Source organism: Rhinatrema bivittatum, chromosome 9 (assembly GCF_901001135.1).
Source record: "Rhinatrema bivittatum chromosome 9, aRhiBiv1.1, whole genome shotgun sequence".
Taxonomy (NCBI): domain Eukaryota; kingdom Metazoa; phylum Chordata; class Amphibia; order Gymnophiona; family Rhinatrematidae; genus Rhinatrema; species Rhinatrema bivittatum.
The window spans coordinates 164786816-164913573 of record NC_042623.1 but is presented as its reverse complement, the minus strand read 5'-3'; the positions used below and the strand labels follow the sequence as shown (position 1 = coordinate 164913573).

The 126758-nt window shown below is 43.9% G+C and overlaps 1 protein-coding gene across 1 annotated transcript; it reads left to right on the top strand.

Moving 5' to 3' along the window:
- The first annotated feature begins 6340 nt into the window (after nucleotides 1-6340).
- AIRE (autoimmune regulator) lies at nucleotides 6341-120842 on the top strand. Its single transcript, XM_029617321.1, has 14 exons — nucleotides 6341-6490; nucleotides 16128-16302; nucleotides 27410-27562; nucleotides 29616-29687; nucleotides 30133-30246; nucleotides 34722-34852; nucleotides 48463-48522; nucleotides 59368-59483; nucleotides 67538-67592; nucleotides 76538-76726; nucleotides 88456-88556; nucleotides 99907-100000; nucleotides 116301-116369; nucleotides 120720-120842. Exons 1-14 carry the CDS (start codon nucleotides 6341-6343, stop codon nucleotides 120798-120800), a joined length of 1560 nt encoding a protein of 519 aa, XP_029473181.1. The 3' UTR covers nucleotides 120801-120842.
- Nucleotides 120843-126758: the final 5916 nt, after the last annotated feature.

Genomic DNA, 126758 nt, shown 5'->3' with positions numbered 1-126758 from the left:
AAGAGAAAAAAAATACAGCACCCAAGCTTTTTGGAAAGTCCATGACTTTTCCTGGTGTTTCTTCATTAATTAGAGCAAAGAATGTGTTCCTGCAGTGCTGCGGGTTGGATTACAGTGCTCAGGGGAGCTGCTACACCTGTCTCTCTTATCCAGAGCAATCAGCATGGTCTTGTCATGAGTGAAAAGAAGCAAATGAAAATGGATTATCGTTTGTGAGCAGAGGAGAGATTATCCATTTCTGAAAGGAGTACAGAAGATGCCATACTCTACCTGGGAAACTATGGAAGCAATTTTGTAACATTGTACCTAAATTATATGGCAAATGCGCACTTTGATCATTATCCTACCAAATTTACCCCTCACACGTATACATCTGCTATTTAGTGCATGCACATTTTTCAAGAAAATTATGTTCATATGTTTGATATTTTTTAAATATATTGCATATAAATCCAAACCCCTCCCCAGCGCCAAACCCAGGAGCGCCTCCACTCAATCCACATAAACGTATAGGTAAACTTGACATATATGTGTGTAAGTTTATCTGCATATCAGGTGGACTAGTTTGTAAAAGGCCAATTCTGTTCATAAAAAAAACGTTTTACCCACAGAAATCCCTTTGAAAATTAGCCTCTAAATTCATGTATAATTTGCCCATTTTCTAAACTAAGACACTTCCTTCATGAATCCAGTAATGCATTCTAAAATATATCACTGCTTAAAGCTATCCAGAAGGTAATGGAGGTCCTCACCTCATCTTATCTCAGTGTCAGAGAACTCCACATAAAGAGTTTTAAAGTTTTGGTAGGTAGAAGTTTTTTTTTTAGGGTATGCCCTAAGTTTTAGAAATGTGCTGGAACTGTTTAAAAATGTTGAAAAAAAATATTACAGTAATAAATTGATAGAAGAATTTTAAGTTAACTTTTATCATGAAGCTCCTACTTTAGATGGCATTGACACTGAGAGGATGATATTCAGCACCACTTAGCTGGTTAAGTTGGAACTTAGGGGGTTATTTTCTAAGCACTTATCGCGTGCGTTAGGCCATAACGCACGCAATAAGGCCCTATCGCAAGCGAAAAGGGCCTTTTCGCGGTGGTAACATTAAAATTAGGGGGAGGGGAGGAGTCAGTGGTGGCACCACTACCGGCGATAATGTTTCAAACATTATCGCCAGCAGTAGCGCGGGGATTAGCACCACCTTTTATGGTGGCGCTATGCCCACGATAGCCTGTAGCTGGCCGCACCGCGGCAAGTGGAATCGCACCGCCATGGTGCGATCGGCTGCGGGCTATCGCTCTCCCACCCCCTTTAGTGCAGGCTTCATCATTCCGCATGGAATGATGAATCCTGGCCTTAGCCAGATAAGTAGTATCGTTTCAATATTCGAGCATAGCTAGTGAATGCCACTTAGGCTGGTTAACTATTTATCCAGCTAAATAGCTGGCTGATGGACAGGATGGATCTAATTCATCAAGGTCTTTTCCTATAGAGAGAGAATGGAAGAAAGGTTTTAGTGAAACAAGCCCTTAGCTGGATAAATGCCAAAATTCAATATTATCCAGCTTAGTTAACTGGATAAGTGTAGGACAGCTATTTGGCACAGTCCTATAGTTAGCCTGATAAACGTATCTGCCTATCTATAAGATAGCTGAATATATTCAGTGGCACAGCTGCACCACTGTATATGCTGACCAAGTTAGCCAGGTATACATGTAAATCCCCACTCCAGGAGTGGGGATTTACTTGTAGATCTTTGATTTTTAAAAGTATGTACATAAATAACCTGCACAAGTTACATGCTGCAAAGAGCAGGTGTAACTTTGTGCAGATTAGTTTATGTGCATTATTCCCTATAATTTTCAAAGCAAATTTACATGCACAAGTTTGTTTTGAAAACTGGTGTAACTTATGTGTCTTGATAGGACAAAAATGTCACAGGTTTTTATGAAATTACCCCCTGAATGCTCAACTCAGCAGTTCTTGCTATTATTTATGTTATCTAGGTTCCTACACAATGGGGTAGATTTTAAAAGGGTTACGCGCATAAGTTATGAGCGTAACTCTTTTAAACCCCCCCCTCCCCGCGCACGCCGAGCCTATCTTGCATAGGCTTCCGGCGCGCGCAAAGCCCCGGGACACGTGTAAGTCCCGGGGCTTTTCTGGGGGGGGGGGGGGTATCTTATAAAATCCGGGGTCAGCGCGCGCAAGGGGGTATACATTTGTGCAACCTGTGCGCGCTGAGCCCGGCGCGTGCTGCCTGTTCCCTCCGCCTCCCCTCATCTTCCCCTCCCTTCCCCTACCTAACCCAACCCCCCCGGCCCTATCTAAACCCCCCCTACCTTTGTTGGCAGATTTACGCCTACCTGAAGCAGGTGTAAATCTGCGCGCGCCAGCGGGCTGCTGGCGCGCCATCACCTGACCCAGGGGCTGGTCCGGAGGCCTCGGCCACGCCCCCAGGCCAGCACCACATCCCCAGACCCGCCCCAAACCGCCCCCTGACCCCGGACATGCCCCCGGACACGCCCCTCCCGCCCCTTTTACGAAGCCCCGGGACTTACGCACGTCCCGGGGCTTGTGCGCGCCGCCGAGCCTATGCAAAATAGGCTTGGCACGTGCAGGGGGGGTTTGGGGTAGGTTTTCGGGGGGTACGATGCTGGCTGAAGGGAAGACGCTGGAGGGGCCGCCATGCCGGGCGGTCACAGGAGGTAGGTGGGCCAATTTAAATGGGCTAGTTAAAATGCAAAGTTATGCTAATCTGCTTATTTACATATAGCACAGTTTGTGTTAGTGTAAAAATATGCATTAATACTTCCATTAACATCAAACTTTAACTACACTTTAAGAGGTGTAAAAGTTTTTTTGTGAAAAGTACATGGCAACATCCATTTTGAATGCACGGTATTGCAATGTCTTAACATGCTATTCACTAAAGAGTAAAAATGCTTTAGTGAATAACATTAAATGTGCGGAAATAATGCATGATAAAAATGTGTATTACTTATACTTGTAACGCTTATTAGTAAATAGGACCCTATACCTCTTCCCTTCATCATCACAGGTTTTCTGCTTACCCTTATCTCATCTCTCCCATCACCCCTCCAACTCCTCTTTTCCATTTCTCTCACTCTCAAGCTTTCCCGTTCCTTCCCCTCCATCTGCCTCTCTCACATCTCCATTTCTTCTGAGTTTTCATCTCCAACTTGACCTTATAGCTCTCAAACTTTCAAATTTCTTGCTCTCTGGGTCTCCCCTCTTCCTATTTCCCTCTTAGTAGGGTTTCCTCATGGTCTAGACTTTCTCCTTCCCCAGCCCTCCATCTTCCCCACTCTAGACTCTTTCCCCTACTTCCTCTCCCCATTTTCTATCTCACACCTCTGGATTTTTTTGTCCCACTTCCCTACATCCCTCTTGATCTCTTTCTTCAAAGCCTTCCACTCTGCCCCCAGGTTTCTCCATTTTCAGCCCTCTCTGGAGCTCTCTCTACATCTATCCCTTAATCCTGCTCCATCTTTTCCTCAGCCCTCCATCTTATCCTGCTACAACGCTATTGTTTCTCTCCACTCCCAGCCCTCTCTATCTCTCCCTCCTTAGATCTCTTCCCCCATCTCTCTTTCTAGATCTCTCATTACCTGTAGCTCTTCATTCCCCTTCTGAGTCTCTCCTCAGCCATCTCCTTCTTCCTTGGTCTCATATGTTTCCCATGCCCAAAACTCTTTCTTCCACTCTCTCTCTCCTCCCCTAGCTCTTGCTCACCTTCTTTCTGGATCTCTCACCTTTACCAACCCTACATCGTGTCTTTTTGGATCTTCTATGAACCTTCATTAAATTATTTTAGGAAAACAAAGAGTATCTCACCAAAGGGTGGAAAGCTGGTTAGAACAAGGGGTGTGCTGTTGTTGTAAAATGACAGGAAAACGCAACAAAATGTCTTGATTTGTTTTGTACCAGCACAGTAGTGGAGGTCCCAAAACACACACCAAAAACTAAATCCGCAAAACGAATGTGCTCAGTCTCTCAAGGTCATCTGCAGACAAGAATGCCTTAATGACAGGGTAAATTTATTAAAGTTCTTTAGATCATTCAGGCACACTTAACCATTTAAGGCTGAAAGGATCATAGTTCATTTACAATAACAACAATGCCGGTCCCCCTGACATGGGCCGTGTTTTGCAAGGGCTGCATCGGGAGGGACAAAAATAGACCACTGCTTTGAATACCTGCGGGAGATGATTTAATTAGTAATCAAACAAAATAATTTTTAAAAGAAAACCCCCCAAACCAAATTAAACAAAACCCGAAACAAAGCAAAACATTTTTCCATGCACATCCCCAGCTAGAACCCCTTGATCAGAAATTTGTAGCACATCCCTGCACCTGCTGTCGGAAGTACTCTGTATTTGAGAATATGCACTAATTCTCACATTCAGCTGGGATAAGGATAGACAACCTGAAATGAGTTATATGGGCAAGTGGTATTTTGAGACATGACACAGTTCTAAATGAGCAATGGAGAATATTATAGGTAGCCCCCCAAATCCCGGAGAAGTTACTGAGAGGACAAAAATCAAGGTAACCTACCCTCCCTGCAAAGTAAATGGAGGTGCAAAATATTTAATGACAGATAATAGGGCCAAATGAAAACTCCTACAGCACTATCACATCGTGATATCGTAAACTGAATGTAAATAACTTCTCCTCAGCTTGGCTGGGTATGTAGATTAGGCATTCAGCAGCATAGAGCTGTGACATTAAGAGAAGATAGGATTCCCTTTGTGACGACTCACTGCAGGACCTTCAGCAAGTTTTAAGCTACCCGAGGCTCAATCTTTTGTTCCTGGGCTAGCATATAACCCATTGTGTCTCATGCAATGCTGTGATCATCGATAGTGTTATAAAAATCATAAAGAAAAAGAATATGGAATGGTTATTAGGATGCTTTAAGATCTTGTTTGCCAAAAGTGCATCATTTTTATTTTTATTTATTTATTTGTATTTTTCTATACCGGCATTCACGGAGTTCGTATCATGTCGGTTTACATAAAACAAGGGGTGAGAAATACATTATAACGTAAATAACTAATAACATAAGAGTATACATTAAAAGTAAAACAAGTGCATGGAAGAAAAAGTTACAATAAAACGGGGGTCATTCTAACTGGGATTAGAGTTAGAGGAAAGATAAAAAGTTTAACAAGAAGTAAAACATTGTAGTGATTGGTAGATAGTGACTTTCAGTTTAATAGAAAATGTTCAGTAATGCTGCATTTGATGGTAGTGAATCTTTAAGGGTCCGGAAATCATTTCTTTAACACTCAAATTACCTAGTTGGCATTTACATGAAACATACAAGTATCTTTAATTCAACTTCTGGCCACTGATTTCGTTTTCAAGACATCTAATCCAAACCATAGTTAGTTGGTAAAGCAGTTAAAATGAGTATTTCTGGGTTACAGATACATTGTTATGCTTAATTTAATTAGTTTAATCATATTTAGAGCTCCAGTCAAAAATAGCAAGGTTATGCTTGAATATATATTAACTTAAGAGATAGGGAAGCTGATCCTTGCATCCTGACTGGCTGTTTGATAAGGGTGTTTTATGGGAGGTTCTCTCTCCCTGTGTAACATTAAAACTGGCATGAGTAAAGAAGTGTCAATAAGACCTGGAATCCAGTCTGCAGTTCACTTACTGTCAAGAAGCCAGTGAGTACTGGGCTCAGATTGTCATTTTCAGTGTCTGTATAATAGCCTGCAGAAAACCAGAGAGACTTCCCAGTGATTGCACGTCCTCAATGAAACGGATCCTGCCTATCCAGTTACAGGTGAGCAGAGCATCATGAAAAAGAACAGGTGAAAGCTGTGTGTTGTGTAAGATGTGAGAAGAGAGAGCTAGCAACTCTTCTGGTCCTAGCCTCAGTGATATACTGAATGATACAAAAGCACTGACTGCAAGGAAGCCCTTCCACCACCAGTTCTGGCCTCTCCCAGCAAGAAGTCCTAGAGGGAATGGTATAAGAGTATTGATGCAGGAGTATACAAATTCTTCTCTCTCATACTCTCCTAGTATCAATCTCTTTAAAAAATGACACAGGACATGGTTATAAGGCATTAAATAGGAGTATTGATTGTGGAAGATGATGTAAAAATGCTGCCTGTTGGATGGAATGAATCTGTTTTCCAGAGGAGATAATGAAAGAGCCCCAGCTGTAAGAAATGTTGTAATGTAAGAGGCTTACACTGAGGGACATGGAAGGAACATTTTGTGTTGATACTGGTAGGGTATTCAAGAATGAAAGGCTTTCATCTTCTCATACACATAAACATTGATTTCTTGCAGGATGTCCAGGTCTGACAGATTTTTTGTTGATGGAGACCTGCGTCAGCTGCTAAAATTGCACCGTACGGAGATTTCTATGGCAGTAGATGATGTTTTCCCACTGTTGCATGGACTTGCAGATCATGATGTTGTCACAGATGAAATGTTTAAGGTGAGCAGAAAAACAAGTGTAAATTCTTTACGTGTTGTAATAATAATCATGGATTGCCACAAATCAAAACCTTTCCATTATTATTATTATTATAGTGTATCTAATATATCAAAGCAATGCATAGTATTAATAACATATAAAAAAAAGTAACAGTCAGATATTATGGTCCTCATACACACTATTAGTATAATTGTAGAACTATTGCTTTTCTATATTTTCTTGTTGTGATGCAATCCAGTGTCCCAAAAAATATGTAGGTCCCACAAAACAGACCAGAAGGTGGTCTGTCAAAGCCAGAAGGCATATATTAAAACAAGACAGACCAGTTGCCTTAGGAGGGTGTGGACCCGGGCAGTCTTACTGTTTCCCTTCTTCTTGGTCAGGGTGAAGGGGGGTTCAGCTATAGCTTGGGGTTCCTCTAGGGGAAATACCAACTGTCCAATGGGCAGGAGATGGTTTCTGAGTACCGTTTTTACTGATCCTTCACCCCATTCTGGCCTTACCCGGTAAACAGGAAGGTTGTTCAGTTTTTTTCTGTCTCACCTTCAGGTTATAATGATGCTTGTTTCTCTGCATCAGATTGTAGGCAGACTTTGCAGACAAGCTACAGGCTGTCCCCAACTTTCTTTTAGCTTCTTCACATAGCTTTGAAATGTCTGAGGTAATAACCCATAATGAAAGCCCAAGATATAGATCACTTGGCAACCAGGCCTCTCACCCAAACAACAGAAAATAGAGTGAAAACCTTGAAGCATCATTATATGTGCAGTTGCAAGCATGCACCAAATAGTTCACATACTGGCTCCAGTTCCTCTTTTGAGCTGGCTTCAATGTCCCCAACATGTTTAGAAGTGTCCTGTTAAAACTCTTGCTGGGGGTCTCCCTGGGGTGATAGGGAAAGGTGGGTGACTTCCTAAACCCAGTCACCTGCAACACCTCTTTAATGAGTCTGCTTTCAAACTCCCTCCCCTGTCAGAGTGTATCTGGGCTGGGAGTCCATAGTTGAAAAATAACTTCTCCCATAATATTCGGGCAACATTCTCTGCTTTCTGGTCCTTGGTGGGGTATGCTTGTGCAACCTGTTGAAATGTTCTGTCACAACCAAAATGTTCTCTTTATGCTGGGAGTCCATTTCTAAATTCAAGAAGTCTATACACACCAAGTCCATAGGACCTTGACTAGTAATGTTTACAATTTCTGCTGCTCTGTGCGATAAGTTCTTTCTTTTTATACAACTAGTACATTGCTACAATGTTTTTCAATGTCTTGTACTTGTTTAGGCCAATAAAATCTGTCCCTCACCAGTTGTAGTACCCTCTCTGCCCCCATATGCCCCATATCATTATGGAGGGACTAACACAGTTCTGTAATTTTTGTGGTTAGCACAGTTGTTTGGGATGACCCAAATTGGTATCTTTATTTTCTCTGTACAGTACCTGATTCTGCACAAATAGATGATCTCACTCTCTGATTAGCAACCGAGTTTCTGGTTGGCTCTGATGGGCTGCTTGTGCCTCTAGATTTCTCTCCTTGATCCCTAGCACATCATCAATTAAGGGATCAGTCTGTTGTGCTTGTCGAATGTCCTGCAAAGTCAATCGTGGCATGTTAGTGGAGACCAGAGACACAACATCACAGCAGGCAGGGGAATGCTGTGAGGGAGCATCCCCAAGCTGTATGCAGCGCAACATCAGTTCTCAGTATCACCTTCACTACCATTCCATACCTGGTTATACATTGCTGCCACTCCAGTCTCTGATAAACTATATCAGTCCCCCTGGGTAGTGTCACTCCTGTGGGTCCACTGGGACAGTGCATCCATGTCCCTGTTTGCACTTCCAGGTTGGTCTCGGACCCAGGAACACCCTGTGAGGTAAGCAGTCAAGGGGGCATTACATTATTCTCTGCATCAACGGCAGGGGGTGGCAGGAAATTCGAATCAAACAGTTACCAACAAGGGCCCTGAACTTGGTGGTTGGTGAACAGATAAGTATGGGAAAATAAGTGTGGGAGCTTGGTGGACAGACTGGATGGGCCGTTTGGTCTTTTTCTGCCATCATTTCTATGTTTCTATGTTTCTATAAGTTTCTAAAATCAGGAATGGGGTAGAAAGATGGTTATGTACCTTTTCAAATAATACCATAACATGGGCACACTCCATGAAACTAACAACCAGTAGATTTAAAATAAATTGTAGAAAGTACTTTTATTACTCAGGGTACATTCAAACTGTGGAATCTGTTGCCAAAGGATATGGTCAAGGCAACCAGCATAACCAAATATAAAAGAAGTTTGGGCAAGTTCCTAGAGGAAAAGCCCATAAAACATTATTAGCCAGGTCGACTAAAGAAAGCTAATGCTATCCCAGATGCTTATACCATATGTATATGGAGTTCTTGTGTGGGGGTTAGGTAATTGCTTTAGCTTCCTCAACTATGCAGATGATTCTGCACAGACTGTCAGCTGCAACCCCATATGCCACTGTGCTTGCCCCTTTTTTATTATGCATGCATTTTTGCTGAAGAGCGTGGTGAACACATTGCTTTTCAGCCATTTCACTGATAGAAATCCCCACCCTCTTTCCTGAACTAGCACATACAGCATCTCTTTCATAAGGATTCTGTGCCTCTGTCCAGCATTGGTAGCACATTTAAGCTGTCCTCCTTTCTCCATCACAGAAATACATTTCCCATCTGCTAAATACACTTTATCTTTCATACTGGGTCAATTTTTGCCAAAAGATCTTTATTAGTTATCATATGGCTTGATGGTCCTTAATCAATATGCCATTCAGTTACATTACTGCTCCCTGGGAGTTTAAAAGTGTACTTACAGAGCAATTCAAGGTTTCCTTGGCTATTTGCACATTCAACTGCTGCTGTTAATTCAGCTAATAGCCAATGGCTCTCATGTTTCAGGCAGTTCCTTTTCAAATGCCCCACATTTCCTCATCTCTTATTTTGTGACCATCCATCAGCTTTACCCCTTTTGTTTGTTAGAATTCAGCCACCTTCCCAGACACCCTGGCATTGGATGCTTAACATGTGGCAGAGAGCCACCATGGAGTGCTCTGACATGCGTGTAACCAAGACCCAGTGGAGGGATGCATAGGTGTGTGTGCTTATCTGTGCACACAATTAAGTGTTCTTTGATGGGAAAGGTAGGTAGTCATCCCAATGATGATGTCACATGCTCCAGATCATATAGCATGCCTGGACCTGGACTCCTTGCCTTGGCAACAGGTTCCATTGGCCTGTTCCTGGCCCCTGCCTTGCTCACTATGTGCCTGGTTCTGGATGCTGCCTGTCTCAACCTTGGACTGTTCTGGATTATACCTGCTTGCTGCCTGCTTCAACCCAGGACTGTGTTGGATCTCACTTGCCTGCCACCTGCCCTTACTCTGGATCTTCTGTCAGACTCTGTTGCTTTCTGCTTGATCCATTCAGTGCTTGGACCTGGACTCTCTCTGCCCATGGTCAAGGTATATACCTTGTTCTTCCCATGCAGTATTTCAGTTAGCTTACCATGCAGGGATTCATACCACCTAAAATCAGTCTGAAATGGCTTATGGAGTGGCCAGGAGGTATATGCTCCCTGACACCAGCAAGGCCTGCCTGCCTAATACCATGTGAGTAATTTGTGCTCTTTGGTGCTGTGTTCACCTATCAGATGTTCCCCTTCTAGATAAAACAGTTTGAAAACCATTTGTCTCTCCTTCCCCAATGCAGAGCTGCCTCATGGTTAATTTCTTTGTCTCCTGTGGTCCCTCGTTTCTGTGAACAAATACATTTCTGAGTTTCCCTTTCACGTAGTCCAAGGTTAATTCACCTTCTAGTCTGAATTCTAATGCATTTATTACAGCATCATATGTATCAGGCAAGCTACACAGTAATTTTGCAGTCTTTCAAATCTTCCATGAATCTCAGTCTCACTGTGATTTCTAACACGTCATTAATATGTTCCAAAGTTTCTTGGAATTCATTCAGTTGTACACTGTATAATATGTGAAGCAGAAATAGTTTGCCATTCAAATTATACCTATCATACAATCTCAGGCTTTCCTTATCTATCCTATGGTGGTTTATTCACAACAAAACATAAATTATACTTTTAGTATACACATTTTTGTCATCTATGTGCATTAAAGGCCTGATTTTCAAAGCCATTTATACTGTAAATGACTGTTACAAAATAGCCCAGAGCTCAGTGCATGTAAAAGTATAATCCCACCTGGATGGAGCACATAAAATATGAAAGTGTCTGTTACCTGAGTGAATCAAGGTTCAGTCTTTTGGGGAAGATTTAATAGGAAAAGTGGGTCAAGCAGAATGTGTAGTGGACCCAGGCCCAGAGGCTAGGAGTGTGTACAAGTATCCATGGCTGGATAGGGCTCTCACCATTGAGACCCCCTCAGACTACTATAGACTTCTTGCTTCACACCCGCAATTACCAGAAAGTGTGACTCTCTCCAAAGTATATGCCAAACAAACAAAATTTGTATTTTCTGATATAACTCCCTCTTAATGGTCCTCCTGAAATACAGAGGCATGCTGTAGTTCTCAGGGCCTTTTCTCTTCAAATTTTCTGTCTCCTCTCAATTTATTACAAAAAATATACCCGTGTATTTCACTAAATTTTATCTTCAATTTTTATTTCACAAACCTTTAAAACATAACACATACCTAATTATATCATCCAAACACACCACATTCACTCACACATCAATACACTATTAAAAAACTAACAATACAAACTTATTGCACTTTATCAATACTATTGCCACATTCCCTAGTATACAATATACACATACTTTGCTTCTGTTAATTACCCCAATTTTCCACCATCAATATTTAACACAGAATTCCTCAATACAAACTTATTGCACTTTAACAATACTATTGCAAACATTCCCTAATATACAATTCGTTTATAATACGTAGTTAACATTGCAATTTCTTTAATATTGTCCCATCAATATTGCAATTTCTTTAATGTTATCCCGCAATTTCTTTAGTGTTATCCCGCAATTTCTTTAATGTTATCCCGACAGGAAGCTCCTGTTTCTCCCAACTGGTTTCTTCAGGGGATTTTGTTCATATAGTAATTTGCAATGATAAATCTCAACTCGATTGCCCAAATCACAGCACTACCGGAAACCTTAAAACAAAAAACATGTACTAAATGAATACCTATTACAGCAATGCCATTCCTTCTAATAAATATTTTTTAAAATATGATAAATATTTTGAGAAATTGTTAGAAAAATATTAGAAAAATATTTGAAAAATATTATATTTCCCTAGTCATCATTATCAACAAGACTGCACTTACCCAAGCTGCTATAGCTCCCATTTAAACCGCTACATATCACTTCAAGAACTGCTTTACCATTGTGTATTTCATCAGAAACTGCTTTTCATCTCTACAAATTCAAAAATACAATCAATATATACAAACTGCACAATATCATCACATAACCAACTCTCCATTTTTTAGCCATTATACCAACCTGGAATTTATATCACTATATCATTCCCTTATATTCTCATACAAGTATTTCATTGTCCATGCCGACCATTATTCCATCATGTTGTCCTCTGTAACAAATAAACCACCTTTAATCTATTCTGTCCAAAATACTACCATAAGGTTTTCTTCTATCCAAAACCAAAAATCACTTACTTTGTTACATTTAAACCTCCTTACTTCCAAAACCACCATATTACAGGGCGTCTCTCCTTTGCAGGAAAACGCCACGGCTGCGCATTACCAACTTCCTGTTACCTGTTCCTTTTCAAGTTTTCCCGCGCCTCTACAATACCCTAAAATATCGCGACATGATAGTTCCAAATTGTTGCCTAGCAACCGAGACGCCAAGATCAGAAATAAAAGGGAATCATAAAAAAATGCTCCACTCTATCTCTTGATTGAGACCTCCTGGTTCCACAGTACCCCACTTATAAATAAAACGTTGTTCCTTTTGGGTTAAGACTCTAGAAACATTGCCCCCACGTTGCAGCGTTAGTTGGTAAAGCACGCAGAACCTCAACTCTTCTACCTTGTGTCCCTTCTTAAGCCAATGAGAAACTAATGGGGCTTTGTCTTTTTTGATCCTAATATTGCTAATGTGTTCCAATATTCTAATTTTAATAACTCTCTTCGTCTGACCGACGTAAAATAACCCACAGGGGCAAGTGATCATGTAGATTACCTGTGCCGTTTTACAATTGAAAAATTTTGGTAAATAATAAGTTTCACCCGTGGATGGAAGTAAGGAGGTTTAAATGTAACAAAGTAAGTGATTTTTGGTTTTGGATAGAAGAAAACCTTATGGTAGTATTTTGGACAGAATAGATTAAAGGTGGTTTATTTGTTACAGAGGACAACATGATGGAATAATGGTCGGCATGGACAATGAAATACTTGTATGAGAATATAAGGGAATGATATAGTGATATAAATTCCAGGTTGGTATAATGGCTAAAAAATGGAGAGTTGGTTATGTGATGATATTGTGCAGTTTGTATATATTGATTGTATTTTTGAATTTGTAGAGATGAAAAGCAGTTTCTGATGAAATACACAATGGTAAAGCAGTTCTTGAAGTGATATGTAGCGGTTTAAATGGGAGCTATAGCAGCTTGGGTAAGTGCAGTCTTGTTGATAACGATGACTAGGGAAATATAATATTTTTCAAATATTTTTCTAATATTTTTCTAACAATTTCTCAAAATATTTATCATATTTTAAAAAATATTTATTAGAAGGAATGGCATTGCTGTAATAGGTATTCATTTAGTACATGTTTTTTGTTTTAAGGTTTCCGGTAGTGCTGTGATTTGGGCAATCGAGTTGAGATTTATCATTGCAAATTACTATATGAACAAAATCCCCTGAAGAAACCAGTTGGGAGAAACAGGAGCTTCCTGTCGGGATAACATTAAAGAAATTGCGGGATAACACTAAAGAAATTGCGGGATAACATTAAAGAAATTGCAATATTGATGGGACAATATTAAAGAAATTGCAATGTTAACTACGTATTATAAACGAATTGTATATTAGGGAATGTTGCAATAGTATTGTTAAAGTGCAATAAGTTTGTATTGAGGAATTCTGTGTTAAATATTGATGGTGGAAAATTGGGGTAATTAACAGAAGCAAAGTATGTGTATATTGTATACTAGGGAATGTGGCAATAGTATTGATAAAGTGCAATAAGTTTGTATTGTTAGTTTTTTAATAGTGTATTGATGTGTGAGTGAATGTGGTGTGTTTGGATGATATAATTAGGTATGTGTTATGTTTTAAAGGTTTGTGAAATAAAAATTGAAGATAAAATTTAGTGAAATACACGGGTATATTTTTTGTAATACTTGTCAGTGTTAATACCTGTGGTAGACCCAGGATAATTTGATTAATATACTCCTCTCAATTTATACCAACACAGATCACAGCAGGCCCCGGGGTGTCCATCTGTCTCCCACTGCAGGATCAGGCTCTGCAGTGACCTCATCAGAGTGATACTGCTGCCCACAATGGCCCTGTGAATCATAATGTATTCTGGCAGTTCTATTTTAAGTTATAGGGCTATAGGTGTCTTGAAGGACTGATCAGTGTCAAGACTGCACAGGTGACAAAGCTAATTCAGATTCACACACACTGCTAACCTCAGTTCAACCTCCTAATTTCTGTAAAAGCCTCTTAGAAATCTTTAGTGCTTTTCTGTTTTGTTCTCAGTCAGATGCTCCATCATCCTTGTTTGGAAGGGTAGAATATGTAGAAATGGTCATGAAATACAAAATAAGACATATATATAGAAGTAAGCAAGCAGGACTTTTCATTCACTTCCAAAAATGCTTTAAAAAATTTGTATTTTTAATCTATTTATTAAATGTGTATTATTATTAATCTATTTATTAAATCATTTAAGTAATAATTTCTAATGTAAAGGTTCAGAAATTGTGGTTGAACAGGGTGAGATAGACTTTTTCTCTTTGTAAGGATGATTACATACATATGATACTGTATATCCGGTGGATGACTCAGAGTGCCATTAGCCTCAGGAAATGTGCAAGTTGCTTGTGAAATCTTTTCCCCAGTAGCTGCTAAAAGATTTATAAAGTTTCAATGAAAAAGAAAGCCAAAAATAATCTGTGAGCTCAGCATAATTGTAAAACTAATCATGGATTACCCCAAATCAAAAGCCTTCACACAATAAAAGTGCTCATTAGATACTATGGTCCTCATGTATACCACAGCATAGACAATCTGCCTTTGCACAGTCCAAAAGTGCCTCTTATCTCATTCTATTAGCTGAGTTGGTGTTCCTTTGGATGGAAAGCACTAGGTGAAAACCCAACTCTCCTGAGTGGTAGTGCGAGGATTCCTAGTGGAGCTGGGATCTCCTTATCTCTTTCTGTGATGATAAAAACTGGACTTATAGTGGTAGAAAGTCCCAAAAGATGTTCAAAATCCAAAAATCTCTCTTCTGTCTCTGTGGGAAGGAACTGGTGGTACAAAGTCTTTGCAAAACAGAATCAAACTCTGCCAAATACTTCTCTTCTTCTCTATCAGATCACTGCTGTCCCTCCTTAGCTGGGTGGAAGGAATCACAGCACTTTATCCTGACCTCTCAAGGCAGAGGTGACAATCTGACTCAAGCAGGAGCAGGATTCCCCCCTCCCCCCCCAAAAAAAAGCACTCATAAAAACATACAGCTCTCAAAAATTCCTCTTTACTTCTCCCAAGACAATCCCTTCCAGGAATGAGGGGGTACTGGCCAGGGCAGAGTTTCTTCCCCTGGATCAGTCTAAGGAACCAAATAGGGGATCACTGCTACTTACATCTTCCTTTCAACAGAGCTCTCAAAACCAAAACCAAAGCAACACTTCCCCTGGATCAGGCTGTAGGGCCAAACTAATGGGGGACTCCTGCTACTAAATGCCAAACCAAAAACCACACCTCTCCTTGTGCATATCTTGCTTTTTTAATGCTCTGTTGACCTATCCAGACAAGCCTCTGTGGAGTTACCCACAGGGATGGTCTTCAAATTCTCTTTATTCCTAAATTGTAACTTAAGAGGTTAAGCTAAGGCTAGTTTAGATAGTAGAGACCTAAAGGTGTCTACTCTGGTGAAAACCAGCACTCAGAATATGTAGCAGCGTGAAAGTCACTGATTAGATCAGAATACTTAGGTTGAGAAAGTTGCGAAAAAACCCCCCAGAAGAGATTAAGGGTCCATTATTCAGTGCCACTTAGCCGGATAAGCTGGAAGAATTATGCCCTTCATAGAGCAGGTGTAACTTTGTGAAAATTATGTGTATGTACTAGGCCACTTACCTGGGAATTTTCAAAGTGAATTTATATGCATAAGGTGGTTTTGAAAATTCAGGATTAAGTCTGTGCAGAAAAGGTATACACAGACTTTACCTGAAACACTTCCAATATTGCAGATAATTGTGCAGCAACCTTCTCCCCATTAAGATTGGACCAAATGGGTAAAACTGTGTTCAGCTGAGATCTGTGGGTATAATATGGAAGTTTGGTTAGGAAGAAATTTACTATCTTGAGAAACTAAAAGCAGAAAGTGGCCCTAAATTTTGATGTTAACCTGAAGTCTCTGATCCTCTTGCAGGAGACCCTAAGTTTGAGTGAGCAAAACGGTTGCCATAAGGCCTTTCATGCCCTGCTGACCTGGCTCTTGAGCAGAGACCTATCTTCCATCCAAGAATTCTGGAGGATCCTCTTTAAGGATTATAATCTGGAACGATACTCCAGGCTGAACTCCGTTCAGAGCAGCTTCCCCAAAGGTAGGAGCTAATGGCAATCTTTCATTATGGATCAGAAGGTGTAGTAAATCCAACCAAACTCTCAGGGGAAATTTAGGGAAAATCCAGAGATAAAGGAAATAGGAGAGCTCAGCCCATGTCTAATATAAAGTCCAACAACTATCTTACCTGAATACATCTCTTCCCCACCATACACACATGCAAAATACCACAGGGTTTTAGGACATCAGAAGCAGCAGAGAATGTCTTTTATTGTAATTTCCATCCTACTGAAGCCTGGAAATTGTTGCCCTGCTCTCCTTAGATTAGGCAGTATTGAAGATTCCAGTGTACAATTGCTCTGGATAGATTGTACACCTTGCGCACCAAGTCCACGCCGAGTCGCGCTGCTTTCCCCCGTTCCCTACCCCCCACCCCACCTTCCCTTCCCCTACATCCCCCGCCCTTTCCCCCCTACCTTTTCCTTTTTTTCTTTTCTTGTTTTAGAACTTACTTCAGCCCTGGGGCTGAAGTTGCATGTGCCGGCCGACTACCTGCGCGTGATCCCCCACCCAGCGGCAAATGGCTGCTGTGCCGGGAGCCTCTGACCCTGCCCTGGCCCCTTCCCGCCCCTTTAGTAAAGCCCCTGGACTTACACCCGTCCCGGGGCTTTACATGCATCGCCGGGCCTTTTGAAATAGGCCCGGCGCGTGTGAGCCCGGTTACGTGCGTAAATCCTTTGAAAATCCAGCCCTTACTGTTTCATGATCAATGGAGCTGAGGTGGGCATCCATTAGAGATGTGAATCGTGTCATCGATCGTCTTAACGATCGATTTCGGCTGGGAGGGGGAGGGAATCGTATTGTCGCCGTTTGGGTTTTTAAAATATCGTGAAAATCATTAAAATCGTGAACCGGCACACTAAAACACCCTAAAACCCACCCCGACCCTTTAAAATAAATCCCCCACCCTCCCGAACCCCCCCAAAATGCCTTAAATTACCTGGGGGTCCAGCGGGGGTCCGGAACGACCTCCTGCAATCGAATCGTGTTGTCTTCGGCCGGTGCCATTTTGCGCCGCCATTTTGCAAAAGGGTCGGGGTGGGTTTTAGGGTGTTTTAGTGTGCCGGTTTTCCCGCCCTCCCCCTTCCCCTCCCCCTTCCCCCGATTTACGATTTTTTGACGATAAATCGGGGGAATTGGTATTGTATCGTGGCTCTAACGATTTTTGATGATTTAAAATATATCGGACGATATTTTAAATCGTCAAAAAACGATTCACATCCCTAGCATCCATACAGACATTAGAGACATTATCTCTGTTAGTGAGCACTAGGTCAAGTATAACTCCCTCCCTCGTGATTTCCATTACCATTTGTTTGAACAGAGCCCCTTGCAGAGCATCCACTATCCCTTTACTTCAATTAAATTCTGCAGGAGGGATACTACAGTCTATATCTGGTAGATTAAAATCTCCAACAATCAACACTTCTCCCTTCTTTCCCACCTTTTGGATGTCCTGCTAAATATCCAGGAAAAGTTATGCATATAACTTTACCCAGATAACTCAGTTGCTCACCAGCTCCCTGATTATTGACCTCATAAATGTAATGGCATTTTTTTTAAAGCGGCTCTCAAAATCTCTGCAGACCTTTACTTTATTTTCAGACGAATATTTCTCATCCATCAAAGCACATGCACATCTTTGTATTGCACTAAAAAATCTTTCATTTTAGTTTGAGGTCAGCCTAGAGCTGAAGTCCGCATGCTGTGGTAAGATATGTTCAGTCCCCTGAATTTTCAGAGCAGATCTATGTGTTTAAGTATGCTTTGAAAATTCAGGGGACTTATGTGTACCTTACCATGGCATGTAAGCACATGTTTACATCTGATAGGGAGCAGGTGTAAATGTGCATGTATAAATTTATGTGCATACTTTTGAAATTGAAAGTACACATGTAAATGATTTCCTTGCCCCCAACTCTTTGCTGTACTCATAAAAGTATGTTTGGAATCTCATAGAGCATATTTTTTCCTGTATAAATCCTGGATGCATTTTCAAAAGCTCATTTACACATATAAAAATGAGTTTTATGTACATAAATGCTTTTGAAAATGTGTCCTTTAATTGTAATGTTAGGCCCAGTTTCCCTTGTCCTGTTACAATATACTTTATGGCCCTTGCTGTTATCTGGTGGTAGAAGCTGAAATGTACTATTTTGCAGTATAACATAAAGGCCTGGATTTTCTAAGGTCGCAGACTTAGAAAATATGGTGATAACGGGGGGCAGGGTGGCGAAGTGGGGAGCAGGCCTGAAAAAGCCATCAGCGATCGCACCTCTGCGGTGCGATCGCTGCCGGCTTTCGTACCCAATAGCGCCATCGTAAAAGGTGGTGCTATTGGGCGCAAAACTGGCGGCAAAAAGGGCCTTTACCTTTTCGCCATCAGTGACGTCTTTGCAGAGTCGGCCCCGGTGCCGCCCCGACTCCTCCTCTTCCGGGGCCGACTACGCCCCCATTTAGTGATCGCACGCGAAAAGTCGCTTTTCGCATGTGATTGCTTTTGAAAATGACCTCTTCACTGAGGTAATACATAAAGATAGAAGATTTCATAGAAGGCACAATATATGTCATAAATATCTGCTTTTACTAACCACCAACTAGAGTGAACATGATCAATCTGGGTTAACTGAATCCTATTTAAAAGAAACCTCTAACTGTGTGACAAAGGGTTGCAAATAACTGTCAATGTATTTGGATATAGTTTCAAAAAATGAACCAGGGTCCTGATACAATCAGAGGAAGAAATATAATTATATATCTTTGGTACCAGTTATAGAACAGATATAACCAGATATTTCTGATATAAAAAATCACTCAACTTGTTATCAATTAATTTACAGCGTTACACATTCTATATTATTGCAAATATTTCAATTTTGATACCTTTAGTGGGATCATTAGATAATGGATGGTAAAAATCTAAATCCTGACAGTGTGCCTCAGCAACATATTACTGTATATTCTGTACCACGATATCACCCCCTTTAACTGCAGGCTTAATAACTATAGATGAATTGCTCTGCAGTTTTTAAATAGATGACTGCTCTGCCCTATTAAAGTTAGATTGAAAATGCTGACTTCATTGATCTAACACAGCCAAATCACACAACACTAACGTTTCAAACACAGTAATGAACAGATTTTGTGGGTCAGGTGCTATCCACGTCAATCTCTTAACAAACGTAGATCAAGTTATAGTCTCAGGTTGTGTAGCAAAATATTTAGAAATCTTCAAATGGCAAAAAAAAATATGAATAATTTAATTCGGGGTCTAAAACGGTCATATGACGCAATTGGAATGAATGAAAGGCCCTTATTCAACAATTTCAGTTCATCAGTAGATAGTATTCATGATGACGAATTGAAGACTAAGCAATATTCCTGTTGACAAATATTGCGGGATCCTCCTTGACATATCATTACTTGAGCTTTTTTATGCCTAATTCTCCTGCCGCCCTGATTCTGTGATAATAAAATATGTGGTATGTCGGCATTAGAATTAACATTAACATGAGGATTCACTAAAAGCTGAGCAAAGAAGACTAAATTTTTATGCTGTTTAACTGTTACATCATCGTCTTCCTCCAATGATTCCTTGGAGGATTAGAAAAAGCATTTAAAGGGGACTTTATTTCTTTTTTTGATCATCCAAGGATATACAAAACCCATAGTGTAATCAGATTAGTCCCTTAAAAATGTACGCATTTAACCTCCTTTATATGAAATCTAAACGACTCCAATTGTTTGGGGAGAGGGTTTATATCTATCTAATAAGTTAGGTGTTGCTGGATGTTAAAAGAATATATCCTTTTCTCTCCTTTTCTCTCTTTGCTTTGTATTATTATTTCTTGATTGTTTATATCCCCCATCCCCTTTCTCGTGTATATGTTTTGGGTTGGTTGAATTGTGAAGTTAAATGTATTTTCTTTGGGTATTATTGTATGAAACCAGCATTTCTTTAATAATTCTTGTATTATGTTGAAGATTTTCAATAAAGAATAAATTTTAAAAAAATGTATATATATATATATATATATTGCATATATGTAACTGATGTTGATTTTAAATTGTGTGTGTTGTTGCTTCTAAAGAAGCCAACTGGTGAAACTAGGGTTCTTAGTTGGGAATGTGGAATGATTTTAAGATTATGGATTGCAATTATATGTTTATGTGTGTAAAGATGATTTAGAGAATAAAATGTAATTAATTTAGGGACACTGTTTTTTTTTTGTTTACAACATATACTGAACTTGCTTACAGATAACGTAGAATTCTGAGGGTTTTTCTCGTGCAGTGCACTAGAGGTGGTTGTGGATTTGATTTGTTGTATGAAACATCTTTGTCCAGGAATGGAGTGCAAATTTGGAGGTGTATGAATTCTGAAATATAAAGATATTGATGAGGTATAAGTGTAACCAGATTACCAGGATTGGGGGAGGGTGAGGTTATCCCTGATTGGCTTAGGGTTCTTTGGAGGTAGAGTCTCCAAATAGATTTGTTGTGCACAAAATGGGGCTGATGCAAAAAAGTTGCGCTGAAAGTGGGTGCTGTGTGTTTAACACCCGCTTTCATAATGTGCTCCCAGTCACCTCTCCTGGGGGAGCGATGCAATATTTAAATTAGGGCTCGCGCTGTCGAGGAGGCACTAGGGGTGACTGGGCACCCCTAGCACCTCCTTGACCACGCGAGCTGGAGAGAGGCCCTCTGTTGGTGGCTGTCCACCAGTTAAGAAAACGGACGCTGAATTTATCAGCGTCCCATTTTCCTAACCAGCGCATGTGCAGGGGTTAGGAAAATGGATGCTGATAAAGTCAGTGTCCATTCTCTGAACCTGATTATGGGCACCAGAAGGAGTTAATAAATCAATATTAAAGTGTTAGGCACTTAATATTAATTTATTCACTCCTTCACTTATTGCTGATTGGTCCGTTTACTGTCACATGCCAGTGAAAGGACCAATCAACTTTCAGAAGGCTGTGCTCAAAGGGGATTGGCCCTTTCACTGACAAATGTCAGTGAAAAGGATCACTAGGCAATAAGTGAAGGAGTGATATTAAGTAGGAGGCAGTTCAGAAAAGCAGTTTTTTTCTGCTTTTCTGTACTAGTTTTAGTAGTGCTCAGTAATTAACATCTGCTCCGGGCAGGCGTTAATTTCTGATTGCTAAAATGTGCATCCTAGACGCACATTTTTTTTTTTTTTTGCAAAGGGAGTGAATAGCTAATAGCCTCATTCACATGCATTTGCATGTCATGAGCAGTATTAGTTTCATTCTACATTGGACGTGTGTTGTAGAGGCGCTAATCCCCTTATTGCATAAGGGGATTAGTTAGCACCTATACAACCCACGTCCAACTGCGGGTTATACAGTGCGCTGGAGGAGCTCTTTATGTTTCCCACTATATTTCTGCTTTTGCCAATTAATTTTTCCTTGTTTTTCTCGTTTTGCAAAGACTATTGCCTTTTTCTTCACATGAGCTGCTAGATTCTTACCCATTCCTTCAGCTCGTCAGAACACTTGTCCGAGTGTAAGGATGGGGACCGATTTTGACCATTCACTTTCATACTTCAGCACTTTTTGACTATTTAGATCTCTTGATGCTGGAAGGCATGCCTGGAGGCATATTATAGCAGCCCTATATGGGTAATCTATTTCTATAAGGCCCATACCACCTTCAGTTATTGGGATGTGCAATCTCTACATACACTGGTTCTTAGAGTTTACCCAATGGGCAGGGAAGAGTTTTGTTGTTCTTTCATCCATCTGTTCAAGATATTTGTGGGGCTAGGTCTTCTTTGCTTTGTGGGCAGTCAGGTAGCGTAGTGGAACATCACTAACTGGGAAGAATGATCAGTCCTCTCTGTGGCAGCTTATAACTCCTGGATCAGACAATGGAATAACTCCAGATCATGTTTCTGGTGTGGTTCCCAACTGAGCTGCCTTTATTTACACAGACAGCTTAATTTCAGGCTGCATTTCATAGAAAACAGTTAATGAATACAGTTCTGGATATATGCATAGAGTAGTAGAACTAGCAGCTTCCAAATTCGAGAGGACATTCCTTAGTGTAGTTATACCAGTCTTTCATTCCTCCCACAGGACCAGAGAATTAATTTCCAGCCTTGTGTTGAGTTGCTGGCCCCCGAGCTTACTCTCCTTTATAGTTATCAAAACTCATCTTTGCTTCAGCTCCCAGCTTGGAGTTAAATGTGGCTTCTGTCTTTATTTCAAATAGGAAAACAGTTACACACTCACTTCAAGCTGATCCATAAAAAATCCTCACTGAAGGGAGATTCCTCTTAGTTTTATTGCATGAACCTCCCTAGGAGCAACAGCTCTATGTTCTCTACTTTCTACTCTGCTACAGCAACTCCTCTGTGCATTTCTGAACCTTTGCTCTCTCTCTGACTCACTGACTGACTTTCTGAGCATGTCCAGATATATTCTGGGTTAGAACACCAGGAGGCCGATATTCAGAGCTGCTTAGCTGCTCATCTGGCTAAGTGGTGGGCAGGATGCGATCATAATGGGGAGGAGTTACTTATCTGGCTAATAAGTGCCAATATTCAGGTTTATCCATCTTTCTAGGTGATGCATCAAGCTGCAGTAGTGCTCTAATGCATGTGTACCTCGTGTGATATATGCAATATTATGCATGTTCCCGCCCTGGTAGCCTCCCCTATTACAATGACCTTCTTTGCATGCATGTATACCGGCACCATTTTCTTCCTTTGCTCAACCACGTGCATGGAGTAGTCCTGGAACAGTAACAGCCTGTGCCCTTGGTAATCCAATGCTTTTGTTTTCCAGTATGTAGTTAGAATTTTTGTTTCATACACCCCAGTTAAGAACTGGGCCATCACGGGATGTGCTCTGTTGCTGTTTTCTTCATAAACCCCAATTCTGTGTGCCCACTCACAATGCAGCTTATTGCCAGGTGTTTTGATCTCCAGTTTCTCTAAGAGCCAATTTTCTATAAAATTATTTGACTTGGTACTTTTTACTGATTCTGAAACGCCCAGGAACCACAAGTTGTTTGGTCAGCTTCCATTTCCTGGTCATCTAAGCGCTCTAATAGGTGCATATGTCTGACCTGGTGCTCTGTTATGTGAGCCTCCACCTGTACCATTCTGTTCTCTTGTGAGTAGACACACAGTTCTTCTGTCTCAATCCTCTGCATATGGCTTTCAGTCCTCTCCTTTATCTCCTCCGTAGTGGTTTCAACTTTAATAAGGCACTCATCCAGCACTGAAGCCATGCTAATTGTGATTTGCTGCACAAAATCGTCAAACATCTCCACAGCCACCATCGTTGCCGTGCCCATCTTGCCTTTGTCGCGTGTGCTGCATTCCTTTTTGGCGCTCATTCCTCTTTTTTTCTTTGGTTTTAGGAGTAGGATGTGCCTCAGGCACTTCTACCCCTATTGTGGATCTTTGTAATGGTCTTTGGATCAATTAGACAAATAACTGAGTGTTAAAATACAAATAGAGCTTTCTCCTTGCAAATACCTCACATGATTGCAAACCTTTGGGAGACTCCTAAGGTGAGAGGCCTGGGCAGTCACCTGGTTTGTGTCTCTACTGGAACTGGGGTTAGTAATCCCTGCACAGGATGATGAGTGTTTTGCTTGCTTCTTACTCTCTAGCATATGCTTGGTATATTAGATTCAAATTTTCTGTGTTTATGATAATATATCACACATGATATGTGGTAAACTATGATTTCTTCAATAGAGCAATGGTTACAGCTCTGATAGCCGTATCATTCCTGGAGAACATTGGAGACTTTTTAGGATGCATGGAGCACCCTTCCAGTAGAGGTAGTTAAGGTGAGAACTGTAATGAAAAGCAAAAGAGCTTGAGATAAACATTGAAGAACCCTAGTGGCTAAAGAATGGAAGTGAAGATAAGGGGTAACATGCATGGAACAGTAGTCACTGCCCTTAAAAGAATAAGAAATAAAGCTTGCTGGGCAGACTGGATGGACCACTTGGGTCTTTTTCTGCCGTCATTTACTATGTTACTATATTAATAGAGAATTTGACATTAATATTTTATCATGGCTGATCGAGAAAGTGGTCAACTGTGATAAAATAACAACACCTTTTGGAAATGTGGTAAATGGGAGTTGGGAGCCCCGGGACCCTAATGTAGGTCCCAAGGCTTCCACGTTACATTTAAAGGGCCCAGGGAAAAAGAAAAAGTGTTGTGGCTAAAGAAAAGATTGAGCGGGGTTCAGGGCTGACCCCCAGCTCAACCTGGGGCTGCCATTTGAGGTGGCCCCGACTCCTCAAAGTGAAAAAAAAAGTTAAAAGTCACTAGCGGCAATGGCCCCATCTCCCTTCACATTTCCACATTAAATTCATTGAGGGTTCAGGGATCCCCACCCCAGTAGACCTCAGCATTCATTGGGGTTTAGTATACTCACCCCAGTATCTCCCCCAACCTGCTGACCCCCCTGCACCCCTGAATCTTAAAAATAAGAATCTGGTCCCTTGTTGGGGCTGGGGCATCCTCTAGTACCCCACCAGTCAATACTATTTTTCAAAATAGCACCAACCTGACCTTGCCTCGATCCCTGGACCTTACCCCAGTCACATGCACCTAAAAGGCTGCTCCCTGCATTCTTTTGTCCCAAGGTGTTTGGCTGCAAGTCAAAAGAATGTGCCATAGAGTCGCAATCTTTTTGCGGGGAAGGGCCCTCACTATCGTAGTGACACTCTCTGCAATAGTGGGACCCCTCCATTGAACAAAAATCTTGGCTTATTGGCTCTAAGCCTTAGCTAGATTTTTCTCAATATCTCCCTCTAGGAGGTCTCCAAACCAACATTGTCTTCCAAGCAATCTAGGAGTCACCCTACACATCTAAGCCTCCACATCACTGAAATATTGAAGTCTGGCTACTATGGTCATGAGCTGGTTGGATTTTTTTTAAATTTAAACATTCAACATTCATAATAAAATGCCCTCTGATTTGGAAGACTTCTACCAGGTGAGCCTATCTCTGGTCCTGTTTTTCTAAATGACAGTTTCATTTTCACCAGTTATTCTAACATCACATTGTTTTCCACCTAATCTTCCTTGGGACTCTCCATCTTGCTTGTAAATTGGATAAAATCCTACTAACTTTAGCAGGATATCATCAGTAGCAGATAATGATCCAGTTACCCCTGCATCAACATTTTATGCAGTCATCAATCTGTCCCATACGGGCAGGGCCAGCATGACCGGGGTACAACCCCTGCATTAGCACAGGACAGCAACTTCTGGGGGGTGAACCACTGAAAGGGCTTAAAGGGTTCCCCAGTCTCTGCCTGTCAGAGAAGGAGTAGCTGGTGGCTGAAAAGGGGCAAGATTCTCAAAGAAAGAATAGAGCTTGCAGGGATAGAGTGTGCAAGTTCTGATATCCACATCTGGTTATAGTGGTAGATTTACATGGCAAGAGTCAAAATTATATAAGATTTGCCAACAGTGACCAATTTAGGTCATAAATACCCAGCAGGATCCCAAAAGATAGATAGATTCCATACTGCTTATCCAGGGATAAGAAGTGGATTTCTGCAACTCCACCTTAAGAGTAGTTTATTGGCTTTTCCTCCAGGATTTTGTTCAAACCTTTTTTAAATGCAGCTATACTAATAGGGGCGGATTTTCAGAGCCCTGCTCGCGTAAATCCGCCCAAAACCGGGCAGATTTACGCGAGCAGGGCCCTGCGCGCCGGTGAGCCTATTTTACATAGGCTCACCGGCGCGCGCAGAACCCCGGGACTCGCGTAAGTCCCGGGGTTTTCGGAGTGGGCGTGTCGGGAGGCATGTCGGGGGGCGGGGCCGGAGCGCGCGGCGTTGCGGGGGCGTGTCGGCAGCGTTTTGGGGGCGGGTACGGGGCGTGGCTACGGCCCGGGGGCGTGGCCGCGCCCTCCGTACCCGCCCCCAGGTCGCGCCCGGCGCGCAGGAGGCCCGCTGGCGCGCGGGGATTTACGCCTCCCTCCGGGAGGCGTAAATCCCCCGACAAAGGTAGGATGGGGGTTTAGACAGGGCCGGGCGGGTGGGTTAGGTAGGGGAAGGGAGGGGAAGGTGAGGGGAGGGCAAAGGAAAGTTCCCTTCTAGGCCGCTCCGATTTCGGAGCGGCCTAGGAGGGAACGGGGGTAGGCAGTGCGGCTCGGCGCGCGCAGGCTATACGAAATCGATAGCCTTGCGCGCGCCGATCCAGGATTTTAGCCGATACGCGCGTATCTACTAAAATCCAGCGTACTTTTGTTTGCGCTTGGAGCGCAAACAAAAGTAGGCTGTTCGCGCTCGTCTGAAAATCTACCCCATAGCTTTCACTATATCCTCTAGCAATTAATTCCAGAGCTTAGTTATTCGTTGAGTAAAAAAATATTTTCTGTTATTAGTTTTAAATGTATCACCTAATAATTTCATTGTGTGTCCCATAGTCTTTGTACTCTTTGAAAGAATAAATAACCGATTAACATTTACTCATTCCACTCCACTCATTATTTTATATACCTCTATCATATCTCCCCTCAGCCATCTCTTCTCAAGGCTGAAGAGTCTTAACCTCTTTAATCTTTCCTCATAGAGGAATCATTCCATCCCCTTTATCATTTTGGTTGCCCTACTCTGTACCTTTTCTAATTCTGCAATATCTTTTTTGAGACATGGTGACCAGAACTGCACACCCTACTCAAAATGAGGTCACACCATGGAATGATATAGAGGCATTATTATATTCTCTGTTTTATTCTCCATTCCTAGCTTTCTATTTGCTTTCTTGGCTGCTGCTGCACCCTGGGCAGAAGATTTCAACAGGTTATCAACAATGACGCCTAGATCTTTTTCTTCATTCAGATCTTGTTTCCATTTCTTGAAATATGTTCTTTTAGCTATTATAGCCTCTCTCATCACCTTTTAAACATGTCAGCAGTCTCTCATATCATACTAAATGAAGTTTTCTCCACATCCCTCACCTTCTTGCTCTTTACTCTTCCTGTGGTTGCTCTCTTTCTCTCCCTCCCATCAAATTTCCTTCTCTTTCTCTGACCAAGACATACAGTATCTACTATACTTTTCCTCATTCTCCTCTTCAGAGTTGGATTTGGGTAGACAACGAAGGATGAAGAAAGCCCCAATGAGCCCCAAGACTCAGACACAACCGAGACAGCAGGGAAAGAGGAAGGCTCCAGTGGAAGGAGAATCTGCTCAGTCAACTCCAGCTGCACTAAAATGCACTTCAAATTCAGGTATTGAAACAGATGGGGTTGATTTTATTTATTTATTTACAATTTATGAACCATCATTTTGAAGAGATTCACTCCAGGCATTGTGGAACAAGTTAAACTGATCAGTAGTATACCAAGAAGATGAGCCTTACAGTCTCACTTTAGGTTAAAGTAGGCACAGCACATATATAAAGTCATTAACACTGGACTGAGGTGAAGACTGACTAGAGCAGAGAGAGAACAAATGCATAAAATAATACATATATGTGATAAATAAATACAGAAAAATGAAACAGTGAGGTGTAACATATGATGGCATATTTTTAGTCAAACATATTATAATAATGTGCATAAATAAATATTCTAGTGATAAACACACACACACACACACACACACACACAAAATTATATATATATATATATATATATATATATATATATATATATATGAATATAGATAAGCAACCTTTTCTCCAGTGCACACAGTTTGGCATAGTGGATAAGGAATACTGGTCGAGAACTGGACTCGAGCTAGGCAGGGCATGTATAGTTTGCCTCTTAAATGCCTGGCAGAAGAGCCAGGTTTTCACCAGTTCTATAAAATGGAGATAATTCTGAATTAGGCAATAGGCATAACTCTTCTGAAAGGGAGTTCCAGAGAGCAGAGGCTACTCAACCCCCTTGGGTGATGGTGTGGTCAGGGAGGATCTTAGAGACTTTGAGGGACTATAGGTGGCTAACCTGTTCTTCAGGTTACCTGGACCATTTCCTCTCAGGGTCTTGAAAATCAGGGTCAGGGTTTTAAATTTGGCCCTGTGTAGCCCTGATAGCCAGTGAAGTTTGTGTAAGATGGGTGTAACGTGATCCTGCTGCCTGCAGCCCTCTCTAACAGTTGTGCTGCAGCATTGGTTGTAGTTGTGGGTGGGAACTAGAGTGATGGAGTGGGATGGTGAGTGGAAGACTTAATTTGGGAGGTAGTAGCTAGGGGCTAGAGTAGTGGGGTGAGTATGGTTCTCTAATCCAGGACCCCTGGGTCAGAGGCTCTCTTAACCTGTGGATCCTGGGTCAGATGCTATCTAGTTTGGGATTTCTGGGTCAGGGTCCTGCATCAGAGGGTCTCTGGGCCTGAAGTCCTGGGTTGGAGACACCTTGGCCTGGGGTCCTATGATGTTGGGTCTTGGGCTTGGGTTGGAGAGTTTCTAGTCAGGGTCTCAGGAATAGACTCCAGAACATGGAGCTTCTGCTTTTTTACTTCAGTGGTTAAGGGTGTGAGTTAAACTTAAATTCTGTCTCTGGCCCCTAAAGTTAAAAAAAAGGTGTCTTGGGATGTTCATGCCACTGCTGCTGCTGCCCTGCCTGTCTCTCGGTGCCTTGAGTAGTTAGTGCCACTGCTGATACTGCTCTGCCCCACTTTTGGTGCCTTGGGACTCTGTTGCCTCTGTTGCTGCTCCCTGTCTCTCTCTCAATTGTTGCAAATGCTGATGCTGCCCTGCCTCTCTCTCAGTGCCTTGGGGTATTGATGCTACAACTCATGTTGCCCTGCCCCTCTCTCGCTGCTTTGAGGTGCTGTTGCCACTTCTGCTATCTGCCTTCAAGTTTCATAAAAATTGGATAGAAAACCACATTATTGTAAAAAATAGCATACATTTTCCCCCCATTGGCTTTAATGTAAACAACAGAGAGAACACAAACAATATGCATGGGGAAATGAAACGATATACATGACATAAATAGGAAGCATGTCAACACAAAACACATTTTTTTCATATATACCCCAATTAAAATAATCGTTCCTCCTTGGAAGCTGTGGGCAAGTGATTGCTGATATTATATTTGGACCTGCTCTGACATTGGATCAAAGTAAGGCCCAGTGAGGGTTGGAAGGGTGAAAAGGGAAGCAGGAAGGAATGTGATTTACGTCCATTTACTTCACATCCTATTAATTCATCTTCACATGTCATCAGTGGCTCGTTGTTAAGTTACTTTGGATCTTCAGGAAAGGATGCGGTGGCTCAAAATGGCATCTAGTGCATCAGCAAAGTATTTGTATATGTCCCCTGTTACAATCCAACAGGGCCCCAATCAAAGTCAAAACCACAGAAGAAGCCAGAGCAGGTGGAGATCCAGCGCTTCCCTCTAGGAAATGGTGAGTGATGCAACCATTTTATCCAGTCCAAAGCTGTTTCCTCACAGAGTATCTTATGGGAGTAGTGTTCTCACACTTTGTCTATATTCATCATCTTTATATTAATAAGAGAAAAGGAAATGGATATACGGGGAAAATGAAGGGATAGACAGGGAGGAAGGAGGAGAGGATTGGGGAAAATGAAAAGTACAATATAAATGATTGGAAAGATAGCTTGATTTTGTTTTGCTAGGAGGTACACAGCTTAGGGGAAAACTTACAGAAAAGATCCATCAAATAATTCCAGATTGTGAATCTGGGGTCCCTTAACGTCCTCAGGGTCCTATATTAATAAACAAGTATGATCCAAACATTTTACTCCCTCTCCAGTGAGAATAGAGAGGAAGAAGTTTGAGTATATTACAATACAATGCTTCCTTCACATATCTACTTTTCACACCCATAGGGATACAAAGTATGGCTGCTACAGTCAAGAGATCTGTTACTATGTCCTCCAGTGAAATTCCAGTGACCTGTGGAGCTGTTGAAGGGATTCTTATCAAAAAGGTGTTTGAATCAGGTAAAAATACAAATGTTTTCATCCCATCACTCAGTGTGTGAATAAGGTAGCTAACCAGGAAGTCCATGTTCAAAATGATTTAGCTGGCTAACTCAGAAGTTAGTTAGTTAACTTAGTATTTGGGCACATATCCAGCTAAATTCTATCTGGCAGATAACTTATAATTTAGCTGGATAAGCTAGGGGTGTCCCAGGGCCATAACTGGGAGGAGTTGAGTTAGCCAGCTAAGTTAACCAGCAAACTCCGATATTCAGAGTTGGTCGGCTTAGTCTGATAGGGCCAAAGAGCCGTCCTAAATTTGGCCGGCTATAGTTAGCCGGCCAGCTTCAAGATAGCCAGCTATATTCAATAGTGCAGCTGCACTATTGAATATATCTCCAAAGTAAGCCGGATAACTTTATCCAGCTAACGTTTCTATCCAGACTGTGCCTGAATATGGACCTCTAATTGTTCTGCATCAAAGAAGTACAGTAACACAGTAACTTTTAACCTGGTGCATGGGTGCACATGAGCGCATATTTGTTGGCCCACACACAGGGACACAGCTGTTTTATAACATATGCGCATATATGCACATGTGGAATAAAATAGCCTGGCCTCACGCACATGTGAGCTCAGTTTTAAGTGGGCACACACCTGTGCGTGCAAATCCCGCTTCTACCACGCAAGTGGGGAGATTTTAAAAGGGACGCCATTGCCACTAAAACCAGTTTATTCCCAGTTCTCCCAGTTAAGGGATAGATCTTCCAAACCTCCCTAGTTGAATAGCCTTCTTTCTCCCTGTTATCCCTCACCTTTAAAACCCCGCTGATCTGCCTAGATATTTTTAATTTTATCACTTACACGCCATGCATAGCAGAAGTAAAGTTACACGGCAGGGGACCTTGGTGCGGGCCAGATTGCGTAAATGTTTACGCACAAACTTCTGGTTAAAGTTCCAAAATGCCCAATCCCCCACCCCTTTATGAAAAGATTCAAGATGTGCGCACAGTAGCATTTATGCGCTTATCCAGGCGGCTTTTAAAATCTGCTCGGTGCGCGCAAGCCCAACATATTCACGCATCTCCTAATTTTGGCATGCGTCGGGCTTTTAAAATTCATCTTTAAGTGAACAAGCAACACACATAGGTGCTGAAAACACCTGTCTATGTTTCTTATTCAGCACACAGGAGTGTGATTAAGTCAAACATTCCCGTTCTTCCCATTCCTGAGTGACTTCCTGCTGGATTGGATATTGTTTTTTCAAAAAACCCACATTACTACAATTATAATTTACAAAAAATGTATCATTTAATTGTTCAACCCTTCTGTGACCCACACCGAGTTTGAAAAAACATTTTATTGAAAACATTTTTTTAAGAGAGTGGTGATTGTTTAAGAACATAAGAAATTGCCATGCTGGGTCAGACCAAGGGTCCATCAAGCCCAGCATCCTGTTTCCAACAGAGGCCAAAACCAGGCCACAAGAACCTGGCAATTAAGAAGATCCCATGCTACTGATGCTATCAATAGAGGTGGCTATTCCCTAAGGGGTAGATTTTGAAAAACTGCGCGATCACGTACTTTTGTTTGCGCAGCAGGCGCAAACAAAAGTACGCTGGATTTTATAAGATACACGCGTATCTTCTGAAATCCTGGATCGGCGCGCACAAGGCTACCGATTTTGGGCAGCCGGTGCGTGCCAAGCCGCGCAGCCTGCCTCCATTCCCTCCGAGGCCGCTCTGAAATCGGAGCGGCCTCGGAGGGAACTCTCTTTCGCCCTCCCCTCACCTTCCCCTCCCTTCCTCTACCTAACCCACCCCCCTGGCCCTATCTAAACCCCCCCCCACCTTTATCCATGGATTTACGCCTCCCGGAGGGAGACGTAAATCCACGCGCGTCAGCGGGCTGCTGGCGCGCCGAGACCGGACCCGGGGGCAGTTCCAGAGGGCGCGGCCACGCCCCCGGAACGCCCCGGCCCGAAACCACGCCCCGGGCCCGCCCCCGAAACGCCGTGCCCCGCCCCCAAAATGCAGCGTCGTTCAGCCCCACCCCGACACGCCCCTGACACACCCCCTTCCGAAAACCCCGGGACCTACGCGCATCCCGGGGTTCTGTGCGCGCCGGCGGCCTATGGAAAATAGGCGCGCCGGCGCTCAAGGCCCTGCTCGCGTAAATCCGGGCGGATTTACACGAGCAGGGCTTTGAAAATCCGCCCGTAAGTAAAATTGATTAATAGCCATTAATGGACTTCTCCTCCAAGAACTTATCCAAACCTTTTTTGAACCCAGTATAGTAACTGCACTAAGCACATCCTCTGGCAACAAATTCCAGAGCTTTATTGTACGTTGAGTGAAAAAGAATTTTCTCCGATTAGTCTTAAATGTGCTACTTGCTAACTTCATGGAATGCCCCCTAGTCCTTCTATTATTCGAAAGTGTAAATAATCGAGTTACATCTACTCGTTCAAGACTTCTCATGATCTTAAAGACCCCTATCATATCCCCCCTCAGCCGTCTCTTCTCCAAGCTGAACAGCCCTAACCTCTTCAGCCTTTCCTCATAGGGAAGCTGTTCAATCCCCTTTATCATTTTGGTTGCCCTTCTCTGCACCTTCTCCATCGCAACTATATCTTTTTTGAGATGCAGCGACCAGAATTGTACACAGTATTAAACTTGAATCAAAGGGTACCATCGAGGTTGCCCACATTCTTTTTCTAATCTTGAACATACCATCCTTGGTTTTTTTAAAATATTTTATCAAAATTCAAAAACTTAATTCAATGTGCTTGATTTAAATAATGTTGTAAAAATAAATGGGAATTGTCCACACTGTGGGGCAGATTTTAAAAAGTTGCGCGAGCGTGTACTTTTGTTCGCGCAGCATGGGGGGGAAAAAAAGTACGCCTGATTTTATAAGATACGCGCGTAGCTGCGCGTATCTTATAAAATCTGGGGTTGGCGCGCGCAAGGCTGCACAAAATCGGCAGCCTGCGCGCGCCGAGCCGCACAGCCTGCCTCCATTGCCTCCAAGGCCGCTCCAATTTCGGAGCGGCCTCGGAGGGAACTTTCCTTCGCCCTCCCCGCACCTTCCCCTCCCTTCCCCTACCTAACCCACCCCCCCGGCCCTATCTAACCCCCCCCTTACCTTTGTCGGCAAAGTTACGCCTGCTGGAAGCAGGCGTAACTTTGCGCGCGTCGGCCAGCAGCCCCGCTCCATCCTCCGGTCCCAGGGGCTGGTCCGGAGGCCTCGACCACGCCCCCGGGCCAGCGCCATGCCCCCGGGCCTGCCCCCGAAACGCCACGGCCCGCCCCCGAAACGCCGCGTCAGTAGGCCCCGCCCCCGACACGCCCCCTTACAAAAGCACCGGGACTTATGCGCGTCCTGGGGCTTTACGCGCGCCGGCGTGCGAGGGCCCTGCGCACGTAAATCCGGAAGGATTTACGCGCGCGGGCCTTTGAAAATCCGCCCCTGTAGTTCTAAATTGGCTTAGCTAGTGCTTACTTACATAGAGATGTTTAAGAATGCCAAAATGTCCCATAATTGTATACACAAAAATTGATAAAGCTTAGCCAGATAGACCCTGTAAAATTGCTTGCTGAAAATTACTTCATGAGACTCTCTCCCGTTGCTTAAAAATCAATTGAAGAAGTGATACTTAGCTGGATAGACGCTGATGAAATTACTTAGTAGCACTCTTTCCCAATGCTTAGCTGGATAGAAGCGTCTATCCAATAATTTCATCAGCGTCTATCCAGCTAAGTATCACTTCTTAAATTGATTGTTAAGCAACGGGAGAGAGTCTCATGAAGTAATTTTCAGCAAGTAATTTTACAGGGTCTATCTGGCTAAGGGCCTTATTTTCTAAGGCTATCGCAGGCTTGCGCTAACAGCGCAAGCCTGCGATAGCTGGTGAAGGTAGCGCATGCCTGCGCTACCTACATCGGGGTGGAGTCGACCCCGGAAGAGGAGGAGTCAGGGCGTCACCGGGGCCGACTGCGACGACAGCGCGGACAGCGAAAAGGTAAGGGCCTTTTCGCTGCCTATTTCGCACCCAATAACTGCACCTTCTATGGTGGAGTTATTGGGCGCGATGCCGGCAGCGATCGCACTGCGGAGGTGCGATCGCTGCCAGCTAGCGCAGGACCGCCCCCCCATTTCGGCCCCCCGCCCCTCATTACCGCATTTTTCTAAAGTATCGCAGGCTGCGATACTTTAGAAAATGAGGCTCTTAGCTTTATCAATTTTTGTGTGTACAATTATAGGACATTTTGGCATTGTTAAACATCTCTATATATTTACCAAGTAATTCCTTCAGCATGCATAGGAAGAAATATAATCCAGACGATTCTTAGTTGTGAAGATGTGAAAGAAATGCCATAGATCAAGAAGGGTCTATGGTTCTGCAACAGAAAGGAAACTAAAAGATTATTTGAACCTTACAGTTCTTGTCTGCTATAATATTCTCTGTTTAAACTCAATATTTGCTTTTCCAGGAGGATCTAAGAAATGCATTAAAGTTGGGAGCGAGTTTTATACACCGAGCAAGTTTGAGGATGTAGGAAAGAACCGAAGTCGAAGCCTGAAGACCACTATCCACACCAAAGCATTGCAAGCCACACATCCTGTATGACTCCCCCTCTCCCTACTCAGGAATCTCCTCTGCAGAGTCATTTTTATTTATTTACTTATTTAGAAACTTTTATATACCAACAACCGTTTGCACATCGTATCGGTTTACAGATAACTTAAAAACTTTTAGGCATTGCCTTTACATGGAACGGTAACTGTGAACTAAGGAACAGCAAACTTCTAAGTAAACAGATTAATAATATTTACAGTGGTTGGAGACAAATTGTCGAAATACAGATTGGAAAACTATGAAGGCAAGGAGGCAACTCGTACAAGATGTGCGATTCGGTAACTGGAAAAACAGAGACGGAAATTTACAAAGTATTTGACAAGCGTTAGGTAGTAAAAGCGTTAAAATTAGAGAGAAGGAGAGGGGGGGAGGAAGAAAAGGATTGTGTTGCCACTAAAAGGATGTAGCAGCAATATGTACAAGTTGAACAAGGAGGTGTACTAAATATGGTTAGGTGGTTTCAGGAGGGTGGTTCACGTTGGAAGGATAGGCCTGTATGAACAACCAGGTTTTTAATTTTTTCTTGAATTTGGCTGTAGAGGTTTCAGTGCGTAGGTCGGGGGGCATGGAATTCCATAGGGTGGGACCGGCTAGGGAGAAGGCTCTGTTCATTGTGGAGCTGAGTTTAGTCGATTTGATGGAGGGGGTACGGAGAGTTCCTTGGAGTGCAGCACGGGTTGGACGGGTGGAGGTGTGAGGAAGTAGGGGAGGGTTGATCCAGCCGGAGTTTTCATTAGTGATACTTTTGTGAATGAGTGAAAGAGCTTTGAAAAGGATTCAAGATTGTATAGGTAGCCAGTGGAGATCGATAAGAGTTGGTGTAATGTGGTCACATTTTTTAGAATTAGTAAGGATGCATGCTGAGGCATTCTGTATATAGGATGGGTATAAATATGTAGGTATATAAATATGTAGGTCCTTATGTCTCATCTTATATTTTAACCGTGGCATACATTCTTATCAGTGCTCATCACTCCAAGTTGGGTTCAGTGATTCTGGGTTGGAAAGGGAATCTCACTACTTTGTACTGAGGACAGTCAGGCTCACAAAGCTTGCTCATTTTTATCTTAGTCAAGGGGGCACTTCACAGAATACTTTGCTTTTACTGGCCAAAGGAGGCAGTCAGTTACATAGCATAGTTTGGCAGATAAGGACTAGAAGACCTTTGCATTCTGTTCAATTTCATTCCTGCTGCAATGCCATAGAACTTAATTGATTTCTGATTTTTTCTTGACTTCTTCCCAATAGGGATCCTCTGTGTTTAACTCCTCCTTTCTTGAATTCTGTTATTGCTTTTGTCTCACTGGAGGACACGGTAACAGCCCTCTGGATTGTGGCAGCCATTCTTTATATACCTATGGGGGTGAAAAGTAAATATATAAAGAAAGAATTTTATTACTAATATAGTCAATCTCTGTCTTCTTTGAACCACTTCCGGCATCCATCACCCTTTCCATAAAGAAATATTTTCTCTTATTGCTCCTGAATCTTGCCCCATGGAGTTAGTCATTTTTTTGAAGGGGTTAATAAACATGTGGATAAAGGTGAACCGGTAGATGTAGTGTATTTGGATTTTCAGAAGGCGTTTGACAAAGTCCCTCATGAGAGGCTTCTACGAAAACTAAAAAGTCATGGGATAGGAGGCGATGTCCTTTCGTGGATTACAAAATGGTTAAAAGACAGGAAACAGAGAGTAGGATTAAATGGTCAATATTCTCAGTGGAAAAGGGTAAACAGTGGAGTACCTCAGGGATCTGTATTGGGACCGGTGCTTTTCAATATATATATATAAATGATCTGGAAAGGAATACGACGAGTGAGGTTATCAAATTTGCGGATGATACAAAATTATTCAGAGTAGTTAAATCACAGGCAGACTGTGATACATTACAGGAGGACCTTGCAAGACTGGAAGATTGGGCATCCAAATGGCAGATGAAATTTAATGTGGACAAGTGCAAGGTGTTGCACATAGGGAAAAATAACCCTTGCTGTAGTTACACGATGTTAGGTTCCATATTAGGAGCTACCACCCAGGAAAAAGATCTAGGCATCATAGTGGATAATACTTTAAAATCGTCAGCTCAGTGTGGTGCAGCAGTCAAAAAAGCAAATAGAATGTTAGGAATTATTAGGAAGGGAATGGTTAATAGAACGGAAAATGTCATAATGCCTCTGTATCGCTCCATGGTGAGACCGCACCTTGAATACTGTGTACAATTCTGGTCGCCACATCTCAAAAAAGATATAGTTGCGATGGAGAAGATACAGAGAAGGGCAACCAAAATGATAAAGGGGATGGAACAACTCCCCTATGAGGAAAGGCTGAAGAGGTTAGGGCTGTTCAGCTTGGAGAAGAGACGGCTGAGGGGGGATATGATAGAGGTCTTTAAGATCATGAGAGGTCTTGAACGAGTAGATGTGACTCGGTTATTTACACTTTCGAATAATAGAAGGACTAGGGGGCATTCCATGAAGTTAGCAAGTAACACATTTAAGACTAATCGGAGAAAATTCTTTTCACTCAACGCACAATAAAGCTCTGGAATTTGTTGCCAGAGAAGGTAGTTAGTGCAGTTAGTGTAGCTGGGTTCAAAAAAGGTTTGGATAAGTTCTTGGAGGAGAAGTCCATTAATGGCTATTAATCAATTATAAGGGAATAGCCACTGCTATTAATTGCATCAGTAGCATGGGTTCTTCTTAGTGTTTGGGTAATTGCCAGGTTCTTGTGGCCTGGTTTTTGGCCTCTGTTGGAAACAGGATGCTGGGCTTGATGGACCCTTGATCTGTCCCAGCATGGCAATTTCTTAAGTTCTTATGTTCATATTATGATCTATTATTCTAGAGCATTCTTTCCTCTGATAAAGATATGCTTCTTGTGCATTTATATATTTGAGGCACTTGAATGTGTCTATTATATTCCTATCTTTCCTCTTTTCTAGGGTATAAATATGTAGGTCCTTATGTCTCATCTTATATGCTACTTGGTGTAGATCTTGCACCATTTTGGTAGCCTCTCTCTGGACTGTCTGCATACTGTTTAAATAGAAACTTAATGGCAGGAAAAGACAGTATGGCCCATCCAGTCTGCCCATCCATCCAATTAATTTAGAAAATATAACATGTAAAACATTATGCAAAGTGATATTTGGTTTATCTTCCTAAAAACACCCACTTTTTAATCAAACATCACACAATATGTGTTCACTTTTAATTGTAGGTAAACAAATATATCCATAAGTTATATCATTTTGGAGGTATGGTCTCCAGAATTAAACATAAAGTTCTACGTGCGATCTCATCAATGACATGTAGAGAGGTTGTTAGGATTTGTGAGATTGTGGGCCCTTTGGCCAAGGTGAGAAATGGTACCACCCAGGGGAGGAGCCCCACTGAGCCTCACCATCTGGAGGTGAGGTCTCAGCTGCAAGATGGAATAAAACAGAAGTAAGGAGGGAGAGAGAGAGTGACCCCTGGAGGCGGCCACGGAGCGACAGTGCAGGTGCTGAAGTCAGACTTAGCTCGGGATAGACTCGAGTCACAGGCAATAGGAGTGGCACTATCCGAGGGGCGGGGGTGCCAAGAGATAGTACAGTCACTGTGGTTACATGGGGTCCATAGAGATGGTACACAAGATGGTCCCTCCGTGGGAGGTCATGAAAGTGGTCCGCAGAACAGGGTACACTGGCGAGGGTTCCTCTAGGATATCACAGCACTGGTCCGCAGAGTGGGATAAACCAGCGAGGTTCCTCTAGCGGTATCACAGCAATGGTCCACAGAACGGGGTAGACCCGGAGTGGGCTCTTCTAGCGATATCATGGCAATGGTCCTCAGAGCAGGGTACACTGGAGAGGATTCCACAGTTGATATCACAGCAGCAGTCCACAACGTGGATACCCACAGTGGCTGAAGACAAAGGAGAAGTTCCATGGAAAGCCTCGGGAAGTGAGGCAGGCAGAAGTCTGGGCAAAGGCCCTCCGAGGAGTGGATAGCCGAGAGACAAGGAAGGGCCCCGGAGGAGCGGGTATCCTGTAGTCTCACACCAGGAAGCAAGAACCAGAACAAGTAGTGAAGTGAGAGTAGGTGGATTCAGCATGATGAACTCGTTGCCAAGTCGTAGGCTGTCTGGGCCAGCGGGCTTAAGTATTCGAGATGAGTGACATCATTTGATGGGGAACCGAGGTTCCCGCCATGATATGGTTAAAGCTGGCCTGGGAGCGTGCGCACTCACCTAGGAGACCCCTAGGGTAAGATGGTGGTCAGCAGCATCCATGCTGCTCCGGAGGGCCCAGGAACGGAGGCAGGAAGGCTGGCGGTAGCTGGCAGAGGCTGCAAATTCATCCAAAGAAAAAGGAGGTGAGCAACAGCGGTCGCAGCTGTCTGTGACCACGGAGCGTAACAGTAACCCCCTTCTTAGGGCCCCAACCCTGGGGATTTGGGTTTTCTTGGGTGAGAAGTATGAAACTGCTTGATCAGTTCTTTATCGAGAATATTGGCTGCAGGCTCCCAGCTATTCTCTTTGGGCCCAAAACCTTCCCATGAGATCAGATATTCCCATCGTCTTCTTCATTTCCGTACAACCAGGACATCTTGTACCTGATATGTGAAGTCTTCCTCCAACGCCAGAGGTTGTGGTTCAGGCGGCCTCTTGGAAAACTCGGACAAGATGAAAGATTTAAGTAATGAGATGTGTAAGACATTATGTTTCTTGAGTGATGTGGGCAGGTGGAGGCTGTACGTAACTGGGCCCAGGTGATGTACGGGAAAAGGCCTGGTGTATCTCGGAGTGAAGAGGGCTGAAGGTAGTTTCAGGCGAATAAATCTAGTACTAAGTCATACTTTATCACCAGGATTGAATTGCAGGGCTGCCCGATGATGGATATCATAGCATTTCTTTGACTTCTGGGCAGCTTGTTGAAGAAGTCGCTTAGTGTCTTCCCAAATTTGATGCAACTCTTGGGCAGTAGCCTGCACTGCAGGTGATGACACTGACAGAGGTAGCGGAGGCAGGGGCTGATGTCCATATACCACTTGGAAAGGTGAAGACCCGGTGGATGTGGACAGATGAGAATTGAGGGCAAACTCAGCCCAAAGTAGTAAATCGGACCAGTCGTTTTGTCTTGATTTGTCCTTTCTGTCTGGCCATTGGCCTACGGGTGATAGACCGCTGTGAGGTCCAAGGCAATGTCAAATTTTTTACATAAGGCCCTCCAAAATCTGGCGGTAAATTGCACTCCCTGGTCGGAGAGTATATGCCTCGGGAGTCTGTGAAGGCAGAATATGTGGCGGATGAACAGTCTTGCCAGCTCTGGGCCTGAAGGGAGGCCAAGTAGGGCCACAAAGTGAGCCATTTTTGAAAACTGGTCCACTGTAACCCAAATGGTGTTATTGCCATTGGAGAGAGGAAGATCCACTATGAAATCAGTGGCAATGTATGTCCACGGTTCACTGGGCGAGGGAAGTGGTTGTAAGAGGCCCCAAGGTTGACCCATCTGTGGTTTCTGATGGGCACAGGTGGGGCACGACTCCACATATGCTTCAGCATCCTTCTTCATGGTTGGCAAGCAGTAGAACCTCTGGAGTGAAGAAAGAGTTCTAGCTTGACCTAGATGGCCCATCAGCAGGAAATCGTGTGCCCATCAGAGGATTTTTCTGCAAAGTGGACGGGGAACCACTGTCTTCCAAGGAGGTACGGTGAACGTGACGGAGAGAAGAACCTTGGCTGGATCAATGATGTGACATGGAACATCAGGGACATCCTCAGTGGTAAAGAACTGAGAGAGGGCATCGGCTCGAGTGATCTTGTTGGCTGGCCGGTATCATAACAGGAAATTGAACCGAGTAAAGAAGAGAGACCATCGGGCCTGCCCGTGATTAAGGCATTGTGCATGGTGTAGGTATTCAAGGTTCTTGTGGTCTATATATACCATGATCTGGTGCTGAGCCCCCTCAAGCCAGGGTTGCTACTCTTCAAAAGCAAGCTTAATTGCCAATAATTCTTTGTTGCCAATTCCGTAATTGTGCTCCACAGGTGAGAAGCGCTGGGAAAAAAATGAGCAGGGATGCAAGGTGTGATTGGCAGAATGCTGGCTAAGGACCACACCAACTCTGACGTCGGATGTATCCACTTCAACGATGAAGGGTCATCGGGGATCTGGGTGGTGTAAGCAAGGATCTCTAAGGTATGCATCCTTGAGTTTCTGAACGGCTGATATATTCTCAAGTGACCACTGCGAGGGGTTGGCTCCCTTGCGGGTCATGGCTGTGAGAGGGGCGGTCAGTGTAGAATAATGTGCCATGAATGACCGGTAGTAATTAGTAAATCCCAGGAATCTATGGAGTGCCTTGAGGCCCATTGGTTGGGGCCAATCCAGGATGCTCTTGGTCTTCTGGGGGTCCATCTGGAAGTCCTGACTCGAAACCATGTAATCGAGCAAAGGGACGGTCTCCGTTCGAAGGAACATTTCTCCAGCTTGGCATACAAGCGATTGTCCCTTAAGCACTGAAGAACGCTGCAGACGTCTCGGCGATGATTCTGGAGGTCTCGTGAGAATACCAGGATGTCATCCAGATAGACTATGATGCACTGGTAGAGCATGTCTCTGAATACCTCATTCATCTTATTCTGGAACACCGTTGGAGCGTTACAAAGGCTGAAGGGCATTACCAGGTATTCGAAATGGCCATCACGGGTGTAAAAAGCGGTTTTCCATTCGTCACCAAATTGTAAGCCCCCCTCAGGTCCAATTTAGAGAATATTTTGGCCCCCTGGAGCCTGTCAAACAGTTCAGTGGCAAGGGGTATCGGTCTTTCTGGGTAATTTTGTTTAGACCGCGGAAATCTATACACTGCCGGAGGGAACCATCCTTTTTCCCTACAAAAAAGAACCCCGCTCCAGCGGGAGACTTGAAAGGCTGAAGCCTTCTGCCAAATTCTCTTGTATGTAGTCTGATATAGCCTTAGTCTCCGTTAGCAAAAGTGGGTATACCCTTCCGCAAGGAGGCTCCGAGTTAGGAAGCAAATTTATCGCACAATCAAATGAGCGATGAGGTGGTAAAATGTCCGCAGCTTTCTTCGAAAATACATCGGTGAAAGCGGAGTACTGCAGTGGGACACCAGGGAGATACTTCATGGTAGTTAGGCAAGGCATGGTTGACACGACCTCCAAGCAATCTTTATGACTGGAGTGGCCCTATTGGGATAGTTGTAAGGTGCTACAGTCGAATTGCGGAGTGTGACGTTTCAACCACGGTAGCCCAAGAACCACCAGGTGAATGGCCTTGTCCAGTACCAGAAAAGAGATGGTCTCCGTGTGCATAAATCAGGTGCGAAGTTGGATGGGGACTGTGGAGCAAGTAACTTCACCAGGTAACGGCTCACTATGGATAGAGAAGAGAGTAGTAAAGGCATGGGTGTAAGGACAGTGGGAATTCGCTCTACCAGCTGTCAGAGGATAAAGTTTCCACCAGCCCCGGAATCCATTAAGGCTAAGGTGTGAAATTCCAGGGTACCAGAATTGATGGAAACAGGTAATGTTAATGGAGAAGAGGGTGATGTCAGGCCTAGGAGAAGTCCTCCAGCAGAACCTAAGCCTGAAAGTTTCCCAGACAGAGTGGACAGGCGGGTACAGCGTGTCCGGGTTGGCCACAATACATACACAGACCTGACTGTAGGCGGCGACGCTTCTCCTTTGAGGATAGGTGGCTGTGGCCCATCTGCATCAGTATCTTGTGTAGCAGCGGTCTTCGTAGAAGATGCTGGATGGATGTGGGTAGTACCAGTAGCCACCCTCTTGGATCCTCTGGTCTCATGTGAGTGTTCACGAAGGTGGCAGTCAATGTGGCCTGCGAGGTCCACAAGAGAATCCAAGGTGTCGGGAAGTTCCCAGACTGCTAGCTCATCCTTGCTGCGCGAACTCAGCCCTTCGAGGAAGATCACACACAGGCAGCCTAGGTCCCAGCGCAACTCAGACACCAGAGTCCTAAACTCGATGACGGAATCGGTCAGGGATTGGAATCTTGTTGCAGGTGTAGTAGTGTAGAACTGGCGATAGCCTTGTGAGCGGTGTCGTCGAAGACAGAGCGGAAAAGGGCGAGAAAGCCTGGCAGATCATGGAGGATCGGGTCCACTTGCTCCCACAGGGATGGCAGCAAGGCCAATGCCTGTCCATCCAGGAGAGATACTATGTATGTCGTCTTGGAAACTGTGTCAGGGAAATATGCAGGTTGTAAGGTTGCACTGGTTCAAGAAGCCCCTACAGGACAAGGGGGTAACCTGAAAAATGAGGAGGTGCCAGCAAGGGCACTGGTGGCCAGAACAGAGGCGTCTGTGGAGCTGAGCTGAGCTTAGCTTAGCAGATGTTGAGGCAGTGTCCAGCTGGTTATTTAAAAGATTTATGGCATTAGCCAAACTCTCTAGAATTTTCTGCTGATCTGAAATTCACTGGGCCAGGCCAGGTATGGCCTGGAGGGTCGAGATCTGTGCCGGGTCCATGGACTTGGCAATCTGTTAGGATTTGTGAGTGTGTAGGCCCTTTGGCCGAGGTGAGAGATGGTACCACCCAGAGGAGGAGCCCCATTGAGCCTCAACCGTCGGGAGGTGAAGTCTCGGCTATGGAATGGAATACAACAGAAGTAAGGAGGGAGAGAGAGAGTGACCCCAGGAAGTGGCCACGGAGTGACAGCGCAGGTGCTGACATCAGTCTCAGCTCGGGATAGACTCTAGTCACAGGCAATAGGAGTGGCACTACCCGAGGAGTGGGGGTGCCAAGAGATAATACAATCACTGTGGTTACACGGGGTCCATACAGATGGTACACAAGAGGCTCCCTCGGTGGGAGGTCACGGCAGTGGTCCACAGAGTGGGATAGATCGGCAAGGTTCCTCTAACGATATCACGGCAATGGTCCACAGAGCGGGGTACCCAGAGAGGATTCCACAGTTGATATCACCAGCAGCAGTCCACAACGTGGATACTCACAGTGGCTGAAGACAAAGGAGAAGTTCCATGGAAAGCCTCGGGACACGAGGCAGGCAGAAGTCTGGGCAAAGGCCCTCCAAGGAGCGGATAGCTGAGAGACAAGAAGGGCCCCCGAGGAGCGGGTACCCTGTAGTCTCACGCCAGGAAGCAGGAACTGGAACAAGTACTGAAGGTGGATTCAGCATGATTAACTCGTTGCCAAGTCATTAGCTCTCTGGCCCAGCGGGCTTAAGTATTCAAGATGAGTGACGTCATCTGAGGGGGACACCCCAGAGGTTCCCGCCATGACGTGGTTAAAGCTGGCTCAGGAGCATGCGCGTCATGGCGGTCGAGAGCATCCATGCTGCTCCGGAGAGCCCGGTAACGGAGGCAGGAAAGCTGGCAGAAGCCGCGAGTTCGCCCAACGGGGCTAAAGCAGAGAAAAAGGAGGTGAGCAACAGCGGGCGCAGCTGTCTGCGACCACGGAGTGTAACAGAGGTATTATCATCATCTTTTTTTCTACTGGCCATGCCTCTCTCTAGGCACCCTAGCAAACGTCTGGCTTTGGCACCTCTTTATAATGCTATTTTACAACCTTGAGACCATTAGATATGATCATTATAAACACAGACACAAATCTGCTTGGTTAGAAAGGCACAATCACCAAACATGTAACCAAAGCAAAATATATGATGTGGTACATACTTCCTTAATTCATTGTTAAAAAAGGTGCATAATACTGTATCTAATTAAATTTGTGTAAAAAATAATTTTTGAGAATATATTATAAGGAAGTAAGTAGCAAAGCACATTTCTTGCTTTGGATCATAGAAACATAGAACATGACAGCAGATAAAGACCATGTGACCCATTCAGAGTGCCCATCTACATCTCCCGAGGTCTCTGTCCTGGTTGGTGCATATCAGTAACTCACCCTATTCTCCATAATGCATTTCTCTCTTCTATGATTCTGTGCTTTTTTGCATTGAATCTTAACTGCCAAGATTCAAACACTCTTCAAGCTCTCATTCTATCTTTTCATTCTATTTACATAAAATGAACACAGATAAGACTGGCAACGAGATAAACCTCAACTGATTTTCAGGACAGTGTGTTTGTAAGAAGCTAACTAAACTAAACTTAAAATTTAGTTAGGCGATGGGGCTTAATGTGATAATTCCAAGGGTATTGAAGGAACTTAGAGAAGTCCTAACAGCTCCACTGGCTGACCTTTTCAATGCTTCTTTAGAGTTGAGAGTAGGTTTGGAGGACTGGAGAGGGACAGATTTGGTTTCTGTTCATAAAACTGGAAGTAAGGCAGAGGCTGGGAACTATAGGCTGGTTAGTCTGAACTCTGTGATGAGCAAATTAATGGAATCACTGCTAAAACAGAGGATAGTGCAGTTTCTGGAAGCCAATGGATTGTAAGATCTGAGGCAGCATGGTTTTACTAGAGGTAAATCTTGTCAGACAAATCTAATCAATTTCTTTGATTGGGTGACCAGAGACTTGGATCAATGGGAGCACTAGATGTAGTGTACTTGGATTTCATTTCAGTAAGGCCTTTGACATGGTTCCGCACAGGAGATTTATAAATAAATTGAGCACCCGTGGTATGGAACCTAGACTGATTGACTGGGTTAGAAACTGGCTGATGGAAGGAGGCAAAAGCTAATGGTAAATGGAGTTTACTTGGAGGAGGGGAGTGTTACTAGTGGTGTGCCTCAGGGATCAGTTCTTTTCAACATTTTCATGAGTGACAGAGTGGAAGAATTGTCAGGAAAGGTTTGTCCTTTTGTTGATGTAAGAAAGGTGTGAAAAACATGAGAAGGGATCTAGTGAAGCTCATGGAATGGTCTAGAGACTGATAGTTGAGATATAATGCTAACAAAATGAAGAATAATGTATTTAGAATGCAAAAACCCCAAGGGAAAGGTACAGTACTGGAGGTGAAATTCTTCTAAATACAAAAGAAGAGCAGGATCTGGAGGTGATTGTATCTGATGATCTTAAGTTGGCCAAACAGGTGGATAAAGTGACAGTAAAAGTCAGCCAGAAAGATGCTTGTCTGCATAGGTAAAGGTATAGTCATCAGAAAAAAGGAGATGAAATTGACATTATATATGTCCTTGGTGAGATCCTATTTGGAATAAGGTGTACAATTCTGGAGACCACATCTTCAAAAAGATATAAACTAGTTAGTCGATCCAGAGAGTGGCTACTAAAATGATCAGTGGTCTTTATTAGGGATGTGCATTCGTTTGCGACAAAATAGGAAATAGCGACGATGAAATATTTCCTAAGTTTACTCCTGAGTCTGCCCCCTTTCACCCTCATTCTATGACCCCTTGTTCTACAGCCTACTTTCCTTAGAAAAAGGCCCGCCTCCTATGCAGAAACCTTTGAGATATTTAAAAGTCTATATCATATCTCCACTTTCCTCAGGATTATGCATGTTTTAGATCTTTACATCTATCCCCAAATGCTTTAGAATAAAGAAAAAGACTAGAGATGTGATTTGGCTGAACCTTTTGGTTTGGCCTTCGTTATCAGCCCGCCGTGGGAAATTTCGTTTTCCTGCGGTTTGGGCTGATTCTATTTCGTTTGTTCCCTGAAATGAAGCCCAAAACACAGGGCGGCAGATAGGGTGCTGTAAAACCCCCCCCAAAAAACCCAAATCCACCCCAACCCTTCAAATTTAATTAATTGCATCTCCCCACCCTCCCAACCCCCCAAGACTTGCCCGATCGACTCCCCAAGACTTACCAAAAGTCCCTGGTGGTCCAGCGGGGGTCCTGGGAGTGATCTCCCGCTCTCGGGCCATCGGCTGCCAGTAATCAAAATAGTGCTGATGGCCCTTTGCCCTTACCGTGTGACGGGGGCTATTGGTGCCATTGGCTGGCCTCTGTAACATGGTAGGTGCAATAGACGTCCAGGGCCATCTTAAAAAATGGCGTGGGCCATCCATTGCTCCTACCATGTGACAGGGGCTGACCAATGGCACCGATAGCCCCCGTCACACGGTAAGGGCAAAGGGCCATCAGCACTATTTTGATTACTGGCAGCCGATGGCCCGAGAGCAGGAGATCACTCCCAGGACCCCCGCTGGACCACCAGGGACTTTTGGTAAGTCTTGGGGGGTCGATCGGGCAAGTCTTGGAGAGTTGGGAGGGTGGGGGGATGTAATTAATTAAATTTGAAGGATTGGGGTGGATTTGGGTTTTTTGGGGGTTTTTTTACAACACCCCATCTGCCCCCCTGTGTTTCAGGCTTCATTTCGGGGAACAAACGAAATAGAATCGGCCAGAACCACAGGAAAACGAAATTTCCCATGGCGGGCCGAAAATGAAAGCCGAACCAAAAGGTTCAGCCAAATCACATCTCTAGTCTTTATTCTAAAGCATTTGGGGATAGATGTAAAGATCTAAACATGCATAATCCTGAGGAAAGTGGAGATATGATATAGAATTTTAAATATCTCAGTTTCTATGCATAGGAGGTGGGCCTTTTTCTAAGGAAAGGAGGCTGCAGAACAAGGGGTCATAGAATGAGGGTGAAAGGGGGCAGACTCAGGAGTAAACTTAGGAAATATTTCTTTATATTGCGAGTAGTGAATGCATGGAATAGCGTCCCAATGGAGATGAAAATGGCACCTGAATTCATGGGATAAATACAGGGGATCTCTGAGGGAGATATGGGAATTGTAAGGGCTACCTAAACTGGATGGATAGGCAGACTAGATGGGCTTTTTCTGCCATTATTTTCTCTTTCTACTCCCTCAGTGGTGTCCTGTTCACTAGTGTCATTTGAACAAAGATTAATCTTTCCTTATAACCCTCTGCAATGTTACTCACAAAGACAATGAACAGAACCAGCCCCAGGTCAGATCCCTGAGGTACTCCACACTATTTATTTATGCATTTATTTATTTAAAAGTATTTATTATTTGCTTTCCAGATTATACTAAATCACCTAAAGCAATGTACAGAAAGAAATATGTAAAAATACATACAGCATAAATACAAAATATAAAAAATATAATATAAAAGCATAAGAGCAAAACTCTAATCTCCCTTCTTCCCTCTGACTGAATTCCATTTACCATTGCAATCTGTTGTCTCACTCAACCAGTTTCTAATCCAGTTCTCAATCTTAGAGCCCACCTCCCAGCTACTCAGTTTATTTTTGAGCCTCTTATGCAGGACAGCATTATATGCTTTGCTGAAATACAAGTATATCAAGTCTAGTGAACTACCCAGATCTAAGTCTCTAGTTACTCTATCAGAGAACGTGATCAGATTTATCTGACACAACCGCTCTTTTGTAAAAACATGCTACTTCTAATCCTGCATCCTGCTTGATTTAAGAGCTACTTTATTATCCTTTCCTTCATTAGAGTCAACAGTACATTAATTTACCTACCACTGAGGTGAAGCTAATGGGCATCTAATTTCCAACCTACTTCCTAGTATCACTCAAGAATTCACAATGCTCTCAAAGGGTCATCACTGCTGCAGATGATTGCAAATCCTCTACAATCAGGGATAAGTTGGGGAGAGAAGACATGGGAGAAGTTTGTATCATCAGTTTCTCTTTTTCTAAATATTTTTCTTTTCTTTCTTCCTGATAACCTGCAGAATGCCGATCTGAAACGGAACCAGGACCACAGTGGAGCATCCGGGCAAACTTTCCACCAGGTAAAATTACTGAGCAGGATATAAGTTAATGGTCTTTGCTGTGCATTTCTGCTATTGTAATAGCATTATCAGCCAGAGGTGTGCCATGAAGCCAAGAGTGGCAGGAATGCAGGCAAGGCTTGTCTAACAGGGTCCAGCTGGAGTAGAGATAAACATCTTCTGCCTGCATCAGCCACCTTCTTCTTGTTTGAGCCCTCTGGTGCTAGCAGCTGGTAGTGTGGAATTAAAAGCTGAGATTCTTGGTCTCTAATTAGGCTAGCTAAATATGTGTCCAGTGGAAAAGTTTTAAGTTAGGTAAGAAAGCTGTTTCTGCATGCCACTGTCTTATGATTTAATGTTGCAGTTATGCTGTCTGGAATCCAGGGCAAATATAGCTTTGCACTTGAAACCTAGTACGAGAAAAACTGCAAGACTTCCTGTTTTATAGGATGAAAAATATGTTGAGTTGAGATGAAGAAAAACATCATATGATGTTTTCAAGATGGAACCCTCAACAGGTACATACATACGTGCAATACCTCTGTCTATTGTGTGAACAATGTTACTATACCAGAGGACAGTAGGCAAAATCTCAAGCCCAACAATTATTTAATTTATTATGTATACAAAACATTTATAAATTTATTCAATACAGACATGTGTGAGACATTTATACATTTAGAGTAAATTCTAAAATATGATCAATCAAGTTTATTGATCCCCCACTCATACTTCATACATACCATTCATCCATAAAAACCGCAGTACATGTGTATCATCTGTAATATTTCATTATACATTTAGAAAAACCCATTTAACATATATGCAAATATTCTAAGACCCATTGACATATATCCAAATATTCCAACGAGATTTCTCGTTTCGCCTGCGTAACCAGGCTTCTTCAGGGAACCTCTAGATTTTACAAATGCGGGTCAAGTTATTATTATTTACACAAACACATTTGCAAGCTATAATATAATTGCAAAAGATCCTTCTGCTGGACATATATGATGTATTTTCAAATTTCCAATCCTTTTAAATAATCTTCTCAAGACGATATCCAGTAACTCTCCACACCGAAGTCAGCTGTTGCTATATCCCGCGCATATAAATTATGTAATAGACCCGTCTGAGTGAGGCAAGGAAGTTACCGGCGTCTCGTTGAAGGTGTAGACGTATAGAAATCACGGGCTTATGAATGTGGGTAAGAATATATCTGGGCACTATTTAGATTTAAGGGTGGTGTTGTTATATTTAAACTAGTTGATTCTTGTATTTAATATATTTCAGTCACAGACTGTGTGAGGTCTACATTCATAGTGTGGAAAGTTACTGGATATCGTCTTGAGAAGATTATTTAAAAGGATTGGAAATTTGAAAATACATCATATATGTCCAGCAGAAGGATCTTTTGCAATTATATTATAGCTTGCAAATGTGTTTGTGTAAATAATAATAACTTGACCCGCATTTGTAAAATCTAGAGGTTCCCTGAAGAAGCCTGGTTACGCAGGCGAAACGAGAAATCTCGTTGGAATATTTGGATATATGTCAATGGGTCTTAGAATATTTGCATATATGTTAAATGGGTTTTTCTAAATGTATAATGTAATATTACAGATGATACACATGTACTGCGGTTTTTATGGATGAATGGTATGTATGAAGTATGAGTGGGGGATCAATAAACTTGATTGATCATATTTTAGAATTTACTCTAAATGTATAAATGTCTCACACATGTCTGTATTGTATAAATTTATAAATGTTTTGTATACATAATAAATTAAATAATTGTTGGGCTTGAGATTTTGCCTACTGTCCTCTGGTATAGTAACAGTTTTCAAGATGGAGGCATAAGGGATACATGGCCTTAAGGCCTAAGGACCGGATTTTAAAACCTACGCATGCGGTGTACATTTGTGCGTGCTATCCGGCGCGCACAAATGTACGCCCGATTTTATAACATGTGCACACAGCCATGCACATGTTGTAAAATCCGAGGTCAGCGCGCGCAAAGGTGTACACATGTGTGCACTTGCGCACACCGAGCCGTGCTGTCTTCCTCCGTTCCCTCCCAGGTCTCTCAGAAATCGGAGCGGCCTCAGAGGGAACTTCCCTACCCCCCCCCCCCCACACCACCTTCCCTTCCCCTAACTCTCCCGGCCCCCCCCCAGCCCTAAGCTAAACCCCCCTAAAAAAATTAACTTACACCCGCCTTGGGCAAATGGCCATTGTGCCTGAAGGCCCCGCCCCCCCCGGACCTCCCCAGCCCTTTTTGCAAGCCCCAGGACTTCCACGCATCCTGGAGCTTTACGTGCGCCGCCTGGCCTTTTGAAAATAGGCCCGACGCGCATAAATCCAGCTGGATTTATGCGCGTCGGGCTTTTAAAATCTGCCCCTTAAAGGGCAGGTAGTGAGACATGAGATGGATCCATACCAGTCGCTTTGAGGCTACTTAACCCATCTCAAAGAATTTAGAAAGAAATTACAAATGTATTTATGGTCCTACTATAACCAAAGCAACCCATATCATCTAACTTCTGGTTTATGCAACGTATTGTTATTCTGTGTACCATGTCCTGCACTGTAAAGTCTTTTTAATCTTGTGGTTTTTGTGTTATTTTAAAACTGGTGTATGCTTATCTGTAAACCACCTGGATCTTATTGTATCAGCGGTACACAAGAGATTTTAAAATAAATAAATAATACATAAATTATGTAAATTGACGAATCAGGGTAGGATTGGGTTGTGAGTAGTAGACCTGACCCTTGATTTGTTTGAGGGAACAACCACTGTGATAAGGATATGAATTAGGGAAATGCGTAATCAAACTGTAAACGGTGATTGGTTTTGATATGTATTCAATTCAATTAAATGTCTGACATATTATTTATTGTTAGAGCTTGCAGAGTCAGAACAGCTTTGGGACAGTTTTCCACTTGTCCTTTTTGTCTTTCTTTCACAAGAAAAATAAAAAGAGGAAGTTGTAGTTTGATGTGAAATATTTCTTTTTACAATTATTTTTATTTAGCCACAACAGTTACAAGTTAGCTGTTTTCCTGGAAGCAGCATGACAGGTGCCTTTGCTTTTAAAAAGGGGCCCATTTTGGGCATAGCAGGACTTGGACAGGAGGAACTGGACTAGGTTCAGGCAGCAACACAGTAGAAGCCCAAGAAAATACTGGATACCAGGAAGACGAGATTAAGTGAATCATAGGATCTGATGAAGCAAGGAATAAGCTTGAGTCAAGCATAGCAAGACGAACTCTCCAATGATGAGGCCCAAGGATGAGGACCAAGCTTGGCACCCTGCAGGCTGGAAGCCTGGAAATATATATCCATGTTCAGAAAGGAGCAAAGACTATCGAGCTGTGGAAACTAACCAGATTGTTTCAAGAGCCCACATTAGGAGTTGAAAATGCCTCTCGCGGCCTCACAGTTATTATGATGTGTAGTATCCTTAACATCTTGTGTGTCACTCCTTAGACATTTCCATTCCAACTTACATATTTAGAATGACTGACTTTAGAGACTTGGTCTATAGCCTATCACTCCCCACTAGCACTAATTTCTCAAAAAAACATAAGATATGCCATACTGGGTCAGACCAAGGGTCCATCAAGCCCAGCATCCTGTTTCCAACAGTGGCCAATCCAAGCCACAAGAACCTGGCAAGTACCCAAACATTAAATAAATCATAAGCTACTATTGCTTATTAATTAATACCAGTTTATGGATTTTTCCTCTAGGAACTTATCCAAACCTTTTTTAAACCCATTTGCACTAACTGCTGTAACCACATCCTTTGGCAATGAATTCCAGAGCTTAACTATGCGCTTTGTGAAAAAGAATTTTCTTTGATTTGTTTTAAATGAGCTATTTGCTAACTTCATGGAGTGCCCCCTGGTCCTTCTATTATCTGAGAGAGTAAATAACTAATTTACATTAACTTGTTCAAGTCCTTTCATGATTTTGATAAACCTCTATCATATTCCGCCTCATTCATCTCTTCTCCAAACTGACAGCCCTAACTTCTCTAGCTTTCCTCATATGGCAGCAGTTCCATGCCCCTAATAATTTTGGTTGCCTTTATCTGCACTTTCTTCAGTGCAACTATATCGTTTTTGAGATGCGGTGACCAGAATTTACACAGAATTCAAGATGCGGTCTCAACATGGAGCAGTACAGAAGCATTATGACAGCTATCCTTTTATGTGCCATTCCCTTCCTAATAGTTCTTAACATTTTGTTTGCTTTTCAGATAGCCACTATGACACCTAGATCTCTTTCCTGGGTAGTAACTCCCAAGATAGAACCCAACATTTTGTAATTACAGCAAGGGTTATTTTTCCCTCTATGCATCACATTGCATTTGGCCATGTTCAATTTCATCTGCCATTTGGATGCCCAATCTTCCAGTCTCGCAAGGTCCTCTTGCAATTCATCACAATCTACTTGAGATTTAACTACTCTGCATAATTTTGTGTCATCCGCAAATCTGAACACTTTTTACCTTTGTAGCTGCATCTTTCATTTTTTTAACTATTTTTCTCATTTTATCAGTTTCCCTTTTGAAAGTTTAGCGCTGGAGCCATGGATTTACTTACTATCCCCCTTCCAGTCCTTGATTCAAATTTGATCATATTATGATCACTATTGCCAAGCAATATTGCGCTCCACTGAAAATTAGATCTAAAATTCTTCCCTCTCTCGTCTATTCCTGAATCAATTGCTCCATAAAACTGTAATTTATTCCATCCAGGAACTTTAATATCTCTAGCATGTCCTAATGTTTCACTTACCCAGTCAATATTGGGGTCATTGAAATCTCACATTATTACTGCACTACCAATTTGGTTAGCTTCCCTAATTTCTCTTAGCATTTAACTGTCCGTCTCACCATCTTGGCCAGGTGGATGATAGTATAAACCTATCACTATACTCTTCCCCAGCACACAAGGGATTTCTACTCATAAAGATTCAATTGTGCATTTAGTGTCATGCAGGATCTTTATCCTGTTAGACTCTATGCCATCCTGTACATAAAGCACCACCCTGCCACCAAGATGCTCCTCTCTGTCATTGCGATATAATTTGTACCCCGGTAAAGCACTAGCCAATTGGTTATCTTCTTTCCACCATGTCTCTAAGATGCCAATTAAGTCTATGTCATCATTCACTGCTATACATTCTAATTCTCCCATCTTACTTCTTAGACTTCTAGCATTAGCATACAAGCATTTCAAAGTGTGTTTTTTGTTTGTTATTTACATTATGCTTTTCAGTTATCCGGGATAAATTGGAATCTTTTAGCTCAGGGAAGTTTTTTAATTATAGGCACTTGGACTACTTTTCTTATTATTGGAACCTCTCTGTTAGGATGCCCTAACTCTAATGCTTCATTAGTATCATTTGAAAATACCTCCCTCCGAACCATGAGCTGCTGAGTGATTGTCAGCTTTCCCCTTTGTTCTAGTTTGAAAGCTGTTCTATCTCCTTTTTAAAGGTTAGCACCAGCAGCCTGGTTCCACCATGGTTAAGATGGAATCCACCTCTTTGGAAAAGACTCCCCCTTCCCCAAAAGGTTTTCCAGTTCCTTACAAAACTGAATCCCTCTTCTTTGTACCATCATCTCCTCTTTCATTTTCATATTTGGAATATCCAAGTCCAATCTGAACTGTTCACAGTTCAGCTTCCTTTATAATCTGCAGGGCTGACACTGAATTTTTTAACGCCGTCCTGCTCCCAACATATATGGCATATGCTCTTTTTCCAGACAGAGACTCAACTTATCATATGATCAATGCACAATCAAGCTGAAACTTTGTTGCCAGAAGATGTGGCCAAGGCATCTTGTATAACTGGCTTTAAAAGAAGTTTGTGTAAGCTCCTAGAGGAAAAGTCCATAAATAATTATTATGTGACCGGACATTACAGTCCACCACTAAATATCCTTAGTTCCATTTCCTAAAACATAACATCTTGAGCTATCCATCCCCTCTTGCCCTCCTCCCACCTAGGACAGCAGGGATTGGTTACTCATGCACTTTATAACCAGCCATTTTGTGGTTTAAGGTGTGGCTAGTTTCATTTTAGAACAGACCCCAGAGAACCAAGATGTAGAATTTTTCCCTGACTGCTGAGGCCTTCTGCCTCATCAGATTTCCCCTTTTTTGTAGTGAACTGGCCTTGGTGGACATCCTGACAGAAGATCCCTGAGTATTTAGTTCAGTAAGATAGATTTTTTTCCAGCTTTCCCTTTGGGGCAAAAGGGCTCTCAATCCAGAGGACTGAAGATCTGTGCACACCACTCTACTCCCTAGGCGGGCAAGACCAGTGACAGATCTTTCTAAATGAGATTTTTGATGGCTGAAATGGCTTGTTTGTTCCAAGAAGGAACATATTCTTTTTTATTCTGAAGAGGTTTTAAGCCACCCCTCCTCACTGGGAGCCTGTCTGGATCATCAGGTTCCCACCCAAAGACTTTTCAACCCAAGGAGTCACCCTTTCAGTGCAGTTTAATGGAGTCAAGGAAGAGCAGGAGACCCCATCTGAATCTCCACTAATTTGGGACCAGGATGCAGGGCTGGGTATTCAGGAACACACTGGACTGTAAGGTAGGATTTTTACTACGGTATGCTAGCAAGGGACCCCAACCTAGGAGTCCTGGATAAGCTGCTGGGAAAGCTTTGAATGCACAATTTACAACATCATGGGAAGCTCAACCAGTGTGCTGAAAGAAAAGGACATATATCCACAATGAAACACTCTGTCAGTAAAGACATCATCTGTAACTGCACAACTTTTAAAGATGGACTTTTATTTCTCTTAAACCAATCAGTAAATTATTATTCAAAACCCAGCACCTAGTTCTGTTTGGTTATTCACAGCATTTCCCTCCAGAGGATGCCTCATCTACAAATACCCAAGGGACATACTAAAGTTTCTTTCATTATCTGGGACATAGGCAAGAGTGTCTCTCATAGAAAGAATTACCCCCTGGGATTATGAGAGGCTTCTATGAAAACTAAAAAGTCATGGGATAGGAGGTGATGTCCTTTTGTGGATTACAAACTGGTTAAAAGACAAGAAACAGAGTGTAGGATTACATGGTCAATTTTCTCAGTGGAAAAGGTAAAAAGTGGAGTGGCACAGGGATCTTTACTTGGACCAGTGCATTTCAATATATTTATAAATGATCTCGAAAGGGATACAATGAGTGGAGTAATCAGATTTGCATATGATACAAAATTATTCAGAGTAGTTGGATTACAAGCAGATTGTGATAAATTGCAGGAAGACCTTGTGAGACTGGAAGATTGGGCATCCAAATGGCAGATGAAATATAATGCAGACAAGTGCAAGGTGATGCACATAGGGAAAAATAACCCATGGTGTAGTTACTCGATGTTAGGTTCCATATTAAGAGCTACCACCCAGGAAAAAGATTTAAGTGTCATAGTGGATAACACATCGAAATCATCGGCTCAGTGTGCTGTGGCATTCAAAAAAGCAAACATAATGTTAGGAATTGTTAGGAAAAGAATGGTGAATAAAATGGAAAATGTCATAATGCCTCTGTATCGTTCCATGGTGAGACCATACCTTGAGTACTGTGTACAATTCTGGTCGCCGCATCTCAAAAAAGATATAGTTGCGATGAAGAAGATACAAAGAAGGGTGAACAAAATGATAAAGGGGATGGAATGGCTCCCCTATAAGGAAAGGCTAAAGAGGTTAGGGCTGTTCAACTTGTAGAAGAGATGGCTGAGGGGGGATATGATAGAGGTCTTTTATGAGAGGTTTAGAATGGGTAAATGTATATCAGTTATTTACACTTTTGGATAATAGAAGGATTTGGGGGGCACTCCATGTTAGCAAGTAGCATAAGAACATAAGAAAATGCCATGCTGGGTCAGACCAAGGGTCCTTCAAGCCCAGCATCCTGTTTCCAACAGAGACCAAACCAGGCCACAAGAACCTGGCAATTACCCAAACACTAAGAAGATCCCATGCTACTGATGCAATTAAAAGCAGTGGCTATTCCCTAAGTAAACTTGATTAATAGCTGTTAATGGACTTCTCCTCCAAGAACTTATCCAAACCTTTTTTGAACCCAGCTACACTAACTGCACTAACCACATCCTTTGGCAACAAATTCCAGAGCTTTATTGTGCGTTGAGTGAAAAATAATTTTCTCTTATTAGTCTTAAATATGCTACTTGCTAACTTCATAGAATGCCCCCTAGTCCTTCTATTATTCGAAAGTGTAAATAACCGAGTCACATCTACTCGTTCAAGACCTCTCATGATCTTAAAGACCTCTATCATCCCCCCTCAGCCGTCTCTTCTCCAAGCTGAACAGCCTTTCCTCATAGGGGAGCTGTTCCATCCCCTTTATCATTTTGGTTGCCCTTCTCTGTACTTTCTCCATCGCAACTATATCTTTTTTGAGATGCGGCGACCAGAATTGTACACAGTATTCAAGGTGTGGTCTCACCATGGAGCGATATACAGGCCTTATGACATTTTCCGTTCTATTAACCATTCCCTTCCTAAACATTCCTAACATTGTGTTTGCTTTTTTGACTGCTGCAGCACACTGAGCCGATGATTTTAAAATATTATCCACTATGATGCCTAGATCTTTTTCCTGGGTGGTAGCTCCTAATATGGAACCTAACATCATGTAACTACAGCAAGGGTTATTTTTCCCTATATGCAACACCTTGCACCTGTCCACAATAAATTTAATCTGCCATTTGGATGCCCAATCTTCCAGTCTTGCAATATCCTCCTGTAATGTATCACAGCCTGCTTGTGATTTAACTACTCTGAATAATTTTGTATCATCCGCAATTTTGTTAACCTCACTCGCCGTATTCCTTTCCAGATCATTTATATATATATTGAAAAGCACCGGTCCAAGTACTGATCCCTGAGACACTCCACTGTTTACCCTTTTCCACTGAGAAAATTGACCATTTAATCCTACTTTCTGTTTCCTGTCTTTTAACCAGTTTGTAATCCATGAAAGGACATCGCCTCCTATCCCATGACTTTTTAGTTTTTGTAGAAGCCTCTCAAGAGGGACTTTGTCAATCGCCTTCTAAAAATCCAAATACACCACATCTACCAGTTCACATTTATCCACATGTTTATTAACCCCGTCAAAAAAATGAAGCAGATTTGTTAGGCAAGACTTCCCTTGGGTAAATCCATGTTGACTGTGTTCCATTAAACCATGTCTTTCTATGTGCTCTACGATTTTGATCTTGAGCATATTTTCCACTGTATTTCCTGGCACTGAAGTCAGGCTCACCGGTCTATAGTTACCCGGATCGCCTCTCGAGTCTTTTTTAAATATTGGGTTTACATTGGCCACCCTCCAGTCTTCAGTTACAATGGATGATTTTAATGATAGGTTACAAATTTAACTAATAGATCAGAAATTTCATTTTTTAGTTCCTTCAGTACCCTAGGATGCATACCATCCTATCCAGGTGATTTGCTACTCTTTAATTTGTCAATCTGGCCTACTACATCTTCCAGGTTCACAGTGATTTTGTTCAGTTTGTCTGACTCATCACCCCTGAAAACCATCTCCGGGACTGGTATCTCCCCAACATCCTGATTAGCACCTTTAAAACAAATCAGAAAAAATTATTTTTCACCCAATGCTCAATTAAGCTCTGGAATTTTTTGCCAGAGGAGATGGTTAGGGAAGCTAGTATAGCTGGGTTTAAAAAAGGTTTGGATAAGTTCTTGGAAGAGAAGTCCATTCACTACTAGAGATGTGATTCGGCCGAACCTTTTGGTTCGGCCTTCGTTATCAGCCCACCTCGGGAAATTTTGTTTTCCCACATTTCAGGCTGATTTCTTTCGGCTGCCCCGAATTTCGGGGTTAGTGCACGCTCACATTTAAATCCCCGTTAGTGCGCACTAACCCAGAAAAATGAATTTTCCTGAAATTTCTGGAAAATCTGCTTTGTTTTTTGTGGTGGCCGAACCAGGACAAATGCACGTCCCTATTAACTACTATTAATCAAGTTGACTTAGGGAATAGCCACTGCTATTACTGGCATTAATAGCATAGTATTTTATGTTTGTTTACTTGCCAGGTAATTGTAACCTGAATTGGCCAGAACTGGAAACAGGATGCTGGGCTTGATGACCCTCAGTCTGACTTAGTATGTTCTTATGTTCTTATGATCAGGAGTTGAGCTAGGAGTAAGTCAACTAGCTGGAACAGCCACAAAGGTTATAAATAAGGTTGTGTGCCCTTGGGACTAAGCACCCCAGGTAAGGGTTACAATCAGGTAGACTTGAGATGGTCACTGCTTATCTCTGGGAGTGTCCATTAAGGAATAGATGTACTCTTTGAGATCTGCCAGATACTTCCTAATATCCTGGATTGGCCACTGTTAGAGACAGGATGCTGGGCTTGATGGACCTTTGGTCTGACTTGATATGGCACATCTTATAATCTTATATATTCTTATGATCCCTAAATACTCTCATACTGCCAAGGACACTGCCAAGACCTCCTGCTGATAGGGAAAAAACTTCTAGGAAAACATATCATTGTTCATTTATGTTGAAAATGCAGATGTTTGACATGTTAGACATTCAGACGTAATACATTCTTAAATGGAGTAGCAGGAGTTAAAGTACTACCATCCTCTCTAGAAAATGTCTCAAGGTTTAGGTCCTGCTGTATGACCTGGGCAGAAAAGGCAGCTTGGTTGAACAGTTGCAGTAACTTTCTAATTGGGCTTGAAGGATGTCAAGTTTCTTCATTCTATTCTATGCTCTTACTAACCTCTTATGCTTTTTCTTCTTCTCCTTCCCATGATCAGAAGAATGATGATGAGTGTGCTGTGTGCAGGGATGGCGGTGAGCTGATTTGCTGTGATGGTTGCCCGAAAGCCTTTCACCTCTCCTGCCTTATGCCTCCACTCACGGAGATTCCAAGGTAAGAAACAGGAGAATTCCAGATGCAGAGTATTCCTAGCAGGTATCCAGCCTTTATCACAGATCTATACTGTGGAAATTCCCTTATCAATACCTTGAGAATCACTTACAGCAGCCAGTCGGTTGGGGCTGGTGGAGGTAGTCTGGAAAGCAAAGCCTACCAAGTTGAAGTCCAAACTGGAAGATTAAAATAATCCCAACTCTTTTCAAATTACTTGCATGTTTCTTTGCTGCTGCTGTTAAGAATTTGATTTCAGTTAGCATGTCAAATAAGGTAATGTGGTTGCCATGTTAGTAGAAATTAAGGTTGTCCTTTTCATTGTGACCAGCTTTCAAGAATGCACAGTTTGAACTAACAAGATTAGTTTGTCACAAATGCATTTAGTCCAATAAAAAAGTGACACTGGCTAGTTGTTTCTACATATTTAAGGAGTAATATTCAATCACTGGCTGGGATTTCAAACAGGCCGATACGGTAAAGTGTGCGGGGAAAACGGGTGCTCAGTGTTGAGTGCCTCTCTTTCCTAACGCACGCCCAGCCACCTCTCCTGGGTGCACGATACCGTATTTAAATGAAGGGTCACATTAAAAGGAGGAGCTAGGGACAATAGCGTGCTCCTAGCGCTTCCTTAGCAGCAGAAGCCCCGGAGAGGAGGCTATCAGCGGGATAGTAAAATGGTGGCTCAGTTTTATGAGCGTCTGTTTTCCTAGCCTGGGAACACCACGGGTTAGGAAAGTGGATGCTCAAAAAATTGAGTATTCGTTTTCTTAACCTGACCAACCGGCACTTTTTTTTTTTTTAACTTTTGGTTCCTCTGACTTAATATCGCCATGATATTAAGTCAGAGGATGTACAGAAAAGCAGTATTTTTGTTCTGTCCCCAGAAATGGGTACATGTTTGTATCTGTATATATTGTAGTTTAACTCTGTTTAGTGCAGTCCTCCCTTCTGAGGATTCTTAATACTGAAACACTTTTTGTAACCCATGATAAAAATCTGTGAGCCTTTGCCTTTAAGAGGAGCCCTTGCCTTTAAGAGAAGCTCCCTCCCCCTCTACTTTCTCTCACCATCGGAAGAGCTTGAATCCCCCTCAATCTAACTTGAGTCTTCCTAGGTGCCTTATCGGTTCAAAGGACTGCCCTTCATGCTCCCCCTGTGTCACATGGTTCTCAGGCTCACTGCCATTGGACCCTGTCCCTTGCTTCCAGCTTGTGGAGGTATTTCCTTTAGCAGCTCTCAAGAAGAGTTCAGTTTTGCTCCATGCTTGCTTCTGAGCCAGCAGCGCTCTGTAATACCCTGTGAAACGATCGGGGTTTTTTTACCTTCTCTCTTACTGCCTTCTTCTAAGGACTAAATCAGCCTCATATTCCTCATGCTTCCTACCTCTACCATAAACCAACTCCTGCAACACAAGAGACTCCCTTCCCCCTTTTCCTACCTCATCTCCAGTTACCAAAGTTCTTTGCCTAGGAGCTCATGTTTGAAATGCAACAATTGTAAGTAGAATTTACCTGTACAATAAATAATTTCAAACTTACAGAATCTTTGTCTTGAGGACTGATTGGCGAGAAAGTTTAACTGCCTGGATAGCAAACACAGATGTTTACCTGATCCAGAACAGTTTTCTGTACACTTTTTCAGGCTGCTCAGAAATTAACAGCTGCCCTTGGGCAGGCGCTAATTTCTGAATGTAAAATGTGTGGATCGGGCGCACATTTATTTTCTGTATCCTGCGTAAATAGCTAATAGCCTCATCAACATGCATTTGCATGTGATGAGTGTTATTAGTTTTGGGGGGGTTTGGACGTGGGGTTTCGATGCGCTAAACTCCTTATTGTATAAGGGGTAGTTGACGCACGTCCAATACAAGCATCCAATCGCAGGTAAAACAATGCGCTTAGCTGAGTGCACTTTACTGTATCGGCCTGAAAGTTAGCTGAATAAACTTACCCGACTAACTTTGAAGGGATATTCAGTGGTGCAACTGCAGTACTGAATATAACCAACTATCTTAAAGATAGCTGGATAAGATTATTGACTATCTTTAGGACTACTCTATGTCATGACTATAATTAGCCGGAAAAGTTATCCAGCTAACTCAATATCAGAGTTAGCTGGTTAAGTTATCTGGGTAATTTAACTCCACTCCAGAACACCCCTACAAAATCTTCCTAAATTTTAGCCAGATAATAAGTTATCTGGCTAAGATTTAGCAGGATAAGCAGGGGAAATATTTAAAAGTCGGCATTTAGCTAGATAACTTGTGAGTTATATTGCTAATGCCGCTGATTATTAATCCCTTAATCTTCTATCAATTCTTACTTACAAAGTGCTAAGTTAGACTTCCTCATTAATCTAAGTACAAATATTTAGATCATACAAGCTAGTTTACCATGCTACAAGTCACTAGATGGACCCGCTTGCAGAATATGTGCGCTTTTGAAGGATAGGCAGGCCTGGATTTGTCAATAAGCATCCTGGGCCTGTGCCTAGGGTGCAAAACCTTGGGGGCAGCAGGCTGGCTGAAGAATTGCTGCCTTCCTGCTATGCTTAATCTCACTCAGCTCTCTGCTTCCTAATCCAGCTGCATGGAACAGGAGGAAAGGAGGAGAGTCTGGAGCAGACAGCAAAAGGGGATCATTTGGGGGAAGATTAGGCGGGGTTGAATGGGGCATCATTGGGGGGTGAAGAGAGGGGCTGGGGGATGAGAGGATCGGCTGGGGTGCCTAGGTCTGAGTGCGAAAGAGGGGACAGTGTTTGAGTGTGTGAGAGAGAAGAAATTGGTACTGGGAGTATGTGTATATATACCAGATTGGGTGGGAGGTTAGAGAAGGGATATAAGGGAGAACAGAACTGTGGTACAACAGGGAGGGATACCTTCCTCTTCCATATTCCCCTCCTCCCAGAATTTATTTTTCCTATTATCTCAGTTTCTCTCCCTCAGATTCTGGAACTTCCTTTCTTCCTACCTCTCCCAGATCTTGGAATTCACCTCCAACCCCTAATCTCAGATTTTCCCTCATCTGATCTCCCTTCTACCTCTTTCTCTTCCCCCATCCCAGATTCCCAATTCTCCCCATCTCTCTCCTCCTCCATCCTGTGCTCCTTTTTTTAATATACTCTCCCCAATCCAGAGTCCTTTCTCTTCTTTTCCCCTCTCCCACATCTCCTCCCTGTACTAATTCTTGAGATTAAAAAGAAAATAAATTCTATAGAAATAAGAAAATTAGAAAAAATATTTTTATGATGTAGTGTAAAAGATGGAAATATTTGCCAATGTGCTTCAGAATTTTCTAATTCTTGCCATAGGAATCTGTTAGGCAGTGCCTTAGATTGTCTAGTTACTCCCTGTTGATTGACTTTATTGAGGGGCATGGAGCAGGGTGACAACAATGCTATGGGTGGCAAAAATCTATCCATCACTGAAGGTAGTGGGGGTACTAAAATACGTTTAGTTGTTTAGCTACTTTAAAATTTATGACCTAAATTATCCATCTATGTAAGTTAGCTGGATAAGACTTAATCTGGCTAATATAAGAAATTACCATGCTTGGTCAGACCAAGGGTCCATCAAGCCCAGCATCCTGTTTCCAACAGAGGCCAAACCAGGCCACAAGAACCTGGCAACTACCCAAACACCAAGAAGATCCCATGCTACTGATGCAATTAATAGCAGTGGCTATTCCCTAAGGGCCGGATTTTCAAAAGGTTACGTGCGCCGGGCCTCTTTCAAAATGGCCTGGCAGCGTGCGTAAAGCCCTGGGATGCGTGTAAGTCACGGGGCTTGAAAAAAGGGGCGGGAATGGGGCAGGGCATGGGCGGTCCGGGACGGGGAGGGGACGGGGTCAGCGGCTCCAGGCACAGTGGCCTTTTGCCGCTGTGTCAGACATCACGTGCCAGCAATCGGGGAGGGTTAGAGTAGGGCTAGGGGGGAAAGGTTAGGGGAAGGGGTAGGAGGGATAGGTTAGAGGGAAGGGGAGGGAACGGAGGAAGGCAGCGTGGCTCGGCGCATGCAAGGTGCATAATTGTGTACCCCTTGCATGCACCGGGTAGAGCGTGCACATGTAAGCAATTACTCTCTGCTTACATGCTCTGCTCTCCAGTTTGAAATTGTTAACCTATCTTTTTTTCTAACAGCTCAGATCCACACTCCCTGTTGTAATGTAACTTTCGCTTTCAATGTTAACTGGTGTACCCCCTAGTTTATTGTAAACTGGTACGATAAGACCTGGTCTTGAGCATCGGTATATTAAAAGAATTTAAATAAATAAATAAATAAAATAAATGTAGGCCGCACACGCATATTATAAAATCTACCCCTAAGTATACTTGATTAATAGCAGTTAATGGACGTCTCCTTCAAGAACTTAGCCAAACCTTTTTTGAACCCAGCTACACTAACTGCACTTACCACAACCTCTGGCAACAAATTCCAGAACTTAATTGTGCATTAAGTGAAAAATAATTTTCTCCGATTAATCTTAAATGTGCTACTTGCTAAATTCATGGAATGCCCCCTAGTCCCTCTATTATCTGAAAGTGTAAATAACCAATTCACATTGACTCGTTCAAGACATCTCATGATCTTAAAGACCTCTATCATATCCCCCTTCAGCCATCTCTTCTCCAGACATAACCTCTTCAGCCTTTCCTCATAGGGGAGCTGTTCCATCCCCTTTATCATTTTGGTTGCCCTTCTCTGTACCTTCTCCATCGCAACTATATCTTTTTTGAGATGCGGCGACCAGAATTGTACACAGTATTCAAGGTGCAGTCTCACCTTGGAGCAATACAGAGGCATTATGACATTTTCTGTTTTATTAACCATTCCCTTCCTAATAATTCCTAACATTCTGTTTGCTTTTTTGACTTCTGCAGCACACTGAGCCGACAATTTCATAGTATTATCCACTATAATGCCTAGATCTTTTTCCTGGGTAGTAGCTCCTAATATGGAACCTAACATCGTGTAACTACAGCAAAGGTTATTTTTCCCTATATGCAACACCTTGCACTTGTCCATATTAAATTTTATCTGCCATTTGGATGCCCAATGTTAGGAATTATTAGGAAGGGAATGGTTAATAAAATGGAAAATGTCATAAATCCTCTGTATCACTCCATGGTGAGACCACACCTTGAGTACTGTGTACAATTCTTGTCACCACATCTCAAAAAAGATATAGTTGTGATGGAGAAAGTACAGAGAAGGGCAACCAAAATGATAAAGGGGATGGAACAGCTCCCCTATGAGGAAAGGCTGAATAGGTTAGGGCTGTTCAGCTTGGAGAAGAGACGGCTGAGGGGGGATATGATAGAGATCATTAAGATCATGAGAGGTCTTGAACGAGTAGATGTGAATCGGTTATTTACACTTTCGGATAATAGAGGGCATTCCATGAAGTTAGCAAGTAGCACATTTAAGATTAATTGGAGAAAATTATTTTTCACTCAACGCACAATTAAGCTCTGGAAGTTGTTGCCAGAGGATGTGGTTAGTGCAGTTAGTGTAGCTGGGTTCAAAAAAGATTTGTATAAGTTCTTAGAGGAGAAGTCCATTAACAGCTATTAAACAAGTTTACTTAGGGAATAGCCACTGCTATTAATTGCATCAGTAGCATGGGATCTTCTTGGTGTTTGGGTAATTGCCAGGTTCTTGTGGCCTGGTTTGGCCTCTGTTGGAAACAGGATGATGGGCTTGATGGACCCTTGGTCTGACCCAGCATGGCAATTTCTTATGTTCTTATGTTTTTAAGTTCCTATGTTCAATCTTCCAGTCTCGCAAGGTCCTCCTATACTATATCACAATCCGCTTGTGATTTAACTACTCTGAATAATATTGTATCATCCACCAATTTTATAACCTCATTTGTCATATTCCTTTCCAGATCATTTATAAATATATTGAAAAGCACCGGTCCAAGTACAGATCCCTGAGGCACTCCACTGTTTACCCTTTTCCACTGAGAAAATTGACCATTTAATCCTACTCTCTGTTTCCTGTCTTTTAACCAGTTTGTAATCCATGAAAGGACATTGCCTCCCTTCCCATGACTTTTTAGTTTTCTTAAAAGGATCTCATGAGGGACTTTTTCAAACCTCTTCTGAAAATCTAAATATTCTACATCTACCGGTTCACCTTTATCCACATGTTTATTAACCCCTTCAAAAAAAAGAAGCAGATTTGTTAGGCAAGACTTCCCTTGCGTAAATCTATGTTGACTGTGTTCCATTTAACCATGTCTTTCTTTATGGTCTATGATTTTGATCTTTAGAATAGTTTCCACTGTTTTTCCCAGCACTGAAGTCAGGCTCACTGGTCTATAGTTTTCCGGATCACCTATGGAGCCCTTTTTAAATATTGAGGTTACATTGGCCACCCTTCAGTCTTCAGGTACAATGGATGATTTTAATGATAGGTTACAAATTTTAACTAATAGATCAGAAATTTCATTTTTTAGTTCCTTCAGTACCTTAGGATGCATACCATCCAGTCCAGGTGATTTGCTACTCTTTAGTTTGTCAATCTGGCCTACTACATCTTCCAGGTTCACAGTGATTTGGTTCAGTTCATCTGACTCATCACCCTTGAAAACCATCTCCGGAACTGGTATCTCCCCAACATCCTCATTAGTAAACATGGAAGCAAATAATTCATTTACTCTTTCTGCAATGGCGTTAGCTTACCTAAGAGCCCCTTTAACCCCTAGGTAATCTAATGGTCCACCAGACTTCCTCATAGGTTTCTTGCTTTGGATATATTTTAAAAAGTTTTTATGAGTTTTTGCCTCAACAGACAACTTCATTTCAAATTCTCTCTTCGCCTGTCTTATCAATGTTTTACACTTAACTTGACAATGCGTATACTTTATACTATTTTCTTCAGATGGATCCTTCTTCCAATTTTTGAAGGATGTCTTTTCTGGCTAAAATAGCCTCTTTCATTTCACCTTTTAACCATTCTGGTAATCGTTTTGCCTTCCTTCCACCTTTCTTAATGCTTGGAATACATCTGGACTGCGCATCTAGGATTTTATTTTTAAACAATGTCCATGCCTGTTGAGCACTTTTAACCTTTGCAGCTGCACCCTTCAGTTTGTTTCTAACTATTTTCCTCATTTTATCAAAGTTTCTCTTTTGAAAATGTAATGTTAGAGCTGTAGATTTACTTAATGTCCCCCTTCCAGTTATTAATTTAAATTTGATCATTTTATTATCACTATTGCCAAGTCGCCCCATCATTTTGTTTTTATTCTTTTTGAGATACGGCCTCCAGAAGCGAACACAGTATTTCAGAAGAGGCTTCATCAGAGACCTGTACATGGTCATTACCACCTCCTTTTTCTTGCTGGTTATGCTTCTCTCTATGCAATCCATCTTTGGCTTTAGCCAATGCCATTGCTTTGTTGCACTGCTTCGCTGCCTTCAGATCATTAGACACCATTACCCTGAGGTCTCTTTTCCAGTTTGTACATATCAGTCTTTCACTCCCTTTCGCATACAAGTCCTTTGGATTTCTGCACCCTAAATGCTCTTCTTTGCATTGAATCCCAGCATAGTTCTCTGCTTCAACGACAGGGGAGAAGAAAAAAGGGTTCGCACTCACAAAGCGGGGAGTAGCTGGCTTGTTACGGCGGTTACTACCCCAACCAAATGTGTCTGATACTTCACTTTCGATGCATATCCAGCATGGCTCTCTGCTTCAACGGCAGGGGAGAAGAAAAGCAGCCAGTGGGGACTGTGTAACATAGTCTGGGTGAGGCGAATGGGCATGGGTGTAGCTTGCTTGTTGCGGCGGTTACTACCCCTACTACCCCTAACTAATCAAGCTAGATATTTCAATGGTGGGGGAGGAAGGTAAATAGAACCAAGAGCTAAGAGAAACAGATAGGTATGAGAGAAAAGGTGTGTGGGGCTTGCTGGGCAGACTGGATGGGCCGTTTGGTCTTCTTCTGCCGTCATTTCTATGTTTCTATGTTTCTATAAAAAAAAAAAAACCTTTGACCACTCCTGTAGCTTCCTTAGATCAGTTTTCATTCTCTATTGTCCTTTAGGCATGCCCACTCTGTTGCAGATCTGGAGTCTTCATCTTTACAAGGATATAAACTGGTTGGAGTTGGTCCAGCAGGTGGCTATTAAAGTGGTCAGTGGCCTTTGTTCTAAAGCATATGGGGACAGATTTAAAGATCTAAACATATATACCCTAGAAGAAAGGTGAGATTGGGGAGATATGATAGAGACATTTAAATACCACCAAGGAGACTCTAGAACAAGGGGTCATTAGATGAGGGTGAAAGGGGGTAGACTCAGGAGTAATCTAAGGAAATATTTATTTAAAGAGAGGGTAATGGATACATGGAACAGCCTACTAGTGGAAGTATTTGAAACAAAAACTGTATGGGCAGATTTTCAAATGGTTACGAGCGCCAGGTCTGTTTTAAAAAGGCCCGGCGATGTGCGTAAAGCCCCAGGACACGTGTAAGTCCTGGGGCTTGCAAAAAGGGGTGGGGAGGGGGTGGGGAGGTCTGGGGGCAGGGCAGGGTGGGGTCAGAGGCTCCCGACACAGCTGTTGCTGCTGTGCCGGGGATTACGCACCGGCAGTTGGCCAGCGTGCACAACTTACTTCAGCCCCAGGGCTGAAGTAAGTTTTAAAACAAAAGATAAAAGAAGAGAAAGGTAGGGGGGAAAGGGTGGGGGAGGTAGGGGAATGGAAGGGAAGGTGGGGTGGTGGGGGTAGGGAAGTTCCCTCTGAAGCTGCTCCAATTTCGGAGCGGCCTGGGAGGGAACGGGGGAAGGCAGCGCGGCTCGGTGCAGGCTCCGCGCGCGCAAGGTGCACAATTGTGCACTCCCTTGAGCACACTGACACCTGATTTTATAACATGCGTGTGCATGTTATAAAATCGGGCATACATGTGTGCACCCCAGGTAGCGCGTGCACATATATGCCCACGCTCAGGTTTGGAAATTCACCCCTATGTGAATTCATGAAAGCATGGGATAAATACAGTGGATCTCTGAGACAGTGATGGGAATTGTGTAACCGTCAGCTGTTCCTTTGCCCTGGCAAACTGTTGAGATCGTGGACTCTTTCTCCATGACATTATGAAGAAAGTCTCAAAGGTGGAGCCCCTGAGAAATTGTCAGCGGAAGGCGGTGCAAGCAAGAAAACCAAATTAGTTCCTACCAGTCTACGTTCCTCTGGATGAAGCGGGAACAAGCTGAAGCTGGATATGGATGAAGCTGGAACAAGCTGAAGCTGGATCTGGACGAAGCTGGAACAAGCTGATAGGCCTCAAAAATGAAGCTGGAGCAGCCTGGCAGTCCTCACTCACCCAAGACTGTTGCCAGGACAAAGGAACAGCTGACAGTTACACTTTAAAATAGGCTCCGATGCAAGTTCTATGCCTCGAATCTGTTTCCTCAGCTGCCGCCTCTTTAAAACGTCCGATGACGTCACTGAAGCGCACGTGTGTGTCCTGGAGGGAGGCGTGCCCCGACGCTCCCAAAAACATCAATTTGGGCCCGCAATCGGCACGCAGCCCTCAGCGAGTGGCGCAGCCGATCCCCGAGGCCAAAACTAGACCGCGCAAACCTGCCGGAGCAGGTAGGAAGGCCTGGCTGCGGTGAATCGCGGCCAGGTTTTCTAACAAATTGTAACGCTAAAGTAGTTGAGCAGATAGGCAGACTAGGTATGTCATACTGTCTTTTTTCTGCAGTCACATTTCTATGCTTCATGTGCAGGTATCTTTGCAAGCGCAACCCGTATATCTGTTAAAAGCCATATTTAACTCTAACTGGTTTATTAAGCCGATGTGGCTATTTAGACCTAGTTCTAACTGCAGCTCCCCCAGCAGTGCCATGGGTGGAGCTTGTTAAGCATTTTTGGGTGTCCAATTTGTCAGGGTTCTCCCATGAGGAAGCCAGTTTGGAGAAACAAGGACTTTGTTGGGACTTTATAACATCATACCCTATAGGAACACCTCCCTTAAAAGTATTTTTTGTTAGTATACCATTAATAAATATTATTGAGTGCAGCAACAATTTGTTAACTCTGTGATTTATCAAAATGAGTCCAGTTTCATGAAGTAGACAAAGGATTTTTGCTACATTATTTTCAATAGAAACATCATTTTTAAGTCTTTCTGTTTGTATACCACTGTAATATGTAACATTGTATCACAAAACTCTGGTTGTTATTCTTGTATTTTACCAAAGGTGTATGATTTCATGTGGTTAAATTAGTTACTGCATTGTCCCAATGTAATATTACTCATAATCCTAAGACTGTAAGACATGAGACATGGTTTTCATTTTCTATGGAGGAATAACAATTTTGCAAAAAAACTAGTTGATATTGCAACCTTGCTTTGAGAGACACAATCTCTTTCACCTACCATTCTTATTCATTCTTAGTTTTTGTTTGTATATGTAGTCTTAGGGGTTATTAGTTTATATTTGTATTAGTTCAATATTGTTCTTTATTGTGAAAAAGTACTAACATTTTAATTGTGTATATGTATATGAATAAAGATGTATTGTAACAGATTTACCTCTGATTTGTACTGAAGATACTTTATCCCATAAGTGCTTTTGTCCCACTCTTTTTAGAGTATATTTTTGCTGTATATATATATATATATATATATATATATATATATATATATTCTTATTGCGCATTCTGTATTTCTCTGTGCATTTCTTTGTACTGTCTGTATTCTCTGTTTTCTGCATGTCTTGATGCCTGTGGTCTACATCATCCTTCTCCCTCGGAGCAGCGGGACGTGGCGCTGTGTGTCCTGCACGGTGGGGAAGATGAAGCAGCATGGAAGCCAGGAGACGGAGCGGGTCAGGGAGACATACACAGAGGTTCAGGTAAGTGTGTGGGATCCCAGAGTTCAGAAGAGCTTAAAGATATTCCCTGGTGCTATAGAGCTGCATTTGACTCACATACCCAGAATGGAGAGGAGTGATATAACGCTACTTTACTTTCTCTCCATTTTGTCATATTTTGCTCAGTCGCCCAACAAAGCATCATTGTGTTTGAGGCAGTGCAATAATATCATTGTACATATTTAAGGTGAAGAATTTTCCTATGATGTGTTGCTGCACATAATATGTTGATATTTCATGTGATGTGTCACTGTGTATGTTACAATTACTACTTTTTATTTCTATAGTGCTGCTAGGCATTTGCAGCACTGAATAGATGTATATAAGCGATAGTTTCTGTCCTGTGATGAGGTGTCATGTGACTTGCTACTGTGTATGTGTGACAGGGTGCCGATTTAACCCCTTACAAAAATGTCAACTGTGGCTTCAGCTGGTCTGAGTGCTCCCAGACTGTGACAGAGGTTTCACCAGACCATCCCCTTGTGTGATGTCAGGTTGGGAGGGGTTTTGAGAATGGGAGGCAGAAGGAGTAAGGAAAGAGGATTCCAAGATCTGGAGTTCTGGTGTGGATGCCATCTCTTTAGGGAGTGGTGCTAGTGGGCCTACAGCTCCGCAGGAAAGGCTCAGGAGAAGAATTTGTTCCTGCTCAGGGAAGGAGGCTGGGACCTGAAGGAGAGATTGGCCAGGCCTGATGAGAGGAACGTTTCCAAGAGGGAAGAAATTATGAGATCCCAGAGCGAAAGAGAGAGAGTTTGGAAGAAGAGTTCCTAAGGAGATTCAGAGCCTGAGGAGCCTGTGAAGGAAAAGAATCCAAAGAATTTGCTGGTTGAGTGTATCACGGAGTCCTAAGGGAGAATTGTCGGCTTGGGAAAATCCACAGAGTTAAAGACTGATGAAGCAATTCAGTCAGTGGATCTAGAGAGGAATCAATGTGAGACGAGCAGAGAAGAGAATATTCAGCTACCCAAAAAGTACTATAGTAAGGCCCAGGCTTACTATAGTATTTTTCCCCAAGAGTTGACCTGTTTGGGAAAGGTGTGAGAAGAGACTATTTGGATATATATACTAGTGTACAAACAGGGCCAGTGGAAGCACTAGGGGAACTAGGCCTGGGCTTAGGGCGCCGAATATTAGGGGGTGCCGCGAGCAGTGGTATCCCGAGGGGAGCCAATGCCCCTGGGCGCAGGGAGGCTCTTGTGGCTGCCAGTGAACCTCATCCCACTGGCGGCTGAGCAGCGACACATAGCAGGCAGATCGGCAGGGCCGTGGTGTCGTGAGCTCCAAAGAAAAAGATCGCGTTTAAACGCGCTGATGCTCCTCCTCCTTCCTGCCTGCGTGGTCCCGGAAGTAAACGTTGCCGGAGCCACGCGGGCAGGAAGGAGGAGGAGCATCAGTGCATGCAGAACAGGAACAGCGCTTAAGGGTCGCCGCAAATCCCAAGTCACAGCAGCCCGAGAAGAGGAAGAGGCCCGGTAGCAGGGCCGCTGCAGAGCCCATCCTGCGGCGACCCGCGAAGAGGAGGCCCAGAGGTGAGAGAGAGGCTGAGGGTCTGTAGAGTGTGTGTGTGTGCGTGCGTGCGTGTATGAGTTGAGAGATTGTGTGTGAGAATGAGTTGAGAGACTAGGGGTGTGAATCGTGTGATCGATCTTCTTAACAATCGATTTTGGCTGGGGGGGGAGGGAAATCTGATCGTCGTGGTTTTTTGGTTTTTTTTTTCAATCGTTAAAAATCGTAAATCGGGGGAGGGCGGGAAAACCGGCACACCAAAAAAACCCTAAAACCCACCCCGAACCTTTAAAACTAATCCCCCTCCCTCCCGAACTCCCCCCCCAAAAGTGTTTTAAATTACCTGGGGTCCAGTGGGGGGGTCCCGGCGCGATCTCCCTCTCTCTGGCCATGGCTGCGTTGAGAAATGGCGCCGGTGGCCCTTTGCCCTTATCATGTGACAGGGCAAAGGTAGCGCCGGCGCCATTTTGGTTCCTGGCTCCTGACATCACGCGTGCAGGAGATCGCCCCTGGACCCCCGCTGGACCCCCAGGGACTTTTGGCCAGCTTGGGGGGGCTCCTGACCCCCACAAGACTTGCCAAAAGTCCAGCGGGGGTCCGGGAGCATCCTCCTGCACGCGGGCCGTATTGCCAATCTTCAAAATGGCGCCTCACTATGTCATACCGGCGACCGTCGCCCGTATGTTTTGGTGTGCCGGTTTTCCCGCGCCCTATTTAACGATAAAATACAAATGCCCCTGATGATAAATTGGGGGCATTTGTATTGTATTGTGCACTCTAACGATTTTGGCCGATTTTAAAATTATCTGATGATAATTTTAATCGTTCAAAAACGATTCACATCCCTATGAGAGACTGTGTGTGGGAGTGAGGACCTGAATGTTTGCAGAGACAGCATGTGAAAGCCTCTGTGTGTGTGAGAGAAACAGCATGTGACAGAGAGAGCCTGTGTGTATGAATGATTATATGAGAGAGAGCATGTGACAGTGAGAGCCTGTGCTTGAGCAAGACAGCATGTGGGAGTGAGAGAGAGCCTGGGTGTGTGAGTCAGACAGCATGTGCTAGTGAGAGACTATGTGTATGAATGATTATATGAGAGAGAGCATGTGACAATGAGAGCCTGTGTGTGTGTGTGTGTGAGAGAGAGAAATGCATGTGAGAATGAGAACCTGACTGTGTATTTGAGGGAAGAAGATGGAGAGAAAAGAAATAGAAAAAAAGATAATATAAAAGGAATTGGCAAAAAAATAAGAAAGGGAAGGTGGAAAAAAATAAGAAAGGGAAGGTGGGAAAAAAAAGCCTGTGACTAACCGATTAGAAAACTAAGATCAGCCAGCAAAGGTAAAAAAATAAATAAATTACTTTTTAGTGATTGGCACATGTAATCTTTGGGAATGTGCAAGAATAACACTTTCTCTATGCGGATCTCAAAATGTACGAGATCAGTGTGGAGAAAGTGGAAGCCCACGGGGCCTGCACAGAGGAGGCAGCAGAATGGGCTTCAGTGTCAGTGTCAGTAGCAGCAATCGGCGCCTCCCCAGTAGCCATGTGGCAGCAGAGGAATGAGAGAGGTTCCGAGGTTGCTGGCAAAAGAAAGAGAGGGAGTCTCCCTTTAGTGTGTGCATGTGTATGAATGGGACTCTGCCTGGGGGAGTATGTGTGTGAATGCATGGGTGCCTGCTTGGGGTCTATGTGTGTGAGAATGAATGTGTGCATGCCTGGGGGATGGGGATGGAGTGGTGTGAAAATAAATGGGAGCCTGCCTGGGGGTCAGTGTGTGTGTGTGTGTGTGTTTGTGTGTATGTGAGGGAGCCATTTTTAAAGATGGCACCAGCCATCCAGTACTCCTATCATGTGACAGGGGCTGGCCAATAGCATGGATACCCTGTCACATGGTAAGGGCAAAGGGCCATCGGCACCATTTTTATTAGTGGCAGCCGACGGCCCGAGAACGGAAGATCACTCCCGGGACCCCCACTGGGCCACCAGGTAATTTTCAAAACGTTTTGGGGGGGGGGGGTCGGGAGAGTGGGGGAAGCTAAGGGAGCAGTTTTAAAGGGTCGGGGTGGGTTTAGGGCTTGTTTATCTGTGCCGTTTTTCCCGCCCTCCCCCAAAACGATAAGAGAATCCCACGAATAATTTTGTGGGGTTTCCCTATCGGTTTCGGGGAGCCCCTGATTTCTGACAACTTTGAAAATATCGTACGATATTTTCAATCGTCAGAAATACGATTCACATCCCTAGTCTGTATAGGGATCTATAGCAATCTGGTTTGTTTTGTTTCCTCAGTAGGTGGTGTATTGGTATTCTAGGACCCAGTGTAATATTTACCCTTGCTTATTCACAGGTAGGGTTATTGTTGTTTGAGTCCTTGGTGTTATTACTGTTATGTTACGATGGGATTGCAGTATAGATTTTGAGTGTCTTTTTTGCGGGGTTTTGTGTTAGTTCACAATGTGCCTGGCAGTGGAAGGTGTTTGTGCTGCTGTTACTGTGAGGTGACACCAGAATTTGAAAATATCTTTTAGTATGATGAGCTGTAAGGGAAATATCCAAGCTCCATTGTTTGGGGGAATTTCAATGGATGCACAGAGTTAGAGAACTGGAGGTGCAGGATTTATATTGACATTCTGTCCCTTCCTATATATTCCAGACTTCACTCTCAATGCCATATAGAATTAGTTGAATGAGGCTATCAAATAATTTTATAGTAGTTTTACTAGAAGTGTGAAAATGGCCAGCTTTTTAAAATTACGCAGAAGACCCTTTGGACTTTTTTATTAATACTTTTTTTTTAAACCAATTTTAAAGCAGGATCCATGCTATAGAGGTGGGTGTGATGAAGAAATGTCATTTTGGTCCCCCCCCCCAAAAAAAACCCCCAAAATTCTTCTGTCTATTAATGCCACTGATTTTCTGTGACCTTAAGCATTAGTACAGGAAGGATTAAGGGGGGATGCTGGAGAGGCACACAAATGCATTAGCCCCCGGGCGCCGGAGATCCTTGGTGCGCCACTGGGTGTGAACCATATGGGGCCGCAAGCAGTGGCAAAGAGGAGTGGAGATTTGGCGGGCCGCAAGCAGTGCCCAACCTGCTCACGACCCAGAAAACCACACAGTCGGTGGGTGTGATCGAGAGCGATGTAGGAGTCAGGCAGAGACCGGGCGGGGGGGGGGGTGCGGGGGGGGCGCAAGGGAGAAGGCTTGCCTAGGGCGCCTAATCCCCTTGAACCAGCCCCTGTGTACAAAGTTTGGACTTTGTAGTGCTATAGTGCACTACCTTCAGGTGTACCATTCTGGACTTTGTTTTCGTGCCACCAGTGTTTTGGTTTTTATTTTCAGTAAAGATTTTAATTTGAACACCACCCTTGGGAGTGAAGACTGGTTTGCGGTGTGCTTAAAACTGGTGTGCAGAAGAGCTCCAGAATAAACAAAACACTAAGGGCTTTCAAAAGCTTGATTTTCTGCCCCCCTGTGCGAGACTCCTGGGAGGTCATGGGGGCCTTGCAAGGTCTGTGACACTCCCCATGGGCCCTCATGCCCAAGAGCTGACTGGGATGGGGCTTACATAGGTTACCCTTTTCTTTGAATTGGCATCTTTCTTCAGGGGCACACAAAAGTATTTTATAGTTCTGGGGTTGCATACACTGGCTTTACTTCTCTCCCCCTTTTATCCCCAAGGTGGGGGAAGCAGATGCTTAAGGCCCAAGCGGGGGTATGAAATCTCTCAGCAGCGTGTGTCTGTAAATCAGTTGATGTACTGCTGCAGACTGAGACACATTCACTGGCCACAGAGCTGTGTTCAAATAATAGTTTTACTGATTCTTCCAAAAGTTAAATCAATGGCCCATTCTGAATAAATGAAATTACAGCTGACTGTCTTTCTGCTGTGTAAGTGTCTCCGGCTCAGGTTCCTGATGCAAATCTTACCACTCCTGCTCCAACTGTATAAGAGTCCAGTAAGTGGGGAAAATCCTACTCTGTGCAGGCCTACATAGCTGGATACGTCCGAAAGTATTGCCTGTCCAAGTAATGCTTGATGGATTTATCCGGCTACGTGCCATTACTTAGTCAGATAAATTGGCATTTATCCGGATAAGTCCGAACTTACACGGCTTGTGGTTTTTATGTACACAAGCATTTGTGCGTGCATATGTACTCGTATTTATAATCTTTCCACGCAGGTTATAAAATACTGTAGCAACTTTATGCATACCTACCCATATGCACACATATATGAGCACGCAGGTGCAGTTTCGAAAGTTATCTCTATGTGGGGTACAAGTGTGCGCGTTGTGGAGCAGCATTGCATACTTTTACCCGCATACAGGGTGAGCTAATTTTCAACTAGCCCTTTCACTTGTGTAAGTAGGCATTTACATGGCCTTTGAAAATTGCCCTCCCTGTGCTAATGACAGGAATCCACTCCTGGCAAGCACTTTCTGCTCCTTGGAATTCAGTTCTAGATGGATGCAGGGATCCAGGAAGCTTTTGTTCCTATTTGTGGGACCTCTGTAGGGAAATAACGTAGGAAACTTGCCTAACATTTCTGAGAAAATACCGACAGTACCTGAATGCAATCTGCTTTGAAGCGGCTGAAAGGCAGAATATAAATCTAAAAACAAAACTCCATAGAAATCCTTTGGCTTTCTCTTCAGAGAGGTCTTTATGGACAGAAGATGGCTGGAGAAAAAGAGTGGATTCTTCCAAAGGAAACAAATCCAAGTTCAGATGCATCTTTCATCTTCAAACAGCCACTGCCTCCCACATCTTCTTCCTCACCAATGGCTGTGGCAGCGCCATTGACCATACGACCAGTGCAGATCCTGGGCTCTGAGAGACGACTGGTCAGTATGTGTGTGAGTGCATGTGTGTGTGTGTAACACTCTTCTATCCTAGCCAGCAATTGTGGTTAGCTTGTTCCATATCCTTAATGGGACACGGGGGACAGATAAAACAAATGAGATTGGAAAGAAGCAGATAGCAAAGTAATCCTGAGTGCATAGGTAGAATCCCAGCTGATCACATAAAAGCAGAAGTTAACTTAAAGAAAAACATAGATCAATCAAGTATTTACAAACAGAACAGCAACAATATATTGTGCTCCAGATATTTATAGTCCAGAAAGTAAAAAGTCGGGTAAAAGGAAGAAGAAAAATATGGCTCCACATTAAAATACATGCATAGAGGCCAATATTCAAAGAAAGCTGAAGTCCAGACCTAGGTGTCTAACTTTTAGGGAGCTAAAGTTAGGAGAAATAACAGCCAGACTTAGGCCTCTATATTTTGGGATGAAAATTAGCCTAACTTTAGGCACCTAAAACTGAGGTTTCTAATTTGGCAGCTAGCACTGGAGATCAGTGTGAATCTCCTAACTTACTTCCCTCAACCTGACACTACTACCCCTGGCCCCATCCACTTCATAGGTACCTAAAGTTATGAACCTACTGTATATGAAGGTGCTCAGCAGGGCTGAAATTAATTTATTCAGATATAAGCGCCTAACTAGGCACTTAGATCTTTTGAATATCTACTCCATAGATTGTAGAAGTCAGAACATGAGGGGCTGAATTTGGGTAACTCACTTTTTTTCCTTGGGTGAAAAGCCATCCCTTCACCCCAGTGGCTGGCAACTACAGAAGGGTAGAAGAAGAAAGACCTTGAGGTCCATATTCAAATGCTACTTTGCCAGATAAGTCGGTCTTATCCAATAAGTGGCAGCACTAAATATCCAGCCATGTTCAGTGGCCACCATTTAAGTGGATAACTCCCTTATCGGGCTAAGTAGTTAGCTGGATAGTCAGTGGGTGGGCAGTGGATGTAACTAGGCAGTGCTGCTTATCTGATTAACATAGCCCTGTGGGCTGCTTGTTGTAGCAACTGTTTCGTGCTGTTCCAGAGTTGATGTAACTCCTGGGCGGTCGACTGGGCCACTGGTGAGGGATCAGATAATGGAAGCGGTAGTGGCAGAAGAGGCTGACATCCGGTAGTAATTGGCGAAGCCAAGGAATCTTTGTAAGGACCGAAGGCCCATAGGTTGAGGCCAATCTCAAATGCTTTTCAACTTCTGAGAGTCCATTCTGAAACCTTGACTGGAGACTATGTAGCCAAGAAAGGGGACAGTTTCCTGTTCAAAAGAACACTTTTCGAGTTTGGCATAGAGCTGGAGGCGCTGGAGGATGTGAGAGACATCATGGTGGTGGATTTGTAGGTCTTTGGAGAACACTAAAATGTTGTCGAGATACACCACAACACATTGATATAACATATCCCTGAAGACTTTGGTCATCAAATTCTGGAAGACAGCTGGGGTGTTGCATAGGCCAAACAGCATCACAAGGTATTTAAAGAGGCCGGCTCGAGTATTAAACGCTGTCTTCCATTCATCTCCTTTGCGGATTCGAACTAAATTATAGGGTCCCCTGACATCCAATTTGGAGAAGATTTTAGCTCCCTGGAGCCTGTCAAAAAGTTCAGAAATTAAAGGTAGAGGATTGCGGTCTTTCAGGATGATCTCGTTCAAACCCTGATAGCCGATGCAGGGGCGGAGCGATCCATCTTTTTTCCCCACAAAGAAAAAACCTGCTCCGGCAGGAGATTTGGAGGGTCGAATGAACCCCTTAACCAGGTTCTCGTGGATTTACTCGGACATGGCCTGAGTCTCTGTGAGCGTCAATGGATACATTCTTGCCCCGAGGAGGCTCAGTGTTGGGTAACAAGTTGATTACGCAATCGTAGGTACGATGTGGAGGCAGAGTGTCCGTGGCCTTTTTGGAGAACATATCAGCATAAGCTGAGTATTGAGGGGGAAGGCCAGGATGTAAAAGCAAAGTACTAAGGCAAGGCAGAGGCGAGACGGGCTCCAGACAGCTGGCATGGCAGGAGAAACCCCAGCGAGAAAGTTGTAAGGTGGCCCAGTCAAACTGGGGGATGTGATGTTGTAGCCATGTCAGGCTAAGACCACAGGATGTATGGCCTTGTCCAGAATGTGGAAGGAGATGGACTCTACATGCAGGAACCCAGTGCGGAGAAGAATAGGAGCTGTGGTATGAGTAACCTGACCAGGCAATCTTACAGCAGCCACATCAATCCTCATCAAATGCTCACATCACACAGGCCAACGGATTACGTGTGTGACTCTCCTGCCTTAAACTGTGCCTTCACGCATAGCCTCTGTCTGATTGACAGAAGTCTTGTTGGTACAAGTTCATTGTGCATTAGGCGTCACTGATTTTTGTGTGGTGTTGTTATATGTACATATGTATGTACTTTATTATGTTTCACATTATATTTCAAGACAATCTTGACATGGAAAGAAACATAATCTAGCCTCTTACAAATCTAGTCCTCAATAAAGGAGGAACATTCTCACAATTTCAAGAAACAAAATTATTCACATGTTTGCATAAGAATAATGACTGTGCTTCGAACGAGGCTATTTTTGAACTCTACGCTGCTATATTGGGTCTTAAATTGCCTACTAAGCTATCTCATTTACAGGTACTTTATCAGTAAGAAACATGAACAATTGAGATGGTTGAAAGAAAATGTAAGCGAACCCTTAAATTTAATACCACATTTACAGGGGAACTTTAGGAAAAACATAGCCCCTACTTACAAAGCTCTTGGTTTCAATATCAGAAATTGCTGAAGCCTTTTCTGGGTCTGTTGCTATATCGGGGAAAATGCAGACTTCATTACCCAAAAATAATACAGATTTATGCCTGAAGAAAAGCTGTAAGACCCGATCCCTATCTGGTTCAAGTACAAATGTTACTATCATAGTCACCGAACTAATTTCCTCTGTAATGGATTTCTCTAATATCATAGTTAGGTTGTCCATAACCAATGAAGTATCTTGCTGTGATATTAATGGAGGCTCTTTCTTAAAATTCAGAGCATAATAACCTTTAGATATAGGTGGTAGAGCTTGTTCTGGAATTTTTAATACCTCAAGCAAGAATTTTTCAGCATATCCTTTGGGGTAACTGCTGGACATTTTGGAAAGTTTATAAGCCTTAAATTCTGATTCCTTAGAACATTTTCCATATTCTCAACTTTAGATGCCGTTACCACATTCTCCTTGATTATTCAATCCTATAGACCTTTGACCGATTGAACTTCCGTCTTAGTTTCTTCACATAAATTTCTCATTCGGGTCTTATCAGCTTCCAACTCATTGAATCTATTCTCCAAAACTTAGATTTTATTCTCCAAAGGGTTAAGCTGTAAATATATTATCTTGCTCAAACTTTCTATGGATCCCCATATAGATTCCAAAATAACATGGGTTGGTCTTACCAAGAAAGCTGGAAATTTCTCAGTCCCATCACCTAAGGAAATGTTGCTCGGTTCAGCAACTTCCGTCCCGACTCCAAATTCAGCTCCCCGCCGTGGGCCAGGTAAAATGAGCGCTTGTGCTCCAGGGGGTTCTGGCTGACCCTCCAACTCAATCGGAGATGGAGGAGTTCCATGATCCTCTGCCTGCAATACCTTCCCTCCCGGGATTGACGCTCTCAATAATGCAGGATTCGGCGGGGAAGTTCGTAAGCTGGTTGAAGAAATGGTAGATGAATCAAAGGACAAGGCAGGTAAATCTTTTTCTCGCTCCTCTCCCAGCGATTCTACTGGCAAACTCAGGCCTTGAGTTACATGAGCATCCATCGGGCCCACATGAAGTCCCCCAGAGGGGGCCTCAGCTATATCCCGATCCTTCAGGCGTCTTCTTCGTGAGGAATGAGGCATTACAGAAAACTTGGGTCAGAGAGATGCTCAGTGTTCACCTCGCACTGCCATCTTGATTAGGCTCCAGCCCCTGATTGATTTTTTTTTATTGGATTACCACAGCCATTGCATCTTATCCTTTAGGCACAATCATGATTATGACAAAGAACATAGAAAGAGGAAGTGGCACCCCAAAAACTATAGTACTACTGTAAAGTTATAGCTACATGCAGCACTACTATGTGTTATCAACCTAAAGACCCCAGACAGTCCATGTTGAAAGAGTGCACTCAAAGGGGACAGCCTAAGGGCCACAGGAAAGTTCAAGTAAAGGACCCAGACAGTCCATGTTGAATGAGTGCACTCAAAGGGGACAGCCTAAGGGTCATGGCAGCAAAGTTCAAGTAAAGGCATTAGGACCTGGACTGGAGAACGCAGCATGGAGACTGGAAGCCCAGGTGAAGACACAGCAGCATGAAGACAGGAGCCTCAGGTGAAGATGCAGCACCATGGAGGAAGCAGCATCAGTAGGAGGATAGATGAGAGGAGATTCCAGCATCCAGAGCATGAGACATGATGAGAAGAGGCAACAACAACACTGTCACTGGATGATGCTTTAAGGATGATGGAATATGTGCAGAGCATGGAGGAGGGCTGTACGGTTAGTCTGTAGGACCCAAAAAAAGCACAGTTGGAGCTCCCTTCTGCATGTCAGCACAAGAACTCTATAGAGAGGACAAGTCCAGCAGGCTTCTTCCATCTAGTCGGCACAGGAACTCTGTAGTGAGGATGGGCCCAGCAGGCTTCTTTGATCTAGCCAGCACAGGATCTCTGTAGTAAGGATGGGCCCAGCCGGCTTCTTCCATCTAGCCAGCATAGGAACTCTGTAGTGAGGACGGGCCCAGCAGACTTCTTTCATCTAGCTGGCACAGGAACTCTGTAGTTAGGATGGGCCCAGCAGGCTTCTATAATGTAGCTGGCAGAGGAACACTGTGCAGAGTTCAGGCCCAGCTTATCCTATAAGTGTGGTAGTTTGACCTTAGAGGCCAAGTGGTTATGTTCTTCATGGCCCCTTGCCACGAAGTGGCCTGCCAGTTACTGGGGGGGGGGGGCATGGTTTTGGGGGCCTACCCTTTGGTGGTTTACCATCAAGGGGAATGCTGTGTGGTGTCGAGTCCAGTGATGCTGGTGATGACTCAGATGGTGGCTCGGGCATCCTTTGTAGGATCTGCGTGAGCACATTGGTAAGAGTGTTAATTGCGCCCATCAGCGTTGTGAAATTGTGGGTTTGGGTTGCCATTTGCTGTTGCAGGATCCTGTTTTGTCTGTTTACAGCCCTCCTTAGCTCCACTAGCTCTGCCCGAATGTGTCTCTAGTGTTCTACATGGCTCCTTTGCAGCTGGAGCAGCCGCTCCTGCATGGACTCGTCAGGTGGGGTGATGCTGATGGTGCTGGTGCTGCTGGTGGTGGCAGTGTTGTTGGTTGTACTGGGCTTTGTAGATGCAAAATTGGCATTACTGGGCTTGTGGCCTCCACCTGGTGGACTAGTGGTGGTTCCGGATGGCGCTGAGATGTGCTGGCTCGACCTTCAGCTGATCTTGGAGGCACCCATTCCAGGCTATGCTCCTCCAGTTAACTGTGAGAGGTTGAGGGAGGCATTTAGTTGGCTGGATGAACCCAGGGGTTCCAGTATGGGTCTGCAGGCTGTGGCTGCTGCTGCTGCTGCTGCTCCTCCTCCTCAGCACTGACCTGCATCTGGGCATCCATGAGGAAAGGATTTTTGAAGTCTGGTGGTGGGTAGCTGGTCCATGGCCCTTGCTGACTGGTCCCTGGGGCATCTTGGCTGGTTCCTGGGCCATCCTGGCTGATCTCGGGGGCATCCTGGCTGGGACCGGGAGCTTGGTAGGTGAGAGCTGTGGAAACAAAACATAAGACATAAATACCAATGGGATTAAGTACCCTTTTTTCTTTTGGCATCAGAGGTGCACTTTGCGTCTTTGCATTGTGAACATCTGATGCCAAATGTGTATACCCCGTTGCTGCCTGCCCTTTTAGATGTGAGGTGAACTTACTGGCTACGGCTCTTGTGGTGTCCAGCCACTCATCCATGCCCTTGAATAAGTCTGGTCCAAGCCTTTCGATTAGTCGTTTTTCCATTTGGGTAGTGTCAATGGGACATGGGGCTCCTCTTCCCATCATGTGTCTGAGTTTGTTTTGGGCCACCACCTTGGCTTTAAGCTATGCCTTTAAATCTCTGTACCAGTGGGTGACCTGTTCCCCGCTTCTTGATATGCCGCTGCACCAAGTGATGTCCTGGACTAGGTTTCTCCAGATCTGGGCCTTGGCTGCCTTTGATGTTTTTGCAGTCTGGTTGCAAAAAACAGTGTGGCATAGTATTGTAGGACCCCTGCAATTACTATTTCAATGTCCATGATGCTGAACTTAATAGCATGGACACAAAAGCATCCTGATGGCTGTCTGCCAGATGGGGGTGCCACTTCCTCTTCCAGAGAGATGTCCTCCTTGTCCTCACTCTTCGTCCCACTCAATTCTCCCCTCCCTTCCTCGCCCCCACTCCTGGCCCTGCCTTGCAAACTCCCTTCTTCTCTGCTCTCTCTGTCTAATTGTAGCCTGGTGTACTCCTCCCTCCATGCTTACCTGTCTATCTCTTTCTCCCACCTGCCTCCTCCTATCCCTTCCAGGCTGCCTCTCTCTGCTCCAGTCCCTGCTCCAACTCCTACTCCTCCTTCCCCTACCACTCCTGCCCTCATCCTCCCGACTCCTCTCCTCCCTCCTTCCCCTCCTCTTCTCTCTCCTGATGCCTCTCATACTCCATCCTCTCCTTCTCCTCCACACACCACCTCCTCCACTCACCACCTCACTCCACTGCAGACAAAGAGAAACAGACAAACTTCACAAACCAACACGAAACCACACCCCCGGGCCCGCCCCCAAACGCCGCGTCGATCGGCCCCGCCCCGACATGCCCCCGACACGCCCCCTGGCCGACGTAGCCTCTCATCATAGGAGAGCTGTTTCATTCCCTTTATCATTTTTGTCTCCCTCCTCTGTACCTTTTCTAGTTCTGCTATGTCGTTTTTGAGATGGGGCAACCAGAAATGCACACACTACTCAAGGTACAGTTGCACCATGGCTCGATACAGAGGCAGTACGGTATTTTCCTTTTTATTCTCTGTTCCGTTTCAGGTCATGTCTAACATTCTGCGTGCCTTTCTGACCATTGCTGCACCCCGAGGCATCCCAGTATTCCAAATGAGGTCATCCCCTTTGAAATTCCATCTGCTCTGAGTAACTAGCTGTAGATAATACGGGACCTCAGGACCTTAGTAAAAAGGTAAAATGGAGTTCTCCTAGCATAGTAGTTACTTGAGGTTGGCCCTGGAACTGCTTTTATGCATCCCTTTGTTATGGGAACTAAGCTGAGCAAAATCTAGAGCCAGGGTTTTCTCTGCAGCAGCAGCTTGTCTGTGGAATTCAGCACCAAAGGACATTAGAACTGAGGAGGATTAATAGGGGCGGATTTTAAAAGCCCTGCTCGCGTAAATCCGCCTGGATTTACGCGAGCAGGGCCTTGCGCACCGGCGCGCCTATTTTCCATAGGCCTGCCGGCGCGCGCAGAGCCCCGGGACTCGCGTAAGTCCCGGGGTTTTTTGTCGGGGGTGTGTCAGGGGCGTGTCGGGGAGGGGCTGATCGACGCGGCATTTGGGGGGCGGGACGCGGCATTTCGGGGGCGGGCCCGGGGGCGTGGTTTCGGCCCGGGGTGGTCCGGGGGCGTGGCCGTGCCCTCCGGAACCGCCCCCGGGTTGCGTCTCGGCGCGCCAGCGGCCCGCTGGCACGCATGGATTTACTTCTCCCTCCGGGAGGCGTAAATCCGTGGACAAAGGTAGGGGGGGGGGTTTAGATAGGGCCGGGGGGGTGGGTTAGGTAGAGGAAGGGAGGGGAAGGTGAGGGAAGGGCGAAAGAGAGTTCCCTCCGAGGCCGCTCCGATTTCGGAGCGGCCTCGGAGGGAACAGAGGCAGGCTGCGCGGCTCGGCGCGCGCTGGCTGCCCAAAATCGGCAGCCTTGCGTGCGCCGATCCAGGATTTTAGAGGATACGCACGGCTATGCGCGTATCTTATAAAATCCAGCGTACTTTTGTTTGCGCCTGCTGCGCAAACAAAAGTACGCGATCGCACAGTTTTTAAAAATCTACCCCATAGTGTTTTGAAGAAAGTTGAAAACCTTGCTCTTTGCAAAATGTTTGGGTTAAAGGTCAGAATCGTTCCTTAGTTTGGTATTTATAGGCTAGGCCCAGATTTTCTTTATTGAGAACATCTTTTAGGATAGTGACTGACATTTTAAATTTTATGTTTCATTGTTAAATTGACATAATGGCACTGGTCTGTTATTTGTGTTTGTTAATTTAGGTTTGGATTAATATTATTTGGTGTACTTAGTCTTGTGGTGATTTTTTACTCTTAAATTGTCATATTTTGTATTTTTAAACTCCCTTGGGCTGACTGTGTAAAGGCAATCAGGAAATGTATTATTAAACTAAACTTAAAATTAAATTAGACAGCTAAATTTAGCTGCTCAAATTCTGGGCAGTCTTGGCAACATTGTTGGTTTAGCGGAAGAAAGTCAGGTGACTAGTACTAATTTTCAGTGTTAACCACCTAACTTACTGCATGATTTTTCATTCTGCTATAAATATAGCAGAATGAAGGGCTGTGGCCAGAAAAAGGGGGGGTGGGGGGGGGGGGCAATAGTGTGCACCCGGCTGCATTGCGGCAGTGAGTTTTCGCCCACCGCATTTGCGACCATGCACACACTATTGCCCTCATAGCACCCCTGCAAGACGTGTAGTTATTTCCGGTGCTACTGCTGGCGATAATGTGTAAACAATTTTTTTAAATTCCCATCCAAAACCTGCCCAAACCCTTCCCCTTTCCCTCATTTGAATTTTATCATCTCGATGCAGTCATTATCATGTGCTTAGGACGCTACTGCACGTGGTAAGGAATAATGGCCCATAACGTTTTGAAAAACGACCTTGTCAATCAGCCAAACTTATTGTAGGTGCAGGGCTAGCTGGCTTAAATCTAGAACCTAGAACTGGGGATATAGCTCCTCTCATCTGTTCAATGTGAAAAGAGATAGTCCCCTTCATGCGATAACTGACAGCTCCCCCTTCTCATCCATCTGATGTAAAAACTGACAGCTCCACTATCTCAACCCACCCCCAATTCTCCCAAAAGTCATAATGCTGAAACAGCTGAAGGACACAGCTATACCTCCTAGTAGCCTGGCATTCAGCATTGTAGAGTCATGCATAATACTGAGCTGATAGGAGGTAATGCTGAGTCCTGCTGCTGGTTCAGTATTATGAACTTTAGAGGCGGTCCTGGGTGATGGGAGGAAGAATCTAGGGGGGGCTGTCAGTTTTCACATTGGATGAGTGGGTGAGAAGAGAGGTTGGGGGTGCTGTCCTCACATTGGGTGAGTGGGAGTGGGAGGTGTAACACTGGCTTAAAAGAGAGGAGTTCTTTATGGAACTCTAGAGAAGGTTTTCATGGGGAATGATTCAGATGGACTGAACCAAATCACGTGAACCTAGAAGATGTGGTAGGCTTGATTGACAAACTGAAGAGTAGTAAATCACCTAGACCAGATGCTATACCCCAGGGTTCTGAAGGAACTAAAAAATGAAATTTCAGAACTATTAGTAAAAATTTGTAACCTATCATTAAAATCAACCATTGTACCTGAAGACTGGAGGGTGGCTAATGTAACCCCAATATTTAAAAAGGGCCCCAGGGGCGATCCAGGAAACTACAGACCAGTTAGCCTGACTTCAGTGCCAGGAAAAATAGTGAAAAGTGTTCTAAAGATCAAAATCACAGAAAATATAGAAAGACATGGTTTAATGGAACAAAGCATGACTTTACCCAAGGGAAGCCTTGCCTCACAAATCTGATTTACTTTTTTGAAGGGGTTAATAAACATGTAGATTGGGGTGAACCGGTAGATGTAGTGTATTTGGATTTTTCAGAAGGCATTTGACAAACTTCCTCATGAGAGGCTTCTAGGAAAAGTAAAAAGTCATGGGATAGGTGGCGATGTCCTTTTGTGGATTACAAACTGGCTAAAAGACAGGAAACAGAGAGTAGGATTAAATGGACAATTTTCTCAGTGGAGGGGAGTGGGCAGTGGTCTGCCTCAGGGATCTGTACTGGGACCATGCTATTCAATTTATTTATAAATGATCTGGAAAGGAATACGATGAGTGAGGTAGTCAAATTTGCAGATGATAAAAAATTATTCACAGTTAAATCACAAGTGGATTGTGATAAATTGCAAGAAGACCTTGTGAGACTGGAAAATTGGGCATCCAAATGGCAGATGAAATTTGATGTGGATAAGTGCAAGGTGATGCATATAGAGAAAAATAACCCATGCTATAGTTACACAATGTTAGGTTCCATATTAGGAGCTACCACCCAAGAAAGAGATGTAGGCGTCATAGTGGATAACACATTGAAATTGTCAGTTCAGTGTGCTGCGGCAGTCAAAAAAGCAAATAGAATGTTGGGAATTATTAGAAAGGGAATGGTGAATAAAACGGAAAATGTCATAATGCCTCTGTATCGCTCCATGGTAAGACCGCACCTTGAATACTGTGTACAATTTTGGTCGCCGCATCTCAAAAAAGATATACTTGCGATAGAGAAGGTACAGAGAAGGGCAGCCAAAATGATAAGGGGGATGGAACAGCTCCCCTATGAGGAAAAGCTAAAGAGGTTAGGGCTGTTCAGCTTGGAGAAGAGACGACTGAGGGGGGTTATGATAGAGGTGTTTAAAATTATGAGAGGTCTAGAATGGGTATATGTGAATCAGTTATTTACTCTTTTGGATAGTAGAAGGACTAGGGTGCACTCCATGAAGTTAGCATGTGGCACATTTAAAACTAATCGGAGAAAGTTCTTTTTTACTCAGTGCACAATTAAACTCTGGAATTGGAATTTGTTGCCAGAGGATGTAGTTAGTGCAGTTAGTGTAGCTGGGTTTAAAAAACGATTGGATAAGTTCTTGGAGGAGATGTCCATTACCTGCTATTAATTAAGTTGACTTAGAAAACAGCCACTGCTATTACTAGCATCAGTAGCATGGGATAGACTTAGTTTTTGGGTACTTGCCAGGTTCTTATGGCCTGTATTAGCCACTTTTGGAAACAGGATGCTGGACTTGATAGACCCTTGGTCTGACCCAGTATGTCTTGTTCTTAAGATGCTATGGCTGAAAATGTAATTAATTTAGCTGGCCATAATCTGGCTGGCTAAGTGAGACATTCTGACCTCTTTTGAAAATTGACACAATTATATTTTTTTTGCACATTCTTACCCACTGTAGAGTGCAAGCTCTGAAAAAAAGGCAAGCAAGGATTTATAAGCATCTTCTCTTAATATTTACTTAAGGATCCTTGTCTCAGTTATATTAAGCATTCTGCTGATAAACGTTCACCTTCCGATTCTAGTTTCCTTGTTTTTTAGCAGGATGTTTAAGTAAGGCTATATCATCTTAGTCTTCCCAATGAGGTTGAATGACAGGATTATAATGCCATATTATGAAGTTTCTTAATCTCAGAAAAAGGGGCAAGAATATGCCATTTTCAGCTCATAGGTCAGATTTTAAGCTTGAGTTTAACCAAAAGTGCATTCTGATTCCTTCGTCAGGTTTAGGTAGTGTATGAGGGAATGATTATTTCAGGTTCATGTCCACCGAGGGTAGAATCATCCAATAGATAAAATCCTGAGCCTCTCTCTCTTCCTCCTCCTCCTCTTATATCCAACAGAAACAACCTATTGGAGAGAAATGTGGAGTTTGCACAGGTGGAGAAGGAGACCTGATCTACTGTACTCAATGCTTTAAAGCCTTCCATGCTGAGTGCAACAGGTGAGAACACATACACCACACAACTCACAGCACAGCAGGTGAGATGGAACCCCCAGACTCTGCCTTACAACATAATGGCATCAGCCTCGGGTTCATCGACAGACCTTTTGAAATCCTGGAGCTGCAGGGCAGTAGCGAATGGGGATTGCTCCTGCCTGTGGAAGACCATCTGATGAGGTATGAATGGGTAGGGAGAGGTTCGAGAGAGGGGACAAAAGTGGGACTTTTATATTTGTGTGTTTGGTGGGTGGGAGGAGGGACTTGGACTGGTTGATATTTTTATTTTTAAAAGCTGTGGCAACTACAAAATGAAATGAACAAAGAAAATTTTGTTTGCTTTACTTTCATTTCATTTTGAAAATAAAATGAAATGAAATAGAAAATATTGTCTTCATTTGAAAGAAGATAAGAAATGTCAGCACAACCCTAGTTATTTATGGGGTAGGTTTTAATAACCTGCATTGTGTGCAAAATACGTAGGCTATTTTAGTCTGCGTACAGTCCACTAGTTATCAAAGTGCAACAATCCATGTTGGTTCTCTTTGAAAATGAGGAAATGCAAGTTACACATGCTAAAAGGTGAATTTTCAAAAATGTTACATTTGCGCGCCAGTGCGCGCACGTTAGAAAATCCTTGGGGTGCGCGCACTGGCGTGCCAGATTTTATAATCCATATGCGCATGGGGGCGGGGGGGATTTTAGTAAATTATACGTGACGATGAAATCAGGCCTTCCCCCGTTCCCTACCCCCTACCTAAACTCCCTTCCTCTTCTCTCCTCTCCACACCCTTAACCCGTCCCAGAAACTTACAGTTTCTTTGTTTTATTACTTACTGCTCCCCTGAAGCAGAAGTAGCTTGCGAGCACCGGCCGACTGCTGGCACGCGCTGTCCCGACTGGCCTCCATCTCATGCCCACCCTGCCCCGCACAGACCACGCCCCCCAGCTCACCCCTTTTTTTTTTTAGGGCCCAGCAATTGTGCGCATATCAGCACTTACACGCGTGGCTGGGCCCTTTTGAAAGGGCGTAAGTGCCGATATTTTCGCGCATGGCCCTTTTAAAATCCACCCGTAAGGCTTTTCTTCCATTCTGTGTCTATAGGAAATTACGTTGATGAATCAGGCCCAGAATTTGAACAAAAATGCTGTTCATATCCTCTTGGTAAAGACTTGATTTCATAGCTTTAAGCTATCTTATTAATGAGGAGTAGTAAATAAGGAGATAAGTTCAGGAAAGCTTGGGAAATGGATATCGGTGTCACAATAACAGAGATAGAAAAAGTATTTTTTACAGAAAGGGGAAGTGTTAGCATTAATGCTCAATAAATGATTTTAAATTTTTATACAGATAGTACTTTTCCCCACTAAAATCGAAAGTAATGGGCATTCGAGCTTCTGTGACTTGTTGGAAAAACTTGTGGTAGTAAGTAGGGATGTGTATTCATTTGAAACAAAATAGTATTTCTTCTCATTCTGAAACTACAGAGAAATGAACGAAAAATTTCATTTTGTGCCGCTGCCATTAAAAACCCTCCATACTACCATTTTTAAAAGCTCCACCAGGCTTTCTCCCACTGCTCAGAACACCTCTCTATCCTGGACTGCAGGGCTCCCATCCCTAGACTCTCCCTTTCAAGTATGTTTAACAGATAATCTCCCTGGGAGCAGGAGCACTCTCCAGTCACTCCTGCTCCTCTGGTACCATTTTTAATAATGGCACCAGCCATTTGTCATAGAACAAAATGCCACTAGTAAGGTGACTTTGGTCTATCAATATTTATAGAGTGCACTTACCGGGGGCTTTGAGGAATAGAAGAAAAGTGGGATGAGGATTTAGAGGCTAATATGGAACCTGTACAACTGGCTATTTTGGAGAGCAAGTCAGTATTTTATACTGAATTGTTATTACATTTTTTAAATATGATCCACTTTGAATGTTGCAGATAAATAAAAGTAATAAATAAATTGGAGATTATGAGGTCTGCAGCCTTAACCCAAACATTGCATTTTATTAAACTTGGGGCAGTCTGGATGCTAATAAAAGTATCCAAATGTAGTGCTCAAAAAGATAATAAATGTTGATTTTACCACACAGAGGGCCAGATTTATTAAGGCTTTCTCTCATTTTGTAACTCTAGGAAAAACCTTTAGTGAATCAAGTCCAGATTTAGGAACATTTTCACATATACCGGTACATTATAATTCTGTAACAATATAAGACAATTTTGGACAGGGTTATGAGGAAGGATTAAGGAAATATAGGAAAATTTTCAAAGGAAAATGTTAATGTAACATACTATAAGCAATTTTCAAAAGCTGATATACCCACGTTAGGCTTTTGAAAATTAGTACAATGTATGGTCATTGAATTGTTGACAGGTTTTTATCCGCATTAAGTGCACTTAACGCAGTTAAATGGGCTATTGAAAATTGTTTCGAAAGTGAATTTTAAAGTGATGCGCCAGTATAAAATAGCAGATGCACTCGCAATTAGCACTTATTTGTGCTAGAGCTATTTTATAAAGCTCGCCCATTTGCGCATGTAAGGCAGTGCCCCTGGTAATCCCCTATTTACCTGTGCAGGACCAGGCTAATGCCTGGTCCACCTTAAATCCAATAAGGAGAACATGATCTATGGGTGGGTTCTTGTGGGGCAGGTGGTATTCTATTACTGATTTTATTCTTATCTTTCATTGCTATTTATGTTATGCCTCCTATTTATTTGCTCATTGAATTTTTTTATTGTTAAAATTTCATTTTTATAAACCATTGTGATGGACCCACCGAACACCGGTATAGAAAACCAATAAATAAGTGGAGTGGAGCTTTGTGGCCTTGTTAAGAAGTGGTGACGCAGAGTGACCAAGAAGGGGCACTACAGTGTGGCACAGGCTGTACTAGGAATACCAACAGCTCATGGAAGAATTGGATGAGTGGCTGGCAGAGGTGTCCAGGAAGCAGGTTGTGGAAACAGTCTGAGAATGGCACTATAGAAAGTCCTGAGGAAGACCTTGTAGGTTGCCCAAACACTACCGGGAATCCAGAAATAGTTCCTATGGGAAGCTTAGAGAAGGGGGCTGTGAAGAATCCAGAGAGAGGAGTCACAGAGAGCCCTGAGGAGAGCAACAAAGAATTGCCTAGGATGAGGCAGTAGCGAGAAGTTGGGAGTTGGTGCTACAGGCGGTCCGAATGAAGACCCTGTAGGGTGCTCAAACATTTCCGGCTGTTTGGAGACAGCTCCTATGAGAAGCTCAGAGAGAAAAGGCATGGAAATGCAAGCAAGAGATGCTATGGTGAGTTCAGAGGGTGGTGTTGTAGAGATCCCAGTGAATGAGGCTGTGGAGGAGCCAGCGACCAATGTGGGCAAGTGGCCAGAATGTACAGAGTTGGAAACCTCGGAAACCCCAGAGGGAGGCACTACAGAGAACCTGGAGGAAGAGTACAGAGAGAGCCCTGAGGAAGGCACTGTGGAGACTCCAGCAATGGAGAATATAGAGGAGCCAGCATTGGTGGTTCCCCAGTCAGTCTGTATATCTCCATCGAGTTGGGATTCAAACCCGAATCCAAAGGACTTAAAGGACTGGGGATGTGCGCTGAGCGAATGGCACACTGGGTGGTGGTGGTCATGATGTGATTGAGGTAACCCTAAGAGAAAGGGATGGGGAGGTCTTGGAGTCTCCTGGATGGGAGCCAGGAAAGAGTAGGGATGCTTGGCTTGATGGGACCAAGCTGAGGGGCAGGGTATGTGAGGCAATGCCATTGGTATTCCTCTATTTACCTGTGCAGGACCAAGAGGGATGCCTGGTCCACCTTAAATCTACTAGGGACAGAATGCTCTATGGGCAAGATGCTGTGGGGCAAGTGGAGCTCAGATGGTATAACCAGAGACTGGGGAATAACAGTTTGGATCCAGGTGGGGATAATCAGACCAGGCCAGGTCTCTGGGAGAAAGGCAACACTATCCACTGAGCTGAGATGAAGCTACACTGTGAGGAGAAGAAGACATTGTTGTGCATGTGTTATGGTTTTGGGCTGTAGCCTGGTGTGGTGAACACCACCTGCAGGAGTGACACAGGACAGGAGGATGGGAGCAATAGCAGGTGATCTGGTGAGGCTGGGTAGAGCCGGTGCAGGATGATAAGAAGAGTCTCGGAAGCTGGGTGCTGGCTGAGAAGAGTCTCTGGAGCTGAGAGCGTGGTGGTAAGGGTGAACTTCAGGAAACACTGGAACAGCATGTGGGTATGTGTGGATGTGAATGCAGGTAAGCGTGAACTGTTATGCTGGAACTGAGTGCAGGTGTGGGTGAAATCAGGTAAGCGTGCAGGTAAATGTGAGACTGGATGCAGGTAAGTGTGAGCTGGAGGAGTGGAACCAGAGCAAGGAAAACAGACAATGACAGGACTGGACAAATCAGGGCAAGGACTACACTGAACATGAAACACAAAATGCCCGAAGGGAGTGAGGCAAAGAAGTCCAAGGGAAGAAGGGGGAAGCAGAGAGTAATAGCACAGCTACAAAGGGATTCAGGGAGAGAGGAATCAAGAAGGCAAGCAAGAACTAGAATGCCTGTAGACCACAGACCAAGATCGGCAAAGAACCAGGAGGCCCATAGGTCACAGAGCAAGGCAAGGCAGGAAGCCCAAAGGTGCACAAGGCAAGGAACAGATGGCTAAAGCAGGAACTTGATGCCGAAGCATCAAGGCATGGGCTAGGCAGGGCTAAATAGAGAGTTCTAGATATGGGGCAGGTAGGCAAGCCAGGGGAGCGTGCTCATAGAGTCATAACAGTACCCCCCCCCCCCCCTTTTAAGGCCTCCTCCTCCTCCTGGATCCTATCTCTGCAGGGGGTGCTGAGTGAAGGCAGATGCTATGGGTGGCATGGTTGGATTTCTTTTGTTAAATAGACTTGTTGGAATCAGGTGTCTCTTGTAGGGTAAAGTTGCCTAGACATCCTCTGGGATAGTGGGACTGGTTTAAGCCCCTGCTGGAATTGCTGGGGCTGCTGAGAGACAAGCTCAGACCCCCTCCTGGGGTAGCAATGCAAAGTCTGACCCCTCCTGGGTTGGCGTGGCAGGCTCAAACCCCTTCCAGGGAGGCGCGGAAGGCTCAGACCCCCTTCTGGGGGTGATGTGGAAGACTCAGACCCCTCCTGGGGTGATGCAGCAGGCTCAGACCCCTCCTGGGTTGGCAGTACAAGCTCAAAACTCTCCTGGGGTGGCATGGTAAGTTCAGACCCCTCCTGGGGTGGGGTGGCAGGCTCAGACCCTTTCTGGGTTGGAGCGGTACAACTGGAGCAGATGTCCCTTTCAAGACTAGCTGGATGGAAATAAATTCCCCTTGTAGGCTAGACTGGCTGGGAGTAAATACTGTCTGCTGGAAGAATTTGCTGAATGCAGGCACCTCCTGCTGGTCGTGGTGCCAGTTTGCAGGCATCTCGTGCAAGATCAATTGGCTGGACGTAGGAACCTGCTGCTCACTGGTCTCAAGGTATAGGACTTTCCATGACAGAACTGACCATGTTAGACTGAGAAGAGTGTATAGACCTGGCTACAGAGCAGTTGATGGGTAGAGACAAGCTGCCAATCCTCTGACCATGGGTCCCTGGTTCTGATGTGTGGGGTTGCAGATTAATAAAAGCACAGGCTGGTCTGGAACGTCTTGGGAAGCAGCTCGTCAGCCTGACCTGCAGCTGTGAAAGGCAGAGCTCTGCTTGGCTTAATTAGTGTTCTCTGCTTTAGAGAACCTTGTTTTTGAGGACAGAGCAAGGAAGTCATAGGAACATTACTGAGTACTGACCAGGTGAGAGCTTTTAATTTTTTTCTGAGAGGTTTTCTCTAACGTGCTATAGAAGGTGTGCTGAGACTTTTTACCAAGGCAGTACCAGTTGTAACTACATAGTTTGCCTGGCTAGGAGCAGAACACAGGCTCATTAAACAGGCTGATGTTTCTGGTGGAACAGCTAGCCTGGTAGCTGTGCAACAGGGGCAAATTTTGTCTGGGGGTAGTAGGCTAGGGATACAGGGACATTTCCACCATCCTGGCTTAGAAGTGTTACAGTTCAAGCATTTTTGGTATACTGAAACATTTTTCTTCTGACAGCTACTGCTGTTGCGGCCGGGTTCTGCGGCTGAATAGTGGACCCTTGGGCCAACCCACCCCGAGGGGCGGAGCAGGTTGGGAGGCGGAGCCAAGACTCAGAGGGCGAGGTGTAGCGGCAGGAGTCTGGATAAGGTCTTCACCCGGGTACACAGAACCCCCCAGGTGGAGCCCGTAGGGTTCTGGTACCTTGGGACTTGGGCCCCAGAGAAGCGAGAGTCCAGTAACAATGAGGCAGGTACCCCTGGGAGTACTAGCACAAGCTCTTCACCCGGACACCTAGCAACCCCCCAGGAGGAGCCCGTAGGGTTCTGGCGCCTTGGGACTTGGGTGCTAGAGAGGAAAGCCAGCAGTCCGAGACTGGATAGTTCAGGAGATTAGAGTGTAAACCAAGAGCTTCACCCGGACGCCTGGAACCCCCCAGGAGGAGCCCGTAGGGTTCCGACGCCTTGGGACTTAGGAGAACAGCGAACACTCTATCTCTCAGAAGGGGTACAGGATACCTGGCGTGGGGTCCGGAGTAATGGCAAGGCAAGGCGAAGCAGGCACTCGGGTAGGCCAAGCTGGACGCAGGACCAGAAGCAGGCTGGGCACGCTCCGGAGAATCGGAGTCAAGGCAGGTAGCCAAGGAAGCGGGATCTGATAGTCCGAGGTCAAGGCAGGCGGCAGGCAAGCGTGGACTGGCAGTCCGAGGTCAAGGCAGGCAAAGCGTGGTCAGGCAATCCGAGGTCAAGACAGGCGGCAGGCAAAGCGTGGTCAGGCAATCCGAGGTCAAGGCAGGAATCAGGCAAGGCGTAGTCAGGCAAACCGGAGTCAGGCAGGAAGCAGGCAAGCAAGGAACGCAACTCAGAGCTACAAGACTGTAGTGAACCTCGTTGCAAGGCGAAGAGGAACTCTTTGAGCGCCGGTTATATTGGGATGGCGGGTGACGTCATCAGTGCGGGCGGAGCCAGACTTCCGGGGTCTGGGCGCACAAGACGTCCGCACTCGCGGGCGCGCGAGGCCGCAGGAATCAGAGCGTGGAAATGGCGGAGGCCACATGGGCCTATGCGCGGCCCCGGAGGCTGGAAGGTGGAACCCACGGCGTTTGTTGAGCTGAATGTAGGGCGGAGAAGGCCCTCTGGAACTGGATGCTGGCTGAGAAGGGTATCTGGTCCAGGGTGCTGGCTGAGAAGGCCCTCTAGAACTGGGTGCTGGCTGAGAAGCATCTCTGGGGCTGGGTGCAGGCTGAGAAGAGTCTCTGGGGCTGAGAGCATGGTGGTAAGGGTGAACTTCAGGAAACACTGGAACAGCATGTTGCTATGCGTGGATGTGAATGCAGGTAAGCATGAACTGTTACACTGGAACTGAGTGCAGGTATGGGTGGAATCAGAATGAAATATAGGTAAGCATGAGCTGGAAGAGGGGAATCAGAGCAAGGAAGACAGACAATGACAGGATAATCCAGGAGAAGGAGTACACTGAACATGCAACACAAAATGCCCGAAGGCAGTGAGGCAAAGAAGTCCAAGGGAAGAAGAGAGTAATAGCACAGCTAGAAAGGGATTCAGGGAGAGAGGGAACAAGAAGGCAAGCAAGAACTAGAATGTCTGTAGACGAGACAGCAAGATCAGCAAAAACCAGGAGGCCCATTGGCCACAGAGCAAGGCAAGGAACAGATAGCTAAAGCAGGTAGCCCAAAGGAATTTGATGCCAAGCACCGAGGCATGGGCTAGGCAGGGTTAAAAAGGGAGTTCTGGATATGGAGCAGGAAGGCATGGAAGGCCGGGCCAGCCAGGGCAGCATGCTCATGGGGGTCCTCTGGTGGGGAGGAAGCTGCATAGCAGCCAGAGTCTTAACAGCATGTTTGAAGGTATAATAAAGAGATACTGTTTTAAGAAGGCTAGAATCAGTTTAGTTTGTCTCCACACCTGTAGGAATCACCGCTCGTTCCCACAGCACATAAGTACCAGTGCATAAATAACTTTTCTCGTGTGAAATAGGGTTGGATATGGGGCAGGTCAGGGGTGTTCAGGAGAGGGACCAATATTAATGTACATGAATCTTGATTTTATAATCTGCGAATGCAGCATGTATAGGGCTGTTACCTGCACATATTTACTTCTGCTCTTCATCAGGTGTAACTCAGAATAAAACTTATTATAGTGAAAAACTGAGTGGCTGAGGGCTCTGGATAAACTGGGGGGAGTACAGGCTGAAGAGCTGGAGATGTTTGGATGACCTAGAGATTACTTGGGCAAACTGATGTACTAATCAGTAAAAATGTAAATTTCCTTTCTCTGTGCATGTTTTAAAATTATCTCACTTGTGCGTGTAAAAGTCGACAAGTTCTAAGGAGGATACACAAATAACATTTCCTCATGTAACTGCTTAAAATTAGGAGCAAACATAAGCACTAGCCATATTTTATAGAATCCACGCACACTTCTGTGGATAATATAAAATTCTAGTACACATGAGCTTGCGCCATATGCTCGTACATATGGGTGCATGCACGCTCGATTTAAAGTTACCATCCCTATGAATATTTAATGTGAACTTTCATTTCAAATTATTTTGAAATCATTTGCAATAATATTTCTTCCTATAATAAGAAATTGATATTTATTTTACTGTGCTGGACCTTAAAATGCATCCTTAATAACAGAAAGGATAGTTCCTTCCTGAAATTCATATTTGGTGGAATATACTGTAGTGTGTTCGACATACAACTATGAAGCAGTTGCAACCGAAAAATAATAATAGACATAGAAAATTCCAGGAAACCTAGAAACTTTGCAGTCATTCTGTATTCCAAATGCTATAATTGACTAATTGTTACTTTTTTTTTTTTTTTTTCAATTTATACTTTATTAAGATTTCTTCATCATTTTACAATGCAAAAAAGAAAAAAGAAAATATTGATTCACATCATCAAGAACATAACCATAACCACTCTACCATCAAAATATCATGCGCAAACAATATCCAGCCCACTTAACGGGGAGTTACAAAAAGGAAAATTCAAAGGAAAGATTTTCATATCTAACATGAAATTCTAGGAGAGAGCCTATTATACTGCCAGTTATTCCCACCTTTTAGGAGAGTGAGCTACCATGCTTAGCCACCTTTATCTAACAGAAAGCATTCCAAGTGAGGTGGTTCCAGAAACACAAACTTATTTTTTTGAAAGATAATTAAGCACTTACATGGGAATTTAAGATGAAAGGATGCCCCTAGGGATATCACTCTCTGTCTCAGATTCAAAAACTGTTTCCGCCTCAGTTGGGTATCTTTGGAAACGTCCGGGAATACTTGGATTCTCTGACCGCAAAACATAGTTTCTTTATTTCTAAAGTAATTTTGGAGAACCAGATTTTTCTCGCTCTCCAAACTAAACATTACTAACAAAGTGGCTCTTGTTTGTATATCATCATTAGATGATTCAAGAAAAGCTGTCAAGTTAGGGCTAATAGGTACTAAAGTATCGATCCCTCCTTCAGGGTTCAATACGTCTCTTTTTTTTACAGGTAAATAATACATTTTTGACACCACCAACTCCTTTGTTATTCCCAAAATTTCTTTTACATATTTGTTAAAAAGTTCTTGAGCAGATAACAACCTAATACAAGGAAAATTCAAAAACCTTAAGTTTTTCTTTTTCAATATATTTTCAAAACTCTCCAATTTTTTATAAATTATTAAGGAGTCTTTCATAAATGCATTACTTGCAACTTGTAATGTAGCCATTTGAGAGTTACTTGAATCACTTAAAGTTTCCAAATGTACAATTCTTTCATTATGGTCCTCCAAGGTTTTCCTAGTTTCCACTGCTAGGTTAGTGGATTGAGCCATGGAAAGAGAAAGCATTCTTTCCATTTTGGTAACTACTCTCCAAACATCTACCAGGGAGATGTTATCAGGAGGGGTTACTTCATCATTTATTTCAGGCAAATTACCTTCCGGCATACTTCCCCTCACAGTAATAACAGCAGTCCCCTCCTGCCTTCCTGATATCTGCTCTCTGGATTCCGGAGATGTTAAATCTGTATTCAGGGGATCAGAAATATTACTGATTCCCTCCTTACCAGGAGATATATTGGGGGACTGGTCTGTGGCAGGACTAACGGATGCCCCTGAGGAGAAGGAGATATCTGGGATGACTTCTCTAATGGACTGACTTACCCTCCTTATGAGGTGCTGGTCCATTGGTCCAATAATATCTCCTCGAGTTGGAGTGGAGATCGCCATCTTAGCCTTCCGCTTCTTTCCCATCCACAATTTTCTCCTCCGATAAGCAAAACAATCAAGACTCAGTTAATGGGAGAACGAAAATTTCTCCCTTTGGCGCGCGGCTTCGGCGCGCCGGCGGCTGCGCGCCACTATCCTCAGGTTTAAATAGAGGCAGCGGGCCTTGATGACGTCAGATAGGCGGGGTCTGGTCGGCGCTCCTCCGTCCGGCGTCCCTCTCTGCCGTGCGGCTCCAAAACACGCTGCAACCCTCTCAGCGTGTCTCTCCTCCAAGGTAACTCCCTTGTTGTTACTTTTTTTTTTACTGTATCATTAGATAAAATATGTTGTACACTATCAGCCCAATTTTAAAAGGCCCAATCATGTAAAAACAGGGGGTTATGCACGTGGCTTGCCCTTTCGCGAGCTGCACTCATTTTCGGAAAGGCTTGGCCACGCACATAAACCCAGTTACACGCTGAAGTGCCATGCCTCTCCAAAGGGGCGAGCTGGGGGGCGGGGTCTGGGAGGGGCAGGGTGGGGGGCAGGCCAGGACAGTGCTATTAGCCACTGTCCCAGGGAAACGTGTGCCGGCAGCCAGCCAGAGCGCAGAATCTACTGCTACTCCAAAGGAGCAGCAAGGTAAAAAAAAAAAAATCTAAGAGTTAAGTAGGAGGTAGGGGTTGGGAAAGAGAGGGGGAAAGGTAGGAAGGTTAGATAGGGGTATAGGGAACTGGGGAAGCCCTACTTGCATCATCACATTGTAAAATCCCCCCCCCCCCCCCGTGTGTGTGAGTCACGGGCTGTCCACACATGCACCGGATTTTAAAATCCAGCAAGTATGTGCGTGCGGCCATCGGATTTTATAACATGCGCGCGCGGGTCTTAAAATCGACTCCTATGGTAGTAGTATCCTCCCAGACAGGTTAATGTTATGTGAACCAAATGGAAATTGTATTAAAAATGTTAATGAATTCAATAACAATGATATAAACACAAAACAGAAATAAAGTTCTCCTTTTCTTTACTCCATTGCGCTCTGTTAGGAGCTTGAAGTGTAAATCCTGCTGCAGCAGACCTGGAGGTGGCTTGGTGGAGGGGGGACTGTTTGCGGACAGCCCTGTACTGGGAGCAGTAAAGGTCAGTGTTATATAAGTGGTGTTAGTGTATGAAGGGTAGAGTAAGAATTAATAAATGTATTAATTATTTGTAACTTAATTAAATGTTCTAAATTACTTTGGGGCTTGGGAAATAGAGAGCATCTGTGCAATGTTACTGTGACAGTGACTGCTCCAAGTATTTCTAGAGCAGCTGCAGAGAGTTGCGAGGTATTTGATTACTCTGAAAATCTATTGAGCATTTGCTCTATAGTAAGGTAACTGCCCCAGTGCCTAAGGACCCATACAGATGACATCATCAATGATGTCAGTGGGTGGCTAACTGAGCAAATGCCTGAGGGCACATTTTAAGTTAAAAACTGGGGAATTAGGTAATTTTAAAGATTTTAAATTCCAGCGATTTTGTGGCAGGCATAAAGAGAAACAGCCACCTTATTTTTGAAACTCAGTAAAAACCCATCAAAAATTCCAGATCCTACAGGATTCCAATACTCACATAAACTGAATAACATTTATATATTTAACACTAGTGGTTAAGTGAGGAGAGTTTTTCGACTTGGGAAAAAACACCTTTGTACAGAAAATGTATTTATTTAAATACTTACTTAATTAAATGGACTTAGAGCCCTTCCATCTCACTAAATTTAAATAAATATCTTAGTAAATTGGAGAAAGGTCCCAAGGAGACCCATAGAGAGGAATGAGGAGTTTTGTGAAGGATTATTTCAGAGCGAGAGAGAGATTAAAATTTAGAATCTTGACACAAAGGATCTCAGAAAAGTTTTTTTTTTTTTAATAATGAGAAAGTGACTTTAGAGTATGTGTGAGTGAAAGTGAGTGATCTTGGAGTGATTGTGATTATTTTGGTTAAAGTTCTATTCTATTTTATGGGTTTTAATTATATTTTATTTTAAACTTCAGCCCCAATTACAGCTGAAATAAGGTTCATCAGCTGACTGCAGTATGGCAGCTCATAACCAAGGAAGCTATATCCTTGTGGACACCATGGTTGCAGTGTAGCTCCCCTGAAGTTATACTACTGTGTGTCCTGTGTAACTGTACATATTTAGGACAACTGATATTAACCAACCATCTGAGCTAAAAATGAAACTTATTAGTACTAAATGTTTCTCCTTTAGACAGTTACATGAACTAGTAGAGAACTGTGAAATTCTTAAGGCAAAGCTGAACATGTTTAGTACTATTTTTTACAAGTGACATAATTAGCAGCAGGAATCTTACAGTTTTTTTACTCTGACAGTTTAGAACATAGACTAGAGCGAGAGCTGAGAAGTGCTGAGGAGAGGAGCCTGCGCTACTGCTGCCTATAAACTGAGGCCTACTTACTGTCTAAAAAAGCGCTAAATAGTTAGGAAACACTGAAGGGTGAATGGGAATGTGCGATAATATATTACTTAATTACTTCAGGTGAGATTTATATCTAAATAGTTAAATTTAAAACTGCTGAGCCATGTTTTTTTTTCCTCAGCATATATAGATGGTTATGAGAGTTGGCAATTGAGAGATTGTGATTATAAAAAGGAAAAAACACTAAAGATTCAGGGGCGGATTTTAAAAGGCCCGCGCGCATAAATCCTTCCGGATTTACGCTCGCAGGGCCCCGGCGTGCGTAAGTCCCGGGGCTTTCGAAAAGGGGCGGGAGGGGGCGTGTCCGGGGGCGTTCCCGAAATGACGCAGCGAGTCGGGGCGTGCCCCGGCGTTTCGGGGGCGAGCCCGGGGGCGTGGCGCTGGCCCGGGGGCGTGGTCGAGGCCTCTGGACCAGCCCCCGGGACCGGAGGATAGAGCGGGGCTGCCGGCAACCCGCGCAAAGTTACGCCTGCTGAAAGCAGGCGTAACTTTGCCGACAAAGGTAAGGGGGGGTTTAGATAGGGCCGGGGGGGTGGGTTAGGTAGGGGAAGGGAGGGGAAGGTGGGGGGGAGGGCGAAGAAAAGTTCCCTCCGAGGCCGCTCCGAAATCGGAGCGGCCTTGGAGGGAACTTGCAGCTTGCGCTGGGCTCGGCGGGCGCAGGTTGCACAAATGTGCACCCCCTTGCGCGTGCCGACCCCGGATTTTATAAGATACGCGCGGCTACGCGCGTATCTTATAAAATCCAGCGTACTTTTGTTCGCGCTCGCGTATTTTTTAAAAATCTGCCCCTCAGTGTATAAAAAATTATTCCCAGACATAACCAACGTCTCACCCAGTAACCAATTTTTAATAATTAATAAATCTTGATCCTAAACAAAGAAGAATTATACTTGAGTGTTTCAAAAATTCAAGTGGCTAATAACACTTAATTTACTCTCAGTCAGGCCGATACAGTACAGTACGCTCCGTTGGAGCGCACTGTTAACCCGCCACTGGACGCGCGTTTTCCCTTACCCCTTATTCAGTAAGGGGCCGAAAACGCACATCCAATCCGCCGAACCTAATAGCGCCCGCAACATATAAATTCATGTTGATGGCCCTATTAGGTATTCCCGCACGATACAGAAAGTAAAATGTGCAGTCAAGCCGCACATTTTACTTTCAGAAATAAGCGCCTACCCAAAGGTAGGCGCTAATTTCTTCGGGCACCGGGAAAGTGCACAGAAAAGCAGTAAAAACTGCTTTTCTGTGCACCCTCCGACTTAATATCATGACGATATTAAGTCGGAGGTCCCGAAACTTTCCAAAAGTGAAAAAAAAAATTTGAAGTCGGACGGCGGCTGTCGGATCGAAAACCAGACGCTCAATTTTGCCGGTGTCCTGTTTCCGAGCCCGTGGCTGTCAGCGGGCTCGAGAACAGACGCCAGCAAAATTGAGCGTCGGCTGTCAAACCCGCTGACAGCCGCCGCCGAGCCTCATTTAAATACAGAATCGCGTGCACAGGAGAGTGGCCTGTGCGTGCACCGGGAGAGCGGGCGAATGCCCGCTCTCCCGCAGACTTTACTGAATCGGCCCGAGTGGTAGCAGAAAATAGAAACTGAGAGAAGAGGCCCAGAGAATCAGGAATGTTGTCCTTTATTAGGAGAGGGTAAGCGAACAAGAGAGTCACTGAGGACAAATATTAAAGAGACTTGGATATAATTAATTATAACCAAAGGAAGGTATATGATTTAAATTGTATGAATAAACACACACCTATCTCAGTTCTCTTTCCAGTGCTAGCCATCTAAAAAAAATAATAGAATATATTAATTCAAAGGATTCTCAGTTTAGCTCTGCTATTCCTATAGTTAGGGTTAATAGATTATCTTTTGTTTTCTTAGCTTGAATGTATATTAGTTCACAGTAGGATATGAGACACTGTTGTGACCTCGACGTGGGTTGTGGACCCTTGCCCTGAGTTGAGATTGTCACCAACTGGGAGGAAGACCAACCACAGGTTCTCAAAGTCAAGAGGCGAGGCTGATGGATGACAGGGGTTGAGGCTTCACCATTACCAACCCCGTTTCCCATAGGTTGAGTCCTTGGGTTCCGGGGGCCAGCTGGACTTAGGTGGACCCCTGTTATGAAGTTCCGAGGAGTGACAATCCGAAGTCCAGGGCAGGTGGCGAGCAAGAGGCATGAGGTCCAATCAGATGTCCAGGGCAGGTGGCAAGTAAGAGGCATGCAGTCCGATCCGAAGTCCAGGGCAGGCAGCGAATAAGAGGCGTGAGGTCCGATCCGAAGTCCAGAGCAGGCGGTGAGCAAGAGGCGTGAGGTCCAGTTCAAAGTCGAAGTCAGGGAAATCCATACGAGGGAGAAGGAGCTGGATCGGGACTGGAAGGCAGGAACAGGCATGTGGAAGTCGGGAACAGGATATAGGAAGACAGGAACAGGCACTTGGAGGTCTGGAATGCTGAAACAAGCACAGCACCAGAAGGAGCAACAAAGCAGATTTGTTGCCAAGTCGCCAGAGGGGCATCAGCTGCAGGTTTTAAAAGGGCAAAAGCCCTGATATCAGTGGGGAGGGCCGGGGGCATCTTCCTGCCGCGGGCCCTTTAAATCTTTGCCGAAGGCGAGTGCGTGCACCCAAGGCAGGGATCCGCTGGGAGCAGCACCGGCAGCATCCTGCATACTGGAGGCCCTGCACCAGCGCCAGTAGCGATGGAGGCCCTCCGGTCTCGGGGAATGGCGCCAGAGGAGGGACCGGCCTGGCCCATGAGTACAACAGACACATTTAGACACACATATTAGAGTAACAGAAGATTTTCGTCGGAGGAAGAGAGGTAGTATTTTTTATTGATTTTATTAAAATAGAATAGTAGGAATATTCTGATTCTCTCTATCGGGCCGATACAGTAAAAATCGCAGGAGAGCGGGCGAGTGCCCACTCTCCTGTGCGCGCGATACAGTAAATAAATTTATTTAAATATTGCCATGATATTAAGTCAGAGGGTGCACAGAAAAGCAGTTTTTACTGCTTTTCTGTGCACTTTTCCGGTGCCCGGAAAAATTAGCACCTACCTTTGGGTAGACGCTAATTTCTGAAAGTAAAATGTGCAGCTTGGCTGCACATTTTACTTACTGAATCCGCGGGAATACCTAATAGGGCCATCAACATGCATTTGCATGTTGCGTGCACTATTAGGTTCGGGGGGGTTGGACGCGCATTTTGGATGCACTATTACCCCTTACTGAATAAGGAGTAAAGCTAGCGCATCGAAAACATGCGTCCAAATGCCGGCTAACAGTGCGCTCCGTTGGAGCATTGGGCATAGATTTGAGTGCACCAGGTTGCGCGCACAAATCTACACCACACATAAGTTTTAAAATCTGGCCCTAAGCTTTTGTCCAGAAATTGTTTTTTGGCCCTGCAAGATGAACTGAGTCTAGAGCACACTGTACTGTATCGGCCTGTATGTGTTTAAGACTGGGGTGTTGTGTAGACCTGTTCCAGTCCAAGGCAACACAAGTTATCATCTATCACTAGCATCAACCTTGGGTTCTTCCATACTAATGCAAGCCAGCTTTGAACACAACCTCCGCCCTTCTATCTATGTATATTTAGAATTAACCCAGATATAAATGAATAAATAGGAACTGACTTAAAAAAGGCAGTAGTAGTATAAAGTGCACGTAATATAACATAACATGATAGAGTGAGTAAAAGAGAAGAAATTATAACAAGACAACATATTTAGATAGTTAGGAAAGATCATAGAACATTTAAACAGTTGGTCACCATACTTACCATGTGATCTGAAGTTGTGATCTTTGTTATACCTGGAAAACAGAAACAGAACACAAAGAAAAATTCTAAAGAGAAAGAGTTGTATAAAATGTATAATACCAAGTAAAAATATATTATACTTATCTGATAAACTGCTGTGAAGGAACCCATTCCTAACTCTAATTCTGATAATTTCCGGAAAGAATATAAACATTTCTTTGGGTTATAATAATTGTGTTGTTAAGGATTTATAACAACACTATTGTAATATTATATTTATGTTCGGGCTTGCATTGACAGAGTTACCTGTATAATTTACTTAAAGAATACTACCAGCTTGAATAAAAGAAAAATAAAAAAATAAAATTTCTTGGCATAAAAAATTATTAGCAATAACTTTTCTGTTGTTTTCATAGTTAAGCTCTCTAGTCTTATGAATTTAAATAGATTTCAGGAAGCCCTTTAGCCTCGGTCTTTTACTAAATACACGTGAGAGTGAGAGAGTTGTTCCAGACCAGGGGGTTTACATTATTTTACATAACTGTAGTACATTAGTGCAGTACACAAACATACATAAAAACCTTCCCACCCTATTACATTTTTAGGAGGTGATGTTCCTAACATTCCCTTTCTCACCACCTCTGCACATTTGCTGTCCATTATTACTCTAGACTCAGTTCATCTTGCAGGGCCAAGAAACAATTTCTGGACAAAAGCTTAGGGCCAGGTTTTAAAACTTATGTGTGGGCGTAGATTTGTGCGCGCAACCTGGAGCACTCAAATCTATGCCCAATTTTATAACATGCGCACGCATGGGGGTGCATGGCTTTCCCTGTTCCCTCCGAGGCCACTCCAAAATCGGACTCCTGACCCCCCCCAGATTTGCCAAAAGTCCCTCGTGGTCCAGTGGCAGTCCTGGAGCAATCTCCTGCACTCGGGCCGTTGGCTGCCATGGCACCGATAGCCTTTGCCCTCACTATGTCACAGAGGCTATCAGTACCATTGGTTGGCCCCTGTCACATGGTAGGAGCACAAGATGGCGCCGGCCATCCATTGCTCCTACCATGTGACAGGGGCCAACCAATGGCACCGGTAGCCCCTGTGACATAGTGAGGGCAAAGGCTATCGGTGCCATTTTGAATACCGGCAGCCGAGAGCCCGAGTGCAGGAGATCGCACCAGGACCCCCACTGGACCAACAGGGACTTTTGGTAAGTCTTGGGGAGGTCATGAGGGTGGGGGTTTATTCGTTAGATATGTTGTATTCGTGGGGGTTTGCCATTCATTTTGTGACCCCACGAATTCAACGAATAGGGACATATACGTTGTGTATTGCCAATACCTCGAAAACGAATGCACACCCCTACTATCTGCCATCATGTTCTCTGTGGGGAAATATTTCAGCTTAACTAGTTCCTTTTCACACATATCCCTCATGTAGTACTTTTGTATCCACACGTTTCATGTTTGGCCTGATTTGTTTTGTGTCCACCATTTTGATATACCCTTGGTTGTAGGGATGTGAATCGTTTTCCATATCGTCTTAACGATAGAAATCGTGTGGCAGGGCAAGAAAATCGTCTTAGGCACGATTTTTTAGTTAAAAAATCGTTAAAAATCGTTTTTTCCGATTAGTGCGCACTAACTCGAGTTAGTGCGCACTAACGGGAGTTAGTGCGCACTAACTGGGAGTTAGTGCGCACTAACTGAAAATGATACAATTTGACACTTTTCAGGTCAGTTAAGGTCAGTTTAGGAATGAATATGTATTCCTATTGGCTGCCCTCTTATTTATTCATGTTACCAAGTTTCCTACTGACAGTATATGGGGGATGGGAAATGGAAACAGTTGGTAGCTTGACAAAACAAGTAATGTGATCAGTCAATGTGACTAGAACTTGTGCCCTAACCCTGATACCAGGGGTATTGTGATCTTCCTGCACACAGTGCCCTATCCCTATTAATACCAGGAGTGTTGTGATCTTCCTGCACACAGTGCCCTATCCCTAATACCAGGGGTGTTGTGATCTTCCTGCACACAGTGCCCTATTCCTGATACTGGGGGTGTTGTGATCTTCCTGCACACAGTGCCCTATTCCTGATACCGGGGGTGTTGTGATCTTCTTGCACACATCCCGATATCAGGGATAGGGCACTGCATGCAGGAAGATCACAACACTCCTGGTATTAATAGGGATAGGGCACTGCATGCAGGAAGATCACAACACTCCTGGTATTAATAGGGATAGGGCACTGCATGCAGGAAGATCACAACACCCCTGGTATCAGGGATAGGGCACTGTGTGCAGGAAGATCACAATACCCCGGAGGAGTGAGGGTCAGGCAGCTCCCCCCTGTCTGTGAAGCCAGCCTCTCACTAGTAATGCAGGGAGGGAGCTGTCTCAGACTTCACCATCCTCCCCCCCCCTCACCCACACACCATTCACTAGCTGGGACATGGGGGAAGTCAGGAGTGAGGGTCAGGCAGCTCCCCCCTGTCTGCGAAGCCAGCCTCTCACTAGTAATGCAGGGAGGGAGCTGTCTCAGACTTCACCATCCTCCCCCCCCCCCCTCACCCACACACCATTCACTAGCTGGGACATGGGGGAAGTCAGGAGTGAGGGTCAGGCAGCTCCCCCCTGTCTGTGAAGCCAGCCTCTCACTAGTAATGCAGGGAGGGAGCTGTCTCAGACTTCACCATCCTCCCCCCCCCTCACCCACACACCATTCACTAGCTGGGACATGGGGGAAGTCAGGAGTGAGGGTCAGGCAGCTCCCCCCTGTCTGTGAAGCCAGCCTCTCACTAGTAATGCAGGGAGGGAGCTGTCTCAGACTTCACCATCCTCCCCCCCCCCCTCACCCACACACCATTCACTAGCTGGGACATGGGGGAAGTCAGGAGTGAGGGTCAGGCAGCTCCCCCTGTCTGTGAAGCCAGCCTCTCACTAGTAATGCAGGGAGGGAGCTGTCTCAGACTTCACCATCCTCCCCCCCCCCCCCCCTCACCCACACACCATTCACTAGCTGGGACATGGGGGAAGTCAGGAGTGAGGGTCAGGCAGCTCCCCCCTGTCTGTGAAGCCAGCCTCTCACTAGTAATGCAGGGAGGGAGCTGTCTCAGACTTCACCATCCTCCCCCCCCCCTCACCCACACACCATTCACTAGCTGGGACATGGGGGAAGTCAGGAGTGAGGGTCAGGCAGCTCCCCCCTGTCTGTGAAGCCAGCCTCTCACTAGTAATGCAGGGAGGGAGCTGTCTCAGACTTCACCATCCTCCCCCCCCCCTCACCCACACACCATTCACTAGCTGGGACATGGGGGAAGTCAGGAGTGAGGGTCAGGCAGCTCCCCCCTGTCTGTGAAGCCAGCCTCTCACTAGTAATGCAGGGAGGGAGCTGTCTCAGACTGGTATCAGGGTTAGGGCACTGTGTGCAGGAAGATCACAACACTCCTGGTATTAATAGGGATAGGGCACTGTAAGAGATGACTGTAGTAGATTGAATAAAGATCTGATGTTTCTGCTCTCCTCACACCAAACAAAAACAACACACAAGCAGAGAAGCCCTTCTTACAAAGCTGAGCTAGTGAGTTAAGTAGGAGGAAAAGTAAACATACTGGTGCCAGTGTGGCTACTTAAAAAATACACTTACCAACAATCAATTACATATATTTGAACTGTGTACAGTTCCAGCCAGGACCACCTTTCTAAAATGCACAGTGATTGGCAAATTCAACATGCACTAGCATTTCAGGTGCCTGCTAACAAAAATAATAAACAAACAAGTTCTAGTCACGTGAGTGCTGATCATTACATTACTTTTTTTGTCAAGCTTCCAACTGTTTCCATTTCACATCCCCCCAACCATATTGGTAACATCAATAGATAAGAGCACAGCCAGCCAATAGGAATACATACATACATATTCATTCCTAAGTGACCTTTACTGACCTGGGAAGTGTGAACACTTTGTTTCATTTTCTGTTGGTGTTCGTTAGTTTCCAGTTCCATTTCCCATCCCCCCAACCATCACCTCAGTGGTAACCTTGGTAACATCAATAGATAAGAGGGCAGCCAGCCAATAGGAACACATATTCATTCCTAACTGACCTTCAGTGACCTGGAAAGTGTTTATTTGTATCATTTTCAGTTAGTGCGCACTAAATCGAGTTAGTGCGCACTAACGGGGAGTTAGTGCGCACTAACTCGAGTTAGTGCGCACTAACACGATTTAACGATTTTTAACGATAAATCGTTAGAATTTCTATTGTATCGTGTTCTATAACGATTTAAGACGATATAAACATTATCGGACGATAATTTTAATCGTTGAAAAACGATTCACATCCCTACTTGGTTGTATTCAGAAAGCTGTATTGGTGTCAGTTGATTGATCCCAAAGTCCAAGAACAATTTGTATAGTCATGCAAGTTCTCTGAAAGCTTGCTCTGCAGCACAGTACTCTGCCTCTGTAGAAGACAATACTACATCTGTCTGCTTCTTGCTCAACCTTGTGATAGCTGCACCTTTGTGAAAGAAAACATATTCTGTTGATTTTCTATCCATCCTATCTCCTCCTCAGCCACAGGGAAGAATACCTGGTGAAATTGAGGGAGATGAAGAAAGAAATCAGGAAAGCAAAAGGTCATAAGAAAGGATTGACAAAGAAGCAAAGTGAGGTGACAAAACATTTTTCAGATATATCAGGTAAAGGAGGAAGATCCGAAATGGTATAGTGAAATTGAAAGGTGACAAAAAGCAATGTGTGGAGTGAGATGAAGAAATGGCAGCAATATTAAACAAATTCTTCAATTCGATGTTATTAAAGAAGATCCTGAAGAAGGACAGGTGCTGGTTCACAAGACAGTAGATGGGGATGGAGTAGATGAAACTCCGTTTACGGAAGAGAATGTATGGGAAGAGCTAGGTAAACTGAAAATGGACAAGGACATGGGGTCAGGTGAGATACATTCCAGACTACTGAGTGAGCTGAGAGATGTGCTGGTGGGTCTGCTGAAAGGCCTGTTCAATAGATCCCTGGCACATGAATAGTGCTGCAAGATTGGAAAAGATTGGTGGTGGTCCCACTTCACAAGAGTGGTAGCAGAAAGGAGGCTGGAAACTACAGGTTGGAAAAATGAATGTAGATTCTGCTGAAGGAAAGTTGGTCAGTTGCTCAATTTGAGGCAGCATAGATTTACCAGGGAAAGGTCCTGTCAGACAAATATTTTTTGATTGGGTGACTACAGAATTGGATCAAGGAAGAGCGCTCAATGTGATTTACCTGGATTTCAGTAAAGCTTTTGATATGGTCCCACATAGGAGACTTGTGAACAAAATAAGAAGCTTGGGAGTGGGTGCCAAGGCAAAGGCATGGATTGCAAACTGAAAGGAGACAGTGTGTAATGGTAAATGGAACCTACTCTGAAAAGAGAATGGTGTTAAGTGGAGTGCCACAAGGATCAGTTTTGGCACACAAATGCTTTTTCTCCCTTCCTCACATACAAAAAAAAACATACACACACACATACACATGTTCTCTCTCTCTCACATACACACACACATGCTCTCTCTCTCTCTTCCCCCCCCCCCCCCCCCTTCCAAGCAGAACGGTCAGCAGTATTAGTCTCATCCTTCAGTTCCTGCGGCTGATAAGAAGATTTTTTCTTTGGGTCACAGGGGCCAGTCCTGCAGTGACCACCTGCTCCTTACAGCAGCACATACTGATCAAGGGGTTAAAGGAACAATTAGAGAAGATAAGGCCATTGCAGAAAGATTAAATTATTTTTTTGCTTCAGTGTTTACTGAAGAGGATGTTGGGGAGATACCTATATCGGAGAAGGTTTTCATGGGTGATGATTCAGAAGGACTGAACCAAATCACAGTGAACCTAGAAGATGTGGTAGGCCTGATTGACAAACTGAAGAGTAGTAAATCATCTGGACCGGATGGTATACACCCCAGGGTTCTGAAGGAACTAAAAAATGAAATTTCAGACCTATTTGTAAAAATTTGTAACCTATCATTAAAATCACCCATTGCACCTGAAGACTGGAGAGTGGCTAATATAACCCCAATATTTAAAAAGGGCTCCAGGGGTGATCCGGAAAACTACAAACCAGTTAGCCTGACATCAACACCAGAAAAAATAGTGGAAAGTGTCCTAAATATCAAAATCACAGAACAGAGAGAAAGACATGGTTTAATGGAACAAAGTCAGCATGGCTTTACCCAAGGCAAGTCTTGCCTCACAAATCTGCTTCACTTTTTTGAAGGAGTTAATAAACATGTAGATAAAGGTGAACCGGTATATGTAGTATATTTGGATTTTCAGATGGCGTTTGACAAAGTTCCTCATGAGAGGCTTCCTGGAAAAGTAAAAAGTCATGGGGTAGGTGGTGATGTCCTTTCGTGGATCACAAACTGGCTAAAAGATAGGAAACAAAGAGTAGGATTAAATGGACAATTTTCTCAGTGGAAGGGAATGGGCAGTGGAGTGCCTCAGGGATCTGTATTGGGACCTGTACTTTTCAATATATTTATAAATGATCTGGAAAGAAATTCAACAAGTGAGATAATCAAATTTGCAGATGATACAAAATTGTTCAGAGTGGTTAAATCACAGATTGTGATAAATTGCAGGAAGACCTTCTGAGACTGGAAAATTGGGCAACCAAATGTCTGATGAAATTTAATGTGGATAAGTGCAAGGTGATGCATATAGGGAAAAATAACCCATGTTATAGTTACACAATGTTAGGTTCCATATTAGGAGCTACCAACCAAGAAATAGATCTAAGTGTCATGGTGAATAACGCATTGAAATCATCTGTTCAGTGTGCTGCAGCAGTCAAAAAAGCAAACAGAATGTTGGGAATTATTAGAAAGGGAATGGTGAACAAAACGGAAAATGTCATAATGCCTCTGTATCGCTCCATGGTGAGATCGCACTTTGAATACTGGGCCGGATTTTAAATGCCCTGCGCGCGTAAATCCGGCTGGATTTACGCGCATAGGGCCCTCGCGCACCGGCGCGCCTATTTTGCATAGGCCGCCGGCGCGCGCAGAGCCCTGGGACGTGCGTAAGTCCCGGGGCTTCGTAAAAGGGGCGTGTCAGGGGCGTTCCGTAAATGACGCGGCGTTTCGGGGGCGTGACGTGGCATTTCGGGGGCGGGCCTGGGGACATGGCGCCGGCCCGGGGGTGTGGTCGAGGCCCTCGGACCAGCCCCCGGGTCGGGTGATGGCGTGCCAGCAGCCCACTGGCGTGCACAGATTTAAGTCTGCTTTCAGCAGGCGTAAATCTGCCAACAAAAGTAAGGGGGGGGGGGTTAGATAGGGCCGGGGGGGTGGGTGGGTTAGGTAGGGGAAGGGAGGGGAAGGTGGGGGCAGGGCGAAGGAAAGTTCCCTCCGAGGCCGCTCCGAAATCGGAGCGGCCTCGGAGGGAACAGGCAGCGCGCGCTGGGCTCGGCGCGCGCAGGTTGCACAAATGTGCACCGCATTGCGCGCGCCGACCCCAGATTTTATAAGATACGCGCGTAGCCGCACCAGGCGCATACTTTTGTTCGCGCCTGGTGCGCAAACAAAAGTACGCGCTTGCGCAAAATTATAAAATCTACCCCACTGTGTACAATTCTGGTCGCCGCATCTCAAAAAAGATATAGTTGCGATGGAGAAGGTACAGAGAAGGGCGACCAAAATGATAAAGGGAATGGAACAGCTCCCCTATGAGGAAAGACTAAAGAGGTTAAGACTTTTCAGCTTGGAGAAGAGATGGCAGTGGGGGGATATGATAGAGGTGTTTAAAATTATGAGAGTTCTAGAATGGGTTGATGTGAATCAGTTATTTACTCTTTCGGATAAAAGAAAGACTAGGGGGCATGTGGCACATTTAAAACTCATCGGAGAAAGTTCTTTTTCACTCAACGCACAATTAAACTCTGGAATTTGTTGCCAGAGGATGTGATTAGTGCAATTAGTGTAGCTGTGTTTAAAACAGGATTGGATAATTTCTTGGAGAAGTCCATTACCTGCTATTAATTAAGTTGACTTAGAAAATAGCCACTGCTATTACTAGCAACAGTAGCATGGAATAGACTTAGTTTTTGGGTACTTGCCAGGTTCTTATTAGGGATGTGACTCATTTTTGAACGATTAAAATTATCATCAGATAATTTTAAAATCGTCCTAAATCGTTAGAGTGCACGATACAATACAAATGCCCCCGATTTATCGTCAGGGGCATTTGTATTGTATCGTTAAATAGGGCACGGGAATTATTTGGGGGAGGGCGGGAAAACTGGCACACCAAAACAACCCCTAAACCCACCCCGACCCTTTAAAACCAATTCCTTACCCTCCCCCACCCTCCCGAACCCCCCCAAAATGTTAAATTACCTGATGGTCCAGTAGGGGGGGGGTGTCCCAGTGCGATCTCCCGGTCTCGGGCCATCGGTGCCATTTTGGCTGCCACTAATTAAAATGGCGCCGATGGCCCGATTAAAAAAAACAACCCATCCGACCCTTTAAATCGACCCCCCCCCCCCCAAAACCTTTTAAAATTACCTGGTGGTCCAGGGGGACCTCGGGGGGCCTTGGGGAGAGGAGAGATCCAGGGGGGCCTCGGGGAGAGATTTCCCGTTCCCAGGCATCACCTGTTCTAAAAAAAAATGGCGCCGATGCCCCTTTGCCCGTACCATGTGACAGGGTATCTGTTCCATTGGCCAGCCCCTGTCACATGGTAGGAGCACTGGATGGCCGGCACCATTTTTTTTAGAACAGGTGAATTTTAAAAGGTTTTGGGGGGTCGGGAGGGTGGGGTCGATTTAAAGGGTCGGGTGGGTTTATTTTTTTAGCGGCGCAGGCCTCCCTAAAAAAAAAAATTAGCTATGTGAATTGGAATCGGAAACGATTCCAATTCACATATCTTAATGATCAGATTCACACACACCCCCCCCCCCCCCCCCAGCCGAATCTGATCGTTAAGACGATCTGGCACACGATTCACATCTCTAGTTCTTATGGCCTGGATTGGCCACAGTTGGAAACAGGATGCTGGGCTTGAAGGACCCTTGGACTGACCCATTATGGCATGTTCTTATGTTTTTATGCCCTGTTGCTCTTCCTCAGGGTCCCTGCCAGCCATCTTACCACTTCTGGCTGGGCGGCTTCTGCTCTTCTTCAGATTGCTGTCAGCCATGATGCCATTACAGTGGGGCCATGATGTTTCTTTTTAGTTTTCCACCAGCCATAATATCACTTCAAGCAGGGCCGCGCTATTCCAGGGCTGCTGTGGTGTCCTTTGGGTCATGATGCCTATGGCTGAGGCCATATTGACCATAGACATGCTACAGCTCTGGTAGTTCCAGTTTGATACATTTTCAACTTTGCCAGGGACTGCAAGAAAAATGTTGCCCCTTTTCAAAGAGTTGAGTCCAGTATAGTGTGATCTCATTTCTAGCTGCTTGCAGCTTTGTAGAAAAGTTGGGTAATGACAGCACTTCCCCCCCCCCCCCCCCCTCATACTTCAGATCTTTTTTCTTTATGTGTGCTGCCCTCAAGTTAACTTTGTACAATAGTTTAGATTAGTGGCTATTATTTACCTTGGTTTCTCCTCCTTCCCAGTCTGTGTGCAAATGGTGCACATTATTCAGAACCAGTGCACACTAGCTGAAATTTAAAAAAAATGAAATTCGCTTCCCCTTAAAAATAGCCCCAACAAAATGAAATTTGAGTGACAGCCTCCCACCAATGAAATGATATGATACAAAATTATATTTGGTCTGCAAACCCCTAAGTCTATTATCGGATCCATATTCAGTCACTGGCCAGATTGCAAAGCTAGCTGGATAAACGTATTCATCTAACTTGGGAGAGATATTCAGTGGTATAGCCACACTATTCATCATAGGCGGCCATTTTAAAGATAACCTAAGTTTATCAATCTAACTTTAGGGCAGCTCTAGGTGCAACCAGAGTTAGCCAGATATGTTATCCAGCTAACTCTGATCATCCGAATTAGCCAGAAGATGTAGCCAGCTAATCTAACTTCCCAGAAATGCCCCTGAAATGCCTCTTTTATTCAACTAAATTTTGGCTGGATAATGAGATATCTAGATAAAATTTAGATGGAAAAGTGGGGAAAACATTAAAAAGTCGGCATTTAGCTGGATAACTTGTGAGTTGTCCAGCTAAATGCCTCTGAATATGGAATATGGACCTCTTAATTTTCAAATAGGGTATCAAGTGACGATTACAAGTAGAAGATATAGGGCTTCTGATGCCCCCTTTGTGATTTGCTGAATTGCACTTTCTGTTGCACTCTTCTCTCCTTGCTCTGGGTCTGTTATCATTTTGTCTTCCCATTGTTTCACTTTTTCTGCAGCAAGTTTTTAAAGTTTTGTCTCCATTTTCCTGTCTTTTTAAAATTAACAATTTGTCCTCTCACTATTCTCTGCTTATGCACATCTTTGGGATTGCTCTCTGTCTTATTGTTTGCTGGTTTTTGCAGTTTACCAGGTTGGTTCCTGCAGAGCTCATCTTCAGATTTCCTCCTCCCTTAAAGTCATCACAGGAAGTCACTTATTTTTATGGTTTTCTTTTAAAACTGATTGATTTATATAATTTTTAATTGATTGATGTCATTGGGCATATGCTTATTTGTATTTATGCTTATATTTCACCTGATCTATGTTCTATGTGGCTTAAAGCTCTTAGACTGCACCCCTGGATATTATTGTTCTATTTTATAATGAAGTCCATTTTCAGTGTGACTGTAAGCAGGAAGTTACCTGGCTAAAGTTACCCATATAACTTCAGGACTACATTTTGTATGTCCAGACAAAGTAAATTTATTAGAGTAGTGTTCAATACATTTTAGTCCAGCACATGGAACAGTCTTCCTCTCTTCTTTTTACCCAGCTAAAATTTAGCTGGATAAAATTTGGCTGGTGATAAAAGAGAAATGTTCAATTAAAGGTTTTTGTCTGGGTAACTGAAAAGTTATCTAATAAACTCCTTTAAATATGGACCTATGTTTATGACTTTTATTGATCAATGCCAATTTTGTTTTATGTTTTCTGCTATGTTTGTATTGTTTTTCATAGTTGGGTTTTTTTTTTTATTACAACTCATCTTGAATTAACAATGGGAAGATAAATTTGAAGAAATAAGTAAATAAATTAATTTCAGGTGATTGAAGACTCAGCAAGTGGGGATCCAATGCTGAATAAAGAAGAATTGGACACTATTATAAGTGAGGTAAGCTGCTATTTATTCATGATTTCTCATGCCATTTTGATTTATCAACCTTGTCTACTGTTCTCTACTTTTAATCACAAATCAAATGTAAGTGCTTCCACTTAAGAGACATTGTACATAATATATGTCCAAAGTCAAATAAACATGCCAGGCATTCTGCAAGACTAGTAAAGAAGACACATTTTGTTATCTGCTCCCCAAAGAATCTGCATCTGCTAGTAATAAGTTGGACTTGCTGGGAAAAAAAGATTAAGTCTTGAAAAGCCTTTTTATTTTAATAAAGGATTAAACTATAACTGGCTGTATGTTATGTTAGTTTTTTTAAGGCTAGTATTTATTTGCGAGTGTAAAGAATTATGTCCTTCTGGTAGTGAAGATTGTGGGACCGAAGGTCCGAGGTGCAGGATATCAGACTGGTAAGCCCTCGAGGAGCGAGTACCTGGGGGTCCAATCCTGAAAGTAGAAATGAGAGAAAAGACCCCCGAGGAGCGGTTGTCTTAGTTAGTGAATAACAGAGATGTGAATCGTGTGATCGATCGTCTTTACGATCGATTTCGGCTGGGGGGGGGGGGGGAATCAGATCGTCATGGTTTTGTTTTTTTAAATATCGTGTAAATCGTAAATCGGGGGAGGGCGGGAAAACCGGCACACTAAAACATCCCTAAAACTAACCCCGACCCTTTAAAATAAATCCCCCACCCTCCCGAACCCCCCCAAAATGTCTTAAAGTACCTGGGGTCCAGTGGGGGGGTCCCGTTGTGATCTTCCACTCTCGGGCAACGGGTGCGTTGATAGAAATGGCGCCAGCGCTACCTTTGCCCTGTCATATGACAGGGCAAAAGTAGCACCGGCGCCATTTTGCTTCCTGTCCCCCGATGTCACGAGCGTAGAAGATCGCTCCCGGACCCCCGGTGGACCCACAGGGACTTTTGGCCAGCTTGGGGGGGCCTCCTGACCCCCACAAGACTTGCCAAAAGTCCAGCAGGGGTCCGGGAACGACCTCCTGCACTCGAATCATGTTGCCGTACGGCCGGCGCCATTTTGCCATCGCTCCCGGACCCCTGCTGGACTTTTGGCAAGTCATGTGGGGGTCAGGAGGCCCCCCCAAGCTGGCCAAAAGTCCCTGTGGGTCCACCGGGGGTCCGGGAGCGATCTCCTACGCTCGTGACGTCGGGGGACAGGAAGCAAAATGGCGCCGGCGCTACTTCTATCAACGCACCCGTGGCCCGAGAGTGGAAGATCACAATGGGACCCCCCCACTGGACCCCAGGTAATTTAAGACATTTTGGGGGGGTTCGGGAGGGTGGGGGATTTATTTTAAAGGGTCGGGGTGGGTTTTAGGGATGTTTTAGTGTGCCGGTCTTCATCGAATGACTTATGAGGAGAGATTGAAGAATCTAAATATGTACACCCTGGAGGAGAGGAGGAGCAGAGGTGATATGATACAGACTTTCAGATACTTGAAAGGTTTTAATGATCCAAAGACAACGACAAACCTTTTCCGTCTGAAAAAAATCAGCAGAACCAGGGGTCACGATTTGAAGCTCCAGGGAGGAAGACTCAGAACCAATCTCAGGAAGTATTTCTTCACAGAGAGGGTGGTGGATGCTTGAAATGCCCTTCCGGAGGAAGTGATGAAGACCAGAACTGTGAAGGACTTCAAAGGGGCGTGGGATAAACACTGTGGATCCATAAAGTCTAGAGGACGTGAATGAATGTGGAAAAAAGGATTTGCATTCACAAAAAAGCAGGGAGTAGCTTGCTTGTTACGGCGGTTACTACCCCAAACCAAATAAGCCTGATACTTCACTTTCAATGCATATCCAGCATAGCTCTCTGCTTCAACGGCAAAGGATATCCAGCATAGCTCTCTGCTTCAACGGCAAGGGAGAAAGACTGATACTTCACGCACGTCCAGCATAGCTCTCTGCTTCTACGGCAGGGGAGAAAGACTGATACTTCACACATAACCAACATGGCTCTCTGCTTCAACGGCAGGGGAGTAAGTCTGATGCTTCACTTTCAATGCATGTCCAGCATAACTCTCTGCTTCAATGGCAGGGGGAATGAAGAAAAGAGGATCTATATACAGACAACAACCAAAAAGGACTGAATTACATAGTCTGGGAAAACAAATAAGCATGGGTGTAGCTTGCTTATTGCGGCGGTTACTACCCCTAACTAATTAAGCTAAATATTTCACATACATGCAGCTCTAACACTGCTCTCTGAATTAATGGTGGGGGTGGAAGGGAAATAGAACCAAAAGGTTACTAAGAGCAAAGAGTAACAGATAAATATGAGAAAAAATGTGTAAAGCTTGCTGGGCAGACTGGATGGGCCGTTTGGTCTTCTTCTGCCGTCATTTCTATGTTTCTATGAGAGTGAGAAGCCCATATATGTAAGTAGAACACGGAAGTGGGAAGCCTGCGTGTGTGTGTATGGCATGAGAGAAACTGTTCAGGAAGGTGACTCGTGTGTGTGTATCAAAGACTGTTTGGGAGATGATTGGTGTGTGAGAGTCAGAAGCTGGTCATGGGGGCATGACTGGTATGGTGTGTGTGTGAGAGACATGGGCCCTAAGGAAGATGACCATGAGTATAGAGCTTAGCTTCTACTGCTGCTTCTGGTGTGTGCCACGGCCTGAATGGAAAGGGAGTAGGAGAGCTGCTGGAGGGGGTAAGTAAAGGTGGCTTTTTAAGTTTATTTTTCTTGATTGACTGCCATTTTAATTATTTACTATTATGTGATGTCTGCTTTTTTGAAATATTTTATTGGTGTTTGGAGAATGTTTAATAGTTTTTATGAGTTTTTAATTGTTGGATGTTATTCTGTTCATAGCTGTTTGGAAACATTTATTCTGCATATTGTATAGTTTTACAATTATTTCTGTGTGGGGATCTATAGCTGCTTGCCAGTTCTGTTTTCCTAATAAGAGGTGGTATTGGTTTTTAGGGCCTGATTTAATATTTGTAGTGTTGCCTTTTCATAGATAGGGTTGCTCCTGTTTGAGTTTATTCCATAATACAGGTGTAACTGTGTGCGGATTAGTTTATGTGCATTACTACAGATCCTGGGAGTATGTTAGGTTGGTTCTGTGTCTGTTACCGAGATGAGATATTTTACTAGCATGTAAGCGTTTGTATCAGTCTTATTTGTTGTGTTTTCTCAAGAGGACATGCATTGGTGGCAAACTGCTGTCTTTTCATAAGTAGGGCTATTGAGCCTGGAAGTAGAAGGAGTTTGAGTTGCTGTTACTGAGATGACACCAGAACCAGAATATCTTTTTTGTAGGGTGAGTTGTATGGGGAATGTCATAATTCTGCTTTACATCCATTATTGTGGGTCAGGGGGGTTCCCGTGGATGCAAACTGTACTTTTACATCTAGCCCCGTGATGATCATGGGTCAGTGTGTCATGCATGTGAGAACCATCTGTCAGGTGTGTCCCGACAGAAAAAAGGCTGAGAACCACTGCCTTAGGGTACTTGTGACCTGGATTTGTCACTGTTGGAAAAAGGATACTAGGCTTGATGGACCTCTGGTGTAACCCAGTATGAGAAGTCTTGTGTTCTTATAATGGGACAAAGTCAACATGATGTTAGCCAGCTAAATGAATATTTGGTAACTTAACCAGATAAAATCTAGCCAGCTAATAAAATAGCTAGCTAGAATTTAGCTGGCTGAGCTGGGGTCATAACTGGAACCTAACCGGCTAATTCCGATATTCATTTAGCCAGATAGCTTACAGGATCATTCATCAAGCTGTGATAGGCCGTTACCGCGTGCATTATGGCGGTATCACGTGCAATACCACCCTAAAGCACAAGATAACTACCGCATCATGACATTAGGATCTAAATGAGGGAAAGGGGAGGGGCTAGGGTGGGGTTAGAAAAATGTTGATTCCAGTACCACTGTGGGTGATAATGTTTTAGATATTATTGCCAGCAGTAGTACCGGAAATAACACCACCTCCCGAATTGGTGGTACAGGGGTGATAGTATGCGCCGTGGCTGCAAACATGATGGGTGAAAATGCACTGCTGCGATGTGGCCGGGTGCACACTATCACCCCTCTGTCCCTTTTCTGACCATGGCTCATCATTCTGCCATATTTATAGCGGAATGAGGAGTCTAGGATTTATCTGGCTAAGTCTAGTCAGGCCAAAGACCTGAAGTTAGCTGGCTAATCTGGTTAACTTTAAGATAGCTTGCTGTAATCCATAGTGTGGCTGCACAATTGAATATAGAGTACCTCCAAAGTTAGCTGGATAAGTTTGTCTGTCTAGCTTTGCTGTCTGGACCTCATGGATTTTAACATTAAACCTTTTTTCTTTTTTTTTTTGCAGAGCTCCTTTGATGGTATCCTACAGTGGGCTTTTCACAACATGTCACGTCCCCTATCAGAAGCCCCAGGATTCTTCTGTTAACCTCTGAGAGATAAATAATCTGTCCATTATTAAAAGAAGAAAGAGTGCACTGCCATCTCCAGCCTGGGATCCCCATCACATTATAGACAATTACAGATATGTGAAAAAATATGCAGCACAATTGAAAATAACAAAACGTAGGCTGCTAGTCTGCAGAAAAACTGGGGAAAATGTCTACGTCTGTAAATTTTGGCAGCATAAAATTCAGTGGTAAAAGCTTTGAGGCAAATGGTACAAAATGGCAAAATTCACTTTGTTTTTTTCACAGTTCCTTCTTTTGTTAAGCCAATAAAATACTGCAGACTCTACAAATATTGCATTTTTCATTTTTTCCACAGAAATTCTCACATCAAAGTCAATGGCAAATTTGTTAACAAAAATGTGAATTTTGTAGAACATTCATAAAACTTTGGGAAATTAAAATATTAGGTTTTTTTTGTATCCTTAATGTTGACATCTTGCAGTAAATCCCATGTAATGCATCCTATCTGTACACAGCACACCAAAGAATCATCTCCCATGCAAACTCATGGTTGTTGTTTTCTTCTGCTCCCATCTATACCCCATCTCTGCTACTGAAGGGCATGACAACACTTCCAAATTCTCTTGTTTTAAATTTGCCTCCTGAGCTTCAATAGAGTTGGTTAAAACTTACTTTGAAGATGATTCAGTTACGAACTCAGTTGTAGCTATAACTTCACTTGGTAGATTAGGGAAAATAAAGAGTAAAAGAAATATGTTACCCTTGGAAGATAGATATTTACAAAGCACAAAGTAGATGTTCCTGGTCAGTTTGTACACAGAAAAGCAATCAGCTCAGATTACAAGCCAAATACTTTGGGTATTGATTAGCAATCTGCTAATTAATTTTCCAATCCCTGCCCCCTTAGGGTCCAGGGCTATGGGATAGTCTTGGCCCCTTGCTGTCTGGGTGAAAATAATCTTCTCCTTTGCATTTTCCAACACTGGGGGACACAACATATACATCCCTCTCTTTGGAGGAGAGATCAGTCCAGTGGTTGATAGCATTTGCTGTTTGGTAAGGATATACATTTTTTTTGAAAGAAAATAGGAAATGAAACATTTCCTATTTTGTTTTATAATGATTTCAAAATAAAACAATAGAAAACCCAATGAGATTTCATTTATTTCTTTCATTTTGGAAAACAGAAGGGGGAAAAAACCCCTCAGACTACTCCCCCAAAAATTGCCAGGGCCAGGAGTCTCCCTGGCCTCCACTTGTCGAGTTGATGGAGGTCCTGTTGACATGATTAGTCCAAGGCCTGGCCCCATTGCCTAGGCATAGGCCTAACATCAAGTCCAGCCCAGAGATTGGGACCTGTTGCAAAGGCCTCAGACCAGGAACTTGTCAAGAGGCTGGGTCTCATCATTAAGATCTCAGCCTTCTTCGTTCCAGCCTGCACTTCTTCTTCAGAGTACTGCAGCTACCCTGCCTCTCTCTCCTGTCTCACTTATTCCTTCAGTGTGGATTCTCGACATACCCCGCTCTGCAGACTACTACCGGATCTACCTTTCAAGCTTGTCATCTACTGTGTGGATTCTCGGCGTACTCCACTCTGCGGCCCACTATCGGACCTACACTACTACAAGTCTTGGTTCCAGCACACTCCGCTCTGTGGGCTGCTACCGGATACCATCATTGGGAGATTCTCACTCTGGACTGTGCCTTACTGCCTATCCTTGGGCAACCTTCCTCATTGCAGCATAATAAAGACCATCTCTCTGTGTTCATTACTGCTGAGATCCAGCCTATTGTGGTGAGTCCCTACAGGGCTCCTCCCTGTGGGTGGAGTCAGCTCTTGTCACAATCCAGGGTTCATTACCAAGCTAGTTTATAACAGTGAGAATCAAAATAGCAACATCTGCATGTCATAACTAGGTACCAGTAATAGGCATGTGCTTCGTTTGCGAAGAAATAGGAAATAGACTATATTTCCTATTTTGTCGTGGTTCGGAGGGAGTCAATGAAACGATAGGAAAACCCATGAAATTTTGTGTGGTTTTCTTATCGTTTTTTTTTGGGGGGGGAGGGCACATAAAAAAAAAACAAACCCCAACCCCCCCCCCCAAGACTTACCAAAAGTGAGCTGGTGGTCCAGCGGGGTCCCGGGAGTGATCGCCCCCTCTCGGGCCGTCGGCTGCCACTAATCAAAATGGCACCGATGGCCCTTTGCCCTTACCATGTGACAGGGGCTGTCAGTGCCATTGGTCAGCCCCTGTCACATGGTGGGAGCAATGGATGGCCCATGCCATTTTTTAAGATGGTGCTAGCCGTCCGTTGCTCCTACCATGGCACTGATAGCCCCTGTCACATGGTAGCAAAGGCCACCGGTGCCATTTTGTTTACTGGCAGCTGACAGCAGGAGATTGCTCCCAGGACCCCCGCTGGACCACCAGGGACTTTAGGCAAGTTTTCGGGGGGTCAGGAGGGTGGGGGGGTTGTAATTAACTAAATTTGAAGGGTTGGGGTGGGGGGTTGTTTTTTTCAGAAAAAATTGCTGAGAAAAAAAACCCCCGACTCATTGGAAAATGAAGTTTTCCACGGGTCGCCCGACCCGTAGCCCGACTCATCATAAAAAAATGATGCGCATCCCTAGTAATAACGTGGGGCCTCAGCAAGCACCTGGGGAGTGGTCTGGAGCAAAAACTAGGACAAAGGTCAGAAGAATTAACTTAAAAAGAGCAACAAGAGACAGGTTGTTTGAAATCAGAAAACCAACAGCTTGGAGTAAAAGCTTTTTGGACATTACCAGTGGTTAATGAAGTGACCAATCAGTTGTTGCTGATTTTCCAATGTGTTGTATTTCCAGATTTTCCAAAATATCTCACATTGGAAACTGTGAGGGGAAGTATTTTATGTATTCTTTAATGCAACTTTAATCTTGTATGCTTTGTATTGCTTATTATCAGACTCACAAGTAAAGCTTCTATTCTTGTAATTAAGTGTGTTGTGTATTCTGTGACATATAACCTACCATTCAGCCACCCCCAGCCACCCTTTTTCCCCCACCTTTTACAGTGTCCCAAATATTTTAGATACCTAGCAATGCCTCTAGCTGCATGTATGGAATTGCTTTCTGAAAAAAGGGAGTGCACCATTCCAAAACTGAACAAAGTTTGGTTTGAACTGAAATGTTAGCAATAAGACTTACAATTTTATAGTTATTAAATCTGACAAATTAAGATTAGTGTAGTTGGCATGTTAGTTCATTTGCATGCATGGAATTAAACATCAATTTAAAAAAAATATATAAGATATTTTTTTGAACTTATTTAATATGTTTCTTGAATAACTTTCTGAAGCTGATACTCCCATCGTCAGATCAAAATGAGAATTAGATTGATGTGTCAGGCCGCTGGGGACAGGGAAAATACCTACTACACCTGAATGTAACTCGACTTGAGCTACCAATGAAAGGGCATGACCTAAATCTAAAAATAAATAAAATGTTTTTTAAAATATTACTTTCTGCCACTAAAGGCTGCTGAAGCTCACTCATTCTACCCAGTACTGAAGTAGACATCAGTAACAGTATAATGCAATAAATTGCATACTACTCACTGACATACATATAGTAAACCATCATATTTTATCAATTGATAAGTTGGCTAATGAAATGGACAGGATGTGAAAATTTAAAAAATTGCTTAATTACAAAGTTGAAGCACTACTAGGGTTGCCAACTGGCTCCAGATTTTCAGGACAGGTTGATTCAGTCCTGATATTACCCCGTTGCCCTCATGGACTTGTAATCTTGCTTTTTTAAGGGAAATCAATAGGAACACCAGAACTTTAAGTCCATGCAGGCTGTGGGGTAAAACCAGGACTGAATCCAACCTGTCCTGAAAGTTTGGAGCCCAGTTAGCAATCCTAGATGCTACCACTTCCACCACAAAGACGAATCCAAAGAGAAGTGGTGGAATTGATAAGGACTTTCAGTTCTACTGTTCTTGCTCAAATGAATAAGCTCATTTAGGTTCATACAATCATAAGGCACAATTAATTTGAACAATCACTGGTATTGTTTCAGTGATCAGCCACACCAGAAATTTATAATATAATTGAAAATATTTTGAAATACTGTAGGATTGTATAAGATGGCAGCTCAGTGCACTGAATGCACTTAACAAAGTCCAGACCTAGTAATCCAGAAAAGCCAGCAGGAAAACAGATTTCATGGGTGGGGCTTTTTCCATGAAAGGGCTGTCATGGATGGACTAGCTCACCCTGTCTACCCTGGGTTCGGGGGGGAGGAACCATGTGGCCTTATGCTGCTCTATGGTACTGGCTGGATCTAAGTTGATTCTATAGAGAGAGAGTGGAGAGGTTTTATTACCATGGTTGTATTCTAATTTTATATCCCTCACTATGGCATCTCCAATCCAAATTTATTTCTCTTTTGGGTACCTCTTAAGTTCCTTACTATAGAAGATTATTTAATCCCTATTATGGTTGCCCTTCTAGACTGCTCCTGTACCATAAATGTAGAGGAGCAGAACATGACAGGTAGCTGTGATGCACTGTTCAAGTTTTCTCTGAGCCTGCAGTGACAGACTCCTGGCTTTTCAGAAACCCCTGTGCCTGCACTGCAGTAATGGATAAGGTGGCTCCTGAGTTGTTCTTGTAAGCCACCCTATTTTAGGACTAAGTCTGGCAATTTCTCCTTTTAACTTAGAGAGCTGAAGGCAGATGGGGCAACATGAAAGCTTTCACAAAGTTTCTTTGAATACTGCAATCCCATAGACATTGTATTGTACTATTTCTTCAACTGACTCTGAGGAGTAGATGATAATAGTACTCACTGATGGTGTCTGTAGCGAATTCTTCCAAGTAGAAGAGGAGATAGATGCAGGCAACGAGTCAGGGAACATGGGCTCTTGAGGAGCGAGTACCGGTTACCTGATAGCGACCTGAAAGAAACAATGAGGCCCCTGAGGAGCGGGTACCCCATTAGCAGAAAGACTCCAATGGAAGTTGGAAGACACACTAGTTGGGTACGGAGAGTGAATCCCATCCGTAAGATCACCCTTGCTAACTCAATGGCTAGCAATAAACTGTAGGCTTAAATATCCGGGCAGCGTGATGTCATCACAGGAGGACGCCCCTGAGGAACGCGCCCGTTCCCTCCGAGGCCGCTCCAAAATCGGAGGGAACTTTCCTTCGGCCCGCCCCCCCACCTTCCCCTCACTTCCCCTATCTAACCCGCCCTCCAGCCCTACCTAAATCCCCCCTACCTTTATTTTGTAATTTATGCCTGCCTCTGGCAGGCGTAACTTGCACGCGCCGGCCAGCTACCGGCAAACGATCCCCGGCATGGCCGCTGTGCCGGAGGCCTCGGTCCCGCCCCTGGACTGGCCCCGGACCACCCCTTTCACAAAGCCCCGGGACATATGCACTTTCCGGGGCTTTGTGCGTGTCGCCGGGCCTATGCAAAATAGGCTCGGCGCGTGCAGGAGCGGTTACGCGCGTAAATCCTGAGGATTTACACGCATAACCCTTTTAAAATCTGCCCCTAAGGACTTGCTGCATAGCACATTATTTTTAGCGTGCAGAAAAGGCTCTTACTATGCATATTAAGCTGTATTATCTAGACCAGTGGTTCTCAGCCCAGTCCACAGAACACAGTCAGCCAGTCTGGTTTTCAAGATATGCACAATGAATATTCATTAGATACAGTTGCATACACAATCTCCAATATTTCCAAATCTATCTCATTGCAGATATTCTGAAAACCAGATTGACTGGGTATGGCCTGAGGAATAGATTGAGAACCACTAGTCTAGATCCCTATATTTTATGGCCTGTATGTAACTAAATATTTTATTTTTCGAAAAACTAATAAAAATAAAGTTACAATAAAAATGCACAATTTTGAAATAATATCTTTTTTCTATGGTTTTTAACCTCCTGAATCCTTAGGAAATGAAAAAATGGTT

Excerpts from the sequence above, each read along its gene's own strand:
- AIRE (XM_029617321.1), top strand. The coding sequence starts at position 6,341 with ATGTCCAGGTCTGACAGATTTTTTGTTGATGGAGACCTGCGTCAGCTG. Across the intron at positions 6,491-16,127 it reads TCACAGATGAAATGTTTAAG|GAGACCCTAAGTTTGAGTGA; the intron begins GTGAGCAGAAAA and ends ATCCTCTTGCAG. Across the intron at positions 116,370-120,719 it reads TGGACACTATTATAAGTGAG|AGCTCCTTTGATGGTATCCT; the intron begins GTAAGCTGCTAT and ends TTTTTTTTGCAG.